Consider the following 125,072-nt stretch of genomic DNA (forward strand, 5'->3'; position numbering starts at 1 on the left):
TTTATAACTTGTAAGGCATTTCGTTTAAGGAGCAAAGGGACCAAGAAATTCAATGGATAAACAACGCTTAGAGAATGAAGGAGGAAATTGAACAAAAATTAAAATTAATAATTACTGATGCGGATGTGTGTGTGGGTGTGTGTGACTGCTAGCAGTTGATCACTGCTCTCGCTCTCTCTATCTCTGCTATCCGTCTCTCTCTCTCTCTCTTTGCTCTCTTTCGCTTGCAAATGGAATGTTATCGATTTAAATCGTATCAAAAAAGTTGGGTTATGTACAATTTTGCAAGTGTTTTTTCGCTCCTCTCTAACTGCTACGCTACGCCTACTCCTACTACACTCTCCTCTCCTCTCTAAAACTGATTGTTTAATGATAGGTTTAAATTGTTAATTAAATTTTTTTTTCTGCTTTCTTTGCTTCATGAGGTAGTCAAGCCACAGGCTGGACGCCGCTCCAGGCGGACTTACACAATGGGGTGTGGTATGGGGGACCAGGGTATTGGGCGTATTCGAGGCTTGGGGGCATGGGTTATCAGGGGTACTCTGCTTTTCTTTTTGTTTGTTTGGAAGAACTCGGATCGGTTAACGGCGGGAAAACAGGCATCAAGGGATTGTTGTTGGGGGGTGGCGGGAGGTAATTATGGGAAGGAAATTTGGGGATAATTTAAGCAGAGTTTCAAGGAAATTCAAAGGGATTTTGTTTGGATTTCAGTGCGTCCTTAGGGACTGCGGCTTCTGCTTTCTGCTTTTTCAATCTGTTCTTCTGCTTAGTCGATGAGTAGCATCTACAAAATATACATCAAGGTGCAAGGATCCAGCAACACCCAACCTAACACCAATAATCCACATGTGTCCAGGCTGGATCCTCCTCCTCCTCCAGTTCCAGCTCCATCTCCAGCTCCATCTCTACATCCTGCTGCTGCTGCTGCTGCGGACTGCTGCTCGGCCTGTGCGATGACGACAACGACAACGACAACGACTGCTGCTGCTGCTCCTCCTCCTGGCCACCATCTTGATCGAAGGCCAGCAGCAGCAGATCGCGATCGCGATCGCGATCACGATCACGATCCCGATCACGTTCGTGTGCGTTTTCCGGTGCCGATGCCCGCTGGGCCCGCCCTCACGCCAGGCAGCCACCATTGGTCATAAAGGCAGCGGCACCGGTATCCAGATCCACATAGTCGGTGCCATCGTCCGTCAGTTGGGACAGCAGATCGTTGGCAAAGCAGCCGTTCTTCATCAGCAGCAGCTGTTCGTCATCATAGCAAGAGGGTGTCATCACCCCAACGCCCACTCCGACACCCACACCCACACCCACGCCCACGCCCACCGCCCACGCCAAGGCCATTGCTTTGTAGGCCATGATGGAAGTCCATCAGGTGGTTATTATTGTTGTTGTTGTTGTTGCTATGATGGTTGTGGTTGTGGCTGTGGTGGTGCTGGTGGTTGTGATGGTGTCCTGTCGCCCCACCGCCGCCACTGTTTGCATGGACAACACTAACCATATTGAGGCTATTGATGCCACTGGTGGGCAGGACACTCACGGCATGCTTGATGTCCGGAAAACCATCGCTTGGCTCGAACAGAAAACGCTCCGCACTGAGGGCGGTCGTATAGGGGCTCTGGGCATCCACCAGTTCGTTCTTTACGAACTCACTGGCGCTGCTGGTGGGCGTGGAGGCGGCCGAGGCGGTCTGATTGCTGCTGCCGCTGTTGCTGCTCGAGGAGCTGCTGCTGGTGGGTGTGCTGGCAGGCAGGAGTGGCAGTGGCAGTGGCAATGGCAGCGATGCCAGACCCAATGCAAGGCTAAGGCCATCGCAATTTGGGACATAATCGGAGACCTGCTGATTGCTCACAACGAGGCTGCTACCATTATTGCTCTGCTGCTGCTGCTGTTCGTTGCTGTTGTTGCTGCTGCTGCTGGCGGGATTCATGGATTGCTGATGTTGATGCTGCTGTTGCTGTTGCTGCTGCTGTTGCTGCTGGTTGGGAGAACTCAGGTATCCTGCATGCTCAAACTCCTGGGGACTGGGCGATGGCTTGCAGTATCCATTGGGAAGCTGCTGCTGCTGTTGTTGCTGTTGCTGCTGCTGCTGCTGGACCTGTGCTGCCGCTGCTGCTGCTGCTGCCATGGCCGCTGTCTTGGAGCCAAACTTAAAGGTGGCCATCGATGGTATGCTCATCCTTTGCGACGAAGAGCTGCTGCTCGACACTGAACCAGAGCCAGAGATGGAGCCCGAGCCCGAGCCTGAGCCCGAGATGGAGCCCGAAAGGTTGACCTCCGATGACGATTGGCCCTCCAGCTCCAATTCCGAGAGATATTTCTGGGCAGGCGACTGCAGCAGAACGGCAGGCAGCTGACACCCGCCGGTTCTGAGGCAGCCCGGGGACATGGCATTCGCATGATTCTGGAGCATATCCAGCAGCTTGCGTCGCTCCGTTTCGAGGCTACGCACCTGCTGCTTCAGCTCCACATTCTGGGTGTCCAGCACCTCCGACTCCTTGATGAGGTTCTGTGTGCGCTCGCGCTTCTTCATGCGGCACTTGGTGGCCGCAATCTTGTTGCGCTCCCGGCGCCTCCGCCGCCGATCCTCGTCCTCGGGCGTGAGGCCCTTGGGCGTCGACTTGGTCTCGCTGTCCTCATCCTCGCTGGACTCCTCGCAATCGTCGTCGTTCAGGCTGAAGCTGTAGCTCGTATTGTTGCAGTTGTTGTTGATGTTGCTGCTGTTGTTGTTGTTGTTGTTGTTGGTCATGCTGCTGCTCCTGCGAGAGCATTTCGATTGGGGCTGCTCCGAGCCGCTGCTGGAGTCGCAGGTCGAGAGCTTGCGCTTGCTCTGGATGGCCAGCTTCAGGCCGGTTTTGATCAGCTGCGATTTTGTCTGCAAACGAAAACAGACAGAGGAGAGATGGCGGGTTAGAGCGGGTCTTGTCAAGCGTCCTTCGAGCAACACAAATTGTTGTTTTGTCACCAATCGCCATATCGGTGGGGCCAAGCCAAAGAAGGCAAAAGCATTGCTCAAGCGACTCTGCACACCCCCTGGGGCAGACAGACAAATTTGGCGGCCCCACTCTTTGGCATTTCGAGATCTCTCTCTCTCTCTCTCTCTCTCAGAGGCACACACACACACTTTAATGGGCGACTCCTACGCACTTTACTGCTAAGCAACTCTGCGAGAGAGTGGATAACCCGCAGAGGGATTCTCGCTTCAGCTGAGGCTAAGAAATCTAGCTCCATGGGAGAACCTACTGCTATATTACTAGATTAGCTGATCGACAGATCTCACCCCTTGAGAGGAAAATCCGCGCTGCCAAAGCTAAACGATACACATGAACATCCAATCATTTATTAAACAGCCAGCCCAGCCCCACTCTTAATCTTATCGGTCTCTAGGTGTCTCTCCACGCGCTTCTTGCAGTTTCTCGAGTGATCCGCACCGATCCTTCTGGGCCGTGGACGAGAGAGATCGACACAGTTTTCTTGAGAGCAGTCAGACCTCAGGTAGCGATCCGCCATGTGACGAATCGAATCAACACACACACACGAGACAGAGATTCGATGCCGTTGACAGCTGTGGTCGCATTCCCCCGTTGCGTCACACACTGGGGCACGATTTCTCGTGGATGGGGGCAAGGTCTGGGTCTGTGTCTGTGTCTGGGGTCCGAGCTCTCTGGAACTTGCAATGCAGATAATCTTTTATTTTTTAGCGGCATTTTCTCTGTTTTGTTTTGTGATTTACACAGACGACCTTTTTTTGTTGCGATTTTGGGTTTAGGGTTTGGCACTTGGGGCCGGTTTTTTTTCTTCTTTTTTTTGTGGCATGAATTATAAATATGAATTTAAGTGAAAAAAAGGAGATAGAAATCTGCGACATGCCCAAGGGCCACGCCCTTGTCGCTGGGCCCCAAAAAAAACAAATAAAATCTCTCCCTGGCTGTGGCTCTCTCCGTGGAAACAAGTGGAGTGCAATCGACAGAGCAGTGGGTGGGCCATACCGAAAAAAACAAAAACCTCGTCAACAAACTTGCACTGTTGGCACCATGGAATGGAGGAGATCCATTTATGGCAGCAGCAACAGAAACAGATGGTCATCACTCGGCACATTGTCAACGGATCGGGAGCGGGAGGTTCGCTTTCGGTTCAACATGTGGAGTAATCGCTCTGCCCCTTGGTCTCCCCGACTGGCCGACTGCCAGATGCCCTCGAATTCAAGCGTTAACAACTCAAGAAATAAAAGTTCTTTGCAGCTTACATATTCACGGCTAAGATCTGTGCTAAGCTACTCTGTGAGAGAAAAAGAGAGAGAAATCAACGTTTGCTGCAAAGATCTCTGTGAGGGAGGGAGATTTCAAACACTGCTCAGCCACTCTGTAAGCGAGAAAATTCTTAAAGAAGTGGAGAGTGAAGAGGAAAATTGATCAGAGCAAAAACTGATTGAACTGCAAAAGATTAAAGGCGAAGATTGACTCTATCATGGGACTGGGAAAGTGGAAGTTATGTTTCCCTTTCTTTCTTTTTTGGGACATTTTCTCAATCTTTAGCTCATTGAAATGTCGACTAGGCGGCGAGCGTTTTTTGAGGGGTTCTCGGCTCTCCCTCTCCACAGCCGCCAGCGGCCCCAATATTTAGCGCATATTTTTGTTGATGTCCGTTTGTTTGCTGTCTGCTCGAGAAATTGTTCAGATGCCACTCGTCGTGGGCCCCACCCCACAGCTGCTCTGCCCTTCTCTGGACTTCCCATTTCGTTTTCGTTTGGCTTCTGTTACTCGCAATTTTCGGGGGGTACAATGTTCGATGTTCATTTGAATTTTAGGCACGCTGTGACCGCCTTTATTTATTGACCCAGAAATCAGATAAATAAATTGTGTGTTTAAAAAGCGACGAAATATAAAAAAAAAAGAAAACGAATGAGAGAAAAAAAAAAGAGCCAACACAGAAATCATAATAATAATCGCATGCGCCACACACCAGACACCAGACAGACCAGACTACAGAGACGCCAGACGAAAATGCAGTTCAAAGACTGAATCGGAAACTGAATCTGAATCTGAATCGATGACCATATGGTCGGGCGGGTGTTCGATCGATGGTCAAAAGTCTCTTGTTGTGCAACATTCCCTGTGCATTCGGTCAGGTGGAGGTGGAGGTGGAGCACTCTTTTTCTCTGTGTGTATGTGTATCTGACAGTAGACCATCCCAAGACGAGCCTTTCCTTTCCTTGCCTTTATTTTATTAAATTTTTTTTTTGTGTTTCACCGTAAATTTGCATTTTGTTTGGTCTGTTTGCACATTTTGCACATCGTTTCTCGACTCGACTCGACTCGAAATTCGTTTCAATATTTGCAATATTTTTTAATACATTTACTGTACATTTTTTTTTGTTTTTTTTCGGCAACATTTGTGCAAATATTTGTGCTGCAAAAACCAAAAAGAGAGAGAGGCGCGGATTGTGCCACAGAAAGTTCTTGACACGAACGGATGTGCCAGACAGCAAATGGAAAGCGGTAGGATATATAATTTTTGGTGATTCATATTAACGGGAGAAACATAATTGTCTCTGTGTGTGTGTGTGAGATTCTGTGACATATTGCATGTGTTGCATGCCGCGTAGTAGTAGTAGTAGCGATGGATCCACCAACAACCAATCAGCCACAAATTGAATGCTGAACGATTAGGGGGGTCTAATGAGAAACAAGTTTTACATTAACGAAGCGAATCAGTGGAATAATCTGCACACACAAAAAGGGCTCGATAATTTATGGGATATTTGTTAGAAAACAAATTGTGAAAAGTGCACCCTCCAACCCCACCAAACCACTCATCCAGCAATTAAAACTTGCGCTGCCTATTAATTCGTTTGAAGTAATAATCATAAATCACACACAGCACACAACACACAACAGATACAGCTACAAAGATACACAGTTACAGATACACAGATACATATACTGGGCGACTCTCTCTATCGCTCTCAGTCTGTGGCGATGCCACCTGCCAATTAGTGAGAGCGGAATGCGGGATGCTGCTGCTGCTGGATGGATGATGCGTCTGACGATCGCATCGATCGTCGCATCTAATTGCCGTCTGGTGCCGCAGCAAGTGTTTTATTCATTTGAATTAATCGTTGACACCCAGCAGCAGCAGCAGCAGCAGCAGCTGCCCCCTTCCTTCCAGTGGTTACGTGCCTCATTAAGGCCAATGTCAGTCGTTAGTGGAGAGGCAGAGGGAGAGATACAGATACCAGCATGAGCACAAAAAAAAAACCAAAACAAAAACAAAAAGATACTGGAGATGCAGCAGCGAGATGCAGATACTCCGTATGCCGCCGCCGCCGCCGCAAAAGTGAAATCAATTCTCGACGCTGCGTTTCGCAATTGACGCCCCCACAGATTGTTGGTAGGCCAGAGGCAGGGCAGTGGCTGGTGCAGGGGCAGCTCACGTTAAAGTGCATGTCAGTGGAAGTAGAGGTGGGTGGATGGACGGATGGATGGAGGGGGGGCAGGGTGGCTGTCGGTGACGGTGACGCCGGCCAATGGCCACGAGAGTGCGTGGGTTGCGGATTTTGCACGGCGTGCGCGGCGGCAGTGGCGTGGGCGATGCGCCACAACCAGTCATCCATTCTCGTGCGTCTCTCTCATGAATGAAACGACAAATTGAACCAAATAGAAAGAACAATTTGGCCAGAGATACAGATACAAATTGGGCAGAGATACGCAGATACTGGTAGACGCTGCAGGGAGAATCTGAATGAAAGATTAAACTAAAAAAAGAGTTGAAGCCCAGCCATTAAAGCTTGTCTTTCCGCCCCCAGGTCGCAAAAAGAACCTCAGAAATATGCCCTCAAAAATGCAAGAACTATTTGATACCCTTAAGAAACCCTGAAGAATGCCTTACCTGTTGCACGCTGGGCATGGTGGCAGTGCCACCCGCTGGCGAATCAAGCGGCGAGGCCGAGCAACTGGAATGACTGCTGTCCTGCGAATGCAACTGCAATGGCAACACAAAAACAAAGAGAGAGAGTTATTAATATTAAGTAAACGCTAGGAGAGCAACTGCCATGGAAGGATGTTTTGGGGGCAGACACTCACCTGTCCATTGGTTGGATGACCATTGAAATTCCGGACACTGACGACGGGCGTGGAGGCGGCCGAGGATGCTGAGACGGCCGCAGAGACAGCTGCCGCAGCGGCAAAGCTATAGTTATCCAATGGATTGGTCATGGCGATCAGCGAGTTGAGGATCTCGGGCGTTTTGGGTGTGTGGGCGCCCAGATTGATTGCGCTGTTCTCGATGCCGAGCAGCGAGGCGGCGGGTATGTTTGAGTTGAACATGATTTAATCGATTCCAATTATCGATTATAGGTATTTATGTTGGTCTATCGATCAGTTTTGAATTTTTTGAGTTGTGTGTTTTGGATTATCAATTATATATATATATATGGGTTATCGGTTATCGGTTATCGTTGAACGTTTATCGATTGAAGCGAAAACAAAAATTAAAAACTTAAAAATTGCACAAAAATTAAAAACAAAAACACAAACACTTTTTCGATTTATCGCTTTATCGATTTTTGTTTGCTGTGTATCGATATATGTTTGAAGTATTTATCGGTAAATATCGTTATAGCTAATTATTTATGTGCTCTCCTTTTTTTTTCTTATTTGTTTTTTGTTGTTGTATGCTTAAATCACAGTTGAAGGCCTACGCGTTGCATTTGTTTAAAAAATTCTCTTTATGTTTATGTTTATTATTTGTTTTTTGTTTTTGTTTTTTTGTTTGTAGAATATTCATATATCAAATCGTATATCGTATATATGGTATTTTGGTCCGACACTCGCGGGTGTCCACTGTCTCCAGCCCACTCTCTATACTCTTTTCTGTGGGGTTCCCTTTTTTTTATCGTTTTGTATTGTTTGTGGGAAATTATTTAATATTTTTGGGGTTGGGGTTGGGTGGGAGAGGTTCTTGGGTTTCACTTGTAGTTAGGATTTTTCCTGGCTCTGTCTCTAGCGGAGATCTGTGGTTCCATCATCAACATCATCATCATCATTGCTGGATTTGTGGTTCCTGGGCTGCCATCCGATCTCTGGGGGGGAGGCTCTGGCTCTGACTCTTCTGTCGCGTTGTTGCTCAGAGCGTGGGGACCGTACGAATGCGTTGAATGTCGAACAGCCGGCGGTTTCACAGCGAATCTGCAAGAAAGAGAGAGCGAGAGCAAAACAGAGAGAGTGAGTGACTGATTGTGTAAAGAGTGAGCAAGAGAGTGAGGGGAGAGAGAGTTTACGTGTACATGTACGTTTACGTATAAACAAAAGCAATTAAATTATAAAGTAAACTGAACTAAATTGATTTATGTAAGTCCCCCCCCCCCTCGCCTCCAGTACAAGTCCCAGAGTCCGAGAATCACATTTCGCATTTCACATTTCGCGAATCTCGGATCACGGATCTTGCGATTGATCACGCACCCCGCGAGCACCCACACCACACCACACCACACAACACATCCCACCCACCATTTGGAGACGCCTCAATTAACGCCTCCCTCCCCCTCCCCCCACAGTTAATCGTTTAATTAGGCCCAGGCACACTTTTGCCACAAAATGCAGTTCGGGGCTGCATTCCTCTTTTGTGGGCCCCCCCCGCCACCCCACCGAGAGGTGAAGGTGAGAGACATACACACAGAGAATAATAGGAATTCCAATTGAAACCGAATTGAATTGCAATTGAAGGCAATCATCCGTTGAATTCATTTGACTCCGAGGCACCTCTCCAGGCAGCAGAGGTGCAGCTGCTCCTCAACCCCCAAAAGGCAAAACGCGAGAGAGATCTCCAAGAGAAAAAAAAAAAAAAATAGATCGTGTCACGCGGCAGGCAGCAGTGCCCCTTGCTTGGTAAAATTCCCGCAAGGAAGGCAGGCATCAAAAAAGCTATAAAAGCTGCCACTGAAGCGGAGACATGCAGCAGCAGCCTTCGGCCTGTAAGCATTCCCGACAAAAGGTGCAAGGGCAAGTCTGAGGGAAGCTGCAGTTGAAAGTTGAAGGAAAAACAAAAGAAATGTTGGGTTTACCCGAAAGAAGAGGCCCTTTTTGGGTCGAATACGTATCGGCGGCTTATTGCAATCCCTAGTCATCCCCTAGTAATCCCCTTCCTAGGGTATTTACCCAGTCCATAGATCGAACTGCCCAAAATTACTTGTAGTCGTTCTGTAGCCGCGGGTAACAATTCCAGTGGCTTGTGGAATTTCGCTTGCGGTTTTTTTTTCGCAAATGATGGAACTATGACGATCAGAGAGGATCAGGCGACTGGCAAACTGGCGGCCAGCGGTCAATGTCGATCTGTGGATCTGTGGGGATGACTCTTGCGGTTGATTTTTTCGGTGGGAGGGGGCTGTAGAGGGCTGTAGGGGCTGCCTGCCTGCCGCTCAAAATGCAAATTGAGGCTGTCAAAAAAACTTCAAAAGCGTATGGGGTATGGGGGCCCATAATCCAGAACACAAAAATCTCATTTTTGTTTTGCTGTTTGCTGCCACTGGCCCCTGCCCCCGCCCCTTGACTCATTTATCATATGGCCAGAAAAGTGTGTGCTTTTTTTTGGTTTTTTTGGTTTTGCTGAATGTGAGAGAGACATGCTCTATAAGTTTTACCCTCTATCCCCATTCACCCTACCCCTACCTCTCTCCTTCTCTCTCTCTCTTTGCTGGCAAACCCCAAAAGTCAGTCAACAACCAAACAACGAAACGAAATAAGCGAACAACACAAAATAAAGTCAGAATAAAGAATTATGATTTATGACTTTCGCATGTTTCTTTCGCCTCATACCCTGGACTGAGTGGGACTGAGACGGGGCAGAGGAGGGAGGGTATGCTGCTTTCCATTAACACTTGGCAACACTCTGCCGTACATTCATTCTTCATTGCTCAAAGCCTTAGTCTCAGCACAGCAGATACAAATGAATAGAGAGAGACTTTTTGGAGCAACTTGATGGCAGGTTCACGAATGCTATTCCCTTATATTATCCATTTCTAAAGCCGGAAAAAAAGCACAACAAATTATCGATAATTATTGATAAATGCTATCGAATTACATGCTTGGTTTGTTGATGATTTATTCTATGTATTAACTACTGTAAGAATTTTGACTCTTGTATATTTTTAGCTTAAAACCTGTAGCCTCTAGGGTATTAACACCTTTGCATTGCAAAAATTTAACTTTTTTTCTTCTTTTTTTATGTGTACTCTGGTTTGGTTTTTTTTGTTGTTTTTTTAAACTTTGTTTTGTGAGAGAGCTTTTAATGCCTTTGCTGCCTTTGATGTTTGTTGGCTGTTTGCTGTTTTCTGCTGCTGTTGCCCCGTTTGCTGTTGCAACGAAAATCACTTTTGACATTCGCCTCACAAAACGTTTCAATTCGGTTTTTCGGTTTTTGGTTTTTGTCGATTTTTGGTTTAACTTTTGGCTGTGGTTCAGGCCTGGCTCTGTCTCTCTGTGGCTCATTTTGACCAAATGCGGTGCACGTCAACGTCAGACGTCAGCGGCAGACAGCGTGACGGCGACAGCATGCGTGGCCTCCTCTGGCCGCCTTTTGAGGTCACGGCTAGGAGAGGGGCCGCCGCACAGGAGCCCGAGCACCCCCCCCACACCCTCTGACTCTGTGCAGTCAAATATTGCGCATGCGTCGCGTTGGCCCAGCAGGATGCTGCTGGGCCCCTCACTATCTTTCTGTCTATATCTGTATCTCTATCTCGGAGTGCTCTCGAGTGACATTCCAGCCAGCAAATAAAGTCATTTGCGCGGCTGCTGCTGCGAGATGCGGGCTCTGTGGCATGTGAATTGCCCTCAAGTGTACAAGTTTTTGCCTCCGAATCGATCGATTGTCAGAACAGCCATGTGTGCTAGCGAGGGAGAGAGGGAGAGAGAGAGAGAGAACAGAGAAGCAGCTTACGCAATGGATCGTGTGGCGATCGATCGATGGCTGTACCGAGCCGTAGTCCCCCTTCCCCCATGAATATGCAATGGTGTTCGATTTGTGAAGATGAAGATGTGAAGATATGCCCGAGGGGGCGGGAGGGAGGGTATGGGAAAAACAAACCATAAATAAGCAAGCAAAACGATTTGTTAATCAAGTTATCAATCAGGTATCAAATATCGATAAATGTAATGGAATTCCATTGATTCCTTCATTGATTATTCATTTTGGTTAATAAAATATTCAAAATACATATATTCAGAAATATGTTTACAAATGTATCGAAATGTATCGCTCTTTCAATCAATAAACGATAAATGCAAAGTTTCACAATTAGCTTAAACATTTATCGATAATTCTAGATTTTTGGGGATCCGATTCATCGATTATAAATATAAATTTTGGCTAGAAAAAAAACCCACACTAAGAAATGATCGATAAGTCGATCGATAACCTCCAAGATCGCCAGTATCGAATATCATTCATACATACATATGTAGGTATATATATTGATACATCGTTCATTCATTCGTACTGGTGAATGAATAGCGAATGAGCAATGCCCGATTTCGCCTTAACCCAATAACAACCAGCAATATGCAACCCAAAATTAACCACATAAATATATGGAAGGCACTCTGTGGTCACGTTCCCGAAAAAAAAAAAACAGAATACAGAAAACAAAAAAGAAATAGCCCGAAATGTGTGTACGACTAAGCGATGGCTAGTGACTCACTTGAGGGATTCACTTGCATATTTCATGCTGGGAATTCGATCAAATCGAATCGTTTCGAATCGAATCGGTATTCCCGCTTGCACAATCCAGTTGTGCCGATACCACGGAGTAGGAGCAGCAGCAGCAGCACACACATAATCCGCATGGCCTTTGTGGCATGTGCGGCTTTGTGCAATGTGAAAATCGCCGCATAAATACATTAAGTATTTGAGTTATTATATGCAAACGAGCGTCGTTGTCGTCTATATGTATGTATACTCGTACATATCGTATTGTGGTATTATCTTAGCGGTACGTGCCTGAGTCGCACTCCACATTTCACACGAAAACAGCAAGCGATCGAGCAAGCGAGCGAACGTCTGACACGGACACGGACACGGAGACGGGGCCGGAGACGATCGTCGAAAGCCTTTTTGGCCAAAAGCGAAACAAAAGCAAATTGCATTTCAAGTGTTCCGCAACAGAGACACAGAGAGAGAGAGAGAGAGAGAGAGAGGAGTAGGAGGAAGAGGGAGCATTGGGTCTGAGATATTTCTCAAACTGTTAAATTCCCAAAGCAGAAAAACAAATCAGCCACGGAAGCAGCACATGGTATATACATACATACATATGTATATATGTACATGTATGTATGTACATAATATTTATCTGAAATGCATCCATGGGGTTTGTTCTTGTATCTTTGGGGGAGAGTATCTTTATTATGTGATTCCGTTTATCTTTATGTGGCAATTATTAAGCCCTTTAATTCTCAAGATATTCCATCTATGCAGATACTTGTATGTATCTTTAGTTGAATCTATCTGTATCTTTATCTATCTATGTAAGCACTTGAATGTGCAGATACGTATATGTGCATATATCTCTTTCACTTTGTCTGTGTCCTTCTTCCTGCAACTCATCCACTCAATCCAATAGACAGCTGCACACATACGCAGATACATTTGTATCTCAGATTTCAAGCTATGCATGTACTCCCCAAGGCGTTCCGCACCCTGCAAATGCCAATTGAATCTTCAATCCTTTTGGCGGATTCATTCGCATAGAAGTAATTGGAGGGGGGGGGTAAAAAAAAAATACGAAAACTTTTGTCACTTTCCCCATGCTCGCTTCCTTTCCCCTCTGCTTCCTCACTGCCTCTTGCTTCCCCTTTCTCTTCTCTCTCTCTCTCTCTTTATCTCTTCTTCCCCTTGCTCTATCCTTCTCTGTCCAGTGTTCCCTTCTCTCTCTCTCTGTTTGCCAAAATGAATTTCCGAACAGAAAGTAGTTGGTTCTTTGGGCCATTATGGCGCTGCCTCGAATGGTTCTATGAGGCCATGTGGGTGTATCTGTATCTGTATCTACAACTATGTATGTGTGTGTGTGTGTGTGGGGTGTCCATAAAAATAAACTTTCATTGTCCGGAGACAATCGCTGTGTTGTTCTTCCTCCCCCTCCACCCACGTCTTTTGGGGGGGGTCTTTGGGGTGCTTTAATTAAAAGCATTGGGCGGCCCAAAGCAAACACACACACACACACACACACACACACACACACAAAAGTGTATCTCATGGATACGTACATAGTGCCCGTTCGCGTTCCCTTAATGGGCCACCCAGCCCTTAGGGTTTTTTTTTTTTTGCCTTCTTCTTCCATTCAGCTTTCAGTTTTCTAATTAAGTGTCATTGATGCCCGCCCTGCTGCCTCTCCTGCACGTAATCGAAATCTCTTCAGCGAAATTTACACTTTAATTAGGCATTTAGATACTGTATCTATCTATCTGTGTATCTTTGTATCTGTCTTTTGATTAGTTTGCTAATTGCAGGCATGGGACACAAAACCCCCCCTATAACTTTATGGAACAATGGGGCAACGGATGGCTGGCTTGCTACATGGATGGATGTGTGGGACTGGAACTTGCTTTTTGGGGTTTTCTGTTCTATTCCCTAAGACAGATGCAAAAGATATACATATGTACATAGCTCCTCCTCACGCTTCCAAGTCGATTCCAAAAATGGGCCGCGTGGCGATTCAATTAATTTATTATTCACTTAAGAGCGCCACGGGGCACGAGAACGAACCCCTGCCTCTGGCATGGTAATGGGGGATGGACATTTAGGGGGTTGGGGTACGCATAAAAATGCTATAAAAATTAAGAACACACTCAGAGAGAGAGAGAGAGAGAGAGAGAGAGGAAGAGGCCTAGAATTTTCGCACATTTCGAAAGGGAAATGAGGGAAATGTCGCCCCGCAGTTTCAGTGCCAAAAATGTCCTTCCCTGACATCTAGCAGCATGGAACAGGGGCAGGGACAGGGGCAGGGGCAGGGGTTGGGGGCATTAACTTATGGAGAACGCGTGGCACACAAAGTTTTTACAGTTTATAAACATTTTCCATTTGCATTTGCATTTGCAGCGCTGCGCACGTTCCGAGCGTTAAATTTGAGAGGCCAAAATGAAAATGAAAATGAATAAATATATGAAAATTGATTCAAGTGGAGGAAATGGGAGGCATAAACTGGCAGGAAGAGGCAGAAAATAGAGGAAAAAGAGGGGGGAAATATGGCCCAAAGAAGCGGCCACAAAATGGGTAAGATGGGCAAACACCCCCCTTGTGAATGCGAATGACGAAATACCCTAAAATCCTCCTCCATGGAGCATTATTTGAAGTGCAGAAGAGACTAGAGATGGGAAGGAGTGAAATAATACACACACAGGAATTTATCTAGGGAGAGAGAGAGAGAGACACAGAAGTGTCGTAGGGTATTTCCTTCTACTCATGGATTGTGCAATGCCATATCTAGATACACAATATACACAGCGAAGCAATCGCAATCGCATCCGTATCTGTATCTGTATCCGTATCTGTGGCTGTGCATCTTGTGTACAAGTCGCATGTGTAGATACTGTATCTTACAAGTGTGTGCCTTGGCGCTGCTTAGTCATCCGATAAGCGAGCCAAATGCAATAAGAATTCGATTGCACAGATCCCAACCAGAACTTCACTTCACTTCCCCTCACTCACTCGCTCTCTCACTCACCGTCTGTTGTCCCCTCTCCCACTCTCTCGCCCAGTGTCTGTTGTCCCCCTTTTGGGTGCGTATCTTGGCTGTGTGTTTGTAGCTGTACTTTGGCTGCGGGCAAGGACGTTTGCAATCAAACAAAAAAAAAAACTTTCATTAAACTTTTCGGGTTTTGTTTTGTTTTTTTTTATCAGTCTCAGTGCCCGCTTATCAGTCGCGTAGTTTCTGCTGTTCCGCTATTTTTTTTCTGTTCGGCTCAGATGTCTTATCGGACGTGGGACACACGGGGCAACGGAGGCGAAGGGAATCTTATCTACTGGGTTTGTGTGTGTCGCCTCTCGCCTCTCGCACATCGGGTCTCTGCTGTGCTCTGCTGTTCCTTCTCTTGTTTCGATTTGTCCACGAAATCTAATTAATTTCCACAGCTAATTCATTTTGTGACAACGACAGCGATTTATGCTGATTAAAGTGGAGAAACCTCCCACCACCTACCACCACCACCTCCTCCTCCACCATCTCCTCCTGCTGCCCACCCCACCCCCATTGACATTATCAGCAGAGCTGTGTGTGTGTTTTTTTTTTTTGTTGGTTCTACTAAATTTATTGTTATTTATGATTCCCTCCTCCCAACCCACCGCCATTACCTTTTGACTTCTTTTTGCTGTGTGGAATTTTATCAAAAAAGAAATAGTAAAATAAAAGGGATGGAAAAACTCTTTGCTTTGCTTTTGGGGGCTTTTGTCGTCTAAAGCCATTTAGAGCACTTTTCGCACCTCCAAAAAAAAAAAAAAAAAAAAAAAAAAAAAAGATACAGATACATTTTACTACATGTATGTATATCTGGTAGATGGCCAGGCCATGCGACAGCTGTCAGAAGAGTCGTGGAGGGAGCACAGATGGAGGAGGGAGGGGAGGGCGGCGGCTGGAACACATCATCATCATCAGCAGCAGCAGCAGCAACAACATTTCGTTCATCATCATCGGGTTTGGATTTTATGAAGGAATTCGCATTAAAAATGTTTATTGTGTTTATTTATTGCGAACGAGAATCGAGAACGGACCCCAAAATGGAAACACAAACAGATACAAAGATACACACACACACACCACACACATCACACACACACACACACACATATTCGTAAGATACAAAGTAAATCTAATGGAAATTTCTGTGTTGGCGAGTCAAAACCAAAACCAAAGGCGGAGGCGGAGGCGGTTGAAGGCGGTGGCTTTCCATGATGCACTTGTTTCAACGTATCTGTGGCAGCGTGTGTGTCTGCCTGCAGCAGCTGGTGGCATGGGGCATGAGGCAGCTGGCCAGCAGCAGCAGCAGCAGCAGCAGCTTCCAAGGAAATGCAACCCACGAGATACATGATCGTCTAGCGAGCGAAAGAGAAGTCCAAAGACATGCTGGGGTCCACTATGATTTATCTGCAAGTGCAAACGCATCTGCAGATACAGTATCTGCCAGGGTCTGGCTACTCCTGTGAGGATCTGCGCAGAATGGGTTCCAGAATGAAGGATTTCTTTGCTTATGGAATGGAATCTGGTGAGAAATCGCAAAAGCAGAAACTCTGATGCGTATTTTACCTCAGGAGAAATATGAAACGAATACCTCTAAATGGCTCTATGAAAGAGAAAAAATGTAGTTCTGACAAGCAGAGAAGGCGGAAGGCAGGCCACTCCTCGAAACTAGCAGGAGGTGACCCCAAAAGCGGAATTTCAAAATTTATGTTTTTTCGGGGAGCGGCCCACAAAAAAGAGAGAGAAATGAAAAGAGAACAAGAAGGCATGGTGCATGGGGCATGGGCCATGGGGTGTGAGGGGACATCAATTAGCGGACGACAAATGTGTCCCAAATGGATGGGGCGGAGGGGATCCAACAGCAAATCCCCAATCTAACGCCACGCCCAAATGCTCCTAGTATGGTCTCCATTCCCCATCTGTCTTCTGCTACTCTCATCCCCTTGTGCTTTGTGTGTGTGTGTGTGGCATGTCCTTGACACATATCCTGCCAAATGCTTAGCACGCACTCATATGTATATCCCTGTCATTCGCATTCGCCGCCTTTTGCGGGGCTTCAACGGAGGCGCCCCTAATCCATTTGAACTTTCAACGCTGCCAACTCTCGGGCAGCGCTGGCTCTTTGGGTCTCTCCTTCAAGGATAATACTCGTAAAAACGAATGCCTTGCGCCCTACTTTATGGGACAGCAGCAGCAGCGGCAGCGACAGTCGAAAACTTGGGCAACTTTTTTGTGTGGCTTCGGTAATATAATCCTAATGGAATTTACACTCAAAAGAGAAGGACACACGCGGCCGTGTCCTCTTTTGTTAGGCTTTTTGAGGGGCAGCAGCCAGAGGCACGAAAACAGGAAGAAGAATGGCTGGCTGATGGGGTGTGAAAGCAAGCGAAACGTGTCACGCGTCATGCGGTAGCGCCCCTTGGTCCCACCGAATCAGACCAAATTTTTGTTGTGGATAAAGTCGCGGCACTAAGTACGGTTACCGTGTGAAATTCAAGGCAGGGGCACCCATGCACGTATCACGGGTTATGCAGCAGCGCCCGTCGGTCGCAAAATAAATATAATATTTAATGAAAAAAAAAAAAAATAACAGAATAATTGGACAAAAATTTAGAAAAAAAATAGAAAAATTAAAAGCAGAAAATGAAAAGAAATTTAAATAAAATGAAATGAAAAGCAGAAAATGGCGAAATTGGTACAGGGGAATTTTCAAGTGGAAGCATGAAAACAGTTTCCAGATTGCAGGCAAATGTTGCTACTCGCTTCGGGCGCTGCCTCTGTAGTTTTCGGGCATTCAGATACAGATACGAAAAGATACATCTTTAGATACATACAGCTACAGCTACAGATACAACAAAAAGCTTTGGCGCTGGCTGAAGGTCAAGTGCATTAAGGCGAAACGGAAATGGAAATCAAATGAAATGAAAATGTTAAATGGAAACAAACAAAACAAAACAGAACAGAACAGAACAAAAAAAAACACACAGAAAAGAAAAAGAAAAACAGAATTTCCACACACGATGGAGAGAGAAAAATTATATCAGAGATGGAGAGAGAGAAATTTCCTTAGAAGAGAGGAAAGAGAGAGAGGAGAGAGAGAGAGAAGGGAATGCGTGCGTGAGTGTAGTAAATTTTGATTTTATTTGATTTGATTTTTTGTTGGGGGAGGAGCAGGACACACAGGAGAGGGGCCAGGAGAGCGGCAGGGCAGCAGTGTAGATGCAGGGGAGGGCAAAGGCGAGGTCATGGCTTAGCAGCATTATCCTTGGCGGCTCCTTCGTGTGGCTTAATTGTGCGTGTCAGGCGGCCACAAAGCCCCCCACCATAGCCGCCCCACAGCAGAACAGGCGGCAAACATTTGGACATGGGACATGCCAGTCCGTTTATGCCATATGGAGTGAGGGAAGGGGGGGTGTGGACAGAGAGGCGGCAGGACTAAGCATAGACGCAAGGCGGAAATGCTGGCGCCGACATTATCATTGGGTGCAGACCCTTGGAGCCCCTGCAAAAGCCCCGCACTCAAAGCGCAATTATGATAATTGAGTGAGCAGACGGCCACAAGGAGAGACACAGAGAGAGCGAGAGAGAATGAGAATGAGAGAGAGAAGTGTGGCAGTGGCAAGAGGCAGTGTGTGGCTGGGGCTACGGCTGTGTGGCAAGTGGCAGACAGGTTAAATTGCGCGTAACTCGACAGTAAATGTGGCAGATTCTTGTCTTGGGCGAAGGCTTCGGCGGCTTCTCTTCCTTGATTGATTTGCAGGCACACGACACAGGAGAGAAGGGAAACACACACACAGAGAGAATGAGCGAGACAGGGGGAGAGAGGGAGGGGGAGAGGGAGAGCGACACTGTGAAAGTAAGGGTAAAAAAAGAGAGACTGAAAACAAAAGCAACTGCCGTCTGGCGACCAATTGTCTCGAGGCCCTCAAACCATCAGAAAGCCCACGACACAGCTGCGATGCATGCAACACTCACACACACACACACACGAAAAATTGCCCGTCCTGCCACTGCCTGCCGCACCTTGTGACGCACATGCCCCCTGCCCAGTGCCCCATGCCCCATGGCCCCTGCCACATTTTCGCGTTATGAATTGATTGCGTGCTGAAAATTCCATGTCTTTGATTGATTTCGTTTGACTTCCATTTTGGTGGTGCCACTAAATGGAAGCGTCGGGGGCATGCGTGCGTGTCGCCTTTTGTGGCAAGTAAATAGGAGGAAGCTGGAGGATCCCACCACCGCCACAACCCACCCACACCCACTCTGTCGCTGTGTACTATTTATAGCCAGTGCCACACATTTAATGGATTGTTTACATTTCGAATAGCCAACGAAAATCACCAGCAAAATAATGGAAGGAACGGGAGCAGTAGCCTCTGGTGGCATAAACAAAATCTCTGCGGAGCGTGGCAAGCAGCAGGCGGGCAGAGGGGGACGCCCGTTTCAGTTGCAACATTTCGGCAAAAGATCGAAAACGAAAGTAAATTTTTGGGTACAAAAATACCAACAGCAAAATATTAAATAAATATGGATTATGGCTAAGTAAAAGATGTACAAATTCTTGCCACTAATTAAATTATATTATATATTAATTATATTATTATATTAAATAATATTAATTATTAAATTATATATCAAAATTTCCTCTGCTTTAATTTGCTGCAAAATTTATGTTCCCCCAAAGCGATCGCTGCAAGTGACATGAACAAAAGGGGAGATTCCAAATTTCCCATAAAGTCTATCTGTAAATGCGATTCATTGGATTTAGGCATCTGTGGTTCCCCTTTTTATATATGTATATTTCTGGCTATATTCTTGTTTCAAGGGAATTCCTCATTTTTCTGGCACTTTATTTTTCGCCCTCAAAAAATATTCTACAAAAATTCATTCTCGTGAATATTTTTTTGGGCTAATATTCGAGAGCATTTTGTGGCCTTTTGCGGCACTTTGTGGACTTACCATTAAATGCACAAATCGTCGAGCATCAAATGTCTGAGCTTCAGAGCTGAAATGAAAGATGAGCATGGGATGGAAAAGTATTAGCATTGATTAGCATTAGCGGGCAATCCTAATGAGTAAACAGCTCGAAGCTCGAGGCTGCAAAAACAAAAAAAAACTTCAACTGCAAATGAAACTGAAACTAAACTTGAGGCTAGGACTTTCAGATGACTTCGACTGAGATTGAAATTGAGACTCCGGACCACTGTGTGCGCACCCCCCCGCACATAAATAATTGCAGCTTATGGCCATCTATTATGTGTGTTTACTGTAAAGACGATTGATGATTATTGATTAGGCGAACGACCCCGCACGACACACACCACACAACACAGTATTCAGTATTCACAGTGAATATTCCACAGCAGTGTATAACTAGGGAAGGGGGAGAGGGGGTGAGTGGATGGATGGATGGATGGATGGAAGAATGAATCATCGCGAATCTAAAAACCAACGAAAACCGACGCTAAAAACAAATCTCGCGTAGGTAGCCGTCAATTTTTTAGGCAAACAGCAAATAAATTGAAGCCAAAATACAAAACAAAACAAAACAAAAATAATAAAACTCGACACGAAAGAGAGAGAAGGGGAGAATCGCCACAGCAGCGGACACCAAGCGGACAGCCACCAGCCACCAGCGGACATTTGGCTGTCCATTCATTTGGCTTAAAATCTCCGGGCAAAGAAAAAGCCAGGAGTTGGGGGGTATTTGCTGTTGTTTACTGGGCCTGTGTTTATGTTTCTTATGTGTGTTTATACCCTGTAATACGATAGGGTATAGCTGTGTACCCTGTTACACAAGGAAGCAATTGCCAATGCCCTAAGGTGAATATTTTGCATCGTTTATCGAGCGATTTCTACTGATTTCTATATGAACTTCTCTCCTTCGAAATGCAAACCAATATTTGAATCGTTTTTTGTTTTTGTTCCTTCTGGTATTTCTCTCTGGCATGGAGGCTGTGTTTGCTTTTCGTTTTGGTTTATTTTCTCTTTGGCTTCACGTTTCGCTTCCACGGAAAAATCCTTTAGCGGAACGGCTACTTCATTTGCATCGATTGTTGATTCCTCGTTTCTCGTATTTACACCCCGAAAATTGCATCTTTTGTTTGCTCACTTAAATGTCATTAATTTCTGTGCTGAAATTTTGGCTGCAAAGAAGAGGGAGGCAGGAGAGGGGAGAGAGGGGGCTGGGTCCGTTCCCTGGCAACGTGGCGTTTCGAGTCTTGGCTTTTGTTATTTTGTGCGAATTTTCGCATTCGATTCGCATTGAAATGTGCAAAAAAGCCAATTAGGAGCGCAATTAACAGCAATTTTGTTGTGTGGCTGCCTGCTGCGGCTGCTCCGAAAGCGAAGACCCAAAAGCGGATTGAAATGTTGCCTGATTGAAGCGGAAAGCTTGATTGCTGCACTCTCTCGAATTGGCTACCGTTTCAAGAGATTTGATTTCTTGGTAGCAAACGAGAGCCAAAGAGAATCAATCAGTGATTCAAGTTTGCAGTAGAATGCGCGAATAAGCCACACTGCGAGAGAGAATTCAAGTTAAATTGCATCTAATAAAAATATATCTATTATTTTTAGGTAGCTATGATATGGAAATATGTATGTTCTCTGTATGCATTATCCCACATCCCAGATGCCCATTCCCTTTTTCTTTTTTCTGTAATTTTCTGTAATTACTGGGTGCTTTGATGCCTCGTTTTATGGCGCCTGCCCCGCCAGCCAAAGGTATTATCGGCCATCAAATGAAAGGCGCGACCTTGAGACTGCATCCAAAGTGATCTCTGTGACTGGGGCAGAATCAATCTCTTACGTAGGGGGAATTTCTCTCTCCCCTGGGGGGGTATTCTCTTGGCCGGGCAGGGGCAGTGGCTGGTCCAAAGTGCTGTTCGAATGAGTGCTTAATGTTCCTTAATGTCCATTCGGTGGCAATTAACAAACAAATGAACAAAACGACAGCTGCTACACAGCCACCGGAATGGAATAGTAAAAGTGGTTTCAATTTCGGTATACATAGAGATGCAGAGAGAGGGAGAGAGAGAGAGAGAGAGAGGGAGAGAGAGTGGGAAGGAGAGATGCCAGAAGACATTAAAAATTATTTAATTAAGTGAATTTTTAATTTCGCTTTTTGTTGCCTCTCTCTCTCTCTCTCTCTCTCTGTGGGGGCAGCACTTGAGACTCTGCCGCTGCTGACTCTGCTGCTGCTGAGTTGATTGTCTAATTTCATTAATCTACGAAAACGAAAGAGGCAACGAGTGGGGGGGGCGGGGAGGTGCTTTGGGGGTGGCACACTTTATTGGCACTGTGCCACAGAGAACGCGCGCGCTTGACCCACTGTACGTGCGCGCTCTTTTGTCAATTAGAAATTTTTAAATTTCGACCTTTGACTCCCCCACACACAAGTGGCAGAGTAGATGGAGCCACGCCGAAGGCTAGTACCGCTTGGGCACTAGCCTCACTCGTCCGATCCAATCGAAATTGTTTCATTTGGCCGCAAAGCTAAAAAGCTCCCCACATAAATCCCACTTGAGACAACCGATCGAAATAATCGTTGAATTACAGTCCCAAAAGCAAAGTCCAATTGCTTGTTGCACCTTTGTGTGGCAGAGAGTGCAGAGACGGTGAGAGAGTGGGGGAGTAAGTCAACGGAAGGGACTGGACAAACGATCTATGATTCGCTCTTTGTGAAGGAAATGATGAAAGAAAAATAATAAATTTTATTAATATTTATTCATGTATTTTCCCATATATTTTTGCTTAGTATTTTCCATGTATTTTTAATGGTATTATCCAACCTTTTTAGGCTTACATTTTCATGGGAACTTTGAAAATGAAAGTCCCAAATGTATGGCAGGATTTAAATATAAGTTTTAGGCATTTTTGGAGCCCATTTTGGGTAATAAATTAATCCGGCTGAGATGCCAATTTCCAGAGGCAAGAACTGGGAGCAGAAAAAGGAGGAGGATCCGGATACAGAAACGTTTCAAGAGATACAAAAAACATATTCAGAGATCCGCCACAGATCCCATACGAGTATGCAGATGGTTGTGTGATTTATGGCCCCCCACCTAATGATAATTATAATGTAAGCCCATAGATCGAGGGTGTGGCTGAAACACAGAGACCGAGTCTGAGACCGAGGCTTAGAGGCCTACAAGTCGACCTTCCATGGGGGTTACAACGCAACCAAACAAAGCCGTTTGGCTACAGCGGAGAGGTGATCGGAGAGGTGAGGCGCATTTTTTGTCTATTTATCTATTTGTCTGTCGTCTTCTAATGCTTCCGGTTCGACAGCTACTCCTCCCTCCTCCTCCTTCTCCGCTGACTCTCCGCTGAAGGTCCCGCTCTCGCGATAAGATATGGCCATACAACAGTGTAAGAGAGAGAGAGAGAGAGAGAGAGAGTGGGCAGAGTACCGCCAGTAGTGGCATCTCTCTCTTGCCTGTGTGTGTGTGTGTGGTATATATTGATTGCCTGTCGGCTCCGGAGTCCAATTTGTTGGCAAAGTACGAGGCGGCGACCATTAAAAAGTCATTACAAAAGCAACAGCCACAGCCACACACACACATCAGTGCAGTGGGGTGGGGGGTTACAGAGTGGTCCAAGGGTGGTGTGGAAAGGGAAACGACAAGTACATGGCATAATTGCAGGCAGACATACAGACAGACAAACAGACAGACGGACAGATCGGCAATCAAAAGGTTTGGGAGGAAGTGTGCATGCCCAAAAACGAAAACCAGAAAACAGAAAACAGAAAAAAAACAAACCAAAGTTCGACTTGGGAGTTGAGTTTTTTTCTTCTTCTATTTTTTGTTGTCTACCGTTTTTGGATTTCCTGCTAACAAGCGACATGTCGTCTGGAGACACAGTCCCCCAACACCCCCCACCCCACCCCTGGCTGTTGCTACGCCCCTGCACTGATCGCTTTAAGGGCTTTTGGATGATTGACTCGCTGTATTACTTACTATTTGCCCATTGATAATGAACCTCAATTATCGTGTGCCCCCGCCACCCGTGCCGCTCGTTTGTTTGCTCTCCATTCGTTTGGATTCCCAGTCTGTGGCTGTGCAATCTCCTCGCCAGCAGACCGCAGACGCCACCACGCCGCACATAGACAACCGCAACACACCCGGGCCGGGCCGGGCCGGGCCGGGCCGGGCCGGGCACCACCTTAAGCCAGCACCTCATGTAACCCCACGGATGTTGGCCGTGACTCAGTTTTTTCTTTTCGTTTTCAGAGTGAGCCATCCATCGATCAATATTTGCCAGCGACTGAGGGCTGAATGCATTTTCTCCAAGAGTGGGGGATGGAGGTGTGCTGAGGGAAATGCACATGAACATTTTCAATGGAAATTCAAGCAAAATAACCATAGAACGATCAATATTCAATGCGACTCTGGGTGCCCTTTGAATGGTCACTCGAAAAGTCTCTCATACAATTTCGGATTTTCCAACCATTTCCACCCCTGGGCGCAATTTAGATCTCAAAAATATATCGATGACACCCAACAAATGTTATCAAATGTGTGAGCAAACGAAAAAACCGTCTATAAATATTCGGAATTTTTCCCCTCGAAAACACAAAAAAAACAAAAAAAAACACTCAATAAATTTTGGATACTTGTCTGCGTTTGTTTTCGTGCGTGGCTTTGATCTTTCGACAAAAGAAATTCAATGAAATTTATTTACCACCTGAACAACAGCAGGGGGCAGCAGGGGCTGGGGTAGGCCATGGGAACTAGCAGTGGCAGCAGCGGCACCGCCTAGCTGGCACTCACAGATCCATAAAAACCGAAGGCAAACTATGTAAATGTCCGGCAATAAATTTGACCAACGAAATTCTCAAGGTAAGAACAGAGGGGAGGCTAGAGAGCTAGAGAGAGAGAGAGAGAGAGAGAGAGAGAGAGAGAGAGAGAGAGCTAGAGAGGATCATCATCATCTTGTGGCTTCGTGTTTGTGGCACACTTTGAGCATAAATTTCGTGAGCTATAAAGAATGTAGAATCCATATTCCCCCCCTCTATTATATGTGGGTGGGATTGCTTGCTCGCTCGATCTCGCTCTGGCCATTGATTACAGTAATTGATTGATTGATTAACTTGCAGGCGCACAGTGCCAGTGCCAGAGCCAGCGCCAGTGCCTTTTGCCTGTAATTGTAATTGAATTGAAAAGTGGCATGTGCCTCTGCCGCTTGTGCCTCGGGCAAATGGATGAATGGATTCATGAATCGTATCGAATCGAATGGCAGAGCAGAGCAGTGCAGAGCAGTGCAAAGCAGTGCAGGGCGTGGCCGGCCACATGACGATCTCGGGTCGTGTCAGAGCCGTTGTCGGGTTGTCCGCTTGTCGGCTTCAATGTCGCCGCTTTTCAGTTGCAAATTAATGTTGACAATGCAACAGAAAATACAAAAAAAAAACTACAAATAAAAATACAAATACGAGTGTTGTACATCCGATCTTGATGCGACGATCTATCCGTAACAAAATGGCACAAACGCCAGCAACCAACTGGAAAACTACGTACAATATTATTTGCAAAAAAGTAAAAAGCAAAACAACAACAACAGCAGCGGCTAAAATACAAAAACTATAATAAAACAATCGTAAAAATGTGTGACAAACGAGTAAAAAAAAAAAAAAAGATTTGTGGCTGTCACACTGCGGCTAGGGGAGAGTTGAGGTGGCAGGAAGTTATGCCTCCACACAAAAACAAATGTGGAGAGGAGACAATAAAATTGTCAAGCGTTGAGGCTACAATGAGAGTATTCCCTCTCGATATTTTAGTGGGGGGAAAAACTATTTTAGGTTTTTGCGTTTGAACGCAAGATCTTTGGGGGTAGAGACAAAGCAGTGCAGCCAAAACAAAACAACGGGAAGACGGATGAGTAGAATGAACGGAAATGCAGTAAAAGGAAGCAGTGCAAGTTGAGGTTTTCTAGCGAAAAAGGAAGAGAGATTATTACGGGATGAACGGTACTTTTGGCATGCGCCTGCCGATGATTATGAGCAGTGCAAATATTTTATTTTGATTGCGAGTGCACGAGGTTTGCTGTACATACATATTTATGTACGTATACATTGGAGCTTTCCGTTGTTGTTGCTTTTATTATTGTTGTTCGATCGTTTGGAGCTCTCGGGCGCTTTGGTGTGTCTGTGTGTGTGTTTTTTTTTTCGTAGGTTTTTATGATATTTTAATTTGATTTTTGATTTTTTTGTTTTTTGAATACCAAATGAATTGCTTATTGTTTTAAATGGAGGTACGATTTGGAGATGATGGGTTTGTTTCGATTGCTAATTAGCATAGCAGAAACACAAGTTCGTTGGGCAGAGAGGAAATGCTAAGGTAAATACGGAGATACAGATACAATCGTACAATCTTTGGCTGTGGCTGTGAAGCAAAGCCCAAACCAAATAATAAATAAAAGAAAGAAAAATGAAGAAATAGTACTAGTGTACCTAAGGAGAAACTAGTTTCCCCCACTAATGAATGGAAACGCAGAACGACACAGAGAAAGATACAACAGCTACAGCTACAACAAGATACAGATACATTCGTGGAAAGAGTAGAGTGGAGCGGACTGGAGTGGAGTGGAGTGGAGTGGACTAGACTGGAGTGGGGAGTGGAGTAGGAAGTGCCAGAGAGAATATGGCCAAAAATGAAATGCCAATGAACCAAAGAGGCCAAATCACTCTTTTTATTTTCTGTTTTTTTTTTGTTTGTTTTTTATTTGATTTTTCATTTCCCCGTTTGGATTTTTGTTTTTTTTTTTTTGCGCTTTTGCTTTTTGAATAATTTATGAGAATGTCTTTTGCCATACTACTATTCTTTTGCGGCAGCAGAAGCAGCAGAGAAGAGAAGCGGCGAAGAGAAGAGAATGTGCCACGAAATGCGGCAGCGCCCCAAAAGAAGACTTATGGCTGGGCCATTTGAAAGTCTCCACTTTGGAAATGGAAATGCAAACTGCTTGCCCATCCCCTCCCCACTGTGGAGCTGTGCTGTGGAGACTCTTATGGGCATAGGATGGGTGATGGGGGGGCCAGTCATTCATTCATTCATTCATTTAGTTGGTAGTCTCCAAATCGGTCAGCGTGTCAGCAGCATATTGTGGATTAGATTGTGACTAATAGAAAAGCTTCAAAGCGGTCTTAGTGGCGTATTTTTCTTAGTCAAGCAATATCTATAGATACTCCCCCACACAAAACTACAGTGGGACGGACACCCACAGACACAGATACAGAGACAGAGGCAGAGCCAGTGGCAGAGCCAGAGACACGACACAGAGTGAAGCCAGTGGCAGAGGCAGCAGCCGAGAGAGTAACAAAGTGTAACGAAGTTAGAAACAAAAGCTTTTAACGCCCACGCCAAGGCCACAAGCTAATTTGCATATCTCGACACACACACACACACACACACACACACGCGAAAAAAATGGAGAAAAAAATAAATGGAAACGAAAAATAAGAAACAACAAGTCGCGGAGGGAGTCTTGCGATTCGTACAGACCCGAAAAGTACATAAATACTCATCGTATTAGTATATACACGTATTGCGTAGAACACCAAAAGTGCTTTTAGATATGGCCCGGCAGCTACGACAGCTACGAGCGACCCCTTGACCTCCGCTGCTCAACCAACAGCTGGTCAAGCCAGTCGCTCGTTTGATGTCTATATGCGCCCTGACAACAGTCTATGCAAATGGTGACAGATTGTAGCTGGTGCTATATATAACTCCCGAACTCCGGGAAGACAGGATTAAGACCCAATACAGACGCCTGTTGGCATTGCCTTTTTGATGGTTTGTTCAGTTTTGGGTTGGAATTTATCTCTGTAAATAATTCAAAGCGTAAAGCCAAAAAAGAACTTCTAACGTAAGGTGCGGTTGGTTTTCTTTATGCTTATGGAAAACCTACAAACACACATATGTATGTACATATATTTAAGGACATTTCGTAGAACTCCCCTAGAAACCCTGCAACGATGCACGATCCAGCTGTTCTGTATGAATATCTATGCTAATGTTTCTGCTGGATACACACAGGAAAACAGACAGACAGACGGACAGACGGAGAGACAGACTAACTTCGGACAGGGCAGAGCAGGGCAGGGCGCTCACTGCTCAGGGGCCACCCATATGCGTGTGTAACTAAATACAATGCAAATTTCTTTCGGCTAAATTACTAAAAACCAACAAAAACAACAACGGCAAAAAAAAAACACAAGAACAAACATTGAAATACATTACCACACACACACACACACACACACACACACACACACAGAGAGACCTATGAAAATTATATATATTTTACACCCCCATGACGGGGCACGTTGCAGGGGCATAATTAATTAGTGGAACAGAGAGGAGGGCACGGAACTTGGACTACGCGGTGCCAGTGGTGGCGTTGCTGCTGGGTTCCGGGGTCGGTGTCGACTTCAGCTTCAGCTTCGACTTCCAGTTGCTTTTTATTTTCAGTTTTCTGTTGGTGTTTTTTTTTTTGTATTTTGTTTTTTCGGTGTTTTTCGGTGCTAATGAGTACATATTGTGCGAAAAAGTCAGCCAGCGAATGAACGAACAACGGAAAGAGCAAACAGCAAACAGCCAACAAGCAAGCAAACACCGAAAGGCAGTTGGCAAGGCAGCAGAAAGCCAAAAAAGCAAAAAGCAGAATGGAATACACGATAAATCCAGCAAACGAAAGAAGTTGGCAGGCCACAGAAAGAACGTGGCAAGAAAATGTGATAAGAGAAGCGCTGATAGCCCAAGAGTGCAAGCCACAAGCAGTGCAGAGGGAATGACATTGTTAATGCACTGCTAAGCAGTACAGAGAGAGAGAGAGAGAAGAAAGCAGTGCAAATCAAAAGGAAACTGCAGAAGAAAGTCTTAGAAAGTGCAGAAGGCTGTGGGATCTCAGCACCGCCAGAAGCAAAAGGAATGGGAACACACAGGCAGCAAAAGCGGAAGGAAGCAGTACACAAACCGAAGCGGAACCAGAAAGCAGAAGCAGAGCAGAGCAGAGACAAAGGCAGAGAGCAGAGAGCCAGGCCGCAGTAGCAGCGCTTTTAAAATGGATTCCCGCCGGACTTCCTGACCATATTATATTACCAGCTCCAGCTCCAGTCCCTGTTCCTGTCTCTATCTCTCTCCCTCTCTGTCTGTCTGTCACTCTGTCACTCTGATGAACATGACCCACAGAAAACAACAACAGAAACAGTGACCCATAAACGACAATGTGCAGCAATAGCAACAGCAACAGCGAAAGTGATGACACAAAGGGACAGAGAAAATGAGCGAGGAGGAGTGGTGGAGGGAGAAGCCCAACCTTCGGCGGGGCCAAGCCCTCGTCGCTGCTGGCACAGAGCAGTGCATTAATATGATTAGCAGGCGAAAGATATACCCTAGAAGAGGGAGCAGCAGCAGAAGCAGCAGCAGGAGCAGGAGCAGGAGGACGAGAATTAAATGCCATTTCCTGGAGCTAAAGCCAACACAGCACACGTGCCCAATGTCGGTGGAAGGTCATTCGCGCTGTGGGATGTCCAGCACGAAGCCAGTAGACCGAGCGAGCGAGCGAGCGAGCCACCATATGGCCGCACCACCGAAAAATAATACCAGCCAAAAAAAAAGCTAATACAAAAGTAAAAACACAAAAAAAAAACCAACCAACCACCAAGGGAGCCCCGAGTGCAGCCCACGTGCAGAGACAGAGAAAGATGAACATCGTGGCAAGACGCAAGCAGGTAAGGTGGCCACACGCATGCACTTGAAACATGTGCCTGTGCGCCTAACCTCTGTGCGGGATATACCTTCCAAAAAACAGACACACCAGCCGAAGAGCCGAAGATGCAGTGAGAGTCGAAGTGAGTGGGAGAGCGGGAGAACGGTAGGCTCTGCAAGCGTGGGCGCCGACGTCGTCGGCTTAAAAGCAAAGCTACGGAAGTGCAGCCAAAGCAGCCACGCAGCCGCCAACGTAACTGCCGTTAACTTTGTCCATTGTCGCTGTCACTGCTGCTGCCGCTCTGCTGATGCACTGCTGCTGGGAATCGCTGATAAGGCAAGCAGCGGGCAGAGACTGTGACAGTGGCAGAGCGGATGGGAATGAAATGGGATCTGCCTGCCAAAAAGGAAGTGCTAAGGAATTGTCTTTGATCACTTAACCGTTTCACCTTCACCTGTTGCTGTTGCACTCCATACCCATACCATAGCCCCTTCCCTTGCAGGAAGTTTTCTCAGTCTTTACTTTTGGAATTTTCTGTTGGCAATCATTTATCACCCCGCTTCGTTCCATTCCGCACCCACCGCACCGCTCCGCACAACACTCTACCACTTCATTCCGTTTCATTCCACTCTCCGCTCCGCCCCACCCCACCCCATCCCGCTCTGCTCTGTTCCGTAAAGCAGCAGAATGTTTAAACATTCAATTTCCCTATGCAAATTAGAAACAAAAACAGCATTTATTATTTTTCGGCTTTGGCTTTGGCTTTTTGGTTGTTGGCTCTTTGGACCTTGAACAAGGTGAACCGTTCGTTGGTTCGTTCGTTTGTTGATTGCTCACTTTTTCAGTTGTTGGATCTGGGATATGTATTTTTCGTTACGAGTACGAATATACCCAGTTTCAGCATTGGGTAGTACTTGTTACGATTATGGCAAAGCTTGGACCCAGCTAAGCTCGGCTCCCATGACAAGTAACTTCAATCGGAGAGATCTAAAAGATCTCTTTGGCTTCTTAGCTCAAGAGTCTGCAGAATCCATGTGTACATATGCTACAATTGATCCAACCCGTACAGGGTAGCGGTAGCTGCGCTACGCACCGCATACAAGTAGCTTTCATTGTCGACACTTTTTTTGTTGTTTGGTCGTTTGTTGAAGTTCAAAGTTAAGTCTTTGGCGCCTGAGCGCAACGAAACGAAACGAAGACAAAAGACTCACCCAAAGACAGCAGCAGCAGCAAAAGAAAAGGCAAAACAGTGAGGGAAGAGGAAGATGAAGAGGAAGGAAGATCCAAAAAGATTAAGAAAACGAAAAATTCACACCTCGAATGTGGCGGGCAGCGATGCCATACAGACAATGCGGCGTATGCTTGATATTACGCATACAAAATTATGCACCAATCAATCAATCAATGATGATTGCACCCAGTGGTTTCTGATTGCAGTCAAAAGGGAAATGAATGAAGGGAATGATGCACAAGAAAAGAGAGTGTAAAAAGAAGAGAAAATGGAACGATAGGGAACCATCGAATGGAACGTATCCTTGTCTGAGTGCAAAACTACACAAAATATAACAACCCATAAATAAATTAATTAATTAAAATTTCTACATTTTAATTTTAATTTTGGAAGCACTCTGTCTCTCTCTATCTCTCATGCTTTGCGATCCACAAAATATATCTATACAATTTCTGCTACTCCTTGTTCGCCACCATCTGCTGCTCCTTCACCTCCTTCCAGGGCACGCGACTCTCTCCGCCAGATGTTGTTCTGTGGTCTCTCATCTGGTGGGGTCTTACTGAGGGGATTACCTGTTATGTTAAAATCATCTCCAAAGCTCAGTTTCAATTTAAATTTCCAGTATCCCGCCATCTCCCATCGCTCCCCCCTTTTAGAATCCACTTAAATTTCTGTGTGTGTGTGTGTGTGTGTGATTGTTGTTGTTGCTTAATATTTATATTGCGCAATGAATTATTTTTTTTTTTTGTGCGAATGCGAATCAGCCTGGATCCCCACAGATACAGATACAGATACACACAGCTACAGATAGCATCGTATAATCGTGTGCTGTGTATTTTTTTGTGTGTGTCTTTTTTCCCATGTGCACACGAGGCGACCTTGAAACTGCATCCAAACCCCACCCCGCACCCCCCAAAAATGTATCTGTATCTCTGAACAATCATATTTTCCAGCAAAGCAATTTGTTTTGTCACCAAAAATTGTTCTTTGTTTTACGAATAATTTTTGTTCACCCGAAAATTATCCCAAAAATAAAATTAAAAACAAAACAAAAAAAAGAAGAGAAGGAAAAAATGTTGTTGCGAGTTTTTCCCAGAGTATTTTCAAGCAGCATTTAACCTTCAAAGAGGGAAGGGTGTATGTGGGGGGGGGGGGATTCGCTTTGATTGTTATATAATTAAGATGGAAAACTATTATTATATTCTAATTATTAAAAACACATTTCGGAGAGCATCCCCATCCGACGGCTGCTTCTTCTCGTTTTTTTTTTTTTCTTTTTTGGCAATTTTTGTTTTGAAAAATTACGTGTCTGATTTTATGGATCAAAAAGCGTAACACACATTCCAGTCGGCAACAAAAGGCAAACTTCCCCCCATATCTCTCTCTTGCTGTGCTGCTGCTGCTGTTGCTGCCCATCGCAGCGGAAAGTCATTAAGCAGCGGAGCGGCAGAGCGGGAGAGCTAGCAAGCGATTCGGTTTGGGGCTTGGGGATTCGGTATTCGGGCTTCTAATGAGTTTTGCACAGCCATTTGTCTTGAGTGAAGAGAGATATGTACATACGAATGTATCTGCTGGATACATTCGTACATTATGTGAAGGAGGGGAAGGGTATTGGGAACAAGAGCTATCCAAAAGATTGAAGATACAAATATCCATGGGATGGAGAAGGAGTAGGAAATGCGATTCATTAGAAGAAGAATATACAAGATATTGCATCTGTGAGCCTTTGCCTTCTATCTGTAGATACATCCTAAAGGATTCCAAGAAGAGTTGTCCAAATGTTGAAGATACAAACGAAGGATGAAGCAATTCGTAATTGGGAATGTATCTCGGAACTGGAACTTTGTTTCTTTTTATGTATTTAGATACATTTCAAGCCTGCTTTACTCGGGAAAACTCTTTTAAAAAAGAAGAAGAAAAAACAAAATAAGTATCTTCGAAATACTTTCGACTAATCCAACAGATGGAACAGATGGTGGAAATTTTTTTTTTTTGGTTTAACAATTTTGGGATACGAATGTTTTTGGGGGTTCTACATTTGTTCATTTAATCTTTGGCTCGCGCTCTCTTTCTCTCTTTCTCTCGTTCTCCTATTCGATTTTTCTCTTTTAATTCTTCCATCTTCCATCTCACTTCTTGGCTCTTCCTCTAATTTTGGGGGGTTTCTTTCTTACTCTTTCTGTTTCTTTTTCTCCTAGTCCTCCTCTACTTTTTGGAGGGTATCTATCTCCCTTTTTTGGGGTGCCCCAAAAAATACAAAAAAAAAACATTTGCTATCCAAGGGCCACGCCCACAGCTTTACACGATCTCTTGAGCTTTGATTCAAAAGGCAGAGGAGGGCACCACAAAGGCATGTACGGGGGCCAAACACCACATTCAAGTCTCAAGTTTTTTGGGTTTTTTAATGGGCCCCCACGCTGGTACCCAGCCGCTTCTCTAATTCTCTCTCTGGCAAACATGTTTCTCTCTCTCTCTCGCTCGCTCTCCTTTTATTTGTGTGGTGTGTGTGTGGGGTTTTTTTTGGCATGAGCGTGAGAAGAGCTCGGCTTTGTGATTGTTCCAAGCTCGAAGCTTGAAAGTGGCTTCCAGGTAGTGGTGGAGCGGAGAGACGGTGAGGCCGGGGGGACTCCAAGCGCCAGCCACAACATTTTTCAAGTTCAATTTCGTAGTTCGTATTTGAATTTGGGAATTTTTCGTTTGTGTGTCGTTCGTTCTACGTGCAACGAAAGCAAAAGTCGCCCTCTGCTGGCAAACACCCTCCGTCCAGCCACCCGCCCCCTTGTGTGTGTCTCTGCCACAGTTTTCGGGCCATTAAAGCGCAGCAGAGCATGACGCGACGCCGCCGCCGCCCGGCCGCCCCCGTTGCTGCAATTGAAATGACCAAAAAAGAGAGAGAGAAAGAGAATCCGAAGGAAGGGGCGGACAGAGAGAGATAGAGAAAGAGTGTCAGGGGGGGTGCCAAAATCAAGGGGGTGGCATGTCAACGGGAACGTAATTTATTGATCAAAAAACAAAAACAAAACAAAAACAAAAAAAAAGAAAGAAATAAAATAAGAATAAAAGCCAGGGGCATAAATAAATAAATAAAAACGACATCGAAGGCAGAGGCAGAGCGGATAAGCTGAAGGAGAGAGAGAGAGAAAGAGAGAGGGTAAAAGAGAGATAGATAGAGATAGTTAGATAGAGAAAGGCTAATATTTTTGGTTTTCGGCTTTTGGGCTTCCCTTTTTGGCCTGGGCCCCCCCTTACAATATTTGTTGCTTTATTTTTGGCGAAAAATAAATTAGAATTAGATACACATACGCAGCAAAATGATACAAAGATACAGATACAAAGATACAGATACAAAGACACAAAAGACAGAGAGGAAGAGAGAACGGGGCAGATACAAAGCCAAGAAGAAATGCGTAAATACGTAGATACAAAAACCAAAAGCAACGACGACACATTTCCAGTTTCTAGTCCCCAAAAATATAATAGGAAGAGGCAGCAGGAGGAATAGGAGGAGCATACCGAGGGGGGCAGTAAGAAGGAGGGACCGGGTCTCACATATGGCTGCAATTAAGTAATTTTTTGGAGCAACAAAGCAACACAAAAACCTACAACAAAATAATGATATATCGTGTATGGTATATACGAGAGACACGACGCCTATACGCAATGCCATAGAACGAATACGAAACGAAAGAATTGAGTGGATACGACCAAAGCGATACCCTTTAGACAGTACTCAAAGAACCCTTAAATGCGGCAATAAATGCCGTCCCGCCGTACCATGATTTCCGGACTGTCTTTAAATCTGTAAATCTTTTCATCGAACTTACTTACATATATAATTTTTCTATCCTGTTTGATCCGCTCATCCATCCAATATACCTTCCTCTTGAACTCTTCCACAAGTGAGGGGTAATTCAGTACGAAACGAAACGAAAATTCGACAATTAAACCGAAAAATAAAGAACTAAAACGAAGAAGAGGAAATGAGGAAAAAGCAGCAGCTGGAGCAGAGGGCAGAGGAAAAGACGCGAAAACCCGACCCCACATAAAACTATTTTTTTTTTTATTTATTTATTTAGTTCGTCTCTTTTTTTCTATGGAATATACATATATACTTACACATGTATGTATGTATGTATTGGCTGTACTATTTGTTTCTACACTTTTTAGTATTACACACACTTTTTTTTTTGATGTTACTGATTCTTCTGATACTCTTTCCTTACAGAGCGGATCGTTTGAGCAGTTTTTGCAGCACAAGTGATCGCTCCCACCATCAGCTGCAATCGGAATCTGAATTTTACTCTTCGTTAATGGGAAATTTCGACAGAGAATCAACGATATTCGTACCTTAGAGGACTCTTTATGGATATAGGATTTAGTCAATGGGATCGTTTTGAAAATCAATTGGACTGGCATGAAAGGAACACTGCAAGCAGTCTGGCTTCAGGCCTTCAGGAACCGTACTTAAAAAGCGATTAACTGACATCTCAGGTGCGAGTGCGAAATAGAAGAAAGTATCTTGTAAATTTTGTATCTTTTGGAATTCTATGTATCTGAGCGAAAGAAGAGTATTAAATGCTTCGGCCCACTGCCCGGAACAACAACAACAATACCAAACAGAATCAGAATACAACAAGAAACAGAAACAAACAACAACAACAACAAAACCCCGAAAACTAAACCAAAAACAAAACCAACAACAACAATATTTAATGTGCTTCAAGGTTAGAAGACGACGACGGAGAAGCGACTGCGACGTCAACGTCGACAGCGCCACAAAAGCACAAAAAGAACAACAACAAAAAAACCAAACGAAATGGAAAAAAAAGTTGTATAAAAAACCAACAAATAAAGAAAGAGAACGCACAACAAAATAAAATTCGTGATGAATTTTAAACAATAAAAAAAAAGTTAAACAAACAACAAACACAATGTTCCACCGCCAGAGACAGGGAGCGAAAGAGATGGCGAAGAAGAGAGACAAAGATAGAGATAGTGAATGTGATAGAGAAGAAGAGCGATGGAGGGAGGGAGGGTGGAGCAGGGCGGGCAAAGAGAGGTTAAGGCAAAAGGTTATACGCAAAACATTTGGGGAACAGAGAAAGAGACAGCTAGGGAGAGGAGAGGGGGCAGAAAAAACATAGAATGAATGGGAGCTGGGGATACGTACGGCGGCCCAAGGCAATGGAACGGTGGAACAGGAAAATACATACAAATTGTGCGTGCTATTCCAAGCAGGAACGTATCGGAATGGACTAGGTGTTTTTAGGGGCCAAGGCTGTTGCTGCGTCTGATTGATCCTTTTTGGAATGAATGGAAAGGGTGGCCATGTCGAAAAAAGTTATTCAGTTCATTTGTAAAATGTTTCTAAAGTATTCAAGAGCGCTTGGATGTTCCAGCTAAAATCGGAGTATATATTCTTCAGATTATTCACTGCACGCAGCCACGAAAGGGAATCATACATATCTCTTGGAATAACACTTCTTACATAAATTCCACTGCAAGTCCAACAAATTCTTTCATCTTATTTTAATTCCAGTATAACTTCATTCTAAGAATTATGTATAATCTTTGGGCGAGCGAATGGAAATCAAATATTGTAGTTTAGTTTCCGAAAACTTTGTATGGTATTGCATGGGATTTATTGCTATGAGCAGGAATATCCCTACTTTATTCCATAGGTTAGGCAGGGTATTTTCCAATTCGTATTTGCTGCTTTATTGCCTGCCTGCTGTGTCTCTCTTCTGCTAAAAGAAAAAAATCAAGAAGAGAATTGTTATTTGTGAAGCGCTTTTTACGGCTACTCGGTATCGCATTTTCGACTGACTGTCTTGCTGTCTGCTGTCTGTCTGTCGACGACAAAGTTGACAAATGGCAAACCGGTTACTGGCTTTTGGCTTTTGGCCAGAGCTTCGCTCCGCCCGTTGCCGCCACTGCCGTTCCTCCTATTCCTAATTCCCGTGGCCGGACTAAGCCCGGTCCGTCCGGTCCGGTCCGCCCCGCCCTAACGCGGTTCTCTCGAAACCAAGTAAATAATATAAACATATAATCGCCTGTACAAAAAAATAAAAAATTAAAAATATAAATAAAATACTCGTTAGCAAAAACCAAAATGCATACAAATTTTCAATGAAAAAAAAACCAACCAGAAAACAGCAAACGGAACGCAAACGCCTCGGAGAAAGCGCGTGGGTGAAATGGGGAATCGAATATCGAATTGGGAAACGGGAATGGCAAACGGGGAATGGGAATGGGGGAATGGGGAAATAGGGGAATGGCAAATGGGTGCCGTGCCACATAAATTGGTTAATGAATTTGCCCAAACAAGAAAGAAAAAATGAATTGGATCGAATTAAGGCTTGATTGCACTATTGGTAAGGGTCGCCCGCAAAGAGATGCGGGTCGACCCGAGACCCTTTTCTTGCCACAAAATATTTTATAGAACGGGGCGGAGGCATCGACACATCAAGTGATTAACGATTCATCCACCTAAAAAATAAACTACTTAGAATCCCTCATTGACTTAAAAGACAATAATAATGTACATCTGTTACGAGGTAGTAAATGGAAGGACGCACTCAAAAACTTTTAGCAATAGTTTCTTTGGCAGTTTTTTTTTTTGGTTTATACAAAGGTAGAAAATCAATCAATATTCAATCAGTATTCCATGGGCAGACATTCTTTTGATTCGGATATCTCTCTATTTCGTTCATTCATTTCATTCGAAAGAGGGGAATAAATCTATTCAAAAATGTGTGACACATTCTGCCAATCATTTCGACGACTTTCACCCTAAGAATCGCTTCCTATTCTGTCTTGAATCCTTTAGAGTTCATTTAATTTCATTTCAAGCATTCCCCTAAGGTTCCATTTCCTATCATTCTATTGCATAAATCGTATCGTACTTGTTGATGTAATGGACTGGGGCTGCACCTCCCTTTAGACCGCCCTGAGAGTATTGGTAAAATCTGTTGAAATATTTACACATTTTCCACATGCTGCCGTTGCACACAGCAACATAGGGAATGAGTGAGAGAGGGAGAGCGCGATAGAGATGTGTGATGTGCGATGATGTTTACTTTGACGACAATTTTCATTGCTTTTTGGCTTTGAAAAAGTCATGAGTATTTTTTCTTCGAAATTCGGACTCACAAAATGCCTGCATAAACGCTTGACAGTTTTGTGTCGTAGGAACAGAAGCGTCAGATGACTTTTTGACAGCCACATGAATCTTCGCAGTGAATAAAGAATGAATACAGCCTGTGATGCATGAATGATCGAATATAACTGTTTTTGCCTTCGAGAGATTCGAGACAAGCAGCCTTCGCATGCGCACTAAATGTGTAATTTTTGTGACTATTTTATTTGATAGATGGAATCCATACACACACACACACACACACATGTTGAAGCTTTCCTTTGCCCTTCACCCCCAGCCCCAGTAACTGTAACTACTGCGTCGTCTTGGACTCTTCCTCCCTTGGAGAGGGGTACGTACTGCTGCCTGCCGGCCTGCCAACAATGGGAATCATTCATTCACTCGCACACCCAAAAAGATTCGTAGATTCGTTCGACGGCGGCACAGAGCCCATACATTGTACATGCCACACACTGTGTTGTGCCTCCCCTTCCCACCCAAAACCCCCTTTATGTGTGTGAGTGCCAGAGAGAGAGAGAGAGAGGGGTGTGGCATTTTCCGCAATTCGTGGCATAAATTCTCTTTGCGATAAAATGCGCAATGCGCGCGGGCCACAACGATTTGGGATAAGTAAGTCCTTTGGCCTCTGACAGCAGCACGAATGGGGGTTGGGAGTTGGTTGGTTTTTTTTTCGTTGGGGGGGTTAGGGGTCGGGGCTTGGCAGGGCTGGGGGGTCGCCAGGCTAAGGGTTTCGGGGGTGGAACATAAAAATATTTATTAAATGAATGCATTTGCAAGAACGGCAAAGTGGAAGTGAAATTAACCATAAATCCAATTTGCAATGGTTCTAGATACTTGCCATTGCCATTTCCATTCGATACGATTCCCCCTCTTTTTGTATCTGTGTATCTGTATCTGTGTGCAGCAAGGGGGCGACTGCAGACAGACAGAGCAGCGTAGAAAGAAGCGTGCGAAAAGAGTCAAAACACCTGTTAACCTTTTTTGGCCCCAAGAAAAGAGCGTGTGCTGCCTCCTTCTGTATATGTATCTGTATCTACATATGTGTATATGTACATACATATGTATCTGTTTCTTCAGCCGCCTATGAAAAAAAGAATTCTCTGTAGGATTCGTTGAGCATTTAGGAATTGATTCTTTGGCATCGTATTTCATTCCTTTGAGAACTTCCTCAGGAATAAATGAATGAATCCTCAATCCTTCCAACTAATGCTCCCTTCAATGGTGGAAATTCACTCATGGGGGTTCCAGATTAGCTCACGAAAAACTACTCTTTGGACACTGCACCCACCCCAGTGCAGTCGTTGAATTAGGGGGACTTTCCCCAACTGTCCGACCACAATCACGAGATGGCAAATGCAACGCTAGCGACTGAATGAATGTGCGAATGTGCGAGTGGGTGTGGGGATGGGGGAGCCATATAGCCCCCTCCTTGTTTATTCGCGAGCAATTTGCGATAATGTTTTGCGGTGGGTCGTCGGCGGCAAACATGTGAGAAAAGTCACGTAGTTGTCAGAGGACACATACATATATGTACATAACGTACGGGATATACCCATTGATGATTGCTCACCTGTTCTGCAGGATTCCCTGGATAGTGTTGATGAATGATGACGGCTGCTGCTGCTGCCCCGTTGATGCTGCTAATGCCAACACTGCTGGCCGTTTACCAACACTGTGTATACTCCAGCGTATGCGGGGAAAACACCTGTTTGCGGTCGGTTCTCTTTTGGGGCACGCGGCACGCTGTTATGGGGTCACTTTTTGACAGGGGGCGTGGGTGTGGGGGGACAGATAGGGAAGTAGGGGTTTGATTCTCACTTGTGGCACTGCTACTCTTATGACACTAAAGCGTGACGCTTTTGTAAGGCATTTTGTGGTAGTTGTTGTTATTTGTTGTTGTTGTAACACTTTGTGGATTCAACACTTTAAAAAAATAATTGTACGATCGATCATCTGTTGTGTGTGTGTGTGTGTAAATATATATTTTCTTTTTTGGTAAGGTGTATTCCCGATCTTGATCTTCAGTTTTTTGTTTTTTTTTGTTGTTGTTGTTGTTGTATGAAGGGGTTGGGGGGTAACGCGCGCGGGAGAGGGTTGCCACGGCGTCTTTTGGGGAGGAGGAGTTGCCACTCTCTCGCTCTTTTTCAAGTTTTGGAATCTGCTTTCGGGCAGCGCTTTTCGGGCGGCAGTTTCAGAGTTGCTTTCCCGACGAAACCTGACGTTGAAATAAAAGTTCGAGCAACGTTCGAATTCGCTTAAAGCCAATAAGTCAGTCGGTGGCAGCGGCGCCAGCTGCGACCGAGACAGCGGCTGCGACAGCGCTGTTCTAACGCCGCGCGCGAGAACAACGAAAACAACAAACGAACGAACGAAAACGAAACGAGACGGCTAAAGGCGCGGCCGAGAGTGTCGCTCTCCCGCTCTTTGCTCTCTGCCCCGTTCTAAGTCGCAGTCGGAGCCAGCAGCAGGCAGCCGCTATAAAATCTAATAAGAACGTCGTCGGTCGCCGTTTGGCTTTCGTGGTGGGTTGTGTGTCTGCTGGAGGGGGGGACGGGGTGGGTCGGCACTGTCGGATAGTTGGCGGGGCGGGGACGACAGGCGCGCTGCTGCTGCTGCTGCTGTGTTCGAGTCTGAAACACGCAAAGCACTGAAAAAGCGTCGGTCGCACTGTCTGCGACGTCGCACCGACGCGCCGCCTGGCTATTTATTGCGGAACGCATGGGAACGGGCCTCGGGCAAACACATAAACAAACGAGCGGCAAACATCAAGCAGAGTCGTCCGGCGGGGGTCTCATGGAAGCTCACCCCCTTTGGGCTAAGACGCTGGGCTCATGAATGGAGGTGGAAATGGAAGTGGAACGGCAGCCGAAGATATCCGAAATTGTGTACGACAGAAGTACAGTGGAAGCCTCTTGCAAACGACACAATTGCATGGGTTGGTCGTGGGCGGGAGGGTAATCTGACTGGCGATCGATTAACCTGGCGGAGGGAGGGATCAGGCTGCGAAAATAGCGCCCGCTCTTATCACTGTGTTGAGTGTTTTTGGGGAGACCTTGTGACTGACCCGCCAGTGCCCACTGTGGTTGCCTTTCTCAGCGCTCTCTATTTCTCTCTCTCGGTCTCTGGCGAAACGCTTTGGCAGTGGAACGACGACCGACCTGCTGCTGCACACGCATTTCAAATGCAGCGACGCCAGCAGCGATGCCATGACCTTGAAAATGTTTTTTATGCGATGAGAGCGAGAGAGAGAGAGAGAGAGAGCTTAAGCGGCTTGCGCAGCCGGCTGTGGCTGGCAGAGTGGTGCAACAAATGTGTGCCAGAACTGTGGCAGGGGCGGGAGTCCATGGACACATAATGTCGCTGGGCGGCAGGAAAACCGCAATGAGAGCGCCTGATAAGAGCGGGCAGCAACAGTTTTGATAACGTTGCGTGTTATCAGCGACTGTAGTAGCGGTCGGTGGGTGGCGGCAGAGGTAGACGCAGAGGCAGACGCACCGCTGATTCTGCCTTCCTTCGCACAAAGCGCAACCACGGAGTGTCGCCGTCGCCGCTGCCTCCCCGCTGCACCATTAACATTTCAAATTAAAACTTTAGAGAGAGGGGCAAGGCAAGGCAAGGCGCGGATGTTCGAGGGAGACCGGCAAACTGAGGCGAGCGAGCAACGAAACGCCGGCAACAAGCGCACGCAAAACAATAACAAATGCCACCCATGCCATGAGAGAGCGACAGAGCGGGAGAGAGCGAGAGCCAGTAGTACATATGTAAGTAACTGAAGCTGAAAGAGAATTCCGATTCCAGCGTTTCGTTTCGCAAAAGTTTGTTTGTCCCACTCACGCTTCCACGCGACCGACACCACCGAACGAGTGTACAAACGAGACACGAAGCGACGAAAAGCGAAAGCTAACAGTTAGCTTCGGCTCGATTTGCCGATTTGCCGATTCGTGGCTCGGGTCGCTTCATCAAGTGAATGGTGTAGAGAAGTGCTATTTTTAGACATTGGGCTCGCATCACGCGCTGTCCCCATACGCTGGCGATCACGTCATCCGCCAGCGGATTGGTTGCTCGGCCCCAATAGAAGCAGCGTCGTAGTCGTAGCCGGCAGCCAGCAAAAACAACAATAGGGAACAGTAGAACCCACACGGTTGTGGAAGCAGAGCAGGCGGGCGGCAGGCGGACAGGCAGAAAAGTTCTATGTCGCCGTCGGCGTCGCTGTTGGCATCTATCTAATGGCGAATTTATAAAGGAATGAAAAGAGCATTAAGAGTGGCAGGCAGGCAGGCAGCGGCCAGCGGGCCAGGCATATGGAAATTGTTGCAGCAGCTGCGACGGCCAAAGCGTGCCAAAAAAAAAACAACAAAAAAAACAAACAAAAAAAAAGAGTGCCACAGAAAAAAGTGCAGCCGTCGGTGGCTGCTGTTCTCCTGTTACAGAGTCTCCGGCTGCAGTGGGACAAGCATATTTACATACACCCATATGGTCTCGCCTTCCCCCTCCCCTCTCTCTCTCTTACACTCTTTGTGTCTCCTTCTATTCCTCTCCCACACAATCACACACTCCCCCCAACACCCTCCTCATGTATTCTTCAGGCAGTAAAATTCATAGCTAAAAATTTTACTGTAATGAAATGCAAAAAAAAGTGTTATGTAAAAGCAACAACAAAAAATGGAGAAGAGCAGCGTAGCAGGGTAGTCGACCCAACAGATACCCTGCACTGCTGCGACCACGATTCTGACACACAGCTAAGTAGAGTCTAGCGCACTGCACGTAGAGCTCCGAGCTCCGACAGGGTGGGCAACCGGTATACCCTGCCCTGTCCAGGGTAGCCACAAGCAATTTCAATAGCAATTGCTTTGCCGCACTCTTTTGCATATATACGAGTATATACATATGTATGTATGTATGTATGTACATATGTGTGTCCATGTACTATATGCAAATAAAAATTAATCATTGCACCAACTAACGAAAGCCGTAAAAAAATCAACTGAACAACAGTTTAAAAGCCGCCTGGGTCGCGGGGTCGGCTTATTGATACCCAGCAGCAGCTGCACGCCCACCCACTCCAAATTAGTACAAGGCCGCACTTCGAATACTCTGCAAAGGAGAGGAAGAAAGTTATCCATGGGAAAGCAGCGTATAGGAATCCAAAGAGACAGTTCAAACTTGAACCAAAAAAGGGAGAAATGGGAGAAATAAAAAAATAATTAAGAAACATCCATGATGTAGGGACACCCCACTCATACGTTTAGAGAAAGTGAAGCCACCCCACCACACTAAGCAGACCTCACTGGGATAGAGCAGATACAGTGACAGTGACTGGGAGAGGAGAGGAGAAGAGGCGCTCCTGGGGCTTTTTTGTGGGTCGAACCGCTGCCTTTGATGCCTCCCACCTCCTCCTGCTCCACCGACCATTCCTTAGAAGCAGCGGCTATAATAATTTAATGGCTTTTCTTTGTTACTCACCAACCCCTCATTGCCCCGCTGCCCTCCCCACCCCCCTCGGGCACTGTGGCACTGCAAAAACTGCAATAAACAGCGAATGACTTTGTGGGCAATTATTAGCAACAAATTGAAATAGTGTCGCATAAAGCAAAAATAAAACTCAACCAAAAATTTGCATATTGATCGATCGGACGATCCATGGGTATCCATCTACTATACGAATGGCGGAGTGGCGTTTGATGAGTCGTAATCTAATATAGTATGTACGGATCACTGATCAACGGGAGCCCAATGCAGCCGGAAATGCTAAACGGATGAGCTAATCGATTGGGTAAGATCAGGGCCAGGAACAGGCGCTCGACTCAGTCTCTCTGTGTCCAAGTCATCGATCAGCCCTCGCTTTGTGTCTCTTGATTTATCTATCATGTAAGTGTCCAATGCCAAGCCCCCTCCTAGACACCAGAACACACACGACGACTACGACGACAATGACAAGTCCCCACTGTTTGTGGAGAGGTAGAGTCTTGGGTGTGGAGCTGCCGAAATATTTGACAGATCACCCAGCCATAAGATTGTCCAGCGATCGGCAACGGCAGCCGTCGATTGTCTGTCACTCGTTTACATCTCTGGACACTCATTTGTTTGAGCGTTGTTTACACCCGAGTTGGGTGGGAGAAGGAGCGCCGAGCAGAGAGTGGCAGTGGTGGTTGGGTCTATGTCTGGGGTCTGAGTTCATTCCATTGGATCGTGGCTACACTTGGCTACTGGATTTGTCTTTCATGGCTTAAACATTAGAGAGGCCATTCAAAGCCATTCCCTTTCAGCGGGTAGCTGACCATAAAGTTTGATAATCTTCAAGAAAGATAGAAATAATGTTAGATTTGTTTTGTCACTCGCAACTGGGCCAAGACGACACCAACCCCCGAAGTTGCTAACGCGCTGGAATGCAGAAGCAACCGAGGAGCGCTGCCGCATGACGCAGCCCACATGCTTTTAATCCGCATTAGAGTATCTTTTCTTTCCTTTGGGGTTTACTTTAATTTTGTCGCTTGTTTGTGGATTTCGATATTCGAATTTTGGATCTTGTTTTTCCGCATGCCAGTCCAGTCCAGTCCCCCGATCTACGATCTACGACCATCGATCGGAAACCAAACCAAACCGAAACGAACCGAACCAACGCTCGCTTGTTCGCTGTTCGCTGTTGATAGAAATTGAAAAGCAATGTTCCGCAGATTAACAGGTTCGTGGGCAGAGAGAGAGCAGTGGAGAGGGGGGGCCGGTGAGCTATGCTATTTGCCATATTGTTGCTTGCGGGTTAAATGACACGGCCGATGGCCAAATGTTTAACCTGTCCCCAAGTTCAAGCCACTAAGCAGCGGGTTATTGATGATTATTATTTGGTGAATATGGATATTGGATATTGGATATTCGATTTGGTGGCAACAACATAACATCTTAATGCCCAACGAGTTTCAATGACGGTTCGGCATAAATCACTCGATTGAGAGGCGATCTCTCAACATTGAATTGAATTGAATTCGATTGGTTGTTGGTGCTACTTTGAAAGAGTTTGCCAACAATGTGCCACATTGTTTGGGGTGGTTGGGTTGGGGGTTCCGTGCATCCACGGACTGCTGCATGCCGCACTGACTTTTTATGGCGCACGCAAGAGCCATACAAAAAAAAAAAACAAAATTAAAACTTGGCCATATTCCGTGGCAGATTCGTTTCAGAGGAAAAACCCGAGAGTGACGTATCCCACTATTTACAATGTAAAAATAACTGCACGAAAGATAGTGCCTTGTAAAAGATATCGTAGATATGCCAGGAATGCATCAGATATGAGGATTATCTTTGAGATAATCTCTGAGCCATCTTTGGCTGTCTTTTTTACTATGAAAATCGTTGCCTTGCATCTGCCTGCAGCTTCTGCTTGCAGTTCCTGGTGCAGGAACACGAATACTCATGTAATCCATGAGTAAAGGGCCCTCCCTTTCGAGGGTTATACCATCTGTAGGCATTTTTAATCCGTTTCTATTCGATTTGCCTTGTTCAAATGTTTCTAATCCTACAAAAAGCTCTTCCTGCCCCCATGGAGATGACGAATCGAAGCGAATCGAATGCAACAGTGATATGAAGTTGTACAAACCTCCAGCGTGTTTCGGATGTTCAAATAGTTGCGTTTGATTCATGGGAAATCGTCTGACTGGCGGCTGACTATTTGCTGACTGATATCGCTGCTACATTTAAACAGAAACCACACAAAACAAAAAAAAAAATCACGGAAGCGATAGCCAAAAGGCGCTGAAGATGCTTTGACCTGCTCCAGGTGACTGGGTGGTAGGGGATTTTTCTCTCGTGCAATGTGCAAGGAAACATTATTGTCTGTGGACAGCAGCAGCGGCACGCGAGGAGCTCGCCGCGTATGGGTGGCTGGGGTCGGTCTTTCCTGGGAAAAGCGGATCAATAACATAGCACCAAAGCACGAAACACAGAGCCACAAACCAAGGGCGGCGCTACTCGTTCCAGCAACTTCAATTCGAATTTAAGCGACTGCCAAGCGAAGAGCAGCCACACACATTGGAGAGGAGCAACAGAATAGACAGCGACAGTTGGCAACTGGTGACCCATTTTTCCAATTTGATGGGGCACACACAGCAGAGGAGACACTGGGACATGGTCAAAAAGGAGGAGCCACACCCGAGAGAGGCACACACATACCTTGAAAGCGAAACTGTGCTCCCATTTTCGGGGGATCTACCATATCCATATCGATTGTGGCCTCCCTTCTGCCACTACCCATAAAAAAAGCTAACCAAAAAAGAAAATACAAAACCAGACCCATGGAACCGGAGTCCTGCACGCAACACGAAAACTTTCTTTCACATTTTTTTCGACGCCCGCTTTTACGATACGAAATTACGATTGTATAATAAAGCAGCACCCGGAGGGTGGGTGGGGTGCAGAGGAGAGCGGGGAGACACGACGCCACGCCAATGGAGACATTGCCAGGCGGCAGTGGGCGCCCCCCGGGCCAAGTGGGCCGCCATTTTGTGTGCAGACTTGTGGCGCCAGTTTTATGTACTCGAACGACTCGAATCCGAGCAACACGCGTTCGTCCAACGGACGGGACCAAGGATAACCAACCATACACACACACACAACACACACACAGTGAGAGAGGGAGAGAGAGTGGCAGGCAGGAGGAGGACTGCGGATGTGCGACTACAAACGACGCCAGCGGTGGACTAGGACTAGGACTAGGACATAAACTCATTTATTGTGTGGGGTGGCCGACCTCTCTCTCTCTCTCTCTCCTTCACTCTTCCTGCTACTGAGGGTTTCTGGGTCCGTGTCCGTTCAGTGGTCGCCGCCAGGCGGGCGTGCGCTACGCAATTATTTCAAACACTCGAAGGACGCAGGACACAGGATACAGCGCACAACAGAGTCCTGCCCAATCATTTGCTCAAAAAAAAGGTGAAACGGCTGCAAAGCCCGGACAGGCACATATTTGCGTTTGTGATTTGAGGCACTGCCATGTGGTTAATGGCGTCAAATAAACGATTGCCATACCAGTCAGCTAGCCAGCGACCTAGCCCTAGCCCTAGCCAACATTTTCCACCCATGAAGTTCTCTTAATGAAGGACTGTTGTGCTAGGAAATGCTCATAGCGAGCCAGAGAGTGGAAGTTTGGGCTTTCATTGTAGCATTTTGGACTTAAAAATGTATACAAAAATATATATAGAAAAAATAGATCCATCATTTGCCTTCGATCGGAGTACTGGAATAGCTTTTTGCCCTCCAAGACATAGAGCGATTAATGGAGGGGCACAGGCTGGTTGCTGGGAGCTGATTTTAAGAGACGGCAATCCACCGTTATATGAAGGCCGCTCTCCCCACTCTTGATAAGCGCTGGTACGGTCGGGTTAGAGGCGACACAGCAGGGCCCGGGCCCTGTGTTGATAGCAGCGATGGAATGTTCTCAATGGCAGCGTGAATCATATCCTCAAGCAACCTATGTACTCGTGAGTGACTCGAGTGATTGTCGTGTGAATGAATACAAAGATAACGACGGGGCGGGGGTATATGTACGTTTTTTCTTTTTTCCATTTATTCGTTAATTCTTCTTCCGTTCAATCCTCTCAATGTCATAGTTATAATATTCTATGCGAAAAAAAAGTGTTAAGTATATTTCCATTTATAACTAACAATTAATACGAATAGGGTTCTTCGCCACAAAATAAAGGCGTTCAGAGTTCCTACTCATTTTCCATCTTTTCGAATGGGGTGTCTCACTCTCTCATTTAGGAACTGATTTACCGTTTGTGTATTAATACTACTAGCTATAACATTTTTTGTATTCTATAAGGAAAATATTAGATTAGGACTATCCAAGTACTTCCATGGAAGACAGTGGTTCTTCCGCACAAACAAAACAAAAAGAGTTTCAGAGTTCTACTCGATTTCTTTCAATTGTAGTGGTATTTTTTTTCGCTCATATAGGAACACATTTTATATATGTATTATATATATACTTGTTGTAAATAAATTTATATCAGCCTTTGCTGTTCTTTTATAGATGTCAGTTTTACCCCGAAAGTGAGGGTGGTCCTTTGGTTCCATTGAGCTTACAAAATGTTATACAAATTTACCCAAAAATGTATGGTATGAGCTGACTTGTTCCTTTGGTTATGGGTCACTTGGATTACACATTAGGTCCTATCTTTAATTCTAAAGTAATGTGATTAATGTATTCTTTGTACTCTCAAATAATCTCAGCTTCAGTTCTTGCCACATTTGCTGTGGCCTTACAGTCTCCCCAAAAAAAGGGAATGATGTGTTTTTCGTTCCATGAATGATTCTTACAGTCGAAGACAGTTGTAAAATGTTTATCAAAATTTGTGTGTGTGTAGGAAGAGCGAGGATGTAGGAGGCTTTCCTTTTAGCAGTGGAAATGCGGAATGTTTTTTCTTTGTACTTTTGCATCTTAAATTTTTGCTTCCCGACTGAATGAAGATGTTGGATGATGTCTGGGCTTATGCTTAGGCATTTATAAAGGCTGAAAAAGTAAAAACAAAAAAAAAAAAATATCACAAATCATATAGAACGAGAGTCCTGTCCATTGACGTACCAGCACCGCCACTGCTGGGTCTATGTCCCTGATGGCAATCCAGACCTCCAGACAACTCTCGAGTATCTGGAGACGGAGCCTGGTGGCCTGCGGGTTGCTGGACCGAAGAATCAACTGCTCTGTGCAGCTGGTCAGGCCATAAATGGCCAGCTCAATGGCCACATCGATGTTCCGCATATTGCGTACCGAAAATATGCAATAGGAGATGATATTCTCCAGGTTGGTGGGATCGGTGGGCGGCACATTGAAGCCGTACACCACCCCAAAGGCAAAGGCCGTGGAGGCCGCTATATTGACCAGACCATCATCGGTGTTCACCATGTGGCCCATGATACCCAGGCACTCGCCCAGCAAGCGCAGAAAATATATATTCGGCTCGTGATCATCCACGTGATAGGATCTTTGGGCCTTTCGTATGATATCCGCCATTTCATGGACGTAGGTCGTTAGGTGCCACAACAGGTTTTTGATTGCGTCACTGTCGGCCTGCACATCCATTTTTTGCTCCTCAGTTGGCTCGATTAGCTGCAATAGGGCCTGGACCTTAGTGGCTAATTGCGCCTTTAGTGCGTCCACATCGAGAATGATTCTGTTGATGATACCCAAAAAGATATCGCCCATCAGCTGGCGCTCGTGGCGGCTCATTTTTCCCTGAATGTGGGCCAGTCCGGACGCGAAACATAAGGACTCGTAATACTGGCCATTGCAGAAGGCATCCATGGCACACTCGGCCATCGTATGGCGCTGGTTCCATTCCATAATGATCTGGAGATCTGGAAAACAGGATCGATGAAGGGTATGTACATTTATTTGTATTACATGGGTACGGGTGGAGACACCCTCCAGATAGCGATGGGCTCTATGGTAAGTACATGAAATCATTTGGCCAAAATAGCAATCGGTGCGCATTCAAGACGTTAACAATTGGCAATAAATCATAAGCGCCCCACCGATACGGGGGGATACGGAAAGGTACTGCCATCGATCGTTGGGTTTGGGGGTTGGGGCTTTGGGATCCCTGTAATTGCTAATTATAAACGAGGAAAGAGTGGCCAGCCCCTTCTGGGATTGGTTGGATTGTTGGCCCCCCACTTATCGCTCGCCAATCGGCTGGCAGATATTTTCCATGATTACCGTCGCCTCAAATAATGTGAGAGCGAGACAATAGAGGGCTCTGTTCGGCCTTGCCGATTAGATATCGGGCAAGGGGCATTAAGTCATGCTCTATATGTAGGGACTATGCGACTACTGGACTGGTGGACTACTGGACTGTGTGGACCTATCTATCTGTGGCTATCTAATGAATGATTTGTGTCCCTGATACGCACATTGAAGAGCCCTTTACTTTGATGGAGAGATATACGACGATTGATATGCTGCAAAACTTTCCGTTCCTGTTGTTTCCTTTCCTAAACGAGAGAGAGAGAGAAACTGTGTATGATAATCCGCTGAAGAAATAACCAATAATAATAATAATAGCATACATACATACATATGCAAATCACATACATATGTACCTATGTATGTGTATATGTACACTGTTTATATATATATTTTGTGATTTGCGATTAAGTCGTTTTGCTTTTTTCATTAACACCGCCACAGCGGCACATCTCCAACTCCCGGGCCCCCCTGCAGCGTTGGCAAGTTGTCAAGCCAAGCCCCAAAGCCAAAGAGATGTGCGTGAGGGAGTCGTGAGAGCGTATGAGCAACGTTCGACAAGGACAAAGCAGTGCGTGAGGGAGATGATCGAGCGAAAGCCTCTGCTCAGCTCGGGTTTATTTTAGGGCTTCCCTTTATTCCTTTCGGAGTGTTTCCATTTCTCTCTTATTAGGTGGTCGTGCGTGCCTTGGCATTTGTCGCATCTCTGGCAACGCCCTCGGGCCTGGCTGACGTTGGCCAAAAAGCCGCTCAGCTCAGCGCAGACACTGGGGCGGTATGGCTGGCTGGCTGGCTGGCAGGCAGCTCTGCTTTTGATTAAGCTCATTTGCATTTGAATGGGACAGTGTTGGACGCTAACGCCCGGACTCCAAACGCTATGGTCTCCTCTCCTCTCCCCACCACACAAATGGTTGGGCGAAATGCGATGGTTTTATGTTACCCAGTGCCGCCTTGGAGCAGAGGCAGTGGCAGTGGCAGTGCCAGTGCCAGAGGAGAGCGAAGGTGCCACAGAGGTGGTGGCTTTGAATCTCTAATAAGCCAAGTTATTTGCGCATGACTCAACAATGGCCCGCCGTTGGTCGTCAATAATATTCATGATCAGCGCGAGAGTCGAGTTAGTTGGACAAATATTTATAGAGCCGCTCGCCACACCCCGCCACCACCACTACCCCTACCGCCCCTTGCAACTATTCAATTTGCATTTACAATAGCATTCCCCCCCACCCCCGCGACCATACTGGCCTAGGCACTCGCGATCCAAGCGGTCTACAAGTGCTCGCAAGCCGACTATTTTTAGCACGCTGAATATCTCCTCCACTCTCCAGCCAATCAGTCTGGCAGCGCTGCCAGCAATAGCAGAAAACGAATGCCATGAGTATTCCCATTCAGCTTTGGATATGAGTGTCCCCTGTCTGCTGACTAATGCTAGGAGGAGGAACAAGTGCCAGTACCAATGCATTTCTTCGTGCGCCAAAAAGTGTCTGCCGTAGAGGAGATCTGGACAGTAAACGACGAAGTAAACTAAGCCCGCAAGGCGCAAAATTGCAACCAAGAAAATGAAAACGGAATGGGCGCAAATCCAAAGAAAGAATAGACAGAGCAAAAGCAGCAGCAGCGCGAAGGGAGGAGGAATGAAATAAATCAGCTGCGGCGACCACATCACTAGACGAAAGAGAGTTGAAACCAGAGATAACGGAGCTTTACATGCATATGTAAAAACACACATGCATACACAAAGCCATGTGTAAAAAAGTTTCGGCGAAACCGACATGTGTATGTTCTCCTATTCCAGAAATAAGACTACATAAATACATATATACAGTATGTATGTATGTATGCATGTTTAAAATAATTGGCATTGAAATCAGTTTGTGTAACCATATTTATTTATGTACATATTATGTACATACATGCAAATGCTTATGTATATATGAACATCTGTTTAAATTCAAAGGGTATACAAAAGCTAATTCAAACGAAAACAGAATTGTGATATTTCTCAATGCGCAGGCAAGTTCGAAGAGTTCCTTTTATTCGCTCTGTCTCGCGGGACAAACGTACATACACACATGCTCGTACATGTGTAGAAGGAGAAACGAATGGCCACCGATATGATGTCGAAGCGCAGCCGAAAAAAAGTAATGGCCGAAGCCCGCGAAGAGAACGAAAGGCAGCAGCAACAACACGAAAGCCAAGTGCCAGCAAGCGCGTAGAAAAAAAAATGCAGAAACAACAACAACAAGCGCAAGCAAACGCAAGCGAAGAAGCTGCAGAACAACAACAACAAAAACTACTCACCAATGGATTATCTCCAGTTCCCCAGCTCCATAGGCGTACCGCCAATCATTTCATTTTTGCGTTTTCTCCTTTCTCCCTTCTGTCCCTTAGTTTTAATTCAATTTTTCACTTTGCCAAAAAGCAAAACGCAATAATTTCCAATTACTCTGTCCTCTGTCTCACGCTCTCTGCTTCTATCTTCATTTGTCTGCGGTTTGTGGGTGGGGAGAGGGGGACGGGACTCTAGCGGGTCGGGCATTGCGGATTGTGAATTAGTCAGGAAATTAATTAATCAAAACTAACGCAAAAAGCAGCAACAGCAATTCAAGAACAGCAAAACGAGAAATAACAACAGCAACACACAAAACAAAAATACAGAATTTATGTAAAAAAAAAAAAAAACCGTCGCTCTACAATTTGTTGCCTGTCATTTGCTTATTTTGTGTGGCGCTACCCTCCCCCCACCGACCGCTGTCGCCCAGCCATGCCCTGCTATTGTTTAATTTGTGTCGCTGGCTTTTTTTCCGAACCCTCTGGCAACGCCACACACACACACACACACACGCATAGATGCCGAACAACCTTGAGAGGCGCTTAAAATGATTTGATTATTATATTATTATTGTTTCTGTTTCTATTTCTGTTTTTTTTTTGTCCCAGTAATGAGCGATGGTGTGGAAGGGGGCGGCAAAGCAGCAGCCGAAACAGAGAAGGCGGCGCAGACGCAGAGAACTAGAAGCGCCGCGCCAGAAAAAAAGAACACGCCACGCACTTCCTTTGCTTGCTCGTTTCGTTTTCGTTTACTCTTTCGATACTTCGTTTTCTCCCATTCCTTAAGCTGATCGCAAACCAATTCGAATGTTACAAAATATGAGACTTCTGTGGACACGTGGATTTTACTTCATTTTCATTGTTTTCTTGCGCAGCTTTTGGGACAGAAATTTGTGCACAGTTTGTGTTTGGTATACTTAACGCTATCCTTTTTCTAATATTTCCCCCACAATACCCAAACAAAAATTAATTTTTAACTCGCCAAAAGAAAAGTAAGACTTCTGTGGACAAGTGTTTCTAACCTCAAAGTGAGACCTTAGCTTACATCAATTTTGAGTCGATTTTTAACGTTTCCTTAAAAGTTCGTGATAAAAGGAAAATAGTACTGGTGCACTCACCCAAAAACAACAATTAAACACTTTAATTTTGCAAAATTGAACACTATAAACCAAACTTATTCGTCGGCACAAGCGCAAAGATGAGCCAAAAAACGACGTCGATGCTGCACACACAAAATAAGACCAGTGAGTACACACTAGTAAATTCGAGAAAAATGTGGCATACTCGATTTACACCGATAATTACTTTACTCTGCCCAGGGATGCCAAGGCTGTATTTGCCATATGACGCATGTCGCTGGCAAGGGCTGCACTCTCTCAGTCTGTCTCAACCCTAATCGAGTTCATTTAAATGCATTAAATTTTGTCTTATTATGCGGTATGCGGTATGGTGCACATCTGCAATTCCAATTCCAATACAACAGCCAGCCCCCACATTGCCATCCAATCCTGATTCACAGTCATCGCCATCCAATCCTGACTCATCCCGCCATTGGCATTGGTGGGCATATGGCAGAACCTGGCCATTTGTTGTACAATTCAAAAAACATTTCGTGCGAAAGGAAAAACATTTAATGGGAAGATCTGTGCACACCTGTGTTTGCCAAAATGCACCCGAAAAAGTGGTATGTATGGTGTCTCACGAATGCAATTGAATATATGGAAAATTGCGATTCCCTCCACCCAATTTCAGTGTCACTGCAGCATGGCGCAATGGGATATTTGGTGCCACCTGTTAAGTATAGAATGGCCAATTCGGTTAAGGAGACACCCTAAGGCAGATCTTCGGAGCAACAGCAATGGGAGATCCGTAACTGAGAGCTTGCTGCCAATCCCAACTAAGGAGCAACCTTGAATTTGGTACAGGGATCCCCCCACACATCCAATCGGCATGGGTATGGGTATGGGTATGGCTAATGGTTTTGCTTGCTGTCTTCTAGTGTTGGCCAATTTGTTGTTGCATTTGGCGCTCGCTTTGATCTTGACGCGTTTTTGACACTCGTCGAGTTTGCTCCTCTCTCTCTCTCTCTCTCGCTTTCTCTGTTTTCTGGCAGGCAGCGGCAGCAATGGAGCAGTTGGGGGGTGAGTGGCAAACAGCCGGCGGCATGTGCCGCACATTTTTCATATTTTCATTTCGGTTTTATTTTCCCACACAGCAAAAGGCCGAGATGCCGAGAAACGTTCGCTTTTCATTTCACATTTCGGCGCATTACTCAGCCTGCAAGTGGAATTGGCAATCAAATCGACGACGACGACTACGACGACTTTTCCGATGTATTTTTAGTAGCCCACGGATCGCGCGATTCTATATGCAAACCATATTCGTAATTCGCATGTAGGCCAAATATCCGTCGCGTGGGAACGGAACTGCCTGCTTGGCGAACTGTGACCCCCAGAATCGCTTACTCCAATTTTTGCCTGTCCATTGACAGGTTGCAGCAGGTCCCATTTTAATGGCTGCACGTCGGCATCCCCGCTTAGCTTGTTAGCCTTGCCCTCCGGCCTTGCCGCTGGACAGACACGAATTGTTCACGACGAAAGCAGGCCAATTAGGCCCCCAGGCAACTGGCAGCTGGCCAAAGACCCACGCACTCGGCAGGCGCAGAGTGGCGCACGCACAGTGGCTGGGAGGGCTATAGGCGTCTGCTTCTCCCATCCCATCCCATCCGATTGCCAATTCTCTCTCTGTCTCTGGAGGCAGAATATAGTGCGTCAACAGCGACGATTGCCACGGAAGCAATTCACCGCCAACCACCTCGCAGATCCCAGGCAGCCCTGACAGCGCCCCGCCATACCGTTTTTGATTTATGCGGCATTTTGCAAAAGTCAACAAATGAAAATGACACGGAAAATAATAATGCCAGCAGAGAGACAGAGACACAGAGCACAGAGCTTACCCATTAATACCAATTTCTTTTAGCTTTCAAGGCCGCCAAGGCAGAAATAGAGTCGCCCCCCCAAACTAGAGAAGTCCAGGCAAGCAGTAGCAGCCCGCAGAGATAGTGTCCTCTGAGATTTATGTTGTACCGAACTAGAGAAACGGAGAAACAGGTGGCAAAAACAAGTTGCCGTCACAATAGCAATCACAAGGAACTGGGACTGAAAGTGAAACTGGAGCAGCTCTAGAGATAATCAACGGATCTACTACGATCACCAGCAGCAGCGCCATGGGATTGACTGGCAGCCGTGCGCTGAGCCCCGATCAGATGGCGAAGCATCAGCGGGCGACGGGCCTCTCGTGCGCCCAGTTGGCGCAGCTCTATAGCCGTTTTCGGACATTGGATCGACAGAGTCGCGGGTATCTGACACCCACCGATATGCTGCGCATACCGCAGCTTGTCCAGCACCCATTGAAGCGACAGATTGTGGACAGCTTCTTTCCCCGCCGCTGCGGGACCGCAACACTGTCATTTGGGCAATTTGTGGGCGCCTGCGCCACAGTGCTGGTGCCGCAGTTCATATACACCAAGAGCTTGGAGTGCTGTGGCCCAGCGCCCAGTGGACGCGCCGATAAGATGCGTCTGCTGTGCCAGATGATCGACACACAGGACCTGGGCTACATACTGATGAAGGACTTTCGCAAATTCATGGGCCACCTGATCGAACAGCGCGGCGGCAATCTGGCCGAGTTGCCTCTGCTGGAGATGCAGGCATTCGGGCTGAGCCCTTCGCCACCGGCACAACTCCAATACAAGGAGTTTGAGTGCCGTCTCAGTGCCGTCGATCTAGAGGATCGTCTCTCCATCCGCAAGTGGCTCGTAAATGAGCTGGACGTGAACGAGGAGGCCATCAGGGCCGCTGGCACTGAGACTGGGCAGGTGTCCGTGCAGCCCGGTATGCAGGCGGTGCACAACACATAAGTCCCCCCCCCCGCATCATTTTTTGTTTCTATCTTTTTAGTTTCTTTGTCTGCTAAATAGTTATAAAAAAAACTGGTACCCAGATGGGCAAAGAAAGAAATCTGAACATATTTGGTTGTTTCTTTGCGCAAAGGCACGACGGATACGTAATATATTTGTATATTTATTTATTATTATTATTTAGCATGCTTTCGGGCAGTCGAAAAGAATCACTCTTGGGCAATTGGTTTACATTTGTTTGCCAAAGTTTTCATAGAAAATAGACTACGCTAGCAGCTATAATTTTGCGACTTTGTTTTGGACCAAGAAACGTGGAAGAAAAAGTGCCAGGCAGAGCCGAGTCCGTCGCCAAATTGAAGGCTACATGCGAACACAATCGGTTTGGGATTGATGTGGGACTATCCATGTGAAATTGCAGTCCCGGTTCGGGCAATTGGCAAAGCAAACTCTAAATTTTTCAAAGAAAAACAAAAAAAAATTGAAAACCGTGCTGCCAACTTTATGGAAATTGCACACACATGCAAAACACACATTAAACACACACATGCCATATATGTACATGCATATGCCAAAAATTTGTAGTCAAATTTATATCCATATGCGCCCTTATAATTGGATAGCCGGCACATAATCATTGGAATGAAGCGCGGTCCGGCTCCTTAAAAGAAAAGCAGCAGAAACTAGAGTTGGGAAAGCGTTGGCATTGTCAATAGACCAATAGATGCTTTGCTCACCTCCCCTGGATTTTGCACAGAATTCCCAAGTTATGTTTGTGTTTTTTTTTGTTGCACAATAAGTAATGTATTTTAATTATAGTATGAGATTCTCAAATGGCTTTGGTATATATGTATCTGTGTGAATGTTGACTTGCGTTTGCGCAAGTTGTTGGCGTGTTGTTGGCCACGGAGACAGCAGCCTTGGCCCGTGAAGCGGGGGCCTGCTGCGAGTGCGTGCGCTTCTTATAGGTAGCCGTAGTCGTACATATTGCCGTCGTTGTCCTCCATGTCTAGGACCCAGGGCCAATCCTCGTCGTCGGACGAATCCAAAAGCTCGATCGAGTGCACCTCCAAAGTGACCACCAATTGAATCTCATTATTGTTGGGGGCATTATTGACAGGCTCCTCGACTGGTGCCACTGGTGGCTCAGCGGCTGGCATCGTGGCAGTGCCAGTGGCAGTGGCCACGGCAGGTAAGGCAGCAGCAGCCGCAGCTGGAGTTGGAGCGGCCATGGGCGCAGCCGGAGCTGGTGCCGGCTCAGCGGGCGATGCCAGGCCGAGCAGTGTTCCACGCAGTTCCTCTTCCAAAAGCATTTTGCCAAAGATCAAAACGAAAAACGCAAAAAAAATGATAATTGAAAAATTCACGGGCTCGCACGCCTGCGTCTGTCGGCTGGTTGCACAAAATAGGCAGTCGATAGGTCCGATAGTCGATAGGTTGCTGTTGTGCGCAATTGTGTTGCAATTCTGAGCAAGGCTTTTTGTGGTTATTTTTCTGTTTTGGTATTTCCACTCAAATTGCGTAGCTGCTTTCGTTTATTTTTCCGGATCCTAGTAACCGTTTATTGGCTTCCTCCAGCTGCCTGTCAAATGCCAGATACGAGCACGAGCTGGAAGCAGTTCGAATCATTCCAGTTCCCAACGTTGTGCCAAGCACAGCTCCCAGTCGAATAAATTTGTACAAAAGTGAGTTCGGAAAAACAAAAAAAAAATGCACAAATCTAAAAATTGAGAAAAGTTTTGGGCAAAATACGGAAAATAAAAAATTTGAAAAGATTCAAAAGTTTAGTCGCAATATTCAACGAAGAATTTTACAAATTTGAAATTAATTTTTTTAATATTTTGTCGCATATTTCGGAAATTTGTTTACTGCTATTTTAATTTTGTTTTTTTACGTTTTTTACGTTTTTGTTATTTTTTTTTTGTTTGTTTGCAGAGCTACCTTTACCTTTAAGCGATAACGAAGGCGAGAATCTTTGATAATGTCCAAGCTAAAAGTGTTGATGATATTGTGGTGTAAGTACAGTGTAAGGGCCCACGGCTATGTGCCACGGCAACTAATGTGCGGCGTTTGCTTGCAGATGCCATGCTGATGATGCACCAGCCAGGCATGGGTCAGGTGCCGGTGGCCAATGACACAACTGTGGCAACCACCGCAACAGGATCGTCGATCGTCGTTTCCACTCAAGCCACTGAGGCAAGCAGCGCCCCAACTGCAGGAACCACCACGGCTATGGCAACCACAATCAGTACTCCAGCTGTGTTCGAGCCACAGGCGACAAGCCCCAAGGCGGCTGAGCACAACATAAATGGCGCCACCGATGGAGCAGCTGCAGCTGCAGCTACAGGCAAAATGACCGCCAGATTCGAACCCCTGATCCATGAGCCACGATTGGGCTCATCGATGGGACGTGCAGCGGCTGCATTGCGCGAATTGGCCTTGGCTCGCGCCAAGCGCCGCCTATCGCTGATGCATGACGGCCCCAAGCCGCGCTCGGCTCATCACCACAAACGCCGCCGCCACGCACCGAAGCCGCCGCAGCAGCAGCCCATCCGGCAGTCGCCAGTGATGAAGATCCAACCACCAAAGTCTCCCCAATACCCCCCCATTGGTCATCTGAAAACTAAAGCCCCATCTGCATCTTCTGGGAACACCGCCGCCGCCGCCGCTGCCACTGCCAACGCTTCTGCTGCGCCTCCAACGATTTACTACAACAAAGTGGAAGCGCCTGAGAGCAATTTTGAGTTAAAGGTGTTCCAGATGCTGTCGCCCAACATGGCGATTGAGACCGTTCAGCTGAAACCCTATGACCACTCGGCAGCCCAGGACATGGCCGGCAAGGAGCCCGAGCATGGACCACAAGGCGACCACTCAAAGCACTCCTCCAAGCACCATCACAAGCGCCAGTCCTCGATATTCGACATGTTGCAGTCGCTGCTGCAACCCCTGGAGATGCAGACACCCAATGAGAAGCACAGCGACCCATTCGTGGAGCGCAAGGCACCCAGCGAGATGTACAACAGCCCAATGTCGGAGTCGGATCAATCGCCCTTTGAGCGGCGCCACAGCCGCGAGGACCCACCCTTGTATGCTGAATACCTGAATAGGGGCAAACCCTTTGGGATGCACAACAGCCCAGAGATGGAGAACAAGTCACCATTTGGCATGCAGCACAGCCGCATGGATCAACCATACCGCAGTGAAGGCGAGGATCTGCTCTACTCCTCGACACCTTTTGAGCTGCACAACAACGTACCAAAGATGGAAGACCAGTCACTGTTTGAGATGCCACCCAGCCCATTGGAGGACAGCCAGTCGCCCTTTGAGATGCTCCACAGTCGCATGGACCCAGAATTCTATCATCATTCATACCTGAATAGCGACGAGGACATAGCGAAAACCATTGAGATGAACCGCCTGAAACAGCCACTGACACCGGAATACCTGAGGACTGCCGACGACAAGACGCTGCTGACCAATCCGAATGTGGTCGAACGGCTGCTGGATGTGCTCGATGCGACTGATGCCAAAGCGGCCAAGGAAAAGAAGGATAAGAGACGCAAGCGACAGGCTGCCAAGAAGATGGACGAACTGATGAAACGCAACAAGTCGAAGGAAGCTGCCCACGCTGCCGCCGCCGTCTCCAGCTGTCCCGTCGACTATGAGCCGCATGGCAATCGCAAAGGCGATACAATTATGATATAGGTCACTGCATGTAGATATAGCGGATAGGATATTAGGTTTATAGGTAGCTAAGGTTTCGATTTTTTGCTTGGGGCTCACATCTAAATTGTTAGGTTAGGTTAGGTTTTTTATTGGTTTTTGTTTTGGGCTTAGTTTAGTTTTCGCAGCGAATGTTAAATTGTTTAAATGTTTTGTTTTCGGTTTTTTGTATGCAAACATTTTTGAATGCCAAGAAAAATGAGATTCTAACTTGTGAAAGATTAGCAATAGCAAGGAACAAACAATAAAATCAAATTACGCATTCAAACTAAAAACGAGAACTTAATGAGGGGTAGGAAAAATTAAGTATACGAACTACGGGGGGGGAAGTTGAGGGTGGGTTTTCTATTTTGACACTCTGAATACTTATATACAGATATTCAAATGTAACAACAATCTGTTGCTACATACATACGAGTATATATATAGCTACATATGGAATCAGAGCTTTCCCCTGCCATGGTGCCCACAAATATTTGCAGAATACTTTCAGGCTGCTTCATTGATCTTGGAGCGATCACACGTATGTAGAAATGTTTGCTTCTGAGTTGTGGAATTTCTACTTTGAGTTGTGGAATATTTTTCATTGATTGGACATCCCTTGCTCAGCAGCTGCACTGTGCCAAGGCTCCCCCTGTCACCTTTGCATATTTATTCTGAAACTAACCTTGGAGTGGTCTTGTCCAGCAGTAATTTGGAACAATTCCAGCACTATTCCTCCCCACCAGAGAGCTTCTAAGCGCCAATATTGAACACAGCCGAGCAGCAATCCATTTGGGAAAGGGCTTCCATCCCTTTTGTGTGCCCAATAAATAAACGCTGCCTATGGGGAATGGTCGTCACATTATGAATGCACTTTATTTCGGATGCCTCTCACTCTCACGCCCTCATTACAATCAATCAGAAAACAAACAGGCAGTGGGCTGCCATTTTACATTCACAATAATTGTTTGTTTATTATTATTATTATATTAATTTGATGTTAATAGTTAGAGGGGTGTACGTTGCGTGCTGCTGCTGCTGCTGCTGTTGTTGGCAGGCAGCCTTATTTATTTATTTATATTTGTTTCTTTATTTCTTTTGTTATGTGTGTACGATGCTGGGATCTCGTGCTAAAAAAAAATAAAACATAATCAAGAAATGAAAACAATAAACAATATGTAAATCCTAATTATGAACATGACTTTATGGCAGCTAGAGCCCCACCCCTAAGCTCTTTTTCGAATGCCACTTGGGGGATGCAACAAACAAACAAAAGCTACTGCAGGCCACCACAACAAACAAGTGGCGGCGTGTAGAATGGGACATGGATTGGGAGCACTGAGAAATCGTTTGATCCTTTTCTTTCGTTCGATATATAAATGTGAAAGGGAGAGGGTGAGGAAGGGGGGTATAGGCATACGTATACACGTGTAAATTGCAATGCAAAAGATAAAAATACAAATACAAAGATACAATTACAATTACAATTTCCAAGGTACGCCACGACATAACATTTGTTTTTTTTCTCTGTTTTTCTTTTAGACTTTAAATTACATTTTTACGCTCTTCGATTTTTGCGATCTTTTTGTGTACAAAAAAAAAAATTTGGTTTCACGCTTGCATTAGCCGAGATTTAGGTTTAGATTATGTGCTATATGTATATAGGTTTATAGGTGTATAAGTGTATAATCGTATCGTATATAAATAATTACAAAAAAATAATGTCTTTACGATGTACGAAAAAAAAAAAAATACTTGCGCTCAATTTCAGACATGAAACAAACAGAAAAAACCTTTACAGAGCATCGAGATTCTTATCCTCTACTACTGACGCCGCACCGTCCGCTCCCGTTCGCGTCCGCTCTCCTCGCGCTGCAGGCTGCCATGCCGGGGCGGTGAGGTGTTGCCGGTGGCGCCTGCCGCGCCAGCGCCACCATTCAGTACACGCGCCTTGCGCGATCGCTTAAACTTGGCCATGTCCTCGCCAAAGACATCGCCGGTGCGCAGGGCCGAGATGAGGTCATCGAACTCGCCCTTGTTGTCGCCGCCGGCGCCACCCTTGGCCGGTGAGTCGCCACCATTCGATGAGGGGGATGAGGACTTCAGGCCGAGATTGCGGGCCACGCTGCTCATGAGGCCGGTCTTGTTCTTGCGATCGATGGTCCGCTTCTTGAGCTCGGCCTCCTGCTTGGCCCGCTTCTCCTCCTCCTCCTGGCGTCGCCGGAAGCTCTCGTTGTCGTGACGCGCCTCCGCAAAGGCGCCCAGGAACGAGTCAAAGATGCCAAAGAACTCGTCCGGCTGCAGCACGGACCCATCCTCGCCGAACAGCCGAACGGCCCGATCGAAGCGCGTCTTCATGTCCTGGAACTTGTCCTCCAGCTCGGCGAAGCGCACCGATGCCTGGGCATGGAACTCCCGCATGACGGGCAGAAAGCGATCGCCCTGCTGTGCGGGCCCCGAACTCCGATGGAACTCAATCTCACGGGCCACATCCGCCAGTCCGGTGCGCAGCATCTGTATGTCCTTGTCCATCTCGCCCAGGGACACCTTGGAGGCGCCGCGCACATGCGGTATGTCATCCTCCAGCTTCAGCAGATCCTTGAACTTCTTCTCGATCACCTGCACCAGATAATGGAGCAGCGTTGTGCCCTTGGCTGCGCTCGATTTGGTGTCCGCCAGACGATTCAGCGATGCCAAACGGAAGCCAGAGGCATTGCCGCGTGCCCCACGATTCATGTAGTTGCCTGCAGCAAAACCCAAGAAGTAGCAGATTACAATTTTGATTCATGGAGAGAGACTCTCGCAACAAGCAGATCCTACCCAAAGCCAGCACCAGTTCCAGTAGCTTGCGCAGACGTCGCGAGCGTGCCACCTCGCGTGAGGCCTCCATTACGCTCTTGATGCGCGGCGTCAGATCGTTGACGGTGAGCATGAAGCGCTTCTTGTAGTGCAGACTCTTCAGCCGCTGCTCGTAGTGGGGTATCCTGTGGGCAGGGAGGAATAGGGCGTAACAGCAGATATAATAATTTGCAGTTTCTTGGCTGGCAGCTGCCAGCAACTCACTTGGATATCTCGTAGAGGAAACGATCGGCTCGTGCCAGCGATTCAATGTCCTCGCTGTGCTCGTCCAGCAGTGCACGCTCCTCGGCGGAGGGCGTGAACTTTAGCAGCTGCTCGACCATGTCCAGCTGCAGCTGCTCATTGCAGTCCATGGAGAGGATGGCTCTGCAGAAGTATCAAAGCAAAGAATAAGTCAGATATGAAGTCAGTCAGGTGGGGTTCGGGGGCTTCTTCCTACTTGGATATCTCCACATCGCTCATCTTCAGTTTGCTCAACAGAATGGTGCAGTTTTGGGCACGTCGCCCATCGATCACTGAGAGCACCTTTTGCTTGTTCTTCTGTCCCGTGGGTCGCAGATCCTCGTAGGAGCCATCGTGTGCCTAACAGGGTTTTAGATCACAAATTAAATTAGAGCTGCCGCAGCAAAAGTAGAAATGGCAGAACTCTTACTGGCACTCCGTTCTTTTGGTAGGCCGAAAAGAGTTTGTCTATCGACTCCAGCTCCATGTTGTTGTACAGCTTGCTCTCGTCCAGTTCGCTCCAGACGGTGCCCTGCAGCTTGGCGTCCGGCAGCTTGGACCAGTTGAAGCTCTTCAGTGGATTCGTCGGCTGGGGCACGTTCTTCTTGGGCAGCTCCACCTTGGGCGCCACAGGAGCTGCAACAGGCAAACAGGCAAACGGATTAGTTGAAGTTCTCTCTCTGTGGGGCAGCTCTGGGGCACTCACTCATCGCTGGCGTCATGCTGGGCGGCGGTGGTGGTGCACCCGGACATGGCGGCGGTGGCGGTGGCAGCATTGCTGGCGCCATTGGCGGTGCCGGCGGTGGTGGTATGGCATTCAGCATCGGCGGCGGCGGTGGTGGCGGCGACACGGCGCCATTGCAGCCGGTCAGACCGGCAACCTTTTGGTCATCGGGTATGCTGCCCTCGGTGACGAGCCGCTCGAGACGCGCTCGCTCCTGCTGCTCGCTGTGCAGCCGATGCTGCAGATCCTCGGCCTTCATTTCGGCACTCTGTGCACGCTGCACGGCCTGCGAGTGCTGGGCGGACTCCTTCTCGAGGCGCTCGCGCATGCGTGCCAGTCCCGTCTCCAGGTCCTCCTTCTCCTGCATTCGCAAATCGAGCTCCTGCTCCTTTTTGGCCAGACGCGACTGCACCTCAAAGTTCTCGCGCTCCAGCTCATCCGCACGCTTGCGTGCTTGCGTCAGCTGCTCCTCCTTGACCAGCAGACGCACCAGCTTGCCCACATCGATCTGCAGGGGTGCCACATCCGGATCGTGGACCGGGTACTCGCTGGCCAGCTTCAGCTGCTTGCTGGGATCCTCCAGGGCATCGGGTATGAGGTCGCTGCTGGGTCGCTGCTCCACTTGCAGCACAATCTGCTGCACCACGCGATCAATCAGCAGCCAATGCTCCGTGCAGTGTCCCGTATCTGTGAACAGAGATTCGCGATTCGATTCGATTAGTTGCAATAGGGGATCCTGTGGATCTGTGACACTTACAGGGTAGCAACAGCATATGCTGCAGCAGCGACAGCATATGGGGATACGCTGGCGAATGGCTGAGCTTGCGGCGCAGCAGCTCGAACATGGAACCGGCGCTCTTCGTGTCCACATGCTCCTCGTTGAAGCGACGTGCGAATTCCTTCTCATCCTCGGCTCTCACCATCTCAAAGAAGTCCTGCAAGGGAGCGACTCAAACGGATTAGCAAACACTGGAACTGAAGCTTGGGACTAATTTTGCGACTCACCAAATGCCTGTCCAGCGTCTCGTTCTCGTGCGTTCGCAGCTTGTCAATGACCGGCTGGATGCCGAGCATTAAAAATTCATAGCGCAAATGCAGCCTGAACTCGAGATTCTCCTGCCCGGGGCCATAGTTGAGGACGGCATTCACAAAGGACATGAGGGCCGTCTTCAGATTGACATTGTCCCTGTACGCATAGGTCGAGCGATCCAGATCGTTGACAATGCTCTGGAAGCGCGTGCGCTCTGTGGCAAACTCCTGGAAGTGCAGCATCGCCTGCAGCACCTTGCGATGTCCGCCCGGCACCAGACACACGGCGCCCAGGATCTCCAGGGCGGCGATTTTCGTGCGTATATTGTCCGCCGCCAGGGAGCGGGCAATCGTATCGATGGCCGTCGGATGGGCCAGCACATGGGCGCGTCCCATCGAGTTGTTCATCAGCGCCTTGATGCAGCCAATGAGGCTCGTGTGCAGCGAACTGTTTGCCACACGTATGTCCAGCTGCAGCAGCAGATTAAGCAGCGCCGGCAGACCGTCCAGCTCCACAAAGCGCAGCACAAAACTGTGCGTGGAGGTGCGCAGCGCTGTCTTGAGGGCATCCACGAGTGCCGCATGGTTATCCAGTCGATTGCTGGCCCCCTCATGGCTGGGCGAGTCCTCGGGCGAGAGGGAGACATGCACCACCAGCTCCTTCAGCCGCTCGATATAGTGCTCGGCCGTCGGCGGCTGATGGCCGGCCAACGTCGATGGCCCATCGGGGTCATCGCCCGCGTCCAGCGGCTGCTTGCGCGAGCAATAGATCTGCCACTTTTTCTGGGCTGGCAGGCTGAGCATCGCCTCCTTGTTGGGCGCCGTCAGATCGAGCTCCTCGACCAGTTCCGCGAACTTGGTGTCCAGCTCATCCACCGACGGCATCGGCTGTGTGGGCGTGAGCGTCTGCAGCGTGAAGGCGCCCTCCACCACACAGATCTCGGGGGGTTCATCGTCCTGCAAAATAAGTCAAGATTGGTTGTACAATTTATTGTTGGATAGTTTGATTAGAGCCGTTCAAGCGGAGCCGCCCCCGCCCCACAGGCGCTTAATTGGTGCATGTCCAATTAGAAGTCTCCGAAGTCCGTTTGTTGCCACAAGCAGCGCAACCTTCTGCCTCTGTGCGCCTCTTCCCCTTGTTCTGTGACTCATGAGCCGCCGCTGATGGGGGTTGGGGTGGGGGCCTTCTGCTTTTGTTGTTCTGGCAAAGTTTGATTCATTTTTTTTGGAGCAAGAACCTTTTCTCTTGTGATAATCTTCTGGGGGCATAGTCGGCGGAACATTGGAAGCATAATTATTATTCGTGGAATGAAGTGGAACTTCAGGAGTAACTAATTGGAATTCTCTGCATAGATCTGAGCGATCTTTTCAGGCAAACAATGTGAAAACTGCCAAAAACTGCCAGAAGGGAAATGCACCACGATCGGAGGTCTTTCAGCTTGAATCTGGAGTAGGTTTTTCAACTAAACAAAAAGCAAAGATCGTCTTGGGTTAGCTAATAAGATAATTAGATAATTGGACCATTGCTCGCTGGGAATTCGAATGAATGAAATGTGTGAGTGAAATGGATCAAAGATTTTAGAGTTTTCAAGTAATTATTATCATCGCTGGCGTTTCGTCTGTGTCCTAATCTTTTTCTATTCTTTCTGTATCGTAGCGTTATGCAGCAGCGCCCATCGGTCACTTGCGGCTGCATTTAACTCAAGACTTGTACAGTTTTCCCCCTGGATTTACTTTGAAGAGATTTACAAGCGTGTGGGAAAAGTGCAAGTGTGAAAAAGTGACACTCAAGTCAAAAGTCACAAGAGTCAATCTATCATTGAGTTCTGTTTGAGTTTTAGTTTTGGGGTGGGGGCTCGCTCTCGAGTGTCTCTGTGGTGTCGAGTGTAGCTGGAAAGTGCTGCCTGCTAAAATTCTGAATCCCATTCCCATGTGAAACATTCTCGATTGGGTTAGGGGCGCACTACTCGTATTCACATTATCGCTTTGGCTGTGTCTCTCTCTCTTATGCAACTTTGAATTTGCTGACTCGTGGCTTACCCACAAAAGACAGGCAGCAGCGGAGAGAGTGTGAGCGAGAGCGCGACCCAGTGGAGTGTGGAGCAGAGTCTCGCACTCTGATTTCAATTGGCAATTTGATTTGTATTGCATTTCGCACGTGACTTTTGACTCGGTTCTTGATTCGATTGCACATGCCCTATCTAAGGGGGCATGTGGGATGCGGCGGCACTCACCTTGAAGCACCCGCACCAGGCTCTCCTGCCCCTAAAGCCGGGCATCTTTCGTTTCTGCTGCTGTCTGTAGTGTTTCTGTAGTGGCGTTTCGTTGCCCGGTCCGTTCCAGTAAAAGGAAGACGATGACTTTTTGTTGTATCCTAGAGTGCTGCTGCTGCTGCTGCCGCCGCACTGGCTATCGATGTCCTGCTGCTGCTGTTGCTGCTGTGAGTGCTGCTGAGTGCTGCTGCTTAAAGCCAAAGGGTAGGGATCCAAAGGTATAGCCTAGTATATTATTCGTGTAGAATGAACCACTGCCCAGACCGCTGCCCAATCCTGCTTCGTTGTTGTTCGATTCATGCGCATGATCGTTGCGTGACTGAGCATCCAATGGGTGGCACGTTTGCCTTTTAGTGGCAATGCCACTGCCACTGCTGCTCTGACTGCTGCTACACTGATTCCAATACCGATAGAGACTGTGGAAACAGTTGTAGTCGCTGAGTAATCCCTTCCAGTGCTCAAAGTCGAAACGTTCTTGAAAATTGCCCGATGAGGTGTCGCTGCTGCCGTGTGGATTGTTGTGGCTGCTGTGGCTATGGCTATGGCTATGCCTGTTGCCTCCACCCAGGGGCAGTGTGGCTGTGCTACCCCCCTCTGGACTCTGGCTCTCACGGCCGTAGCTGAGGTCGCAACTGTTTAGGCTCGTGATGGACACCAAACTGCTGTTGTGATTGTTCGTCTTAAGAATGCTGCTGCCCGGATGACTCTCATATGAGTCTCTCTTGGTGCTGTTGCTGCTGCTGCTGTCGCCTGTTATCGTTATCTTTGTCACTCCCGCAGAGGTGGCGCCGCCAACAGCTGTTGCTGCCGCATTGATTGTAATGCAGTTGCCACTTAGGCCTGCTGCTGCTGCTGCTCCTTGGAGCTGCTTCTTCTCTAGCGTACTCTCCGGCGTGGTCTGCTGCAATACCTCCGTACTGTTGGCACTGTGCGTGTCCGGCTCATTGATGCACACAACCGAGGGACACGACTGTAGCGTCTGCAAAGCAAAGCAGAGGGAAAGAAAGGGTATTATTATACGTTCTCGGCGGGGGTGTACAATCCCAGAAACAAAACAAAAATCCATTCACATGTACGACTGTTGCAGCTGTCATAACTGTCTGCCCCACACATTCGGCTCAGAGAGATCTCCCTCCATATGCACAAAATGTTGCAACTGCCACAGAAATATTCACGTGGGAGAGGAGCCACAGCCACAGCAACAGTAACAGCCAGCTGTGCCGCTCTCCTTCTGTCTCTCTCTCTTTGTGTGTGTTATGCAAATTGTGCATTACAATTGGATTGCCATGCCACACACACACATATAACTGCCTGCCCCATAAGCCACATAATCCACATAATTCCCCCTGACTCAACGACTCTTCTATGCGAAGGCACTTAAAACGTTATCAAACACAAGCCCCACATTAATGCTGGCTTATTAATTTACTTTCATTGCTGCAGCCTGCCGGCCTGCCTGCCTGCCTGCTCGCTTGCCCCTCTGCCGCATGTTGCCACATTCCCAGACCATTCACCAACTCTTTGCGGCTTCGTGGAAATCGCTTTCAATGGCTGATTGAGCAATTCTCTAGTTTACTTTCCTTTTGGCAGCTCTTTGGGAATTCTTTTGGTGCATCCTTTCGCCTAGGGGAACATTTTCTACAGCTAATAAAATAATATTATTTGCCATTACTCGAAAATGAAACTCCAGATTAATATCCTTTGGGGATTTAATTGTTAAACATCCAGAAGTTATCGCTGTATCCTTTCGCTTATGGGAACATATTTCTTTAAATCGTTAAAGGTGGATCCGTTGAGCGCTCTGGTGTAGCATTTATTAATTCCACAGTTTTTTTTTAGTGAATTTTCCTGCTGCCTGCTGCCTCCACAAATCCCCGACAGCGCCGGTGCGGCGTCTCAGCCAGCTGTCGTCGTTGCTGTCGTCACAAATCAGGTCAATGCTTCAGCTTCAGCTTCAGCTTACAGCTTCATGTCACAGCAGACAGCCCCACGTCTGAGTCTGCGTCTGCGTTTGAGTGTCTGTCTAGCTGTCCGTTTGTCTGTTTGTCTGTGCCTCCCCCCGATCGCCATACAAAAATTCAAGTCTGGGCTGCCTCCCCGTCTCTGAATCCGCTCCGAATCTATCTGCCGTCTCCGTCTCTGATCTGTTGCCCCACGCTTTATGCGGCTTCCATCCACGCGTGGGTCCACATTAGACTCTCAATGCGATGCGATTTGAATCGATTTGCTGTTGAAGTATGTCCCATAAATAAGCCCAAAACCCCAAAGGGAGATACAAATAAAGAATACACAGATTGGGCATCTTTGGGGGCTAAACAAATCAATTAATCAATAAATTTAATCTAATTTCCTCCTCCTCCTTCCTGATCCTGTTCATCTTGTGCTTTGAGATTTTGTTTGAGATTTTTTTTCCTGATTTTTCACACATTTCCAGAGAGTGTCGGATACCTCAAAACACCTGTCGCTGTCGCTTCGTATCCGTATCCGTATATATATCCATATCCGTGACTGTGACACGCCCACTACTACCCAGACACAGACAGCCACTGAAGTATTTCCGGGGGTGCCACCCACCCACCCATCCATTCATCCATCCATCTATTTATCTATTGCAGCCATCCATCGCGTAATAACTTTATAGGAAAACGAATTGCTCGCCGGAAAGTGGAAAAGTGTGCGATGAAAATGTGAAGAGTAGAGAGGGTGGCTTCCCTGTGGATAGCGACAGGCAGTCTAGGAAGAGTCTACAGTGTGCAGTCTCCAGAAAGAGGATAAACCTCCATCGAAGTGGAGAAGAATCTTAACCCAAACCATTCTTCAGTTTCTGAGCAGCGATTGAGAGTAAAACCTGCTCTCAAAAATACTTTTATTCTGGCAGTAAGGGGGAGTACCCTTTGCAGGAGTGTCTGAACTATGGAAAGATAATTCTTTCCTTCGCTTAAAGGTAATTTTACTTGCATTTCAGTAAGGCTAAGCCACAGAATCCTTTCTCAAAGATACTCCAAGAACTTCTGCATGCCAGGCTATAGATGATAGGGTATCCAGCGGTTGGGTCTATGTCTCTATCCATTCATTAATTTATCCCCCAATCCCATGGATTAACGCCTGCCCTTAAGACAGCGAGGAAGGGAGAGATCAAGACAGAGAGAGAGAGACTGAGATTGAGAGCGGGGGCGGAGGCGAGTGGAAACTCAAATGGGGCAATGTCTGCTGCATCCAAAATGAAAAGCGAAAATGTATGTAAAAAAAAACAAAAACTAGTTTTTCCGCATGCCTAGGAAAATAAAGAAAACATGTCGAAAGGCAGCAGCCACAGAGTGCCACATGCCACAAGAGCCACCACACACAGCTGTGGGTGGCAGCAGCAGCCAGAAAGAAGAAACTTTTCCTTTTTTTTTTTTACTTTTTTTTTTTTTGGGGTCTAAGCGCATCTTTACCCAGTTTTTCAGAGGCTGCCTGGTTAATTATCGGTGCACACACACACACGCACACGCACACAGGCGACAGGTGGTGGCAGGTGGCATGTGGCAAGCATCAGGCATCAATCATACGCAACGTTGCGCCGCAGCGCTTTCCTCGTCAGCAGCCAAAATGCTGCATTTTTCAGGCATCCCATCCATCCATCCAATCACATCACATCACAATCTCACACGGCCCAAAAATAGTCATTATGGGGCCCCAACTAAAAGAAAACTAATGGCCACAACAAGGGGAGAGGGGGCTGCAGGAAAGGGGAAAACTGTTGGCCCCGGGCTTGCGGGGCGGCCCAGTTCGGACCCCCCGCAAGGAAAAAAAATAGAATAAGGAGAGGCTTTTGGGAGGGCCTATAACACTAGAGTATGTATATCTGTTGGAGTCCCCCCCCTTATGCAACTAACTTTTTCCTGTGTGACATAAAAAAATATTTGCGGATTCTAATTCAAGTATGGAAATTCTATATTCTCCCCACAGAAACAATTGTATCATAAAAATCGTATGGCCTTGCCTTCGAGTGAACCGCCTCCTCCGACCTCCTCCGGCTCGCAGTCCCTGCCGGGGAGAGCGAGAGAGAGGTGGCAAATGCGGAACCGCCGCCAGATGGGGACTTGGAGACTAACAAAGTATATCTAATTGCAGTGCGATCCCCAATCCCCCTCCCATCACCCTGCATAGTAAATGCAGCATGCGGCACTCGCGAAACAGGGGTGATCCATGGATACACAGATACAGATACACATTACGGGGAGCAGAGCAGTCGAGACAATAAATACGTTTTTGTTATGGTTTTTCATGTATCATTTTTTATTTTTTTGCTTGCGGTTTTCCATACCCTTGTCAGTGGGTATAATCCGACTTTGGGATCCCTGAACATGGTAGAATATATATATCTGTGTGATAACTGGACAGAAAGTGTATCAAATGCTACGGTGTCCTTCCTTCCTTCCTTTCTTTGTTTCAGCCAACCAACAAGCGAACGAACGAACAAACGAACGACGTGGCAGTGGCGGGGCCTCCACAATTGCCGCTGGACCGTGGTGAAGGTGTTGTAAGGTGTTGGTTACATGCAACAACCACATTAGCACCACCATCGAGCACCGCCACAGCCAACAAGAAAGAGAGGGAGAGAGAGAGAGCCCCAACCACCCAGCCACAAGGCAGGCCCACAACAGAAACAGCAACAAGTAAATGTGCAATCGAGTAATCGAGTAATCAGGCGGGCATGCGGGTGCTGAAATTATTTTAGTATGTATGCATGTTGCAAGAAACTAAAATACAAATAAAAATACAATAAAATAAAATACAAGCTTTCTTTTGGCAGCCACGCTCCAGCCTCCTACAGCCCCAACAATTTAGACCTGCAGGCTGCCAGGTAGGGACACTCATTCCACTCACATTGGATTACAGAGAGTGTAAAACACTGTGCCCGCCTGTCTACAGTCCACAGGGAACTTGTAGGCCAACAATGGGCAACAGTGCAAAAGCGGAGCACAGCCTGACGCAATCTGCAACACAATACTGAATGCTGACTGATAGCCTACTTGGATGCCACATTTTTCATAGTTTTTGCCAAAAAAAAAACAAAATAAAATTCTCCGATCCGAGCAGGCGGCACAATAAAATTTCTGTAGCTTTAACGCACCTCCCAAATATTCCCCAAATATTATTCATTCAAGCAGTACGACTGCAAGCATAAACAGCACCCAACAAAAAAAAATCAAAAAACAAAATTAAATAGTGCAAATTTAGATCGAATATTAAATAAAATATTTTGAGCAGAAACATTGCCTTGGGCAATGGAGATTTGGCGGAGTTGATGAAGTGTGCCTCCAAGGCCATCGCGAAGAAACTTTGTTGCACTATGCAGAAAAGGTCCTGGCCATGGAGCAGTACCGCGACGCCCTGTTCTGGTAATTGCGAGCAGCTGTTCTCTGGATGCTCGCTCCTATTATTTTGAGGAAGGTGTGCCTGTCCAAGAACCTACCAGCAGACATGTCAACAAATTGAAAACTGAAGCTGAAAATTATTTGAATGTAAGTAATAATATTTTTCATAATGGTCTGTCAAATATCTGACAGTTAAATCTTTGTTCTTTTTTTTTCTTTGACAAAAAAATCCAGTAAAATTATGGGAATTCCATTCGTCTACGGTTGCACCTTTTTATTAGCCACATCAAAGCCAAAGTGGAGTGTAAGTAAATAATATTCATGCATAATAATAATGATCTGTCACTAATCGGACGCTAATCAAACAGTGGAACAATGACATAACCCTGACGCCTCAAATGCTGCCATGATTTGCGACTGCTGCCGGACTGATGCCCCTCCAACATGGGTTGGATTCAGAGTCAGAGTGAGGAGTAGCCGGAGCACGCTGTGGCTCATTGGACGAGTACACAATCATCAAAATAATCAGCACGAGCATCAAGAGGAACACAGCCCCCAACTCCAGAGCAGAGCGTTGCAGAACGGTTCCATAGCTGGGGTTCTATTCCAAGTAGTTCAACATAGTTTCCTGTGGTGACTTTGGCGGCACCTTCACCAAGTCCATCAGGTCGGCATTGGCAACAAGGCAACAATTACAATTGCCTCAAATAAAAATTGAACAAATAAATGGATTTTTTTATTTGGGTGCGTGGCCAGAAATGGCTAGAAATCTGCGCATTCTGGTTCATCTAGAAGTTGAATCTGTCCAGGCAGCAGCAGGGAGTCCATGGGACTTCCTCCATTCATGTTCAGTTATTCCAAATGGTATCACATACAGTTCCTATGCCAAAAATTCGTTGAGCAACGTCTCGCACTCGTATCGCATGGCATTGCATTTAGTGTGCAGTTTGTTTTTGGGGGCACGAGATGTCGTGTCGTGTCGGACTCTTGTATTTTGGTTTCTGTGGTCTCTGGGGGACTTTCCTTCCACCGTTCTAACATTTCAGATCTTAACTAATTTGGCCCCAGCACTGCAATGCACTGCACTGCACCCTCCAGAAAATCCACAATCTTTTTGGAGCGGCGGCAACTGTGGCTGGTGGCCCTGCAATCTGAAACTCATTTACATTTTTCGGCCACATTTGTGCAGAGGCTGGTGGTTGGGGTGTCAGTCTGTTGGTCTGTTTCTAGTTAGATATTTTTTTTTTTTGGTTTATCTAACTTTTGATATTTTCAGCCACCAAATAGGCGTCAACTCCTGCCACACAGCCAGCCACACAGCAACAGCCACAAACACAGCCATTGCCCCTTTGGATCTCTCTGAGAATTTATGGGCAAAAATGCAACCAAAGTGGGTGCAGCCGTGTGGCAACAACAACCATTTTAAATGGGTGCTCGCAAGGTTTATCCCATCTAAAATGTCAGTCTCCCCGCATCGCTGCAGTGGGTGAAAAAATCTTGTAAAAACAAAAACAACAAAAACCAAAACATATGCAAAAGTGCAAGTGTTTTCATCTCCTGCTGCGGGCATCAAAACTTTCACTAAGTGAAGTTGTTTTGCGGTCTTTTTTTGGGGGCATGCCTCTGGATCCAACAGTGCTGCTGGCCCATTGTCTGGCACTGGCACTAGCAGTACCCTACCCTGCCCTGCCCTTGCCTCATGTCATCTTGTGGTCATCTTTCATCCGTTCAGCCGCTTATCCGTTCATTGTCCATGGTTTTTGTTTTGTTTTTGTTTTATTGCTGCTGGATAATCATCAAACAAGTTGTTGTTTTTTTTTTTTGGCGAATTGCCAAAGTGCTTTTTAATTGTGATCACAGCCATTGCAGCAATAAATGATGAGGGTCCCTGCGTCTCTCATCGCCCAAGAAAACAAAATACAAAAAAAATATGGAAAGTCCCAGTGTTGATTACAGATAATGCAGCTGGGGTGTGAGATGGATGTGGTATATCTCACTTAGGCTTGTGATCGATCAGGAAGTGTGTTCGATTGATTGACAATCAATCAATAATAATAATAATACCTGTAGTGTATCTGATGAATGTTCAATTTTGCACTTAAATATTTTAAATGTTTTAATGCAAAAAAAAAAAAGCATTTAATTTCAAGCATTTAATTCTCTTAAAGGGAAGTGATGGTTCGATGCTGCCCTTCCAGAACTATTTGCATATTCACCATCCCCACCAAACACCACTGCAATAATTTTCCAATGCTCTTTTTGTTTTTGTTGTTGTTTTTGTTTTCCACAAGACTGGATTTTTGGTACTGGAGACTGGAGATTTGGGGGAATGGCAGCAATATTCGACTGACATTTAAAGTTTAGGAGGCCACCAAAATGTATGTTCGAGGGACGGGCACCACCACCGCGATGAGGCGAGGCGCCAGGCACCAGGCACAACAGACACAACAGACACAGAAAGAACAGACATCGGGCATGGGGGTATTCGAATAATTATAGATCCAATAATGGGCCTAATTGGCCAACTGTTTTGGCTCAAACAATTAGCAAATGGATGATCGACTGAACGACTGACTCTGACTGAGCCACCAACTGAGTGTGACCTTCACAGCCGTAACGGAAGAACTTTTAAATGAAAAATTAAATATGAAAAAAAAGGCTTCAAAACCCACTAATGAGGCAGCGCTCTTGGCAATCGCTGTGGGCTGAGGTTTCGAGTACAGAAATTAATTATGCCATTTTCTAGCGCATATTTGCAGTGTGCGTGGAATCGTATGTTTTTTCTCCCCTCCCCAACCCACCACCTCACTGACTGCATAATGAACGACCCACGACGCAGCAGCACGAGCAGCACCAGCGACTGGCAGTTGAAGTTGAAGTTCTATATACATGTAGCCGTAGTGTAGTATAGATCTATAGCATATCTTTATTTATGGGCAAGTTTGGTCATAAAGTGCAGCCAGATAGATACTCGTACTACACCCCCGAGTGCTCCACATCGGGTGCCTGGTGCCCGGTGCCCGTTGCCTGTTGCCTGTTGCTGGGGAGTAAACCAGTTTAGTCGATTGCAATCGCGATTCCCAACTAAATCGAAATGAGAGTTTCTTGTGGTCGAGAGTATCTCCAAGATACAACACCCCGAGCTAAATCTTTTTCAATTTGCCTTCAGAAGAGGGTACTATGACTTTAGTAAGGTGTTTATGATGGGAGTAGCTTACGCTAGATAAAATACCAGAAAACCCTAACAAAGACATAGCAGAAAAATCTGTAAATAATAAAAAAAAAAAACAATTTAAACTCCCAGGCAAATATGTATATTCTTAAAATCAATCCGTCTATGCTGGGATATCCCTTCCATGAGAGATTTCTCTCATATAAGGTCTCTGACGAATTTCATCTGTTGTTCTATTGTACCGTTGGGGTGGGTGGCATACTATAAGGGTATTGAAAACTTCGATAAAGTTCACCTTTTGTGAATTGTTTTGTCGCTCTTTGTTTCACATTTTCATCATGACATTTATTCCGCATTCTTGTAACTTGATTTAGGCTTGGTGCTGCCACAGCTACTAAACATTGTTGCTGCTGTGCCTGTGGCTGTTTGTTGCTGTTGGTGTTTGCTGTTTGCTGCTTGCTGCTGTTGTCTGGTGTCGCTGCGGGTTCAGGTCCAGGCAGGCCCCCGGACTGTGACACCGGGACAAGTGCGGAATCGTGCAGAGTTCTCTTTCTTCTCCTCCCCTTCAATACTTCACTCTGCTCTTCTCTTGCGCAAGGCGAGAAAGCTGCCTGCCGTAGTTGGTGATGGAATGGAATGTCGCGAGGGAATTTGCACTTAATCCACGGCAGAGTGCGGCAAAGGGGAACAGAGCGAGGACTTCAGGGGTACTTCAGATTGAGAGATTATAATTTTAAATTGAGCCAGAGATCGAGAGATATTTTTGAATGGAGATCTTAACTCCGAAGGGTATTTGTGGGAGGAAGATGCATTCACATCTTTAGCTGGAGGATTCTCCTATTACACGTTGTACAACAACAGCAACAAAAAAAAAAAAAACGATTGGGAAGCCGAAGCATTTAATACCCTTACAGATAGATCGATGAAAATTTCTCTCTCCAGCATAGAATAATCTTCCTGAAAAAGATACATATGTACACCTGAAAAGCTAATGAAATTATACGAATTATACGAAAATATTGCATTAGAACATATCAAATTTGTATAGCAGCAAATTCGAGAGAGGATGAGAGTCCCGTTGCAAGGCCCGGTCCGTGCATTTGCTGAGGCGATAGAGTCGAGTCGGCAGGGCAGGCACTGTGGGCGCCTTCCATGATGGGTAGTTAGAGTGAAAAGCGAGGCTTTTTTTTTGCGCATAGAAAAACAAAACCTTTGGCTACCTAACATTGTTATTAAAAACAATAAAGAAAGTTATCTAAACGGAATGGGCCATATATTAAAGATAATGTGTACAAGGCATATGGCTTGGGTTTATCTCTAGATTCTAGTTGGAGGAAAGTTACAGATTTTGGCAGACTAAAGCGATAAAACCCATTGCACCCATAGTGCGTCGCGGCGCGTCGTCTCAGTTGAATTTGTGACTCATTACCTACATATTGTTGTTGCTGAGAGAGAGGATTCTGGATAGAATTTCCAGAGTGTGTGCATTGCGTGTGGGAGAGAGCACAAAGCTCGCAGATCAAGAGATAACACAATTACGACTTTTCGGCGCATTAATATTTTTGGTTGCTGAACGAGAGAGCGATATAAGGAATGGAAGAAATTTCTGAGAGAGCGATGGAATGAAGAGCAATTACGAGACCGAGCCAAACATTGCGTGCGCGTGAGATGAACAGGGATCAAGAGATAAGACAATTGCGACTTAATGTCAGGCAGGCGCAGGCCAGAACTTTTCAGAGCACGAAAAATACTAAAGCATTTACATCCATATGTATTTGCACATGTGTATGTGCATGTGTATATTCTTTATACATATATTAAATAATCATGATACCCTGTTTGCAAGTGGGGAAGGGTATATGCACTCGCGCAACAACAATCTCAACACAGCGGCCGCGGCAGCGGCGACAACAATTGTTGTGCAATTTATCTTTATTTAATTGAACTTTTACTTTCATCGGTTATTGCTTGGTTTTTTCCCCCCTCTGTTTTGCTGCTCAGCGAACGAACGAACGAACGAACGATCGAACGCGTTTCATATTCATTGCAAATAATTTTTCAGAGTCAAAAATCGACAGCAACAACTAAAACGAGATACGAGTGTACGAGTGAGTATCTGTATCTGCAACTGCAGCGATATATCTGTATGCTAATCTGGCAAATCAATTGAAGTGCGCCGCGGGCAATTTATACACAAAAAAATTCGATATAAATTATTAATTCGAAAACAATGTAAAGCCGACAAAAAAATCAAGCAAAAAGCTAAAAAGCAAACCGAAAAGCAACAAGCAAACAGGCAAAACGAGAGACACAAAAGCCGGCAGCCGAAAAAGAAAAGTTCAAGAAAATCGAATTCCCCCCGAAATCCACAAAAAATATAAGATACAAACCAGAAACAAGTTTCTTTTATTCAGTTTTTTTTTTGCGCCACAGAGAGCTTTTTCTTTGGCAATTTAATTTGCCTAAACGATGCGGGGGGATAGACAGATAGATAGAGAGGGGGGAATAGAGCGAGCGAGCGAGGAAGAGAGAGAGGCAAAGGTAATTGATGACTGCATCTCGCAGATACTTTTGGAAACCACCTAATAATGGGCGCCGGAGCCGAAGCCGCAGATCAGATCCGCCAGATGAGATCATTGCCAGCAGCTGTCGGAATCTGGATCTTTGGATCCATCGAGATCATGCAGAAAGGCTTAGATTTTAAAAATGTTGGAAATATGGGGAATAATCGAATATCGAAAAAAAAAATAAAGAATTACAAATTGATGGAAATTAACCTTCCTATATATTTTCCCTTAAGTTCAGGTTTGATTCCCCCACACTGATCACAATCATCTCCTCACTCACACACAAATTCCCATTAAATACGAGTAAATGGGTCACTGGAGATGGGAGCTCATTGGAATGCTTCCATCATCCACTGCTCTTCTCTCTGTGGAGGTCAGGGAAGAGCACTTCACTGCACTCCACTACTACTATTGAGATGACTGATGATGAACTACGCGAATGCAAGTCGAAAGATGAATGCGTTTCATTAGGCTTCACTTGTCTGTGGATATCGATCCAGACACGTGCCGTGCCGTCTACAGGTCTGGGGTCCCAATCATCCAATCATTCGCTGATCTTTCATTTTCTCTCTCTCTCTCTATTTTTCGATCGGTCCATCGCGGCTTCAAGGTGTCAATGCCGTAGAAAGCAAAAGTTAAAACCCGAAAGTAAAGCCCAAGTATCTTGACCCTCATTAATTCATTCAAGTAAGCCGCAGCATTCGCAAAAAACAAAAAAAAAAAGGAAAAACTCGAAACTTACAAATTTTGGACTGGGTTTCAGTTTCGATTTCAGTTTTTTTTTATTTGGGGGGGTTTCAGTTTTGAAAGGGTGGTGGAAGCTGGTGGAAGGGAGAGAAGATTATCGTATGTTTAATGTTTTTTTACGGGGCACCTGCAATTAACATATGAAATTTATTTAAATTCAATTTTTATTTCACATTTCTCTCTGAGACTCTGAGACTCGGAGGCTTCTTGGCGAATGTCTTGTTTTCACTTTCGTTTGGGGGGCATCCGAAAATCCAAAAACCCAAAAGCAACAACAACAACAAAATACCAACAAGCAAAGCAAGCAGAGGCAGAGCAGTGTGAAGCATCCGGCCACCTTTTGCGGCCAGAGCGGTGCCAACCTGTTTGGGCCATCGGCTCCCTGACTGACTGCCCGCTTACCCGTGATTATTGTTATTATTGGTAGTGTCCAAGAGACCGACCACAAGCCGAGAAATGGAAGAGACCGACCAGCGAGACCTGACCACGACGAGACCAACCAAACCAACAGAGACGAGAAGAGACACAAATTGAAAACCGAAAAAACCGAAAGTGAAAATATGTTTATCGGCTGGCTGTGTGGCTGTTGGCTGTGGTGGCGGAAAAAAAAAAAAAAAAAAAGAAGGAAAACAAAGCAGAAGATCGCATAGATCGTGAGGAGTCTCCCCCCTCCAGCCGCAGCCACAGCCACAGCTCCAGGCCATGCCCCTGTCCCCGTCCGCTCCAGCGACGCCATCGTTCAATGCCGTAAATTAAGTTGGCAATTTCTCGTTTCTGTTTGTCGGTGAAATCTGTGGCTCGGACAAAAGAAAACTCCTGCCGGTGGAAAGCGGGCCTGCGCAATGAATGAATGGGGCATGGGGTCAGGCATTGAGTGGCAAGACTGAGTGCTGGCCAGCCATCGAAAGAGGCTGCCGATTGACCTCGACCTCGAGCCGGAGGATCCGCGAGGAGTGGCTTAACCGGACGGACGGTTGCAGTTCCATTAAAATCTCTCAAATATTTCTTTTACTATATGTTGTACCTGTTACCTTTCGTTTGCGTGGTGGCGGCTGCTGCTGTTGCTCCATTTTGGATCCGCACGCACGCACAATGCCCGATCTAATCCCTTAGAGAACTGTAAGCACAACTGAGACAGCACACGTCTGTGTCCCCACGAAATTTTGGGGCGAATCTTATCATCAAGGCAGTGCCAAAAAAATATGATACCCATTTATTTGCTTGCCTCTGAGACACTGACAATGATTATGGCGTATGATCTCGTGAGAGATATAAAGATACTGAGAGATAAAGAGAGAGATACGAAAATGTGGCTAGCACTTTCACTGCCAAAAACTGTATCTTACATTAACATTTTCATATTAGCTTCAGAGATGCGAGCAAATCTATGGGAAATGTATCTATAAAGAGTTGATATCTGTATCTATGAAAATTTGTGTAGCTGTTTCTGCAGCTGTAACTCCCCACAGCTCTCTGGCAGGGTCAACGTCATCTGGTGGGTGGGTGGCTAATGTCCATGTCCGGCATAAATTTCAATCTGCATCTCTTGCTCGCTTTTGGGGCTCTTTTCGGCGTTGGTGGCCGCAAATGTATCGCATTACATGCACAAGTTACTTTTGTATCTTTTGGCTGAAGTTTTTTTTTTTTTTTTTTTTTTGGATTAAGTAAGGCTCCAAAGTTAGAGCTGCTGCAGTCTCTTTCTCTCTCCCCCCGAGTCGTCGTAGAATTGAAATTGGAATTGGAGGAGACTTCACATGCAAATCAAAAAGACAGGAAATTATTACAACTTTTTACCTCCCCCCACACACCACACCACACACCGTAATCTCCACCCTCCCATCGATTCGAGTCTTGTATGTCTTTCTTTTTTTTTTTTTTGGTCATGTGCCTTGGGTTTCGCTTTGCTTTTTTCGATTCATTAGCATTACATGGCTTCCGTATTTGGTTATGAACTGACTCCCCAATGGAGCGCGGACTCCAAAAACCCATGCCATAGATACATAGATACATTATGTGGGTATGTATATTTTGCATAAGGTTCGTACCGTTTGGAAAGGTGGAAAATGGGTCACAGACTCCCCATAAACGGAAAGCCGTTTACAGCTATCGTTTCAGGTTCAAAGTCTTTTGCTTGGGGGGAGTCACAGATACATTCATTCAGTCTTTATATCTCAATTCCTAGCTCGATTCCATTGATGCAAATGTTCTAAGGAAGTGCCTGATGCTGCTGCTGCTGCTGAAGCTTCCTTTTGATGTGGTTTTCGGCGCTGCCTTGGCGGTTGATCTTCAGTTACATTTAACGTATGGATTACAACACCGAATGGCGCATCACAGAATCATCATCTTAGCACCATGTGAGATCTCCCCACAACCCCTACCCCGCCCCGCCCCACTTGGCGTGGCGTCTGTTAGGTGCGAAATTCTTTAGCAAATGCGATAATTTATCCATCAATCAGTCGGTTTGGTGGCACACATTCCAAATTGCCGCTCGCTGTTGAAAAGCTGTTAAGCCATCCAAAATGCTCGTGAGAATCAAGTCTGTGTGTCTGCCAATGTCAGGCCTAGAATCCGCCAACGGCTTACGTCATAAATAAAGTGGAGCCAATCGCCAGAGGAGCATAAAAACCAGACACCAGACCCCCCCACCAGACGGAGGCCACCAGCAAAAAACGGCGAACGGCAAACGGCGAACCAGTTCTACATCTCGACAAAAAAAAAAAAAAAAATGCTGCACTTTGAGATAAAGTTTGCAGCAGGAGAGGCTGCAACTGCAACTGTGTGGCTGCTGCGGCAGATGCCTTATGCAACCTGTGGCACATGCAAAGTGTTGCTGCCCGGAGAGAGTAGGCTTAGCCCCCCCCAAATTCCAGCACAGATTGCGGTAGTTGACGTCACAACGGGGAGGCTCGCTTAGAGGCCAACGGCAGTTGCCGTTAGCTGCCATTGGTGAGGTGGGGGGGGGCTGATCCCGATAGTCCAACATCTCCAAATGCCTGCGCTCCGTTGGATTGCAGTTTAGATAGCAGTTTGAAGGTTGCATTGGCTTTGCCCCAGAGTGCAATTCCATGTAGGAGTCAGCGGTCGCCGTCGCCCCTTGAGGGACGTGCCAAGCCCGCAGAATGTCAGCAAAAGCCAGGAAGTGATTGCGGCACAAAGCAAAGCAAAGCAAAGCAGAGCTGGAGCAAGTGGAATGGTCGGTAGAGCAGGTGGAGAGGGAGCTGTAAGGCGTGGGCCTTGAGGAAGGGGACCCACAGACAGCAAGAGGGACAGCTGTGTGGAAAAAGTAATGCGGGAAAAGGTGATCTATATATGCATGTATGTATGTTTATTTTACCATATTATGACATTTCCCCCTCATCAAGAAAAAGCAAAAAACAGCTAAAAGCAAAAGGTGTGTTGTGTTGTGTCAGTGTTTCAGGTTTGTAATTACAAATGATTTATTCGATTAATGCTCATCAGATGGCAATCGAACAACAAGTGCAATTACACGATCTAATGTGGATTATACAATTGCCGATCATTTGATATTTAATCGAATTATGCCGATAATAATAATTTATCGAACAATTTTGTTGGATTTTCACGCTTTTTTGTAATGTTAATATTATTTTATTAAGGGATAACAATGAATAAATATGAAATCGATTTACCGATACATTTTTAATTAATTAAAAATTATATATATATTTAATGCATATCTTTTATAGCTACCAAAACAGTCGATAAGTGGCAGATCGATATATTTTAAATAATGCTTACTCAGAAAACATAAAATTGTGCATTGATTTATGGATATTTTTGAGGGTGGGATACCCACTTTGAATGCAATAAATTAATATTTACTTATCAACATTAATTATCGAGAAATCGATAAATCATTTCACTGGGAAAGTATATTGCATCAAAAATAATTGCAATCCCCTACCCACACAAAAAAAAGGGGCTGCAATCACGGCTCGTTAGCGGAACCCACAGGGGGGAAGGGGGAATGGGGCAAGAGAGGGTGGCAGCAATTACCCAACTCTCTTCGATGCACAAAAAACCCAAAACCAACACCACAACAAGCCCCGCTTTTACCGCCTCATCAGCATTTCTACCATCGAAACAAAAATAATACCAAAAACCAAACAACAAAAATTATTACTAATTAATTATTGTTGCACAAATGCTCGACGCTTTGCTGCACTCCACGCTCCACCCCCCCTCCCCACCACTGTCTGTCTGCACTACCCGCCGGCGCGCGCGCAATTGGCTGGCACGGCCGGCGACGGGCGCCCTGGGGGTGCGCGGCATTTCGTCAGCCTCGTCGTTCAATTGGGATGGAGGGGGGGGCCACTCATTGGGGCACACACTCAATCAAGGGAGGGAGGGAGGCATTAAGGAGAGATGGAGGATGGAGAGCATTGGGCACTTAATTTCGTTTGAGCCGCATTTCACTTTCCATTTCTCCACAATCAAAATGCGTCGAGTACTTGCCGACTGACTTGTGGTGGAGGGGGCATACCGTGGACGCGACGCGACGCGGTGATTGGAAGGCGCAAAAATTTCAATTTCATTTTATTTATGAGCAGGCAGGCGACACTTTTGAATGCAAATGACGGCTAAATTGTGCTGGCTGGCCAAGCCAGAGACCGCTCTCTTTCTCAATTTTTATGTACACACCATTGTGCCACCCAACTGCCCAACTGTTTTGGCTGGGAAAATGCAGCATTAAATATGACAGAAGGCAGCCCCCCCCACAGCCACAGACACAGCCTCTTCCAAGCTTAGAGAAAATTCTAAAAGAAAGTGTTCTCCTGTTTAAATATTATGCAAAATTCGAATGGAATTTTAATAGAAGTGTAACCCCAACTAAAATTAACCAGGTAGAGATGCACAAGTAAAAGAGTACAGAAGAGTATGCCCGAAAATTCGAAACCAAAATACACGCGAGTCTTGCTGATCCCACAGAATTATTTTCTTTTGTTTGCTGGACTGCTGCAACGCTGTCGGCAACTCCTGCTAATAATAATGGAAATTGTGATATATCTAAAGGTAAAACTGCTTTTGATTCTCCATTGATCTATGAAGATCTGTACAAAATAAAGGAGCTGCCTGGTACAGGTCTCTACACACAAACAAATTTCAAAATCTAGAAAATAATCCAAGAAGAAAGAATCTTGAATGCCAAAGAGCAAAGAGAATGGAAACAGATTAACACAATTAATATAACTCTTGCGAGTTCAAGGGATCTACTTGTTTCATATTTCGATGTAAATTCTAGTTATATTTCTATTCTAATTTTCAAGCTTGCATTTTATTTGTTAAGCAAAATATTAAATCTGGGAATCCATAACCAATACAGGGGACAATATAAGTTCTTGACTTCCATTTATTTAAAAACTTTTAAAGGCATAGGCATAGCCCATAGATACGAGCACTACTGCTACGTTCCACAGATTTATTCCAACCCATAAAAATACACTACCAAGAGGGGGAGACCTCCAATTCTCAATGAGAATTACGAAGAGAGAAATTGAAGTCAGACGAATAGATTTTGAAGATTTCTTATGGTTCCCATGGCGGAAAACCTTATTCCAATTTGGAAATTGGAAACTCCAAACTGCAGTTCGAGGTCGCGCCGTGTATAATCCCATAAAGTAGATCGCGAGACCCAGCAGAGACCCAGATCTTTGCCACCACTCAACTCACCGTGTTGATCTTCTCCATGAAGACGCTCATTTGGTTTTTGGCAGACATTCTGCTTAAGTATTCTTCCGGTGTCTCCCCTTCAAAGAAGTGTCAGACTCAGGCACTGGCACTGCCTGTCGGTAAGGGCACACACATCACGCACAACACAACACAAGCCACACACTCCGCTCGCTGCATATGCCACTAATCGCGGGATTTTTTTTTAACAACAAACAAACAAATAAAAAACAAAAAAAATAAAACAAAAATAATATGGAAAATATGGCCTCTACTTTTCACAGTTCTCGATGGAAAATCACGCGCGCAATTTTGTTGTTTGGGGGTTTGTGATTATTTTTGATTTCGGTTTTTGGTTTTTGAATCTCTATTTTTGTTGTTGTTTTCCACCTCGAAAGCACCGTATTCGCATGCGTTCTTATCGACGGCTGGCAGCGCATTGAACGCTCAAGACGTGTCCAAGGCAGCAGCAAGCTCCAGACCAGAGCTTGGGCCAACAGACACGAGACGAGACCGACGACAACCGACAAGCAACGTCGTCGTCGTCGTCGTGAGCCGAAGAAGTTGGCCAAGACAAAGTTGCAGCGACAGGTGCCCGCAGCATAGAGACAGAGAGAGATAGAGAAACCGGCTGTGAGGTGTGCCTAATGCTTGAGACGCCACTGTGCCGAGTGGCCCAGTCGCCCCCACACGTTCCACTGTATATAGACCCTCCTCACCACCCACTGAGTGCCACTCGCCTTGGGCTCGCTGGCGGATTGGGGCCGTTTTGTGGGTGGTTTGTGTTTGTGGGGTGGAAATGCGCGCATTCCATGCGGACTTAGGCAGAAAAAACAAGGGCAGGCGGCAGGCCCTAAACCCACTCGATCCCAAATGAAAAGCTGCTTGCCATGACACTCGTGAGATGTGCGACGAAGTTTTCCCAAAGAAAAACCTAACTTCTGTGCCCGTTATCTGCCTTGAACTCTTTTTGAATAATTTTCATGGAATTCGTGAGTGAACACAAAAATGAGCGAGAAAAATGAAGGGATCGAAGACAAAATTGTATCGATTACTAAACGATCATTTAAAAGTTGATTTTTATTATTTTTGTGGGGAAAAACGACTCATCGATAATTTATCGATAAATAAATTGTCCATATTTATGTTTAATAAAATGCAAGATCTTTGAACGCAATCGATTGTGCAGTTTCGAATAAAACCAATAAATAAAATATACAAAATATAAAACACACACACGAAATAATCGAACAGCTTAATTAGCTCTGGCAAATGAACAACAAATAAACGCCACAGACAATGCAATGAGCATTGCAATATTTATAATAGATAAATATATATATTTATGTATATATGTAATATGTCTATACGATATTTGTAGCTTTGGCAACGAAGTCAAAGTCAAAATCCATTTAAGGTCGTCACAAATAAACTTTTTTGTCGTTCTTTTTTTGTGCCGTTTTTTCGCAAGTGTCATGCAGAAAAGCGAAATATCATGGCTACAAAAAAAAAACCCTCCTCCATCCTCCTCTGCCCCCCTTGCAGCTGTTTTTTATGTAACGGTCCTTGTTAAGAGTCAATGCTGCCTCTCCCGTTCCTCTTCTCTCCGCTCCGCTTCTCCTTCTATTCATTGGCCAACAAAAATATTGGCCGTCATTCAATTAAGCGCTTGGTGACAGATTCGACCGTTCGTTCATTTGTTGCTGTTCTTCTTCTGCGGTTCTCTTCATTCGATCGTTGACACCCTGTTTATCCGATGGCTGTGGCTGTGGTTGTGGCTGTGCTGCTATGATGAAACCCCCCCAAAAACAGAGCGACATATTTCTCTTTAAAATGTTCCCTATATATCCCCCCATTGATGTATTTTATATATTCATCTATAAATTGAGCTATACAAATTTAACTTAAATTAGCTGGCAAATTAGGTATCCCCAGAGTCGGAATCTTCTGTGTTTTTTTTTGGTCGGTACTCGGCAATTATTGATTTGGGGGTCGGTCTCTGTTTAATTCTTCAGTTAACCGCCAAATGTTGTTTGGGCAACGAACTCCGTGTCTCCCCTCTCTCCACTGGAGAGGGTTTTACTCCCTGGTTTTACTCACCTGCTGGCTGGGATATTCGTTGTCTCTGGTTGAAGTTCAAGTCTTTGGCTGCAAGAGAGAGAAAGAGAGACGATACGAAATTAGTTGTGCGTTGCCTTCCACCGGCATTGATTAATGCAATCTTCTCGTTAATTTCCCATTTTCCAATTACAAAATTTCCATTTCCCAAGGAAAGGGTTTTTTTTAAGTTTTTTTTTTATATTTTGTTTGTGCCAACTCATCAGCCGCGAGCGAAAGCCAAACGCCAAACGCCAGACAAGACATAATTTCCCATTAGCAGGTTTTTAATGGATGAATTATGGATTATGGCGGATGGCAGATGGGAAAAGCTTAGAGGCGGCTATGGAGGATTGTTGCCTCCTCGCTCAGAGAACACACAACATTTAATTTCCCTGGAAACTCCGCGCCTAATCAGATTTGTGTGCTGTCTGCCACTTGCCACTCCCTTCCTACCAGCCATCCATCCGCTAATCAGACGATGCACTCAGCCCATCCTCCTCTTAAATCTAAGATCTTTTCAAATTTGATTTATGCGCTCCGCGGGTATTTCACTTGGGCTACCAAATAAACCAAACGAAACCCAAAAATTGCTCCATAAAAGCAGTTGAAAGTGAAACTTTTTTGTTTGTTTGTCAACTGTTTTTTTTCTGCTTCTTGTTTTTGTTTCTTGTGCATTTCAATTTTTGTTTTCGCTTGTTTTCAATTTCACTAGAAAGCACAAAAACGCCTTCACCTCCGCCTCCCTCTTGATATTCTCAAAGGGAAGAAATTGTTAGAGTCAGCAGCGGCACCTGATCGGAATGAGTAAGAGAATGAGAAGTCGTCTGTGGGTTGGGGAGGGAGGCAGGCTCCAACGCCCCATGGCATGGCAAGCAGCTGAGGGGGAGACAGCTAAGACAGCTAGATATGTAGATAAATCTGCATCTGATCTCTAATCTTACCCCTCGATATCAGAGAGAAATCTGCCGACATTTGGCAACGAACTCTGTGCCTGCAATAAAGATCGATTTCTATAGCCAGCAATAATTTTACTTTAGTTTTATCTAGTTTAATCGATTGGCCGCCAGGCGACATCACATCAGCGTTTTGGGCCCTTTTCCGGCCTACGACTAGCGGCATTTTCGCCAAAAACGGATGCACAGAAGCAGAGAAAGACAGAGAGAGAGGGCGAGAGAGAGAGAGAGAAAGAAGTCTGACAAATTGATATGCGGACATTCGTACTTTCGGGCGAACTCTGGGGCGGGCATTAGCATACGATGCGATGCGTTGTGTCTTCTGTGTCCGCGTATGCCACTGTCTCTGGCTCTGCCTCTGCCTCAATTAACGATTCCGCTCAGCTAATATCGGTTTCACCCACCAAAACAAGGGGCGGGTGTATTGCCAGACTAGCGAGCGACGGGGGCGGTGGCGGGCGCGGGGGCACAGCTGATGGACGGTATTTCAAATTTTTCGAAGAAAGTCTGCCAAAAGGCGCACTGCGCTGCGGCGCTGCGCTGCTCCAACGCTTCCCCGTTTCCATATGAAAGTTGAATCCAAGTCTGAGTCCCCCCCCCTGAGTTGAATGACTCAGAAGCCAAAATCAAAATAAGAAATAAAAACTAAATTTGTTTTCGGTTTTTATTTTGTTTTTTTTTTTTTCATCGTCTGCCCATAAACTTTTTTAGGGGGCGGCAGCAATCACAAGGCCTCTGCGGACTCGGTTGTGGCTGTAGCTGTGGCTGCCTCTGTGCTTCGGGGAGTAAAAGTTTTTTTCTAGTTTTCTCTGACATCATCGGACATCGGATCGCGCACATCCGATAACTGCTGAAATTTACACCTCACTTTTGGTTTTTAAATGTGCAATCAAAAGTGCAATTAAATATTGAAATAAATGCCGCCTCATTTGCAGTGCATTTAAAGGGCAAATGTATTTGTATTTGTATTAATGCAGCATTAGGGCCGGGCCCAATCGAATGGCAAATCGTTAAGAGCAGATCGTTAAACCCAACGGGCCCTAGCCCCACCAAAGTGCATTAGAAGGCAGCATAAACATTAGCTGGCGGCCAGAAGGATGCATTCCGCGAGGAGCATCACAAGGGCCACACAGTCCCAGTCATTCGAAGGTCTCAAAAGGCTAGAGAATTTATGCTGAAAGATCGCAACGAATCATGAGAGATACCCCTCCCCCCATTGAAGATCCGCTCTACTATTTTCCCGTTTAATGCTCTTCTCGTCGCAACAAAAATTTTATATCATGGGTTCTCGTTCCTCTCTCAGTTTGCGTTCCAGCGTAAAACTAATCGGAGCTAAAGTTGTATAGAAAAATACAATACCCTCTGCTACAGTCATACCGATCACAAAAAAATGCGGGAAAATGTGGGTAGTGTTTGTGCGCGTAGTATTTTTGATGGGAGTGCACACTGTACAGGTACAGGTACAGGTAGAGGTACAGGGGTACCTGGGTTTCCAGTATTATTATTGCTCGTTGTTTTTGGAAGTGTTTTTTTGGTGGGATTGCATTAAAAAACGTGAGTGCGTGAAATGTCTACAACAACAACAACAAAATTATTGCTACCTGCCGCACTGCCTGCCCATTCCCCTGCCTCACTGCCTTGCCTGTCCCCGCTCCCTGCGGCAGCCCTTTTTCTGCCACTCAGAGGCAGTGTTTTTTTTTCTCTGTTGATATTTTTTGGGTAATCATTACAATTGTTGTTGCTATTGTTACTGTTATTATTACGAGTGTATTATTGCTGTTTCGGGGTCAGCACAACAACAACAAAAAATAGTATGTCAATGCGGGATGAGCGGCGGGATCTCCAGAGCGATGCCAGAGATGTGCAGCGATAAACATTTCTGTATGTGTGGCATAAATGTTCCATTTGTGGTGTACCATTCGATAGATGCTGGGCAGATATATATACATATATATTATCGATAATGGAATGTATAATTTCCAAGCATAATTCCATCGATGACGATCCAATAGTAAAGGGCTTAAACACTCCACTGCATCTGGCATCTGCCTCCTCCTCTTTCGCCTGCTGCTTCATGGCACTCTTCTCCTGCACGCCACATGCCACACGCATCCCCCCCACGACCGAGCCAATCGCACTCAAAGAAAAATCATATAAATCAACCATCCGCACCGTTAGACACGACTCTCTGGGAATGGGATATTGGGAATGGGGGAATGGGGGGAATGCCGATGACCAAAACAACAAAATCTATTACTTAATTTCGCTAAAAAGAAAACCGTTTAGATTTCGAGTTCCGAATCGAAGACCTGCCGCTGCCTCCTACCCCTCTGCACCTCTGTGGGTTCCCCATTTCGTTTTTGATCTTCGATTCCGAGGCATTTCTTTATGTAATCGCCATGCGTCAAAATAAGACAAAAGCCAAGACACGAGACCCGCGCCGCACTCCCTCCTCCTCCTCGTCTTTCATTGTTGCTTCTTCTGGGCCACAAATTAGAAGCAAAATCGTAAGACAAGCCAAACGAGAAGAGAAGAGAAAAGAAAGGGGGAGGGGGAGGCGGGGGGAAGTTAAAGTTGAAAACAAAATCAAAAATCAAACGCTTTCGATTTCTATTTGAATATGTAAAAACCAAACGAAACGAAAGAAAGAAAGACCGGCAGCAGGCGGAGACCCACAGACCCCCACCAGACCCCAAACCCCCATGCCCCATGTCCCACCAATCGACTAAAAAGAAATTCCCATCAATTAATTTTTGCCCCAAAACTCTCTTCTCTCTCCCCCCTTCTGCTTTTTGGTGTTGGGGGGACATACAAATTTCTAGCTAACAATTTTTTGCACACTCAAAATAAAAGGGAGAAAAAGAAAAACGTAAAAATAAAATAAAATTGGAATTATAATAAAAACTAAAATGATCGTAAATTACGTTCAAAGGCGTCCGAAATCGCATTTTAAGTCCCCCTTCCCCCACACAAAAAAATATCCACAGAGTATCTGCCAGATACACATATTCAAAGTTTGGGGAGTTTATGTGTGGGGGGGGGGGGTTGATGCTTGATGATGATGGTTAATTAATAATTTGTTATGGCTGCTTGTGTTTTCTGTGTGTGTTTTGATTAACATTTAAAAAGCGTATCAATTAATTTGCCAAAACGAAGCACCCAACAGACACCCACACAGAGAGGGATACAGCCCAGAAGACAGACGGGAAGCTCTTCATCTCTGGGGCAAGAATTGGGTCAAATCAAGGGCGGGAAAATCTCCCAAGAAAAAAGGGAGAACAGAATGCATCCCATGAGTTGGTTAGAAATACGAGAATGTGTCACAAAATGAAATAAAATCACAAGAATAAAATCGTATTTCAATCGAAACTGATCTCTCTCTTTATCCCCAGACATTACTCTCTTTCCCTCTATTGCCACACTTTTCTTCATATTTCTTTCTACTTTCTAAGCAGAAGATTTACTCATGCAGTGGACGGACACAGCACAGCACACACGTGCAACCGACAGACACTTTGGGGCAGTGCCACAAATCAAATTGTTTTTGAGAGATCTTTAACTTTGGGTCTAGGCAATGCCCCCCATGCCCCATGCCCCATGCCTCAGGCCCATGCGGCTCTTTCCCTGACATTCCCATTTGTCAACCGATTTTTAATGTGTGTCTTCTGTCTGCACTCTCGTTCCTCCTCCCCCCCCTGTCTGCTGTTCCTCCTCCGCCCTGTCTGCTGTTCCCCTGCCCCACAGTAAGCATTTGCCTCTGTTTGGGAGGGGCTTTCTCCACCAGCAGACGAGCAGACCGGCAGACGGGCAGACGGGCAGACCAGCAGCAGCAGCAACTGCATGTTACAACGCGAATGTCAACAGACATCACGTATCTGAGGGAACGCCCGCCGCGCCCAGCCTTGACCTACAGCACTGCTTTGGCTATGGGTTTGGACATGGCTATGACTATGGCTTGGGTTGGGTTGGGTTCGGTCTCTGCCTCGGCCTCTGCCACTAAAGGGAAGAAAGTAGGGACGTGGGGCAGGCACTTGACTGCTTAAATGGCTGACGAAGACCCCAAAAGCTTTCTAAAAAATATATATGTATGTATAAAAAAAAGTGCTGCAGGTCTGTGCCGGGTCTAGGTCTTTCCATCTCTTGGAAACTCTTTGGGCGCCTCCTCTTTGAATGCAAATTCGTGGCTCAATCTGTGCCTCACATGAATTGGAAATAATAAAAAATTCTGCAATTGGAAAATATAAAATTTGTAATAATTTATTTTGGAGTAAAAACTCCTACGGTAGCAGCAGATCTTCCAGTTTCTAGGGCCTACATCTCTTGGAATTTCTTTGCTGCTTTGGCTGCAAATTAAAAGCGTATCCACCTTCATAGATCTCCATCGGAATCTCCATCTAAATCCCAATCAATGACCACTGAATGATCATTTAATGAACACCAAATGTGGCAGTCAGAAGCCCAAAGAAGTAAGAAAGAAAGACAGAAAAAAAACCTGCTAATTAGCGAAGAGTCTGCTGCGGAGGAAGGGTCTTGTCTCTTCTCGTCTCGTCTCTCCCAGAGTCTCTTTCGCTGTCTGTCTGTCTGTCTGTCTGTTGATTGCAATTAAGCTGTTGGCCAAACAACACCCACGAATGTCCCCATGTCCACATGCTGCGCGTGTATGCCACCAACTATCTATCCGTAGATCTGTAGATCTGAAGCTCTTCTGCTGGCACATAATTCAATTCAATAAGACCCCCGCGCGAGTAAAGGAAAAACAATCAAAACGGCAGACAAAACGAAATATTTGCTTTAAATATTTTTCTGTTTGAAATAAATATTTAGCCGCGCATTTGCGTTGGTGGCTTGTGGCTCTTCCGGAGCAGCAGCAGCAGCAGCATGTGGAGGAGACAACATTGATTGGTGCCAGTAAATAATGAAGTGGATCGCCAGAGTATTTCCTGTGGATCGCCAGAGTATTTCCTGTGGATCTCTCGATGGATTTACGGTCTTTATCCAAGGAAACTTCATTAAGTCTATGGGTAAGTCATACAGCGAATCTTTTTTGCTTCTTCTGCGTTTCTGCTTTGGATCCTCATTGAATCTTCTTACAAAATTGTGACCAGAATTAAGTGAGGGCTCCTGCGGCCGAACAGGAACAAGGATAGCCATTCTCCTTCTCCACTCTGGAGAGGGAAATTTCTCAAATGCCACAGAGATTATCCAGGGAAAGTTCTCAAGTGCCAAAGAGAGACAGAGAATAAAATTAGTGAAATTTGTGGAGTCAGGGAAATTAACACAAGGTGCGCAAGGAAATCTGAAGCTATACTTTATTAGGGATATTTGAAAGTATTTTAGGTTTATTTTGGCACTTTCGGGGAATAAAAATAACTCAATTTGCTTGCATTTACCTTCCGTTTTCTATTGATCCACAAATCATTTGGATACCCAGAAAGAAGCGAGAAATAAAGCCAAATATCAATTCGAATTTAATGGATCTCTCTTGCCCAATCGAAAGAGAAAGAATCCCCGCAGAGTGACGTTCGTTTGTGCAACACTTTTTTGCAGCAGAGACTGAGCAGTGGCATGTGCGGGTGGGGGGGTTTCGGTCGGGATTACTCGATTACTGGTTCCCCCGGGAGCGAGCCACCAACTGTTGACACATTTTCCAGCGACCTGGCGACCTGGCCACGACCATTAAACGGCAAATGCCTCTCCCCCCCACCCGTCCAACGTTCCCCTTGTGCTGCAAGTTTGTGTGTGCAACATTTGTGGTTCGTTCGAGCTGCATCTCTGGCTATGCCGCTAATTTGGCCAACAAAAGAGAGTCAGAGCCAGAGCCCAAAGACCAGCGCCAGAGTTCCAGCAGTAGCTGCAGACGGGAGCCAGAACGTGTTTTGTTTTTTTTTTTTGGGATCTCTGGGAAACGGGTTACGCAAAAACGCAGCAGCAACAAAACGAAGCAGCAGGCAGCAGATATAAAGAGGCAAACAAATGTGTGGCAACCATTGCTTGAACTCTGGTGTGCGGTACGGGACTTGGTACCGAGTCGCTCCATCCATTCTATTCGAGTCCAGTCCATACCGCGAGATGCGTTGCAGCAACAGCAGCAGGCAGCCATCGACTACTGCGAGAGCAGATTGCACCACAGAGATTGCAGCATCCCGCGACCAGCAAGATCCAGCCTGAGACCTTCTCCTCTCTCCCCCAGGCTGCAGCTGCTGCTGCTGCTCTTACGGCGACTTACTTTGTTGCAGTCAGCAGTAGTGGGGGCTGGTTGCATGCAATTTACATGCTAAATCTCATTAAATTCCCAAAATAGATCTACTATATTCTGAGCACTTTTCCGCTTTTTTTTTATAAATATTCATGATTAAAATTTCGATTCTGAATCGAATTGACATTCGCATGGAGAGATCCAAACTTGGCTCAGTCCGAACATTTGAATATCGCGCCTTCAATCTTCATTGTTTCAGTTTCATGGCGGCGAGCCTGCTGTCAGCGATCGACAACAGTCTGCAGATTTCATGGCATACTTTTGGGCCGAAAAATACGCTCCTAACTCTGTTAAGCCTAACAGGGGATCTAACAGCACTGTTAATTAACAGTTGCAGGCTGTTAAAAGCTTTTATGCTAATTTCACTGCCGAACAAAATTATAATGTATTAGTAGAGTCGTATAAAACTAATTAAAATATTTGTTTAATTTGTTTAGACATAAACTTCACAAAATTTAAGATTTTAAAAAATTATACTTCCGCTTCTTCTTCTTCTTGTTTGGGAGTGGAAAACAGAGACCCAAGGACAACGACACCGCCACCGCCACCGACACTTCAACAGCTTCACTTGAGTGGCCTTCCCTCTCTCTCTCTCTCCGAATGGAGCACCCTCTCCATCTGCTAGGAACAAGAAAGGGTTGCCCAGACAGCCGGTTAAATGAAGTGTGTGTGTGGTGTGTTGTCTGTGGGGGGCGGAGGGTGGAAGGGGGGCAGTGGGAGCGGTAGATTGAGTGCGTCTGAAGCGGATCCTTCTTGGGAAGACAACCGCAAGAGCTGCAATCATCCCTCTTAAATCCTTTTGGGGAAAACCCACAGTCCGTCCCTGTTTAAGCCTTTGGGGGGGAAACCCTTACGGCTTAAATCCTTACCACTTTGAAAACAGAAACCAAAGGGTGTCATGTCCAAAGGACAATGCCATTGTCACACCTCCACAGCACACAAGACACACACACACACACACACACACACACACACTCCACAATGGAATTTTTTTTTGCTCTTCCTCATTGGCTTTCTGTTCCGCTCCATCTTGCTCTTCCCCTGCCTCTGCCTCACCCACACATCCCATTCATCGCTCTTCAATTGCCAGTTCCGCATCGTTCCCCTCATTCGCTGGCACTTGGACTGCGACTTACCTCCCTCCTGCTGCTGCTGCTGCTCCTCTCTCTCGTTCTCTTCTCCTATGACTTCTACGTTTACCGCTAACTTTGGCATGCTCCTCCTCCTAATTAGAGCGAAATGGGGCCTGCAAAGCAGCAAGAAAGAGAGAGAAATAGGTTGAATACGGAATGCAGCCAAAAAGGTCCCAGGGAAAAAAGCCCAAAAATACAATTTTGTTTGTCTGTAGGCAAAGGGTATTTTCAATGCGGTAAGGTAATGTTCTGTAGTTCAAGAAAACCTTCTAGAATCCCACCCCGTCGCGCCCTATTTTCCACTCAAGCAGCGCCCTCTTTTCCCACCCACACACAAAACTCTACCCACTCCCCAATCGCATCTCTCAAGGGCCCCTCCTCCTCTGCATCGATCGATGCCCCACTTGAGGCGTCTCTAGCGTCTCTCGATCGGTTATGCTATTGACTCCAAACAACGATCTAACGACGGAAGATCTTCAAGTGTCAGGCCAAGTGCCCCCAAGAAGTGGGCATTGTCTCCAAGGGGAAAGTGCCACTGACACCACACACTCTCATGAACGCATTGAATGAATGAATGAATGGATGAATGAATGAACGAAACGAAACAGAAAAGCAATCAAAGCAAAGGCAGAGCGCAAACAAACAATAAAACACTTTCAATGTGGAAACAACTGCAATAACTAAAAGAATTGTTTAAACAACAATAATAATAATAATAAAAGCAAATAACAATTGAAACGTGGGGCAGCGTCGTACAGCGGGCACTATGATAATCGGTACACAGAAACCTTAGCCCATACATATGGATAAGTATATATGTTTAATAATACAAAATAAATAGAGAAATAAGAGCCCTTGAAATGCCCTTTATTTTCTGGGTTTGGCTTCTGTAATTTTATGATTTATTTAACTTGTATTTAAAAATTCCTTCCTTGAATTCCTTCCTGCGCTCTGAACATTCTCTCTGTCAATTGAATGTTTAATATTGTATTCTATTTCCATGGCGCAGCATTCGGTTAGATTTCTCTCTGCTCTTCCGTATTTCCATCTCTCATCTCATCATTTCCCACAGGCATCCAAATGGCTAAAATTCAATTGGTTTCTGCTCAAAGATCGGGGCATGTGTATTTTGTATGTTGTGTTTTGTTCCTCTGTTTTTCCAGCCCCCTGCCCTTGTATTTTGTTGTCAAAACATTGACATTCCGCCCGCCTCGAGGCAGACATTGACCCGAGACCACGTGACCTACGACCCGCATCTGGCCAGACCTCGCCCCTCCACACATGGCATTCAGAGTGCTGCTGCATTGCTGCTGCATCGTTCGGTTGCAACATCACGGGGGTGGCTGGAGGTCATTGCTTGCTCAGACAAGAGTGTGGCAGAGTGTGTCCTTTGGCTGGATTTCGCAGTGCTGCAGTCGACAGAACAGACCACTCTCCTGTGACCACTTCTGTTCCTCATGCGCTTCTGGCACTTCTGCTCCACCTACTGCTCCCTTTTCCTAGTCCTGTGCTCCCTTTTCCTGGTCCTGTGCTCCCATTCCCCTTCCCTTTTGTTGCTTCTTAGTGTCAATGACAGTTAGTCAACAGTCCCCCCAGGCATCGCCTTACCGCGTGCTCCAACAGCCAGCCAGCCAACAGCCGTTCTCTCATTAGCGCAGCTTTATCGCCAGCAAAAGCCAAAGGCAAACAGAGCAGCAAACAGTCGCTGGGCATCAGGGGGAGGGCGCCAAAAGCAAAAACACGGGCTGGGGGGGGGGCCTGGCCTGGGATTCCTGGTGCCAAATGCCAGGAGAGCCGCCAGCCGCCAGCCGCCAGCCAAATGAGAAATGTTGTCAACATCTCTCACGTTGCTGGAAGCTCAAACATTTGCCCCATGCGATAAGATTGCGCATAGCATCGCACAACCCTGCCCCTGCCCCCTACACCATGCCTCCTCCTGCCGCGCGCCACCTCTCTCTCTCGCACTTGCGAAAATATTTGCAGATCCGATAAAGCGAGAATCGCAGTCCACGAAGGTTGGATAACATTCAAATGCGAAAATGCGAAATGGGTAAAAGCCATGACGCCAAAAAGAGAGCCCCACCAGCCGAAGTCGATTCGTAATTCGATGCCAAAATTTAATAAATTAATATTTATTGTCCATAATCAAGGGATTCTAATTCCAAATATCTAAAAAATCCAAAATTTATCCATTGATCATTGGAACAAATAATACAAAAAATGCCCATGGGCGGATGCCATTTGATGCCCTTGAAAATCTATGAGAGATCCATTGTCAGACACCCTTGAATAGCTGGTAGGGGATCATGGCCATGTTCTCAAGAGGAGCTCTCACTGTGCATCCATCCGGTATCCATCAGCCCGATTCGGGCTACACATTTGAATGTTTTAAGCGATTGGCGCTTACCCTTTCAACGCCAGACACAGATGACGGGATTCCAGCAGCAGCAGCAGCAGCTGGAGCTGTAGAGAGGGGGAAGCGTAGGGGACACCAATCGGATGTCTATTTTAAGATCCCCGACGCACTTGGATGCATCCATCCCATCCTATGCCATGCCATACCATACCATACCATCCCAGTGGATCCTCCCTTGTCCTCGCCTGCTAATAGATCGTAGCTCTTTTCGATCACTCTTCTCTCTCGCTCTCTCTCTCTCGGATACCAGAGATCGACAGGCACCGGGGCGGCATCTGTCTCTGGATCGGCATCGGCCTCCGCAAGGGCCTGTCCATATATGTAGAGCGTGCCCCTGCTGCCCCTGCTTCTTGCTCTTCCACTGGCTTAATGCCTCAACCCACATATGGCGGCATGGTATGGCATGGCCCTGGACTTGGATTTATATTTAGTTTGCTTCCTGCTTTTGCCACTTGAGATGGGAAAAATGTAGAAAAGAAAATAAAAGAAGGGAGTACCAGGCAGGCAGGCAGGCAGTCAGGGGGAGCAGCAGCACCGTGAAAATCGAATGTCTGTCGATCGTTTCGTTGAAAATTATATCGATTGCACTTTAATACTACACTGCACTCGACTCTGCACTCTGCACTCCTCTCTCTCTCTCTCTCTCTCTCTCTTCTCTTTTTCTGTGTGATTTATGTGCACATTTCCATCCCACATTCTTTCTTCTTTCCCCTTCATTCTATTGGCTCGCTCTTTGGAGTTTGCTGTGATGTTTTTACAGCTGTCAAATCATAATTTCGTGCACCATATATCATATATTTTGGGTGTGTGTGTGTGTGTGTGTCTGTTCGTTTTGGGGTCTCTAAAATTAGTCAACGGAATCATCTTCATCTTTCGGTTTTTTTCTATAATAGATGCCTCCGAAGTGGAGTGTAAGCGACATGCGCCCCTGGGGCACGTGCGGCCTTAATTAAGAAAGAACTTATAATACATATATTAAATTGTTCAAAATGTACAAAAATAAACGCACAAAATGAGAGCTGCTTTCCCTTAATGGAAGGGAAGGTCACCCTCCATTTCGGATGGTTCCATCAGATGACGTCTCTTTCCGAGACACCCCCGGGAGAGTTCTTTCAAACAATATGCCGCGATAACTGAAATCAATTGCTGCCGCCTGAGAGTCGCTGGAGAGAGCCAATCGATCGACACTCCCCCTATACGAAATCGAGTGCTATGCTGGTATGCTGGAAGCAAAGACCTGCCGATCGTTTGTTGCTGGGCCTGCAATTCGCTGGAACTTCTGGAAAACCAAGAAAAGTATTTGAGGCAAACAGTGGAGCAAATATTGCGCATATGTGAAAATTTAAGTGTTTTTTTTTTCGTTCCTAGGGAGACGCAAACCGCAGAAACCGCGAAATCTGAGAACACCAAGAGAAGGGTTGGAGGGGTGTGGGCAGACATGGGGTCGGGCGGGAGGAGACTGCACAATTAATCAAATCTGTTTTACACACAATTCCAATTTCAATTGAATGCCCCCTACTCCCTAAACTATCACTCTCCCGCTTTCTCTCTCTCTTCTGTGAGTGTCTTCTCCCCAAGTGTCACCACGGCATATATACATATATATACAGTTGTGTTCAATGAAATAGTAGTGCCGCACCTCATCACTTTCAAAACCCTTTTTGAGATATTTCTAGTCTTTCAAATTGAACAAGTGATACCGTTACGGAAAGCCTGAAATGTAAGCATTAGAAACTCGAAAAAACCCCATTACATTTGCATTCTATCTTCTTGTTATTTATGAGTTTAGACAACTACCCAAGATATCTGCTGTTCAATGAAATAGTAGTGCTGGGTTAAATTATTTTTTAAAAATGAAAAAACAAAGCAAATTTATTTAAATAAGTCACCGGGTGGTGACTCAATTTGGTTATCGAATAATTTGATGAAAGAAAGTTTTGTACATAGCGGTACTTTTGATATTGAAGCGTTGAAGAAATCATTGCTCGGTCCAGAAGAGGAGACCTAAGAGTTAGACTAAAAACTTAAGGCAGGAGGTATAATGGAATTGAAAACTAAGTTGTATGCACTCTTAATATTGTATTTAACCCAATTAACTAAAAGAAGTAGACTGGAAATCGATTTTGTATTCGAAAAACATATTTTTTAGAGTATGGTCGGCGATGGTCGAAGGCAAGACTAGGCCTTTAATATCCTCAAAAATTATGAAAAAAATTTTAAATCTCTCTGTCAGTGATGTGACAGTTCTTAGACGGTCTATTATACATTATTTGAATGCAAGAAGTCCCAGAAAGCTCCGCGTTTGGATCTGAGAGTACATGGGGGCACGACTTCAGTTTGGAACGAGAAGGAACGTGTGAGTCGCTTCTGGGGACGCGACTCTACTTATACCCGTACTCAGTCAGTATATACATTTTTGAGCTTATGATTTTTAAGAATTTTAGAAAAAAAAAAATTTTACATTTTACATTTTTTTGCTACATATGATATCTACATCTACATATACAATGTATATTCTACATCTAACTTGTAGACTGTACATGTTCCAATTAGATTCTACATCTCCTCCGCTAGGGGTTGCTCGCGCACTGAACGCGGCAGAGTGTGCGAGCGAGAAGGAAAATGAGTTATGATATCGTTTGCTGGAGGGTGGGCAGGGGAAGCAACAGAAAATTCTTCATTCTGGCTATAATTATGATCCGATCTAATTCAGATTTGGCAATCTGGTAGATATGGGCATTCTCTACGATACTGCGTTTTTAGTTTTATCGTATCTTTAAAATTGTGCCTGCCACAGATTTTCGTCCTTTGTGGGGGCGGAAGGAGGCGGGGCGAAAGTTTGAAATACACTTGTAGCAGTGTGATATCACATGAGTCTGGAAACGAAATTTGGTTACTCTAACTCTTATAGTCTCTGAGATCCAGGCGCTCAACAAGACGGACGGACGGACGGACGGACGGACGGACGGACAGACAGACATGGCTATATCGACTCGGCTATTGATGCTGATCAAGAATATACAGTTGTGTTCAATGAAATAGTAGTGCCGCACCTCACTACTTTCAAAACTCTTTTTGAGATAGTTCTAGTCTTTCAAATTGAACAAGTGATACCTTTACGGAAAGCCTGGAATGTAGGCATTGGATAACCGAAGAAACCCCGTTACATTTGCATTCCATCTTCTTGTTTTACATGACATAAGCCGAATACCCATAAAATATGCTGTTCAATGAAATAGTAGTGTTTTTTTAGAAAATTAAAAAAAAACAACGAAACTAGAAAAAGACATATATCTCATGTTCTTCATGTTTCTTGAGCTTTAATTTGTAGTTTTTTATCAATTTGGTTTTCATTGCGAACTGACCGGCGAACATGGGTCATTAATCTTGCCAACGCTTCGGATTTGAGAACCAATGATCCATGAACCACTTGCTAAAACTAGGCTCTGGTTCACGGATTTGCAGTGTCAACAATGTATTTGGTATTCCAGCATAAGACTTCGATGAGATTTATATCTAGTTGGACAGTTGGCCTTGGAAAAACGTCGATCTTTTCCGATAAAAATCAATTCCTAGCGAGCTTTTCTGGGTATTTTAAGTCATTATCCTGTTAAAAGATCCTTTTAACATGAATTTTTCAACTGTAATTTGAATTTAATGTATTCTAAAGTATGCCTACATACACAGTTTCGCTCAAAACCATAATATACTCAAACGCCAGGCTAGAAAGTACTAGCATATATGAGCTGGGCCCCATAAGGCTCAGCCTTCCATGCCCAATGCTATTTTTTTCATGATTTTAAGTAGTAATTGAATTTCTGTGAATGCCAAACATATTCTTTTGAGTCTATCTTACCATATAATACAACTTTACTATCATCAGTCAAAAGTATTTTTGTCACTGTGACACAGGCCATTCCACATGCGTTTTTCCAAACTGAAGTCGTGCACCCATGTACTCTTAGACCCAAACGCGGAGCTTTCTGGGACTTCTTGCATTCAAACAATGTGTAATCAACCGTCTAAGAACCGTCACATCACTGACAGAGCGATTTAAAATTTTTTTCATAATTTTTGAGGATATTAAAGGCCTGGTCTTGCCGTCGACCATCGCCGACCATCCTCTAAAAAATAATTTTTTCGCATACAAAATCGATTTGCAGTCTACTTGTTTTAGTTAATTGGGTTAAATACAATAGTGAGAGTGCATACAACTTAGTTTTCAATTCCAATATACCTCCTGCCTTAAGTTTTTAGTCTAACTCTTAAGTATCCTCTTCTGGACCGAGCAATGATTTCTTTAACGCTTCAAAATCAAAAGTACCGCTATGTCCAAAACTTTCTTTCATCAAATTATTCGATTTTTGAATTGAGCTTGCGGATGGTAGCTTATTTAAATTAATTTGCTTTGTTTTTTCATTTTTAAAAATTAATTTAATCTAGCACTACTATTTCATTGAACAGAAGATATCATGGGTAGTTATCTAAAGTCATGAAAAACAAGAAGATGGAATGCAAATGTAACGGGGTTTCTTCGGTTATCCAATGCCTACATTCCAGGCTTTCCGTAAAGGTATCACTTGTTCAATTTGAAAGACTAGAACTATCTCAAAAAGAGTTTTGAAAGTAGTGAGGTGCGGCACTACTATTTCATTGAACACAATTGTATATACTTTATGGGGTCGGAAAATTTTCCTTCTCTGCGTTACACACATCCACTTTTACCACAAATCTAATATACCCCTTAACTCTTTTTTGAGTACGGGTATAAAAACGCATGTGGTCTGGCCTGTGTTCACAGTGACAAAAATGCTTTTGACTGATGATATTAAGTTGTATTTTATGGTAAGATAAACTGTAAAGATTATGTTTGGCATTCACAGAAATCCGATTACCACCTAAAATCATGAAAAAAATAGCATTGGGCATGCTAGGCTGAGCCTTATGGGGCCCAGCTCATATAAGCAAGTACTTTCTAGCCTGGCGTTTGAGTATAGTATGGTTTTGACCGAAACTGTGTAGGTAGGTATACTTTAGAATAAATAACATTCATATCACAGTTGAAAAATTCATGTTAAAAGGATCTAATGACTTAAAATACCCAGAAAAGCTCGCTAGGAATTGATTTTGATCGGAAAAGATCGACGTTTTGCCATGGCCAACTGTCCAACTGGATATAAATCTCATCGAAATCTTATGCTGGAATACCAAATACATTGTTGACGCTGCAAATCCGTGAACCAGAGCCAAGTTTTATCAAGTGGTTCATGGATTATTGGCTCAAATCCTATTGAAGCGTTGGTAAGAGATTAATGACCCATGTCCGGTCGGTGAAAGTTCGCAATGAAAACCAAATTGATTAAAAACTAAATATTCAAGCTCAGGAAACATGAAGAAAATGAAATATATGTTTTTATTTGAGATTTGTTTTATTTTTCAATGTTCTAAAAAAACACTACTATTTCATTGAACAGCAGATATCTTGGGTAGTTGTCTAAACACATAAATAACAAGAAGATAGAATGCAAATGTAATGGGGTTTTTAATGCTTACATTTCAGGCTTTCCGTAACGGTATCACTTGTTCAATTTGAAAGACTAGAAATATCTCAAAAAGGGTTTTGAAAGTGATGAGGTGCGGCACTACTATTTCATTGAACACAACTGTGTGTGTGTGTGTGTGTGTGTGTGTGTGTGTGTGCAGTCTGGTTGCCTGCGCTAGTCGGTCGGTCGTAGGGCTTCTTCTCAAGGCATAGAGAAATGCGAATCCGAATGGAGGGTTGTCTCTGCACAATTCTTACAGTCGAGCTTTTCATGGGGTGGAAAACCTCTTAACACCAAGTTGCGATGATCTCAAGCTTACTTTTGTTATATGCAAATTTCAATTAAGAACCATTCTGCAATTTTCAAACATATACGATATAAAACGAGAAGAAACGTGCGATTCGCTTCTGGGGACGCGACTCTACTTATACCCGTACTCAGTCAGTACATACATTTTTGAGCATGATTTTTTAGAATTTTAGAACTAAAAAAAAAAAATTTACATTTTACATGTTTTTTTGCTATATCTCTTATCTACATCTACATCTACAATGTATATTCTACATCTAACATGTATATTGTACATGTTCCATTTAGATTCTACATCTCTTCCGCTACTGAAAGCGCTGAAAACACTGAAAGCGGCAGAGTGTGCGAGCGAGAAAGAGATAGGTAGCGGGTCTCTGGCAGGAGGGGGCGGAAGAACCAACAGAAAATTAATTTCTTCATTCTGGCTATAATTATGATCCGATCTAATTCAGATTCGGCAGTCTGGTAGATATGGGCATTCTCTATACGATACTGCGTTTTTAGTTTTATCGTATCTTTAAAAATGTGCCTGCCACAGATTTTCGTCCTTTGTGGGGGCGGAAGGAGGCGGGGCGAAATTTTTAAATACACTTGTAGCAGTGTGATGTCACATAAGTCTGGAAACCAAATTTGGTTGCCTTAGCTCTTATAATCTCTGAGATCTAGGCGCTCAACAAGACGAACCGACAGACAGACGGACATGCGGACAAACAGACATGGCTACATCGACTCGGCTATTGATGCTGATCAAGAATATATATACTTTATGGGGTCGGAAACGTTTCCTTCTCTGCGTTACACACATCCACTTTTACCCCAAATCTAATATACCCCTTAACTCTTTTTTGAGTACGGGTATAAAAAATGTACTGCATTCCGTTGTTGTCTGTTGTCTGATCCCAAATGTATTTTGCACTTTGAATGAAATCGAAATGATGGATGCACCACCGCAGTGGGGAGTGCGCGCTCCAGTTTCAGGTTCCGCCACTCCACTCCCCTGCCTTCTTCCTATTCCTTCTCTTCTTTATTATGAGGCACCCAACTGTCCCAACTGCCAGTCAATTGTTACCCCCCTTTTACGAGCGAGAGTTATTTTATCTCAGATTGAGCAGATTTGGAGCAATAAACTTTTACGAATAGAGAGAGGATGGCGAGGGACAGGGACAAAGAGAACAAGCGATGACAACGACCGTTTGGTCACTTGGTCACTTAAACAGTTAGAGAGAGGAGCAAGCAGAGCTAACAGTTTGAGAGAGCGGAGCAAGCAGAGCTTACAGTTTGAGAGAGCGGAGACAAGCATGAGCAGAGGCAGAAGCAGTGCAAAATTTAGCAGAGACAGAAGTAGAGGTAGACCGAAGTTTAATTGACGTGTCTGTCTTTCTGTCTCTCTGTCCATCCAGCAGCACAAATGCTAATTAGGTTCGATGGCTGTTGGAAGAGAGCGGGGGGGGATCTGATCGCGACCCAGACAAGAAAGAGAGAGCAAAACCGTAACAAAAGTAGAACCCCCAAAAAAAGTCGAACCGAACGGTTCTTTGCATATTTCGAGAACATAATTACATACATACACACACGTATATATGTTAATGTGTCTCCACATCTTCATCTGAGATTTTTTCGGGTTCCAGTTTACACAAATTTGGCAGTGTCAGCGCGCCCGTGGCCGTGGGGTCAAGGAGGAGCAACAGATTCAATTTCTGATGACTTTTGTTTATATTTCAGTTTCGGTTTCACTAAGCAAACTGTCATTACAGCTGTGGGAATGTACGTACATATAGTTACATATGTATGTATGTACACATAACATGATAAATGTATCAGATAACTGCATTAAGTAAGCTATGTACCCTTTTAGCTTAAGCTAAAATAAAAAAAAAAAAAATTAAGTCTTAAAAGTGGCAAATATCAAGTGGGAAAAAATAAATCTACATACAAGCAACACTTGAAACAAATATACCCCATTGCCCATTGCTAAGGTACGGGGTATACCGCAATCCGATGCGTTACATTTATTTCGCCTTCGGCCTCCTTCCAGCCTTCACTTCGCCCTCGTATTTCCTCTCCTGGCTTTGCTTCTGCCTGCTGCCTTCTTTTCTGTCGTCTCCTCTTTGGCAGCGGAGCGTAACGCGACGCACGCGCCGCCTTCAGGCAGAAGCAGCGACGCAGAGAAATTTTATGCGCAGGCGCAGCCCCCAAAAAGGCCAGCGACTTTTGTCTTCTGCTGCTTCCTCCGCATGCTGCGCGACTTTTGTTGTTTTTGTATTATTTTGTTGTTGTTTTTTTTCGAGTAGGCGGACAATCCGCCTTCGATCCCGTTCCCACACTCTCAGCAGGAACCAAGAGAATAGCAGGGGAGAGGCAAGGAAAGACCGGCTGCAGCTGGTCTCGGCTAGAGGAAATTTGATACCCCTACACACCTACTCGCACCGTCCAAAGGCAACAGACCAGAGAGAGCAGTGGGAAATGCTGTAACGATGCTCCCTACAATAGTTTCCTTCACATTCTCTTGACACCCAGATCAAGAGACCAAGAACTTTTGTATTGAAGGAGACGCACTCTTGATTTTCTTAAAAAAATTCAACTAAATAAAACCCACCTTGTGATCTTACACACCGCACCGCACCCTGACCACAAGCAGAAGCCCAAGACCAGTAGCTGGGCAGCGCAGAACAGGCAATCCTAAGCCGAGTTCAATGTCAAGTTCAATGTCGTGCCATGCGACGAATTTTATGAAGATTTAATCGAAACGAAGTGCCCTGTGACTATACATTTAGTTTCCAATTTAGTTTCAGAGATCAAATCATTTAATACAGATTTTTCAGAGCGTCAACTTCATATCGATATTTTTATTTTATTCCACTAAAACAACAGCAAAATTTACAAAACAATAATAATATTTTTTCATCCGGTACCAGCAAAAATAACTCAAGAAGGAGAACTCAAGTACAACGCGCTTACCGTTTCACATAAGGATACTGCGAAGTGAGATTGGATTGCTTGGACGGCTCTGACGTATAGAAGGAACAACGCTCCTATTGGTTAGGGACGAGCCCAAAATAAGACAACGGGTATGTTTGGATTTGATTGCATTTGTTGTTGTTGTTGATGAGCTCATCGGCACCAGGCCCCGCCAAAACTTCCAACTTCTTTCCGCGGCCTCACCCTCACACTCGACAGATTTATATCTCGCGGCTTCCCGTCCTGTCAAGGACGCACTTATCCCGATGAAGCTCTCTGTAGGGGGAGCTGTTCAGAAACGTTGGTAGGAGGGGTGATGCGACACGCTTATGACGTGAGTCATTCAGAAAGTGAACAAGAGGGGAACCCTAGTGGGAGCGGAACGAAGAACAAAAACGCAAAACCCGAAAAGAGTTTTAAAAGGGTGATTAATGGTGGCGAAGTGTACAGGGGACTGTCGAGAGAGGGGCAAGAGGGGTGTTTTGCAAGAGCTCGTGACACTACAGATCTGCTGGATCGCGGCCCTCTCCCTGTCTCTTTCTCTCTCTCTCTCTCCCTGGCTTCGTTTGTTTTTTTGCGAATTCTGTCATTTCCTTGTGTTTCGTTTGTTGTGTTTTTTTTATCTACAAAAACATTTGCAGGGCGCCGTTAGGACTGCGCTGCCGGCGTCGCGATGCTTGCTCTGCTGGGACGCTCCCGTTAGTGGTGGGACGGTATTATGGTGGTGGTGGGCAATGGCAGGCAGCGAGAGGAGGGAGATTCATTAGCACAAATTTTAAACTAAGTAATTAAACACGCGAGATTATCTTAGAACAAGCCCAGTCCTCATTCCTCTCCACCATGGCCCATGCAGCACGCACGCAAAATTTTTGGGCAGCAGCAGCAACGTTACAGAGAGCGAGCGTGCCCGGCTGCTGCACACATACGGGAATTTTTATTGATTTTTCACACACAAGCACGCACACGGACACGAAGGAGTTGCGTGGAGATAACGGAGGAACAGCAATAGGGAGATGGAGAGCACAAGACAAACAAAAAAAACCACCAAAATGCAATTGTCCCAACCATTTCACCACTCCCCAGCCCTTCACACAGGATAACACTTACTGCACTCTCACTCGTTCGTTTCGTCGAGACTCCTCTCTCTCTCTCTCAATGTGTTTGTTTTTTGGTTTCCTTAGCTCCTTGACAAAATTTCAGCACACGCCCTAATTTGATCAACGGAGGGGACTGCTGCAGGCGCCAACGAGAGGGGCGTGGGGGCCACCGGGCGACTCCAATAAACAAAAGGGACACACACACGCACACACACAAAAAAAGTGCAGGATACTCCCGTTACCGAGCCCGCTCGCTCTCACCTTTCTCACCGGCTGATGGGCGACCGCGACAAATCACTTTTATTAGATTAAACAGTGGCACAGAGCCATTTCAATTGCACTTTTCGATGCTAGGCTATGGATTTAAACGCGCGTTTAAGTTTTTATGTTTGGGCGCCCCAACGGCCGCAAAAATGCTGGTCAGTGTGACCGCGGAATTATTGATAAAATATACCCGCTTGACCCTCAGAAATATAGCGAAATATACCTTGTCTTTATCAAAATATACCGTAAATATACTGACTGACACGAACATATGCGTTGATATTCCTCCATTTTGATATTCCTTTTAACATTACTAGCAAGCTAAGACTCTCAGCCCTAAAAAAATAGTTTTATCCTATTCTTCAATCAATTTTGTTTAGGATTGGCTAGTTTTCAGAACTCTTTTTCATTGGATTGTTTACATAAGGTTCAAACAAAAACGGCCAAAGCATAAAATGTAAGTGTGAACTCTGGTCACATTCCGTCATTGCTGCTGGTCAAGTAAATTTTCTGCATGCGTATGGACTAGTTTCTTTAATTAATGTTAAATTTGTTGTTCCAACCTGCTTTGAAACATTAATATTGAATTTTTCTTAGAATGACAAGATTTGGACCTATTCATGCATTTTCTTGTGTGTTTGTATACACATTTATCCCGGTCCCAATACCTATTATTGATACCCATAACATGCAACATTTCGTTTAGATCTCTAAAACAGAGACTGAGTAGTTTCTGCACTCATTGGAACCTGATATTAAAAACATTACTACGATTCGATAATATCCATTTTCCAAAGGTATGCAGATTGTTGCTCATTCCGTGCGAAAGTTGCACAACAATGCTGCTAGTTCATTTCCCCATGTTGCTGAAATTTTTCCCATACAAATCAAATGATATTAACGGAAACGCGTATGGAATGAATAAAAATAGTCTCAGTATTTTTTGTGCGCTAATAAACAGAGTGGAACTTGATTAAATACACCGTAATATGCCGAAAATATTCCCAAATATATCTTCTCATTTTCTTAATATACCATGGAAAATCCCATTCCTCGATTTTGATATTCGGTTCAATATGACTGTAATACCGAGTGATCCAAGATCCCAGCTCAAATGAACCAAAGCTGACTCCGATGATTCAGTTGACTATCGATAGTCAGGTGCTACTTTGGCGCGCACTTGAAATGTGTTTTGGATGTTTGAATGTTTGAAACAGGTTTTTTAGATTTTACAATCAGACAAAACATCTAGGTAAGATCCCATTGATCACTTCCCAAAATAAGAGCTGTAATTCAAATTGAAATTTATTCAAACTAAATGAAAACAACAAACAAATATTTAACGAAAGTAAACAAAATTATTTATTTTTTTAGGCGTATAAAAATACACTGGTCTGGCGATAATCGTTGCCAACAAAAGAAAGCAGTGATTTGATTTATATTATATTATATTTATATTTACTTTTAGTCGAAAGCTCATCAATCATGGATTCCGAGGATGAGGCTGTCTTCATGTTTAGCTGCGAATCATTCGAATCATGTGCAGCTATGCCCCCGGATCTGACGGGGGGATTGCTGGACTGCGAGACTGCGGCATACGCGTCCGATGCATCGCCAGCGACCAGCGTCGTGCAGGAGGAAGTATCCTCATCCGTATCGCATGGGGAGAGCAAAGCAGTGTCTGGCGCGTTGAATGAGCCAACAGATTCGGACGACTCGGTTGAGATGCCGCTGAAGAATGCGAAGAATTGGAACTTTGTGGAGCACTTCAAGAAGGACCCGAATGGCTTCCTGCATGAAATTGTCGAACGCTATGTCCACCTGAACAATGTGGTCTTGAGGAAAAGTAATTTGGCCAAGCGGGCCGCTGAACAGTCAAAAATTGACAGGCAGCAGTTGTTGGAGGAGAAGAAGCTGACCAGCGATATGCGCCAAGAGCTGGAGGACTGCAAAAAGAGTCTCGAGGAGGCGAACGCTAACTGCCGCAGCCTGGCCGTTGAGAGTCAGCATTATCTGCTGGAATTGGATCACACCAGAGAACAGTTCTACGATGAACGTTCCGATGACTTGATGAAGCCCGGTGGAGGAGGGGATGTGCCCGGCAACATTCAGAAATACAAAAGGTTGTGTACGGCCCTCAAAACCGTGCTCGATCGGAACCAAGCCGTTATTCAGGAGTTGCAACGGCGCAACGAAAAATTAGAGCTTGATGCCGCTTCCATGGCATCGGCACCTTCACCAGCACCGCCATCAGTGATCAATGAAATGAATCAGAATCTGAGCGCGGAAAATGCCGCGCTTAAGGAAGAGCTGAAGTTCTACAAGAAGCATTTCTTTGATGACAACGCCGAGGTGTTGCAGAAAAACAACGAACTGCAGGCGGAGCTCACGCAGATGCAAACAACTTGCGAGACTCTGAATGCTGCCAATGAGAAGCTTTCGACTGAAATGGGGATCTACAGGGAGTCGTTTTACAAGAGCAAATCAAAGGGCAAGGACGAATTGAAGGCATTCTGTCTGGATATTCAAAACGAACTCGTGGAGAGTAAGCAAACGGTTGAGAAATATCGTTTGATGAACGAGAAGCTGACCGACAAAGTGGCTGACATGAAAATTATGATCAGCCGCATGGATATCCATGCGAAGGGACTCCAGGTGGCGCTCAAAATTAACACTGAACTTGAGAAGCGTGGGCTTGTGCGGAAGCCAAGGCCAAAGAGCTACTCGAAAGTGTGAATTCAAATATACGGGCGAGCTACCAGGAGCTGCAGGAGACCCATATGCATCCCAGGCAGTCCGTGAAGCACATGCCAGCGGATGGCAGACGTCGTTCATAGAAATGAAACTTATCCATTATCTACACAAGCGATTTTGAGCGATTCAAATTCACAATTGTTATTATATTTTGTATTTGCACTGTTTTTGAAACCAAAATTAAACGGCCCCCAATGCACAGTGGTCGATTCTGCCAATCTGGCAGGCAATAATTAATAACTCAAAAAATAAATGAGTAACATTTTTAAAAATATTTTTGTATTTTGGAATATAAATCGCGGAGTATTTAAATAAATTTTAAAGTTTGTATTTTTTAACTTAAAAACTATTAAAAATAAATTAAAAAAAAAAATAATTTTTTTTTATTTCAAAATATTTTAAAATGTTTTTATAAACACTTTATATTAACGCAAAAAAAGTATAGGTCAAAATTAAAACTTATGGTCTGTTTTTTGAAGTATTTTAAATTTCTGCTGCACACTTCACTCAGAGGAAAAATTAATTAATTTTTTTTTATTCGCTAACAATCAGTTTCGCTGAGTTTGTTTTTATCAATTATCAATTATTTGAGCGAAAACATTGATCCAACTCGCTTCAGCTTTTTTTCTTACTCAGTTTTTTACGAAACATCGCGAAAAGCGTGTTTTTTGACACTGCCATTTTCCCTATAAAATCAAATAAATTAACGTGTTGCACGTAGTTGCAATTTGTTTTAACACAGAAGATTAAAAAATACTGGTTTCATAAATAAAAAAAGATTGAAGGCGGAAGGGGGCGAATGTCAAAAGATCTATTCCATGCAAGTGTCGGGTATGATATTAATAGCACACTAAAGGAAATGTTAAGTTCTACAACGATTTACCTCTAATACATGCAAGCACGGGACCAACACATATATATATTTTGTTGAATACTTACCAACTATGATCAAAATGGATGGTAATTTTAATACAAATCGCAAAACATTAAGATTTGTTTTGCTTTACCAAAAGCAATAAAAAGGCGGTAAAATGTACTTAGGTATGGACAGAAAAGTTTGCTGCGATTCAACCGCGTGCAGGTACTGGGACTACTCGATACGAAAAATATATAAATATCGCAATAAATATCAGTGGGAGGTTTACTTTCCAAAAAGTAAAAAAAATTAACAAGATTTGACATTTTATTTTTTATTTTTTGCCTGCCATTGGGAATTTTTTTTTTTTTTTTTTTTTTTTTTTAGGCAGAATCGACCACTGTGCAATGGCAGGAGACGGATTGTATAGATATCCGGGCCCCAGCAGTGCGGTTCTGCATCTGGATGCACCACTCTGATCTGTGTCCCGACGATGTAGCAGAGAACGAGAGACAGTGACTACAATAAATACACACACGAATACGTACGATAACGATTACGATAACGATAATTTGGGGTGTGGAAGGGAGGAACAGGAGGGCACTTCCGTTTGTGCCTTGAAGGTGGTTTGATGTGTTTTGCTCGCGCTCCGGAAAAAAAAAAAAAAAAAAGGAAAGGAAAGGAAAGAACAAAACTTTGGTTCAAAATTAAATCCATCAACACGGAATACTAGCCGGTTGTTTGTTTAATCGAGCTTCTTATATAAAGATTGAATAAATTTGAAGGATTACAATTTTATTAAAGGATTAAGGTGAGTCTTGTGAATTGAAAGTTTTGGTGAAGCAGAGTGTGAAAGTGGCTGACGCCATGGCGTCGAGCCAGAATTGTGAGTCGATGGAGGATATCTCGTCTGATATGGAAGAGTCATCTGATTTCTCAGCACCGGACAATTCCGGTAAAGCAATTAAGAGAAACGCGATAATTAAAAAGGCAATTTGCAAGGCTCCGCGTATGGACAAAAATGTGTCAGGAAGTAAGGTTAAGGTGAGCTCTTTAGACTTAAAAGACATGCTTCATACTGAAGTTGTTCAGAAAAGTGGTGTTCTAGATGTTGAGACAAGGATTAAGCAAGGGAATACAAATACAAGTGATGACTCAGCAAATCAAAAAAAATGGACGGAATATAAGTATGACGTTAGTTTTGTTGGCGAAGCGGCTGTCATTTTTAACACTGGTCAGGTTGAAAATATTCAAAATATTAGGGTTAAGAATGGTCTGTTTTTCTACGAAAAAATTAAAGGGCTAAAGCTGCCAGGGCTTTGCAATATTGTTGCTTTAGGCATTTCGTCTTACAAGGTATATTTCCAGAATGGAAAGTTTGCAAATGAGGCTGTGAGGAACGTTAATTTAAAAAGCATGAACATATCAGCGTATATACCAGGGGATTATGTAGAAACATATGGAGTTATTAAAAATATCCCTGTTGAAATAACAGATGAAGAAATACTGATGAACATCAAGTCGGACGTTCCTGTTAAGTCGGTGACTAGATTAAGACGCAAGGTAAAATCAGAGACAGGGGCTACTGAAGTAGTGTGGGAACCCACTCTATCAGTGAAAATTGGTTTTTCAAATGTAGAAATCCCATCTCATGTTGTTTTGAATTACTGCAGACTAGAAGTTTCTCATTTTTTACGAAATATTTTACAATGTTTTAACTGTGGACGGATTGGTCACGGTTCAAGAACGTGTAAAGCAAAGAAGCGTTGTCTACGTTGTGGTGCGCGGAGTGCACATCTCCGAATTGTCAGGTGTACAAATGCATTTTATGTAACAGTAATGAACACACGGCTCGTGATAAGAACGTATGTCCAAAATGGGCACTTGAGGAAAAAATAATGAAAGTTATGTGTGTAAAGAAATTGTCGAGGAAAGAAGTGACATCCCAATACTCGATAAATAATCGATTTGATTTATTATCCCAAAATGAAAACGCTTTTCCTGCTCTACCATCGAAAATGCCTGAGACAATAGATAAAAACGAGCTTGTAAACAATATCATAAATAGTAATCGATACACCTCAATAGTAAAAAACACCTTAGTTCCCCCACAACAAAATTTCCATCATTTCTCATTACCGTCTTATACTCATGACACTTCAGAACATAAATTCCAATACCCAGTGAAGGAGGATATAAAGTTTGCTGATATTTGTGCTCAACTTTTTCGCTTAATAACACCATTCATTGATTCGGATGAAGTGTTATGTGAGTCCTTTCAGGATTTAAAAGAAAAATTTATAAGAACAGGCAAATCTAGTAGAATGTTTTTGGAGAAAAGTTTGAATCAGAGCCAGACTTTAAAAACACAATAAACATGTCAGTTAAAATATTTCAATACAACATTCAATCGCTCAAAGCAAATAAAAATGACCTAGAGTTTCTCCTTAATAATGAAGATTTTGATTTTGCGTGTCTTTCTGAGATCTTCTCCCATGGAGATGATCCTACTTTTAGAAACATTTTAAATTTTAAAGCTGCTGAAAAACTTAGAGCTGACAATTATGGAGGTACTTCGGTACTAGTAAAAAATAAAATTCTTTTCAAAAAAATTCCTTTCATTGCTACATCTGACATATCAATTATACAAACAACCAATTTATCCCGAAATCTCACAATAGCTTCAGCCTATTGTGAGCCAAATGTACCTCTAGATGATTTTAAAACAGACATTAAAAGACTTTTTGATAGCATGGAAAATCTTCAAGATGTATTCATATGTGGAGATTTTAATGCTCGTAATAGTGTATTCGGTGATAGTATGACCAATTCCAAAGGTCGTTTCATAGAAGATGTTTCCTTAAATGCTGGTTTCAAGTGGTTGAATGATGGGAGCTTAACCTTTAAACAGTCTCTAAATCTAATGTCGGGTTCAGTTTTGGATTTGACTTTTACCAATTCTGATTTGCTTTTTGACTGGCATATCCGTCCGCTAAGGATTGGTGGCAGCCATCATTTTCCTATATCAATTACAATCCAGAATATCAAAATAAAACCAAAGTTCTTTCTGTCTAAAGTAAAGTTACTTTCAAAACTGAACAACATTAGAGAGTTTCAGAACATTAATGATATAACAAACAAGGTGAAAAATGAAATTAGGTCATGCACTCACATATTAGAGAAAAGGTCTCCAAAGTTCTGGTGGACTGACGAACTTACACTTTTAAATAGAATTTTTAAGTCTACGCAAGCTAAAGCTATCAAATATCCAAATGCAGAGAACTTTGAAGCGGCCAGCCAAGCTCGACTAAAATGGAAAAATGCTGTGAAAAAAGCAAAGAGAAACTCTTATCAGGATAAAATTGAAGAGATTAATCAGAGTCCTTCGTCTAGGAAATCTTGGCAATTTTTGAGGAATCTTAAAGGTCTAGGGAAACCTCAGATGCAAGAGTGGTCTCCATCCAATAACAGGGAATATTTAGACTTTCTGAGCAGTCAAATTCCACAAACAGAGTTAACTGCAACTGTTCCTAATAACATGGCTAACTCGCAGAGTACAGAAACATTTTCTATGAAGGAATTAAGTGAGGTTATTAGAAATAAAAGATCAACGGCTGGTGGCATTGATGGGATCACATATGAAATGCTAGCATCTCTTTCGGAAGAGGTAATACAAAAACTATTGTCTTGTTTTAATGAGTTATATGATAGCTGCCAATTTCCAAATGCGTGGCGAAGCATTAAGATTTGTCCAATTCCAAAATGTGGTAAACCACTAGATGACATCAAAAACTTCAGACCAATATCGCTAATCTCAGTTCTTGCGAAATCTGTAAACGGCATGGTTAAAAATAGATTGTCTGAGTTTGTGGAAAAGAACAAGTTACTGCCCTTTAGGTGTTATGCTTATAGGAAAAAGAAAAGTGTTTCCATGTGTATTAACGATCTTTTGTCAACCATTCACTGCCTCAAACGGCAAAATAAGAAAATAGTAGTTGCTTGCCTTGACATAGAAAATGCGTATAACTGTGTAAATTTGGCATTTTTAAAAAAAATCATGTTGTGGATAAAAGTTCCTAACCAAATTATACTATGGATTCTAAATTTCTTGTCAGTAAGGTTTTTACACTTAGGTTCGGAGACTGAGAAGGTTACAAATGGTCTGCCACAGGGAAGCTGTCTGTCGCCAGTTCTTTTTAATCTGTATACCTTTCGGTTACATCAAATTGAGGACAACGACACCAAGATTTTTCAATTTGCTGATGATTTCATAATCTTGTCAGCCAAACCCACTTTTTGTGAGGCTGCAACAAATTTACAAGGCAAGATCGAAAGTTTTCAGCTCCTTTGTGAGGATCTGGGACTCAACCTGAATCCAACTAAGTGTTCGGTTATGGCTATGACACCATTCAAAAAAACGAAAGTAAATATCGTTATGAATCTGCAAAGTATTCCTGAAGTCAGGGAAATAAAGTTTCTGGGTAGAATAATCACATCGAGTTTGTCTGACAAGAAACATGTAGAAAAAATAAGGAAAGAATCTGGGGTTGGCATGAAACTGTTGCAAATGGCCACCAATATTAAGAGTGGCCTAAGACCTCAAGTTGCCACAAATATATACAAAGCACACATTAGATCAAAAGCTGAATATGCGTCGACCACCATGGCAAACCTAAATAAAGGTAACTTTGGGAAACTTTTTTCGAGACAAGCCGCTGCGCTTTGTCGATGCTTAGGGGTAACACCAGATACTCCAAAGCATGTGATTTTTGCGTTGGCGGGTGAAATGCCCCCAAACTTCAGAGCAATGTTTTTAACTGCCAAAGAGCTTTTGAGATTAAAGACTCAAAACTACGATCTTTACAATAGTTACACCTGCTCTCAATCAGTAAATTCGTCTTACACGATAGTAGCAAACAAGTTTAGGGATATTTTTGAAATGACCAAACCAGCAGTGACTTTCACTGCAAATAAAAGACTGCATCTACATAGTAAACCTTTTAATATAAACAAACTAAATGTACCTAAAGAACAAATTCTTGTTATATATTATGAAATTCTCCACAATCTCAAGGAAACAAAGTACCATATCTTTGCAAGTGATGCCTCAATATGTGATAGTAAAGTGGGTATGGGTATTATCGATGTAAACGGAAAAAAGACTTATAGATTTAAATCAGAGATAAAAATTTCGTCTGCTATGGCTGAATTATTTACAATTAACATGACCTGTCTCATTGCCAAGCGATTAAGACTAACTAAGGTAGCTATATTTACGGATAGTTTAGCAGCTATATATATGTTAAAAAATGCAGAATCAGATGCCTATCCAGTGGCAAATATTCACAACTTACTGGTATGGCCAGAATTAATCTCTGTAGACATCTACTGGATGCCAGGTCATATGGGTATCCCAATAAACGAACAAGCGGATGAAGCTGCAAAATCTGCCATCTCAAATGGGGTGTTTGTTAGGCTGAACTATACGTTAGGTGAAGCATGTCGAGAGGTCAAGAAAAAGAGTTTTCGCCTTATGGAATGACTACTACAAGGAGGCTTCCTCATTGTCTGGTGGTTTTTTCTTTGATTTATTTCCAAATGTTCCAGGGGAACCCTGGCACAAGAAGGTTAAATGGAACGCTCAGGATATGAGACTCCTGAATCGACTCATGATAAATCATACGTATGACAACGTTTTTTTGAAAAAATGCAAAATAGTTAGTTGTGACCTATGTCCAACATGTAACGTAACTGAATCTGCAAATCACCTGATTTTCAACTGTACAAGACTCATGCCCCCTAAGGCGTAAATTTAAAATATTTAAGTATTACAACTCTACGCACGAATTGTTTAAAGCAAATATCCTTCTACATATGAGGGAACTCGCGAAATTTGTAAGAGAAGCTAAATTAGACTTTTAATCTCGCGTCGTTTAAACACATCGAATGTAATTGTGTATATAACATATCAACTTAGTTTCTTGGCTTGGAAGTTTTCTTTTGGCCAATTACTCTCTTTGAGAAAAATACAAATTCAAATTCGATCACGTTGCCAATTACTCATCTCTATGAATACTAGAAAGTTGCAGTATAATCGATAGTGTCTCGCACATATCGATACATCGTTTCTGGTCGCTGCTACAACAGACCAACCACTAACGCCAATAGGCGTTGAAATCACAAAAAAAAAAAAAAAAGGAAGAGGAGGGGACACATATGTACATATATTTTTTTATTTAGTTGATTTTTGTTTTTTGTTGTAGGGGATCTAGGGTGAAGGGAGAAGGGACGTGGATCGCCAATCTTGGGACTCTGGCACACCACCACCTGATCGTCGCCGTCGCCGACCTCGAGGAAGGACTTCCAATCGGCCAGGAAGTAGAAGCCGTTCTTCTTCTTTGCTGGCGGCGGATCCTCGGTGACGGGATCCGGCCCAAAAGAGTCCGCCAGATCATCGAGCGACCCATCGCGTGACTCCTCCGTGGCGCTGTTGCCATACTCGGCTGGGGATGCCGATAGCTGGGGGGCTGCTGATTTCATGGCGGATCCCGTGTCCATGTCGCCATCGTCCAGTCCCCTACTCAGGCTGATTCGTGTGGGTGCTTGGGTGTTGCTGATCTCCTCCGCTGCATCTACTTTCGCTGTGGTGGTGTTGGCTTCGCTTTGGCGCCTCGACTTGAAGGTTTCATTGTTGTGGCCATCCTGCAGCGACTGCAGGTAGGCAGCATCCTCGGAATATGCCGGAGGCTATGCCCGCACCTTGTCCAGGCTCACATTGAGCTGCTGCAGATTGCTAATCAAACGCTGCAGTTCGCTTAGGTTCGTCGTCTCACGCTTCTCCGGCTGTTGCTCCTGCTCCGGCTGTGTCTCCTGCTCCTGCTCCGTCTTTGCCAGCTGATAGTTGAGTTCACTGAACTCGGCCATTAGGTCACCATCGAGGACACCCTCAGCCTCACCCGCCTGCATGTCGAGATCTTCGGCCGCAGCATCCTCATCGTCGCTGCGTCGTCGGAATCCCTGTCCCATGCCCATGCCCAGTAGCATGGCCAGTGGCTGGGGCTGCTCTGTGGACACACCAATCCGGTTGGCCGCTCGCTTGATGGCCGCTTCTATGATTTTGGTGGCACTGAACACCGGCAGCTCCAGGCTGCTCTCCGTCGTGTGCGTCGCTGGGCGTCGTGGCCGCGGCGAGGCCGGCTTGATGGTCTGGCCTCTGGTACACTTGCAGATCCAGCTTCAGCTCCAGCTCTGGCGACTCTGCCAACTCTGGCACCTCCGCCACGGACTGGGCATACACAATGTGCGACCCATTCAGACTCTTCACATTGGGTCTGCGCACCGAGGCGGCGGTGGCCAGCTGTATCTGTGGCTGTGGCTGTGGCTGATGCTGGTCCGTTTGCAGCTGCACGTAGTCCTGCGGCTGCACTTCCTGCAGCAGTCGGTTGCTCCGCTCGAAATGGCTCAGCGGACGCTGCTTGAATGTGGACGCGGCCGTCGAGATCTACACCTGGCCAAACGGCGTCGTCGTTGTAGGCGAGAGCTGCTGGAGCTGGGCAAAGTCGTTGCTGGGTAGGCCAAGGCCTCCGTTTCGGTTTGCCTCGCCTGCAATGGCCTCCGATCCGGCCACATTTCGGGTGAGGAAGTTCGGTGTCGTTGACGCTCCAGCTGTTGCACCCTCGTGATAAGCGCCTCGAACTGGGCATGGTCCACCGCTGCTGCCTTGGTGGTTCGCGGCGTTGTGGTGGTACTGGTGCTCGTTGTGGTGCTCGTGGTGCTCGTGGTGGTGGTGCTCTTTGGCTGCATCCTTTTGGTGCTTCTTGCCTGTTCGTAGAGCTTCTCCAGCTCCCGATCGTCGCTGAGTAGACGCTGCAGCTGCAGCAGATCAGCGGCGCTCAGCGAATTGGCCTGACTGACCCCAAAACCCAAACCCAGACCCAAATCCAGGGGTCTAGGCTTCACGGTAGTACTGCTGCTGGTCGCTGGGGCTCTCATCCGCTCCAGCTGCTGCAACTGCCGCAAGATCAGCTGCAAATCGCGTGCATCGCTGGCTGGTGTAGTCCGTGGCGGCGGCGGCGAAGTGGAGAAGCGATTGCTCAGTGTCTGTGTGCCCGGATTGCTGCTGGTCACCTTCAACACGTTCTCTGGATTGATTTTCAGCTTGGGCGCCTTCTTGACGATGCCGAAGCGCGTGAGGTAGCCCTCCACCTCGGGCTTCGCCCGCAGCTCTTCGCCAATGTTGAGGGGCTTGAAGTTGGAGTAGGCATCCGGCCGGATGCGTGCGCTGCGGAGGCCGCGCAGATCGGCCACCGCCACCACCGAGGGCTGTGGTGCGCTCTCCGCCGGATAGTAGTCGTCCATGGCGTACCGCTTGTGGGTCGAATCGCTCTCCTTCGCTTGGTGGCCGGACACAATGCCCAGGCTCTCGAGTATATCGGCCTCGGGCTTGACCGTGCTCGATGTGGGCTTCCGCTTGCGCAGGAATTGCGCATTCTTGGCGCTGTAGTGGGAGCTGAAGCGCTGCGAGCCGGAGGGACCCACAGCAGCCGCCACAGATGCGGCCGGAGTGGAGAAGTCCTGGTAAATCACTGGCGGTGGCGCCGACGTGCTCCGGGGCACGGCATTCGGATCGGGTGTGAGGAACTTAATCGGATCCGGCGGGGTGTACGCATCGATGACCCGCGTGACGGGCGGCCGGGTGTACAGTTCCTCCAGAGTCTCCTCGGTGTTGTTGTCCGTGTTGAAGGGCAGCACGAGCATCAGGGCCCGCATGCTGTCCGCCCGGCTCATGTCGCCCGCCTCGATGCTCTTCTCGTACTCCTCGCGCGTCACCTTCTCGTACAGCTCCTCGATCTCGCCTCTGTCGGTGGCATCAGTGTGTATCAACGGGGGGGCAGTACAGAAGTTACTGAGGATTTGTGTACGTACCGCGTCAGTCGTGGCAGTGCCGGATCATTGGTCAATATCTTTTGCACCTCATCGATCGTCTGCTCGATCTCTGGCGGCTAAAAGAAGCTCTTGTCCAGCTGCTGCTGCTGCTGCTGCAGATAGTTGGTGGCCTTGTTGCCCTGAATGGTGGGCAGTGCCCGGACACCCAGCTGCAGCACCAGACACAGTGCCAGAAGGCACTCAACGGAGCCTGCACCTTGTGGCATGCTAAGCGAAAAGAGACAAGAGAACAAAGTAAAAGTTAATATTTATTAAAATTTTGTCTATGTATCTCGGAGTTGGTTCAGGCATTAGCTGCAGAACAATTCCCAGAATGAAAGCGACTCAAAGGATACCTCGGGGAATATCCCGATGGATGTACCTTGGTTTCCACCTCATGGTTTATGTTCGGGCCAGCGGCTACTTAAGCGTCTATCATACTATTAAATGTAGCTGTAACTAGTTGTAAAATAGTATCGAAACCTAAGCTTATGTATGTCCCCAGCGTTCGACAGTACTGCTGCGCTCTCCCCATTAAAGGGCGCTCTGCACCTGCCACGTCGGCTCTTGCATTGATCGGCCGTCGTGGCCCAAGTAGTTCTATGCTAATCTCTCGCCGCATAGGTTGCATACTGAACCCCCGCTTGTGCACATTTATCTGGCTGGGTAAAAGAGCGAGCAATTGGCTTCAGCTAGCCGCCGGTATAAATAAACATTATAACGTTTTAAGTCAAAGTCTTTAACTGATTTGGATAAATATAGGTGCCAAAAAAGCTTGGCATCTCAAACATTGGTGACCCCGACGTGATTTAACTACAATTTTTAATCGCGTTTCGTTTTAAAACTATAAAAATCGAATAAGATATTCGTTGCTGTGCCGTTTAACGACCAACAAATACATTTTGTGCAAATAAGAACAGTTAAAGTGCAAGTGCAGTGAGACTGCAGCCGTCTAATATTCCTTTGCTTAATCGTCGATTCTCTCTTGCTCTGCGCCGCTGCAGCCGCGGCCCTTGACTTTCCGTGTCTTCTATTCTCGCTCCCGTTCTTTCGCCGTCGCTTGAGCGGTCTTACATTTTCCTTTGTTTCGTTGCATTATACCGGTTGGCATGGACAAAGACCCGAATACAGGTGCGGGCGGAAATATTGCGATGGAGGCAAAAAGGCTGAGGCTTTACAAGCGTAAAGTTCAGTCTCTGCATGATCGGCTGCAGCGTCTTGGCCAGTCATTCTCGGGGAATAAAATCGACAATCTAATTGCGGCTGATATAGATGTGCGCCTCGATATGTTGGCTGAAATGCGTGAGGAGTTCAACAAGTCCCATAATGAGTTGGAATCACTGAATGAAGACGAGATTGGAAGTGAGCTGCGTGAAACGTTCGATACGCTCTACATTTGCGCGTAGCTGCTCATTCCACTAGCATGCCAAATAGCTCTGGAGGTCATACCATCATCATGGCTCACAAGCAGCGGCTTCCTGAGCTGAAGCTACCTAGCTTCTCCTTAATCCACATGCTGCTGCAAAAGCTAGATGAGAAGACCCAAACCAAATGGGAAGAGACTGCGTCATCGGACAGGATACCCACAGCTGGGGAATTCTACGATTTCATGGAGAAGCGATGCCAGAAGATGGAGAACGTGCAATACGCTATAGCGACACACGCTGGTAGCGCTCAGGTGGGAAAAAGCCAGTCTACACACCTTAAGAAAACCTTTGTTGCCTCTAACTCTTCCGCCGACCCGTCTGGATGCCCTTTCTGCCACTCAGCGGGCCACGGAATATACTCGTGCAGCATCTTCACAAATTTATCTCCTTTTCTGCGTCACAAGGAAGTGAAGAAGCTGTCACTGTATTTTAACTGCTTAAAATCGGGTCATCGGACTCGTGCATGCACAGGTGGCCAGTGTAGAGTTTGCGGAAGGAGGCATCATACCTCCCCAGCTGGTTCCCCTCCAGAACGAGCAGTACAACCAGGAGCTATTACGCCGGTTCAGGATTCTGCCAGCAGTGTGCCGTCTCATGCGTACCTCTCTTGCTGCCCAAGGTCTCCACTCCGATATTGTGCTGCTGGCCACAGCTGTTGTTTTGGTGAAGAATCGATCTGGCGTTTTGGTTCCTTGTCGCGCTATTCTAGATTCAGGATCTCAGCGTCATCTCGTTACCTCCAGGTTCGCCCAGCAGCTTCAGCTTAGGAGCTCAATCGTCTGCCCTTGTTTCTGGTCTGGGCGATACTAGCGTGTCCACTGAGGGATCCACCGTCAGCATTTGCATGCAGTCTCCCACTTCGGACTATTCGACCACACTCACTGCTCTCATCGCACCCACAATCACAGATAGCCAACCAAGTCTGGCAGTTAATGTAGCCGATTGGAACATTCCCTCCAATATTCATCTTGCCGATCCTGCATTCTTTAATCCTCAGCGAGTAGATCTCCTCATTGGCGCGAGCATATTCTATGACCTTCTCTGCGTAGGGCAAATCAAGCTCATAGATGGATTGCCTCTTCTGCAGAAGACCCGGCTTGGGTGGATCGTATCTGGTGGTGGACAGAGGGTATCAAGCTCGTCGCTTTTGGCAACTCAAAATTCTCCGGATTCGGAGGATAGAATGAATGCAAGGTTGGATCGAACTCTTCGTATGTTTTGGGAAGTTGAGAATTGTGTGGAAACTAGCTTGAGTACAAAGGAAGAAGTGGATTGTGAGGCGCATTTCGTAAGCCACTTTTCACGGTTGCCATCAGGGGAGTACTCTGTTCGACTGCCTTTAAAGCATGATGCTGATCACTTGGGAGAGTCCTATACTCAGGCGTATCGACGATTTCTCAGCTTGGAGCGAAAACTGGATCGTAATCCCGCGCTCAAGGAGCGTTACTCAGCTTTTATGAAGGAGTATACTGATTTAAACCATATGTCCAAAGTCCATCCTGACTCACGTAGCCTCTGCAAGTATTTTCTGCCTCATCACTGCGTTTTAAAGGAGGATAGTACCACGACAAAGCTCCGTGTCGTTTTCGATGGCTCTGCAGCTACATCAACTGGATGCTCCTTAAATGATGTGATGATGACAGGTCCTGTTATTCAGCCAGCATTGTTTAACATGCTGATCCGGCTCCGCACATATCCCGTCGCTCTCACTGGTGACATTTGTAAAATGTACCGCTGCGTAAAGGTATCTCCGCCCGACAATTTCTCCAGTGTGTCCTATGGCGAGATTCCATCCAGTCCGAGGTTCAGGTCTGCACATTAGACACTGTCACATACGGTACGAGGGCTGCATCGTTTTTAGCGGTCCGCGCAATGCACCAGCTGGCCATCGACGAGGGTAATCCCTACCATCTTGGCTCAGCTGCTCTGCAACAGGAGTTCTATGTTGATGATCTCATCTCAGGCGGCAACTCGGTCGCAGAGGTCATGGAAAAGATGCGCCAAACTTCAAGTCTACTGTCTTACGGTAACTTTAAGCTTAGAAAATGGTGCTCGAGTAACCAGGAGGTGCTTGATGGAATTCCGGAGGACGACGTGGAGAAATTATGTATGTCCCCAGCGTTCGGAAGTGCTGCTGCGCTCTCCCCGTTAAAGGGCGCTCTGCACCTGCCGCGTCGGCTCTTGCATTGATCAGCCGTCGTGGCCCAAGTAGTTCTATGCTAATCTCTCGCCGCATAGGTTGCATACTGAACCCCCGCTTGTGCACATTAATCTGGCTGGGCAAAAGAGCGAGCAATTGGCTTCAGCTAGCCGCCGGTATAAATAAACATTATAACGTTTTAAGTCAAAGTCTTTAACTGATTTGGATAAATATAGGTGCCAAAAAAGCTTGACATCTTAAACAGTTTATTTGCAGAGCATTTCCCCTAAGCAAAAAACCAGTCGAGCTCCCCTTGGGCACATATTGAGTGAAATTTCCCTGCCAAGTGGAACCCCCAGCCCACCCTTTGTTACCCCTATTGGAGCCCAAAAATAGATTGGTTTATTTGATCTCCCGGCTCCGAAATGAACCTCTCGCATTGCCTCTTGAAACCACTTCCAGTTGAGTGGCTATCCGCAACATTCAACCATTCAAAGCATTCAAATCATTCATTCATCATACAAATAAATATCTACAAAATTCCGCCCAGCAAAAAAAATATACAAAACAACAAAAACGATAAGGAACGTGTGAGTCGCTTCTGGGGATGCCGGTACCCGTACTCAGTCAGTAGTATATACATTTTTGAGCTTATGATTTTTTAGAATTTTAGAATTAAAAACAAAATTTTACATATTAAATTGTTTTGCTACATCTGTTATCTACATCTACAATGTATATTATACATCTAATATGTAGATTGTACATGTACCATTTAGATTCTACATCTCCTCCGCTAGGGGTTGCTCGCGCACTGAACGAGGCAGAGTGTGCGAGCGAGAAAGAGAATCAGTAGCGTTAGCAGCGCTGGAGAAGGAGGAGGAACCAACAGAAAATTAATTTCTTTATTCTGGCTATAATTATGATCCGATCTGATTCAGATCTCTACGATACTGCGTTTTTAGTTTATCGTATCTTTAAAATTTTGCCTGCCACAGATTTTCGTCCTTTGTGGGGGCGGAAGGGGGAGTCTGTGTGATATCACATGAGTCTGAAAACAAAATTTATTTGCTCTAGCTTTTATAGTCTCTGAGATCCAGGCGCTTAACAAGACGGACAGACAGACAGACGGACAGACAGACATGGCTATATCAACTCGGCTATTGATGCTGATCAAGAATATATATACTTTATGGGGTCGGAAACGTTTCCTTCTCTGCGTTACACACATCCACTTTTACCACAAATCTAATATACCCCTAAACTCTTTTTTGAGTACGGGTATAACAAAAAACAATTTAAACGTGGGGCAGCGTCGTTCAGCGGACACTATAATAAACGGTACACAGAAACCTTAGCCAATACGTATGTACATGCCATACATATGTACATACATATATATTTTCAATAAATAAATAGAGATATAAGAGGCCCTTAATTTTCTGGTTTTCGCTTCTGTAATTAAATGATTTATTTAACTTGTATTTAACAATTCCTTCCTTGAATATTCCTGCGCTCTGAATATTTTCTCTTTCAATTAAATGTTTAATAATCCAGCTATTTAATAATATTTAATAGCATAATAATAATATTTTAATATTCTATTCCATTTCCATTTTGCAGCATTCGGTTAGATTTCCCTCTTCTCTTCCTTGCTTCCAACTCTCATCTCATCATTTTCCACAGGCATCGAAATGGCTAAAATTCAATTGGTTTCTGCTCAAAGATCGGGGCATATGTATGTTTTACGTTGTGTTTTGTCCCCTGTTTTTGCTGCCCCCTGCCCTTGTATTTTG

General features: G+C 45.3%; 5 protein-coding genes and 1 pseudogene across 6 annotated transcripts; 2 read left to right on the forward strand and 4 right to left on the reverse strand.

The window, feature by feature from the left end:
* Positions 1-730: 730 nt before the first annotated feature.
* Positions 731-40,426, reverse strand: LOC111071910 (activating transcription factor 3). Its single transcript, XM_041593483.1, is given in 7 exon segments — positions 731-1,329; positions 1,331-2,065; positions 2,123-2,878; positions 6,892-6,984; positions 7,086-8,189; positions 19,682-19,727; positions 39,389-40,426. Coding segments are annotated over 5 exon segments (2,328 nt in total). The 5' UTR covers positions 7,329-8,189; positions 19,682-19,727; positions 39,389-40,426; the 3' UTR covers positions 731-828.
* Positions 40,427-41,852: 1,426 nt separating this feature from the next.
* Positions 41,853-53,116, reverse strand: LOC111071942. Its single transcript, XM_041593493.1, has 5 exons — positions 52,999-53,116; positions 51,851-52,072; positions 49,720-49,800; positions 48,392-49,164; positions 41,853-42,041 (listed from the first exon to the last, which is right to left on the reverse strand). The coding sequence occupies exons 4-5, from the start codon at positions 49,148-49,150 to the stop codon at positions 41,853-41,855; spliced, it is 948 nt and encodes a 315-aa protein (XP_041449427.1). The 5' UTR covers positions 49,151-49,164; positions 49,720-49,800; positions 51,851-52,072; positions 52,999-53,116.
* A 1,512-nt stretch (positions 53,117-54,628) lies between these two features.
* Positions 54,629-55,805, forward strand: LOC111071966 (calcineurin B homologous protein 1). Its single transcript, XM_022363526.2, has one exon. It carries the CDS (start codon positions 55,107-55,109, stop codon positions 55,797-55,799), a length of 693 nt encoding a protein of 230 aa, XP_022219218.2. The 5' UTR covers positions 54,629-55,106; the 3' UTR covers positions 55,800-55,805.
* A 5,153-nt stretch (positions 55,806-60,958) lies between these two features.
* On the reverse strand, positions 60,959-84,359 carry LOC111071911 (disheveled-associated activator of morphogenesis 1). 2 transcript variants are annotated; one of them, XM_041593502.1, is made up of 11 exons: positions 84,149-84,359; positions 66,787-67,587; positions 66,570-66,755; positions 64,312-65,292; positions 64,064-64,241; positions 63,289-63,993; positions 63,013-63,218; positions 62,800-62,942; positions 62,565-62,726; positions 62,322-62,485; positions 60,959-62,245 (listed from the first exon to the last, which is right to left on the reverse strand). In XM_041593502.1, the coding sequence occupies exons 1-11, from the start codon at positions 84,194-84,196 to the stop codon at positions 61,326-61,328; spliced, it is 4,494 nt and encodes a 1,497-aa protein (XP_041449436.1). In that variant the 5' UTR covers positions 84,197-84,359; the 3' UTR covers positions 60,959-61,325. The 2 variants fall into 2 exon arrangements, with proteins under 2 accessions (XP_041449436.1, XP_041449435.1); XM_041593501.1 differs by lacking the exon at positions 84,149-84,359 and having other exon boundaries at positions 66,570-66,827.
* A 21,305-nt stretch (positions 84,360-105,664) lies between these two features.
* LOC111071912 lies at positions 105,665-109,910 on the forward strand. The gene is made up of 2 exons (XM_022363463.2): positions 105,665-105,923; positions 108,643-109,910. The coding sequence occupies exon 2, from the start codon at positions 108,660-108,662 to the stop codon at positions 109,908-109,910; it is 1,251 nt and encodes a 416-aa protein (XP_022219155.2). The 5' UTR covers positions 105,665-105,923; positions 108,643-108,659.
* Positions 109,911-117,048: 7,138 nt separating this feature from the next.
* Positions 117,049-120,120, reverse strand: LOC121404224 (annotated as a pseudogene).
* Positions 120,121-125,072: the final 4,952 nt, after the last annotated feature.

Source organism: Drosophila obscura, unplaced genomic scaffold, assembly GCF_018151105.1.
Source record: "Drosophila obscura isolate BZ-5 IFL unplaced genomic scaffold, ASM1815110v1 contig_190, whole genome shotgun sequence".
Classification (NCBI taxonomy): domain Eukaryota; kingdom Metazoa; phylum Arthropoda; class Insecta; order Diptera; family Drosophilidae; genus Drosophila; species Drosophila obscura.

Coding starts and splice junctions, on each gene's coding strand:
- LOC111071942 (XM_041593493.1), bottom strand. CDS start 49,150: ATGGAATGGAACCAGCGCCATACGATGGCCGAGTGTGCCATGGATGCC. Junction 42,042..48,391: donor ACCCAGCAGTGGCGGTGCTG/GTACGTCAATGG, acceptor ATTCGCCATTAG/ATAGATGCCAACAGCGACGC.
- LOC111071966 (XM_022363526.2), top strand. CDS start 55,107: ATGGGATTGACTGGCAGCCGTGCGCTGAGCCCCGATCAGATGGCGAAG.
- LOC111071911 (XM_041593502.1), bottom strand. CDS start 84,196: ATGTCTGCCAAAAACCAAATGAGCGTCTTCATGGAGAAGATCAACACG. Junction 66,756..66,786: donor GCTTTAAGCAGCAGCACTCA/GCAGCACTCACA, acceptor CAGCAGCAGCAG/GACATCGATAGCCAGTGCGG. Junction 65,293..66,569: donor CCTGGTGCGGGTGCTTCAAG/GTGAGTGCCGCC, acceptor CTTATTTTGCAG/GACGATGAACCCCCCGAGAT.
- LOC111071912 (XM_022363463.2), top strand. CDS start 108,660: ATGGATTCCGAGGATGAGGCTGTCTTCATGTTTAGCTGCGAATCATTC.